At 44.3% G+C, this 144,179-nt stretch overlaps 2 protein-coding genes across 2 annotated transcripts; both read right to left on the bottom strand.

The window, feature by feature from the left end:
• Positions 1 to 40,142: 40,142 nt before the first annotated feature.
• LOC143797933 (olfactory receptor 5AS1-like) lies at positions 40,143 to 41,096 on the bottom strand. The gene has a single exon (XM_077281097.1). The coding sequence runs from the start codon at positions 41,094 to 41,096 to the stop codon at positions 40,143 to 40,145; it is 954 nt and encodes a 317-aa protein (XP_077137212.1).
• Positions 41,097 to 41,100: 4 nt separating this feature from the next.
• Positions 41,101 to 109,619, bottom strand: LOC143797917 (olfactory receptor-like protein OLF1). Its single transcript, XM_077281096.1, has 3 exons — positions 108,720 to 109,619; positions 103,122 to 103,173; positions 41,101 to 41,111 (listed from the first exon to the last, which is right to left on the bottom strand). Exons 1-3 carry the CDS (start codon positions 109,617 to 109,619, stop codon positions 41,101 to 41,103), a joined length of 963 nt encoding a protein of 320 aa, XP_077137211.1.
• Between the last annotated feature and the right edge of the window lie 34,560 nt (positions 109,620 to 144,179).

Raw genomic sequence — 144,179 nt, 5'->3', positions numbered from 1 at the left:
GTGGCCAAACAGTTAAATTTTGGTCTCATCACTCTAAATTACCTTGTTCCAGAAGTTTTGAGGCTTGTCTCTGTGCTGTTTTGCGTATTGTAGGCAAGATACTTTGCGGCATTTGAGCAGTAGTGGCTTTCTTCTGGCGACTTCACCATGCCACCCATTTTTCTTCAAATTGTTCTGCTCCTCACACAGAACAATGTCACGCCACAAAATTACAATGTGACATATGACTTGCTGTATCATATTTAGCAACTGAAAAAATTAGATTTAGAAATGGCTACTCATGCCTGGAGCACAATAGAAGCTTGCACAACACACTTCTATGAATTGTGCCCTGCTCTCTTTGTCCGCAGACCTCAGTAATGGAACAAAAAAAATTCTGCTGGGAGGTCGATTTCACAGCCAAAAAGGACACTAGCTATCTAAACAATCTGACTTAGAAACAACTGCAGTTAGGACTAGCGGAACGCACCAAATAATTAGGAAGATGGTATCAGGTGCATTCGCAGCCCGGGGTTCACCGTGCAGAGATGGAACCTGCTGCTGAGCAATGACGGACTATATGGCGGTATAATGTGGATACACACATGGGTTAGCTTCACCCAGTATGAAGGAAGCGAACCCTGCTGCATCACAGGGCCGCAGTACCGCACAAAGAGCGCAAGCAAGGAGTCACAGAACTCTATCCCAAGACTCAGGGAAAAAGTTCCTCTAGACCTCGTGTGCTCGACACCTCTACTGGGGTGTCAGAGTGAAACAGAAACAATAATTAAATGCACAAGAGTGTGTGCAGTGCCACTCTGGCGGATGCCACTAACCACCCAGACTTGGGTCAGGAAAACGCTCTATTAGCGCACGGCGCCGCACTGGCGGTCACTGCAATCAGATGCTGTATCGTGTGTTAGGTGCAGGTAGCACTGTCGGGCGCTAGATAGCAAGCATCCACCATTCGCGAGCAGTCAACAACACTAGGAAGAGGGATGATTAAAGAGCAAGAGTCACACATCTACACACACACGTATTCAAGTATACACTAGCGCATGGCCGAGCGGCCATGTGAACCTTTTATAGCTGCAGTGCTACGGGACCTTCTAGATGGTCCAATAGGAGCCGCAACAGGATCTGAGCATGTGACCACCGACCTCCAATGGGAGGTCGTCCCGTGGGCATGCTCAGTATGGGAAAAGCAGGACTTAGTCCCAGAAAGACCTGCTTGCTGCTGATCAGTGCTGGCTTCAAAGGCAGAGCCTGGAAGGGCAGCAGTAACCAGTCACGCAGTATCAGCTTGAGCTAGACACTGGGACCGACGTCTCCACTGAGCAGGCTCCACTGCGGCTAGAGAAGAATGGGAGACCGCAGCGGAGATGGTTCGAGATTCCCTCTGTGCAGAGGTGGGAACACAACACCTAACATGGCCCCCCTCCTTGGACCTCGCTATGCTCGAAGGCAGCAATGAGCTGCAGAGCTCGAATGTGCTCAGCCGGCTCCCAGGACCTGTCCTCTGGGCCATAACCTGTCCAATCCACCAAATACAATTTTTTACCATGTACCACCTAACACCCCAAGATAGCATTCACCTCGTAATCATCCATAGACCCGATGTCACGACAGATGACTCGGAAAACTGGGACATGTGTACGAGCCTTAAGAGGGACACATGAAAGGTGTCGGTGATACCTAGGCATGGAGGATGGGCCAGACGGTAGACCACAGGGTTAACCTGTTCCAGGACCTTGATGGGACCCAAGTAGCGAGGTGCAACCTTAGTGGACTCAACTCGCAGCCTGATGTTACGGGCAGACAGCCACACTAAATCGCCAGGAGCAAAGGTCGGAGCGGGGCGCCGATGTGCATCGGTGGAGGACCTCATTCTCTCCTTGGAGGCCCGGATGGCATCCTGAGTGCGGTCCCAAATATCCAATGCCTCCACAGCCCAGTCTGCCACCCTGGAGTAGGCGGAAGACATTGGCGTCGGAACAGGAACTCGCAGATGCTGACCATAGTTAAGGAGGAATGGGGTCTGCCCGGTGGAGTCGGCTACTGCGTTGTTCAGCGCAAACTCCGCCCACGGTAGCAAGGATGCCCAGTCATCCTGACTGGGTTTTGCCCGGGTAACATCTAGTGAGAGAAGAGGTTGCTTGGAAAGACACAGGGAGGTCCCTGTCAGGGGTGGGATCCTGACAGTGGCCTAGCACAGGATAGAGCGTTACGGAGCCGTGCCTGCACCTCATTGCGGCGGCATCTTAAGAAAGGACACAAAGCGAAGTATATTGTGGAGAAGTGAGAAATGAGATCACTGCACAAAGGCGAAAGAACCAGAAGGAGTCATGCCCCGAGATCGGCAACATCCTTCTGAGGCGCGTAGCCAGCGGCCGGAAACGCAGAGGAATAATAGACTCTACGCATTACTTTGAACTACAGCAGGGCAGTTAACTCTAGGTTGGCTGTCTCACCTTTTCACCTAATGAAGACAACGGAGGAAATTGTGGGAGAGGGGCGTCTCTAGGGTCCCTATAAAATAACTCCAGGCCTACCCCATCATACGGGTGCGTCCTATCCATATCATCTGGGGGACGGAGAGAGAGAACAGAAACATACACGACAGTTGTGAGGACTATCCCGTGGTGCTCAGCAGGGAGGTACTACAACACCCAGGCGCTAGTAGGTAGGCTACTGATTTACACCTGCAAAGGGAACTCTGGATGTGCCTTCGGACTGGCCGGTCTCAGCCAGCCATGTTAGCAGTGCTCTGGATTGCGGATGCCGAAGCCTTCAGTAAAAAGGTAAAGAGACTGCAATCCTGTGCCCTCGTCATTTACTGCGACCTACACCGTCACCTACATCTTTAATTGGGCACCCATTAGCAGGGCCACGGACCGGGTCAGGCCACCGTGTCATCCCCAGAACCGAGAGACTCGGTACCGAGTACCCCGCTGCCCTGCATCTGGGGGCCGCTCCAACTTGGCGTCACGAACAGGATCTACTTAAGCCTGAGGAATCAGGTCATGTGTGCCTTGGAACTGTGACTGAATTGTACTTGAATCGTGATTTATTGCAAAGACTGTGTATTGCTATTTGCCGCCAAAAATTCCCGCCAAAACCACCGCCATTACAGCGCAACAAGGAGCGCCGGAGAAGAAGGGCGTGGATTTGTGGGCATGAGCAAATTGAAGAGCGCGAAGAACAATGGCCGCCCAGTCTAAACATTGCTGTATCCTGAGGACGTGTCCATCAGCAGCTGAGGTCCACCTTCTCATTCTCTATGGAGGGTGGAGACCATGGAGACGGGGCCGCCCACGAAATAGAGCGCAGGAAGAAGATCCAGAGGAGGGGACAAACATGGCGACTTCCAGGCAGCCACGTGGGGACATTCCGGCCCGACATGGGGCTTCTGTTGTGAATTTACCTTTTTGGCTCCCTCTAGTGGTTACTAGTGATTTGACTCTGGGAATGTCTGCCATCCCTTGTATGCTCACCTGGGTCGTTAGGTCAGGGGTGTTGCTATGTAAGCTCCTTGGACCTTCAGTTCAATGCCTGGCAACGTTGTAATCAGAGCTAATCTGTTGTGCTCTTGTCTACTGATCCTGGTTCCTGCTAGATTAAGCTAAGTCTGCTTTCTTGCTTTTTGCTATTTGTTTTTGTTTGCTTTTTTGTCCAGCTTGTACATAATCTGTATCCTAACCTTGCTGGAAGCTCTAGGGAGGCTGGAGTTCTCCCCCCGGGCCGTTAGACGGTTCGGGGGTTCTTGAATTTCCAGTGTGGATTTTTGATAGGGTTTTTGTTGACCATATAAGTTATCTTACTACATTCTGCTATTAGTAAGTGGGCCTCTCTTTGCTAAACCTAGTTCATCTCTGTGTTTGTCATTTCCTCTTACCTCACCATTATTATTTGTGGGGGGCTTGTATCCAACTTTTGGGGTCTATTCTCTGGAGGCAAGAGAGGTCTTTGTTTTCCTCTTCTAGGGGTAGTTAGTCCTCCGGCTGGCGCGAGACATCTAGCGACCAACATAGTCATGTTCCCCGGCTACTTCTAGTGTTGGCGTTAGGAGTAGATATATGGTCAACCCAGTTACCACTGCCCTATGAGCTGGATTTTTGTACTTCACAGACTTACTTGTTCCTCTGAGACCCTCGCCATTGGGGTCATAACAGGCTTCATCACCAGAAACGGACCTGGATCCACTACTGCCGAGGGGACTGACCTTCGCAGAGCTGCCCATGGGGTGGCCCAGCAGCCAGTCACCAGATGACTGGGTGGCCGCGGCCGAAGCCCGGCAGCTGGCGTTCTGTCGAGAGGCTCACCCTCATGTGGGTTCTCGGCTTGGCCACCCTGCAGAGATCCGCCTGTCCCCCTTGTCCCCCTCTTCACCCGCTCCGGCCGCGGAGGACCCAAGGACCCCACCGCCGGGTCGTGAGCCGCGGGAACGGGATCTGAAGATCCTGCCCTGGATGGAACACCGGCGGCGCCTGGTGGCTGCGTGGAGAGAAGAGACCCGACCCACGGCCACGATTGACCTGAAGGACGATGTGGATGACCCTCCACCGAAATGGGGAGTCGTTGTGGCCCCGGGAAGGGAAAGGATTGGTGCAGGAGATTGGACTACCCGTGAGAGTCCACGTCGACAGAGTCGAGGTGGAACCCTGCTACGGACAGGATGACGCTGATTGTGATCTGCTCCCTGGAGATGCCGTGGCCTATGATCGGTATCAGAAGGGGGATGGTTGGTGGGCTCAGAACGTTCAGCGGTGTGCCGCTCTCCTCGTGACTCCGGAAGCCCAGGGGACTGGGCCTGCAGCAGAGGCGACCGCTGTTCCTGATCAAGCTGTGCAGACCCCTGCACGGAACTCGGACTCCACCCTTTCCTGGACAGGGAGGATGGTGTGCAGGGTAAGACCTTTGTGTCATAGTTCCCAATGGCAAGGGAACGTAAAAAACACATAAGTAACGAACGAGCTCTCGGGTGATGGAAACTCGAGTTGACCGTGAGCTAAATCTACCACACAACTAACAGTAGCCAGGGAGCATACCTACGGCTTCCTAAATGCCACGCGCCAGCCGGAGGACTAACTACGCCTGGTAGAGGAAGAAACAGACCTGGCTTACCTCTAGGGAAATACCCCAAAAGATGATAGCAGCCCCCCACATGTAATAACGGTGAATTAAGAGGAAAAGACATACACAGTATGAAAGTAGATTTAGCAAAGAGAGGTCCACTTACTAGATAGCAGAAGGATACAAAAGAGGACTTCACGGTCAACTGAAAACCCTTTCAAAAACCATCCTGAAATTACTTTAAGACTCCTGTGTCAACTCATGACACAGGAGTGGCAATTTCAGCCCGCAAGAGCTTCCAGCTACAGAGAATTACAAAAACTGCAAACTGGACAAAAGGTACAAAACAAAAGGACAAAGTCCACTTAGCTGATCAGCAGACTAGTAGCAGGAACATGCAACCGAAGGCTCTGGTTACAATGATGACCGGCAAGGAAATGACTGGAGAGCAAGGCTAAATAGGAAACTCCCAAACACTGATGGAAGCAGGTGAACAGAAGAAGCAAAGTGCAAACAAGTCACCAGTACCACCAGCAACCACCAGGGGAGCCCAAAAAGCGGATACACAACAGTACCCTCCCCTTAAGGAGGGGGCACCGAACCCTCACAAGAACCGCCAGGGCGATCTGGATGAGCCCTATGAAAGGCACGAACCAAATCCGAGGCATGAACATCAGAGGCCGTTACCCAAGAATTATCTTCCTGACCATAGCCTTTCCATTTAACCAGATATTGAAGTCTCCGTCTGGAAATACGGGAGTCCAAGATCTTCTCCACGACGTACTCCAATTCACCCTCCACCAGCACAGGAGCAGGAGGTTCAGTAGAAGGAACCACCGGTACCTCATATCTCCGCAACAACGACCGATGGAACACATTATGGATAGCGAAAGATGCCGGGAGGTCCAAACGAAAGGAAACAGGGTTAAGAATCTCCAAAATCCTATAAGGACCGATGAACCGAGGCTTAAATTTGGGAGAAGAAACCTTCATAGGGACAAAACGGGAAGACAACCACACCAAGTCCCCAACGCGAAGGTGGGGACCAACACGACGACGACGGTTAGCAAACTGCTGAGTCCTCTCCTGGGACAATTCCAAATTATCCACCACTTGTCCCCAAATCCGATGCAACCGATCCACCACCGCATCCACTCCAGGACAATCCGAAGATTCAACCTGACCAGATGAAAAACGCGGATGAAACCCTGAATTGCAAAAGAAAGGAGAAACCAAAGTGGCAGAACTAGCCCGATTATTAAGAGCAAACTCCGCCAACGGCAGAAAGGCAACCCAATCATCCTGATCCGCAGACACAAAACAACTCAAATAAGTCTCCAAAGTTTGATTAGTTCGCTCCGTCTGGCCAATGGTCTGAGGATGGAATGCAGACGAAAAGGACAAATCAATGCCCAACCTGGCACAGACTGCCCGCCAAAATCTAGACACGAACTGGGTACCCCTGTCAGAAACGATGTTTTCCGGAATACCATGCAAGCGAACCACATTTTGAAAAAACAGAGGGACCAACTCAGATGAGGAAGGCAACTTAGGCAATGGCACCAAATGAACCATTTTAGAAAAACGGTCACACACCACCCAGATGACAGACATCTTCTGAGAAACAGGGAGATCCGAGATAAAGTCCATAGAGATGTGCGTCCAAGGCCTCTTCGGAATAGGCAAGGGCAACAACAACCCACTAGCCCTAGAACAACAAGGCTTGGCCCGAGCACACACATCGCAAGACTGCACAAAAACACGCACATCTCGAGACAGGGAAGGCCACCAGAAGGATCTAGCCACCAAATCTCTGGTGCTAAAAATTCCCGGATGACCTGCCAGAGTAGAAGAATGAACTTCCGAGATGACTCTAGTGGTCCACTCGTCAGGAACAAACAGTCTACCAGACGGACAATGATCAGGTCTATCCGCCTGAAATTCTTGCAAAGCACGTCGCAAATCTGGAGAGAGCAGACAAAACCACTCCATCCTTAAGGACACCAGCAGGTTCAGAATTCCCAGGAGAGTCAGGCTCAAAACTCCTAGAAAGAGCATCTGCTTTTACATTCCTAGAACCCGGTAAGTACGAGACCACAAAATTAAACCGGGAAAAGAACAACGACCAACGTGCCTGTCTAGGATTCAGGCGCCTGGCAGACTCCAAATAAATTAAATTCTTGTGATCAGTCAAAACTACCACCTGATGTCTGGCACCCTCAAGCCAATGACGCCACTCCTCAAATGCCCACTTCATGGCCAAAAGCTCCCGATTACCAACATCATAGTTTCGCTCGGCGGCCGAAAATTTTCGCGAAAAGAACGCACAAGGTCTCATCACTGAGCAGTCGGAACTTTTCTGCGACAAAACCGCCCCCGCTCCGATCTCGGAAGCATCGACCTCAACCTGAAAGGGAAGAGAAACATCAGGCTGGCGCAACACAGGGGCAGACAAAAAGCGGCGCTTAAGCTCCCGAAAGGCCTCCACGGCAGCAGGGGACCAATTGGCAACATCAGCACCCTTTTTAGTCAAATCCGTCAGAGGTTTAGCAACGCCAGAAAAACCAGCTATAAATCGACGATAAAAATTAGCAAAGCCCAAAAATTTCTGGAGACTCTTCAGAGAAGTAGGCTGCGTCCAGTCGTAAATAGCCCGAACCTTGACAGGGTCCATCTCAATAGAAGAAGGGGAAAAAATATACCCCCAAAATGAAATTTTTTGAACCCCAAAAACACACTTTGAACCCTTTACACACAAAGAATTCTCCCGCAAAACCTGAAAAACCCTCCTGACCTGCTGAACATGAGACTCCCAGTCATCAGAAAAAATAAAAATATCATCCAAGTACACAATCATAAATTTATCCAAATATTCCCGGAAAATATCATGCATTAAGGACTGAAAGACAGAAGGTGCATTAGAAAGGCCGAAAGGCATTACCAAATACTCAAAATGGCCCTCAGGCGTATTAAATGCGGTCTTCCACTCATCCCCCTGCTTAACTCGCACCAAATTATACGCCCCACGAAGATCAATCTTAGAGAACCACTTAGCCCCCCTTATGCGAGCAAACAAATCAGTCAGCAAAGGCAACGGATACTGATATTTGACTGTAATTTTATTCAGGAGACGATAATCAATACAAGGCCTCAGAGAGCCATCCTTTTTAGAGACAAAGAAAAAACCGGCTCCTAAAGGTGATGAAGAAGGACGAATATGTCCCTTTTCCAGGGACTCCTTAATATACTCGCGCATAGCAGCATGTTCAGGTACAGATAGGTTAAACAAACGACCCTTTGGAAATTTACTGCCAGGAATCAGATCTATGGCGCAATCACAATCCCTGTGAGGAGGGAGTGAACCAATCTTAGGCTCTTCAAAAATATCACGATAATCAGACAAAAATGCCGGAATCTCAGATGGAATAGATGACGAAATGGACACCATAGGAGTGTCCCCATGAGCCCCCCGACATCCCCAGCTTAACACAGACATAGCCTTCCAGTCAAGGACTGGGTTATGAGACTGTAACCATGGTAATCCAAGCACCAAAACATCATGTAAATTGTACAACACAAGGAAGCGAATCACCTCCTGATGGTCTGGAGTCATATGCATAGTCACTTGCGTCCAGAACTGTGGTTTATTACAAGCCAAAGGTGTAGAATCAATACCCTTCAGAGGTATAGGGACTTCCAGAGGCTCTAAATCAAACCCACAGCGCCTGGCAAAGGACCAGTCCATAAGACTCAGAGCGGCGCCCGAGTCCACATAGGCATCCACGGTAATAACTGATAATGAACAAATCAAGGTTACAGACAAAATAAATTTGGACTGTAAAGTGCCAATTGAAATGGACTTGTCAACCTTCCTAGTACGCTTAGAGCATGCCGATATAACATGAGCAGAATCACCACAATAGAAGCATAACCCATTTTTACGCCTATAATTCTGCCGCTCGCTTCTGGACATAACTCTGTCACATTGCATTTTCTCTGGCGTCTCTTCAGAATATACCGCCAAATGGTGCACGGGTTTGCGCTCCCTCAAACGCCGATCAATCTGAATTGCCATTGACATGGACTCATTCAGACCTGTAGGCGCAGGGAACCCGACCATAACATCTTTAACGGCATCAGAAAGGCCCTCTCTGAAATTTGCCGCTAAGGCGCACTCATTCCACTGAGTAAGCACAGACCACCTACGAAATTTTTGGCAGTATATCTCCGCTTCATCTTGCCCTTGAGATAGGGCTATCAAAGCTTTTTCAGCTTGAATCTCCAAATTAGGTTCCTCATAAAGCAACCCTAAAGCCAGGAAAAACGCATCCACATTGAGCAACGCAGGATCCCCTGGTGCCAATGAAAATGCCCAATTTTGAGGGTCACCTCGCAGCAAAGAGATTACAATCTTAACCTGCTGGACAGGATCTCCTGAGGAGTGAGGTCTGAGAGAAAGGAATAATTTACAATTATATTTGAAATTCAAAAACCGAGATCTATCTCCGGAAAACACCTCTGGTGTAGGGATTTTAGGTTCAGAAATAGGAGCATGTATAACAAAATCTTGTAAATTTTGAACCTTCGTAGCAAGATTATTTAAACCTGCAGCCAAACTCTGGACATCCATGTTAAACAGCTAAGGTCAGAGCCATTCAAGGGTTAATAGGAGGTAAGAAGCAGCTAGACAGCAATTAAGGGCTAGGCAGCAAAACTCTGAGGGAAAGAAAAAAAAAATTTCCCTTCTACACTTCTTTTTCTCCTGCTTCAGCCCAAACAATTAACACTTTGTAGGCCGGTCATACTGTCATGGTTCCCAATGGCAAGGGAACGTAAAAAACACATAAGTAACGAACGAGCTCTCGGGTGATGGAAACTCGAGTTGACCGTGAGCTAAATCTACCACACAACTATCAGTAGCCAGGGAGCATACCTACGGCTTCCTAAATGCCACGCGCCAGCCGGAGGACTAACTACGCCTGGTAGAGGAAGAAACAGACCTGGCTTACCTCTAGGGAAATACCCCAAAAGATGATAGCAGCCCCCCACATGTAATAACGGTGAATTAAGAGGAAAAGACATACACAGTATGAAAGTAGATTTAGCAAAGAGAGGTCCACTTACTAGATAGCAGAAGGATACAAAAGAGGACTTCACGGTCAACTGAAAACCCTTTCAAAAACCATCCTGAAATTACTTTAAGACTCCTGTGTCAACTCATGACACAGGAGTGGCAATTTCAGCCCGCAAGAGCTTCCAGCTACAGAGAATTACAAAAACTGCAAACTGGACAAAAGGTACAAAACAAAAGGACAAAGTCCACTTAGCTGATCAGCAGACTAGTAGCAGGAACATGCAACCGAAGGCTCTGGTTACAATGATGACCGGCAAGGAAATGACTGGAGAGCAAGGCTAAATAGGAAACTCCCAAACACTGATGGAAGCAGGTGAACAGAAGAAGCAAAGTGCAAACAAGTCACCAGTACCACCAGCAACCACCAGGGGAGCCCAAAAAGCGGATACACAACACCTTTGCTAGAACAAGAATAAACCCAAGAACCCCGAGCCATATAAATAGTTAACTGTTTGTCTCCCTGCTGTTTTACTGCTAAACCCGACCAGGGTTAGTTCTTAAAGGGATCCCTTCGTTTACCCGGGATCCCTATTGTTTTATGTTTCGCACAAGTTTTCCACATTGTTCTAAAAGACTTCCGAATCATGGACGGTGAATGATTCACAAACTGTTGCTGTATATAGTTTGCACCTTCTTAAAGGTGCCCCCTACTGGGTTTACAAAAAGAAGAGCTTGTTGAAGAGACTGTTCCTGATTACAGCGCAGAAGTTCTTGCTTTAGCCAGACTTGCAACTTGAGAGGTTGCACTACCTCAGAAGAAACTTGGTGTCCCTCTTAAAGGGAATGTTTAGTTGTTGCACTTAGCTAAAACCATAATGTGCCTTGAGTAGTTAGACTGTAATAATGTTTTACATAGTAGTAGTATGTAGTTAGAAAGATAGTGATAAGAAATAGGAATGTTGATAATGTTATTTGAATAAAACTGAAGTTAAAGTGATTACCAGAACTGATGATAGAGAGCCAAGGAAAGCTGCAGTAGGCCCGTGGGGGTAGACAATAGAGTCCTGCATATGAGAAAGAGAATTAGAGAAAAATGTTGATTTGCACTTTTAGTCTTATAGTATGCCTTTAGTGGGTCCAGTATACACCCTTAAAGGAGAAGTTAAATTATTGTTCCAGAAAAGTTTGCACTTAGTAGATAGTAGATAGTAGATATCATGCCCGGCTGGGTAATGATAGTTATTTATAGCTAGATATTTAATAACTGTTATTTAAAATCTTCAACACAATGTAAATATGTTTATGTTTGTAACGTTCAAGTGTTCTCACCTCCCATAAAGGGAAGCACTGTTAAATTTACTTGTTTACAGCATTTCAAAATTTTGTATGTCTTTTGCTAACATGTATTGTTGTTCTTCTTTTCCCAGTCCGGGAGTACTGGATTTAATGGGGGGAGAGTGCAGCGCCCCAGAGTCCTGGTCGTTTCAGTATTGTCGCTCCGCCGCTAAGGGGAGTGATGGTACGTCTGATGGCACTAAAGGAGTTCGCCTGACCAGGTATCACAGTCACACATTACACTTCACACTCTGGCCACCAGGGGGAGCAAAAGGTTCTATGTATTAGGCCACTCCTCACATTCTGGTAAAACTGGGGGTTGGATAGGAAGTTAGAGAGAAGCTGACTGGGTTTTGCCCAGGTGACATCTAGTGAGAGAAGAGGTTGCTTGGAATGACACAGGGAGGTCCCTGTCAGGGGTGGGATCCTGACAGTGGCCTAGCACAGGACAGAGCGTTACGGAGCCGTGCCTGCACCTCATTGCGGCGGCATCTTAAGAAAGGACACGAAGCGAAGTATATTGTGGAGAAGTGAGAAACGAGATCACAGCACAAAGGCGATAGACCCAGAAGGAGTCGTGCCCCGAGATCGGCAACATCCTTCTGAGGCGCGTAGCCGGCGGCCGGAAACGCAGAGTAAGTAATAGACTCTACGCATTACTTTGAACTACGGCAGGGCAGTTAACTCTAGGTTGGCTGTCTCACCTTTTCACCTAATGAAGACAACGAAGGCAATTGTGGGAGAGGGGCATCTCTAGGGTCCCTATAAAATAACTCCAGGCCTACCCCGTCATACGGGTGCATCCGGTCCATATCATCTGGGGGACGGAGAGAGAGAACAGAAACATACACGACAGTTGTGAGGACTATCCCGTGGTGCTCAGCAGGGAGGTACTACAACACCCAGGCGCTAGTAGGTAGGCTACTGATTTCCACCTGAAAAGGGAACTCTGGATGTGCCTTTGGACCGGCCGGTCTCAGCCAGCCCTGTTAGCAGTGCTCTGGATTGCGGATGCCGAAGGCTTCAGTAAAAAGGTAAAGAGACTGCAATCCTGTGCCCTCGTCATTTACTGCGACCTATACCGTCACCTACATCTTTAATTGGGTGCCCCTTAGCAGGGCCACGGACCGGGTCAGACCACCGTGACATCCCCAGAACCGAGAGATCCGCTACCGAGTACCCCGCTGCCCTGCGTCTGGGGGCCGCTCCAGCTCCATTTTAGAAAAATGATCGGTGATTACCCAAATGATGGTGCAGCCACGGGACTTGGGTAAGCCTACCACAAAGTCCATCCTGACCATCTCCGAGGGCCTGTCTGCCACTGGCAGGGGATAAAGTAACCCAGCTGGCCGTTGTCAAGGAGACTTATTCTTGGCGCACGAGACACACACACGAATATAGTCTCCGACTTCACGGGCCATATGTGGCCACCAGTACGTCCTCGCCAGAAGCTCAGATGTCCTTTTGGTTCCTAAGTGTCCACCGACCCTGGACGAGTGAGCCCAAGCAAGAACCTCCGGTAGCAAATTTTATGGCACAAAAGTCTTTCATACCAGGGGGCACAGACTCTAGCGAAACCAGAGCCATGGTCCTCAGGCTCTCAGAACGGACAATAAGCCGAGGTTCCTCCTCCTCCGCTGATGACACTATGGAGCATGAGAGAGCATCGGCACGAATGTTCTTCTCCCCGGAGAGAAAATGGAGGGTGAAATGGAACCGGGAGAAGTACAGGGACCATCTGGCCTGGCGAGAATTTAGCCGCTGGGTAGTCTGTATATAGACCAAATTCTTGTGGTCGGTGTGAACTTGGAAAGGAAAGCGAGCCCCCTCCAGGTGGTGTCTCCACTCTGAGAAAGCCAACTTCATGGCTAGCAACTCCCTGTCCCCGATTGAATAATTCCTCTTTGCCGGTGTGAAGGTCTTAGCGAAAACGAAGCAAGGATGCTTCTGACCTAGAGCATCCTTTTGGAAGAGGACTGCTCCAGCACCGACAGATGAGGCATCCACCTCCATTATGAAAGGTTTATCTACATTTGGGCGATGTAGAATGGGAGCGCTAGCAAAGTGGGACTTAATAGAGAGGAAGGCCTTGAAGACCTCCTTCAACCACAATTTGGGATTTGCTCCCTTTTTGGTGAGGGCAACCAAGGGAGCTACCAAAGTTGAGAAGTGGGGAATGAACTGGCGATATTAATTAATGAACCCCATAAAGTGCTGCACCGCTTTGAGAGAATGGGGTTCCTGCCAGTCCATCACAGCCTGAAGCTTGGCAGGATCCATAGCCAATTCCTGGGCGGAGATGATATAGCCAAGGAAAGGCATGGACTCCTGCTCAAACACACACTTCTCCAACTTGGCGTAGAGGAAGTTTGCCCATAGGAGGTCGAAGACTTTGCAAACATCTCTCCGGTGAGAGTCTATATCTGGAGAGTAGATGAGAATATCATCCAGATAGACTAGAAGTGAGGTGGAGAGCATATCCCGGAAGATATCATTCACAAAGTTTTGGAAAACGGCAGGCGCATTACAGAGCCGAAGGGCATCACCAGGTATTTATAGTGCCCGTCCCTGGTGTTAAATGTCATCTTCCATTTGTCCTCCTCATGGATGCGAATAAGGTTGTAAGCACACCGCAGATCTAGTTTAGTAAATACCCTTGCTCCCTGAAGCCTATCAAAGAGCTCAGATATCAGGGGCAGTGGGTACTTGTTCTTAACGGTGATGGCATTAAGACCCATGTAATCTATGCATGGATGTAATTCTCCGTTCTTCTTCTGCACGAAGAAGAACCCATCCCCTGCAGTTGACACTGACTTCCTAATGAATCCTCTTGCCAGATTCTCCTGGATATACTGAGACATTGCCTCCATCTCCGGGAGAGATAACGGATAGACTCGACCCCGAGGAGGCTCAGCACAAGGCAAGAGGTCAATAGGACATTCATAGGAGCGGTGAGGCGGAAGGGTCTCCGCAGCCCCTTTGGAGAAAACGTCCGCATAGGGCCAATAGTGCTTGGGGAGAGAGGAAAGATCTGCGGGTACCTCAGAGTAGTGATCTGAACGCACTCCCTCTGACATCTACCCTCACAGGATTCACTCCATCCCAAAATTCTGCCTGTGGACCACTCTATATGAGGGGAGTGGTACCTTAACCAAGGTTAACAGGTCCTCATCAATTCCCTCAGGAATGATGAGTAAGGAAATAATCTCCTGATGAGATGACGATATAGATAGAGTAAATGGGATGGTCTGGTGTGTTATCTGTGAGGGCAGTGTCGACCCATTCACCACTCGTACGGTCACTGGTTTGGCGAGCATCACCAGGGGTATTGTGTGTCGTTGGGCAAAGGCAGATGACATAAAATTGCCCTATGAGTGGATTGGCCTATGGTAACTGTCCCCTTATAGGACAGTTTGGAGGAAAACATCACCGTGTTGTCATGTCGGACGCTGTTCAGACCAGGTCGTTCGACAGATAGCGGTAATTCCGCTTTTGACCACTATTTGCTCATTGGCGTCGGCTAGATTTTATCTAGCTGTTCCGGGGTTAATTTACCTGATCCTCGGATTGGGAGCTGGGCCATGCCCATTGCCTTTAAATAGTTCTCCTGATCATTGGGCGTCGCCGATTATAGCTTCTGTCTTGTGCGTTTTTATCTCGGTCTGGAGTGGAGAGCTGGTTGTTGGAGATTCGTTGCTGGTGGTGTATTTTCCTTAGCCTTATTTACTCCTTCCTATATTTGTATTTATTTTGCCCTGCACATTTATAGTGTATTCCTGAGTGACTGCGGCGTGGTGTATATTTTCCTTTATCCTTGTCTGTGCTAACTGTGGGTATTGGTGTATTACCTCTTCACTGGGTGGTGGGCGAAGGTTTCAGCCTAGGGTTGAAACAGGAGACAGGGTGAGGTTTGAGGCCTGGACATGCACACCATCAGTGTAAACTCCAGGTAGAGGGTCAGTCAAGATTTCCCTAGTCTGAGGAAAATTGCAGGGGCCCGGGTTATTAGCTCTCGCTCACCTAGTCTCCCCGTGACATTATAATCGGCCCAACAACAACAACAAAAAAAAGAAAGGGAGTTCTTTTTTTTTTTTTTTTTCTTTTGTCATGGATCCCATGACTTCCATAACCCGCCAGTTGGAGGCGCTGTCCCTACAGGTCACTGAGTTGAGGGGGGCAGTTCAGCAACAGGGACTAGCAGTATCTAATGTGCAAGCTGGAGCGACAGGAAGAGTTGCTGAGCCTAAATTCCCTTTGCCTGAAAAATTTGCTGGGGAACGCAGTAAATTTGTTTCTTTTCGTGAAGCTTGCAAACTATATTTCCGTATGCGCCCGATCTCCTCGGGTAATGAGGCTCAGCCTGTGGGCCTGGTGTTGTCATTGTTAAGCAGGGATCCCCAAGCATGGGCGTTTTCTTTGCCATCTGATTCTGCTGCATTTGACTCTGTGGAGAGATTTTTTTTCCTCTCTTGGAAAAATCTACGATGAACCTGACAGAATGGCTCTAGCAGAATCTAAGATACACACTATTCGCCAGGGGGAGCGAGTTGCAGAGGATTACTGTTCTGAATTTCGTCGCTGGGCGATCAATACGCAATGGAATGATCCAGCATTGCGGAGTCAGTTTATTCATGGGGTTTCTGGAAGGGTTAAAAAAGCCCTTCTGATGTACGAGGCTCCTGCATCTCTAGATTCTGCTGAGTCTGGTTGTCCGCATTGATCGCCGTTTGCGTCAGGGGAGCATGAGACACCGCCTATGGGAGAGGGTTTAGGTTCATGTGAGGTTGCTGCAGGTGAGACCACGGAGCCTATGCAAATCGCAGAGGTGTCACATGTGAAGCGTCGAGCCCCTGAGCTCAGGAAGCAGGGAGCCTGTTTTTACTGTGGTAAAACTGGTCATTTTATTAACATCTGTCCTCTGCTGTCTAAGAAAAACGCAATGGCGGAAAACATCTAAGCTCAGAGGGTGTGGAGGAGACCAATCTGAGCTTATGTATATCCTCCATGGTGGTTTCTCAATGCATGCTCCCTGCTAAGGTTTTTATCGCTGGCAGTGAGCTGCCAATTACTGTTTTTGTGGATAGTGGTTCAGCCACAAATCTCATTGATGAGATGAGGAGTTTGCGCGCACAGCAGGTTTTAGGATTGAAAAACTGTCTCATCCTATCCGCGTGGTCACCATTAATGCTGCTCCTCTCTCTCAGGGGGAGATTACTGAATTTGTGGCTGAGGTGAAACTCCACATTGGGGTTCTACATTCCTAGCGGATTACATGTAAGGTGCTCAGGAATCTTCCTGCTCAGGTGGTTTTGGGTTTTCCTTGGTTGTCCATGCACAACCCGGTAATTGACTGGAAAACTCAGGACATAATTCAGTGGAGCGAGTTCTGCCAGGAGAATTGCCTGGCCACATGTGTGGCTGTGGTGACTTCAAGCGTTCCGGAGTCACTTCTGGATTTTGTGGATGTGTTCTCTGAAAAGGGTTGTTCAGAGTTGCCGCCACATCGTCCCTATGACTGTTCTATCAGGTTTAAACCAGGGGCCAAGTTGCCTAAAGCAAGGATGTTTAACATCTCCGGTCCGGAGAGACAAGCGTTAAAAGATTATATTGCTGAAAGCTTGAGCAAAGGGCACATCAGGCCGTTATCCTCGCCGGTGGCAGCAGGGTTCTTCTTCGTGAAGAAGAAAGATGGCGGATTACGCCCGTGTTTGGATTTCAGGGAGTTGAACCAGATTACGGCTCGTGATCCATACCCTATGCCACTGATACCAGATTTGATCGACCAGGTGGCGGGTGCTAAGTGGTTTACCAAGCTTGACCTCAGGGGGGCGTACAACCTCATAAGAGTCCGTCAAGGTGATGAGTGGAAGACGGCTTTTAATACCCCTGAGGGTCATTTTGAAAATTTGGTGATGCCTTTTGGGTTGACTAACGCACCTGCAGTGTTCCAACATTTCATCAATGATGTGCTCTCGCATGTCTTGGGGAAATTCGTTATCATGTACCTAGATGACATCCTCATATATACTTGCGACCGTGATGCTCATTTAAATCATGTCAGGCAGGTGTTACAGCTTCTCAGAGAGAATAAGCTGTATGCTAAACTTGAGAAATGTGTATTTTCTGTTCAAGAGTTGCCTATCTTGGGTTATATTGTGTCTGCTTCTGTTTTTAAAATGGACGCCGCTAAGGTGCAAGTGGTGCTGCATTGGGAACGTCCTGATAACCTGAAAGCACTTCAGCGGTTCCTTGGGTTTTCTAACTACTATAGGAAATTTATCTAGGATTTTTCCATCATTGCTAAACCACTAACTGACATGACTAAAAAGGGCACCAATTTCTCCGTTTGGCCTGAGGCTGCTGTGCGCGCATTTGAATTTCTTAAGAACAGTTTTGTTTCAGCCCCCATTCTTGTGCAGCCAGACGTATCAAAACCCTTTGTTGTGGAAGTCGATGCGTCTGAGGTTGGTGTGGGGGCGGTACTATCTCAAGGCTCATCTTTGAGTGGTTTGCGTCCGTGCGCCTATTTCTCCAAGAAACTGTCGTCCGCCGAACGTAACTATGATATCGGCAACAGGGAGTTGTTGGCAATCAAGTTGGCCTTTGAGGAATGGCGACACTTCTTGGAGGGGTCGGTACATCAGGTTACTGTTATTACCGATCATAAGAATCTGCTGTATTTGGAGTCAGCCAAGCGTCTGTCCCCCAGGCAGGCTCGCTGGGCATTGTTTTTCACGCGGTTCAATTTTGTTGTCACTTACAGACCGGGGTCTAAAAACACTAAGGCGGATGCTCTGTCCAGGTGTTTTCCGGGGGGTGAACCTCGGGAAGATCCAGTACCCATCCTCCAAAAGGGTGTTGTGGTTTCAGCTCTCACTACCGAGGTTGAGGCTGAGATTGCCGAGGCTCAGGAGGAGGTACCATCTGAGCTTCCCATCAACAAATCTTTTGTACCGCTTCATCTCCGCTTAAAGGTTTTGGCGGAGCATCATGATGCTGTCCTGGCTGGCCACCCAGGGGTTAGAGGTACCTTGGAGTTGGTGTCACGTCGGTTTTGGTGGCCCAAGATCCGACAGGACGTGGTCTCATAAGTGTCAGCTTGTACCACGTGCGCTAGGGCTAAGACGCCCCGCTCCCGTCCTGTTGGCACACTACTTCCTCTTGAAGTACCTAGTAAGCCATGGACGGAAATCTCCATGGATTTCATCACTGATTTGCCCTCATCACTTGGGAACATGGTCATCTTGGTGATTGTTGATCGGTTTTCTAAAATGTCGCACTTTGTGTCTTTGCCTTCGTTGCCTAACGCTAAGACTCTGTCTCAGGTGTTTGTGCAGGAGGTGGTCAGACTTCATGGGGTTCCGTCTGACATCGTGTCTGATAGGGGGTCTCAGTTTGTGGCAAAATTTTGGAAAGCATTTTGCTCACGGCTGGGGATCAAGTTGTCTCATTCTTCGGCGTTCCATCCTCAGTCACATGGTCAGACTGAGCGTATGAACCAAAATTTGGAACAGTACCTACGCTGCTTTGTCTCTGATAACCAGGAGGAGTGGTCTACCTTTCTTCCTTTGGCTGAGTTTGCCATCAATAATCACCGCCAGGAGTCGTCTGGGGAGTCTCCTTTTTTTGTGTTTACAGGCTACATCCTCAATTTTGTACCTTGAGTCAGAGGGGCTCTTCCGGCGTTCAGGAGGAGGATCAGCTAGGAGCACAATTGTCATCAGTCTGGAGGAGAGTTAAACAGCGCCTGTTGAGTGTGGGTGCTAGGTACAAACGTGTGGCTGACAGTAGGCGTGTGCCAGGTCCGGACCTGATTGTGGATGACTTGGTGTGGTTGTCCACAAAAAACATAAGACTCAAAATACCGTCCCTTAAATTTGGTCCACGATTTATTGGTCCATTTAGGGTCACTGCCGTCATTAACCCAGTATCGTACCGATTGGAGCTCCCTATGGTGTATAAGATACACAACGTGTTCCACAGGTCTCTTCTAAAGAAGGTGGTGGGTTCTGTGGACGCGGCGCCTATGCCACCTCCAGTCTTGGTGGATGGTAATTTGGAGTTTGAAGTCTCCAAGGTGGTTGACTCTCGTGTAGTGCATCGCACTTTACAGTACTTGGTACACTGGTGTGGTTATGGGCCTGAGGAGAGGTCCTGGGTACCAGCCTCGGATATTCATGCGGATTGGCTGGTCAGATTTTTTCATCTTCGCCATCCAGACAAGCCGGGTCCTATAAGCCGTGAGGGCCCTGGGGTCCCTTGTAGAATGCGGGGTACTGTCATGTCGGACGCTGTTCAGACCAGGTCGTTCGACAGACAGCGGTAATTCCGCTTTTGACCACTATTTGCTCATTGGCGTCAGCTAGATTTTATCTAGCTGTTCCGGGGTTAATTTACCTGATCCTCTGATTGGAAGCTGGGCCATGCCCATTGCCTTTAAATAGTTCTCCTGATTATTGGGCGTCACCGATTATAGCTTGTGTCTTGTGCGTTTTTATCTCGGTCTGGAGTGGAGAGCTGGTTGTTGGAAATTCGTTGCTGGTGGTGTATTTTCCTTAGTCTTATTTACTCCTTCCTATATTTGTATTTATTTTGCCCTGCACATTTATAGTGTATTCCTGAGTGACTGCGGCGTGGTGTATATTTTCCTTTGTCCTTGTCTGTGCTAACTGTGGGTATTGGTGTATTACCTCTTCACTGGGTGGTGGGCGGAGGTTTCAGCCTAGGGTTGAAACAGGAGACAGGGTGAGGTTCGAGGCCTGGACATGCACACCATCAGTGTAAACTCCAGGTAGAGGGTCAGTCAGGATTTCCCTAGTCTGAGGGAAATTGCAGGGGCCCGGGTTATTAGCTCTCGCTCATCTAGTCTCCCCGTGACATGTGTCTAGTGTACCTCCTACAACCACTAGACGCTGACGTTTTCCCGACCGCTGGGAACTGGAGGCAAGATGTCCTGACTGCCGGCAGACATGACAGACCTTGAGTGCACGAGCGGTCCAGGGCTTAGATTCCGCTCGTGACACCTCCATGGCCTCATGTGACTCGGGCGCCTGGACCAGAGATTCCAGAGGTTTGGCAAAGGTGGGAGCCACCAAAACCTTTGCCTACACTGGTGTCGCTCCAACCTTCCCTCATTAAAACAAAGGTCTATGCGAGTTGATACTGCTATTAGCTAATCCAGTGTGGCGGGAATCTCCCTAGCGGCCAAAGCGTCCTTCACATGGTCAGCCAGCCCCCTCCAAAATACGGGGATGAGGGCTTTATCCGACCACTCCAGCTCAAATGCTAAGGTGCGGAAGTGGACGGCAAAATGGCTGACCAAGGACGAGCCCTGAGTCAATGCAATCAGTTAGAGCGCTGTATCATAGGTGACTCGAGGTCCTAAAAAGACCTGTTTCAGAGTGCTCAGTAACAGTGGAGCACTCTGCACCACATGATCGCCACGCTTCCACATCGGTGTAGCCCACTCCAACGCCCTGTCTGACAGGAGAGACATAATGAATCCCACCTTTGCCTGCTCTTTGGGGAAACGAGCAGTGGACATAGTTTCTGCAGCCACACTAGCAGCCTGAACAGCTACTGCGGTAACATCCACAGCTGAGGTTGTGCACTCGAGAGCCGCCAGCTGCTGGATGTACCGCAAGGGTTGCTGTTCGTCCGCCATTACTAGCCAAACCCTGGCGCTAGTGTAATGTTAGGGCTAGTGGAACACACCAAATAATTAGGAAGATGGTATAAGGTGCGTTCGCAGCCCAAGGTCCACCGTGCAGAGATGGAACCTGCTGCTGAGTAATGATGGACTATATGGTGGTATAATGTGGATACACACATGGGTTAGCTTCACCTGGTATGAAGGATGCGAACCCTAAGACTCAGGGAAAAAGTTCCTCTAGACCTCTTGCGCTCGACACCGCTACTGGGGTCAGAGTGAAACAGAAGCACAAGCACATTAAATGCACAAGAGTGCGTGCAGTGCCGCTCTGGCGGATGCCACTAACCACCCAGACTTGGGTCAGGAAAGCGCTCTATTAGCGCACGGCGCCGCACAGGCGGTTACTGCAATCAGACAGTGTATCGTGTGTTAGGTGCAGGTAGCACTGTTGAGCGATAGATAGCAAGCATCCACCATTCACGAGCAGTCAACAACACTAGGAAGGGGGATGATTAAAGAGGGATAGTCACACATCTACACAAACACGTTTTCAAGTATACACTAGCACATAGCCAAGAAGCCATACAAACCTTTTATAGCAGCAGTGCTACGGGACCTTCTAGATGGTCCAATAGGAGCCGCAACAGGACCTGAGCATGTGACCCCCGACCTCCAATGGAAGGTTGTCCAGTGGGCATGCTCAGTATGGGAAAAGCAGGACTTAGTCCCAGAAAGACCTGCTCGCTGCTTATCAGTGCTGGCTACAAAGGCAGAGCCTGGAAGGGCAGCAGTAACCAGTCGCACAGTATCAGCTTGAGCCAGACGCTGGGACCAACATCTCCGCTGAGCAGGCCCCAATGTGGCTGGAGAAGAATGGGAGATCGCAGCAGAGTTGGTTCGAGATTCCCCATGTGCAGAGGTGGAAACTCGACACCTAACCGCCAACTAGCTAAAACCCATCAGCACCCAGGACCTTCATCAGGAGCATCCTCTCAGCGCTTTTGCATTGCTAAAATGGTACTAAAACAATATCTTCACTCTTTATATGGACAGGGACATGTGATTTCAGCAGTCAGTGACACAAGCTGTGGTGTCAGGACATTGTGGATGTTTCTTGCACCCTGATTGGCTAGTCACAATGAGCACACAGAAAGTTAGAAAAAGAAAGCTCTCCCAACCCCCTACCCTCATCAAACATGTGCCCCACGCTCATCATACACCACCATTATCCTAGCTAAAGTGCTCAAAATAATTTAATGGAAGCGTAAATATTTTTCCAAACATTTTACTGAATGTTACAGATTTTTTCTGATTTTATAAAATTTTGCTTGTTTTTCCAATCATGAATCCGAATGTGCCATATTCGGGACAATTTTATGTTTGACGATCGTTTTTTTAACAAATTCGCTCATCAGTACTAGGGAGCCAGTGTGGATGTATATCATGTACCATGGTTTAGATGCATGATAATAAAATATTATTTTGAATTATTACAGAATTATCACTGAAAATTAAGAAAATTATGATTTTATCTAAATAGGGGCATAGTATTTGCACCATTTGTTCCACCTCTTTGACTTTTGCCAAAGATTTGGTGATCTGAGTGTTAATAGTCTGAGTGTTAATACCATGCAAAGTCTCCTGACAGCCACCGCTGGTTACCAATTATTTTTATCTGTTTTCATCAGGTCTATATCATTTACAAAAGTTTCAAAACAAGTTAGTCATGTCTAGAAAACCAAAACATAGATCAACCTCGTGTTGAGGGTATTTTGCGGAAGATTATCCGCTATAAGTATAACCCGGTAGGATGATCATAAGAAACAAAGAAAAAAAGAGAATATCCTGTCATTGTGAAAAATATTACTTTATTAGATATTATAACATAGATAATACATACAGGTGAAGAATCAGCTAAAATAACAATAAAACTACAGGTAACCCAACTGTATCGAAAATAGTACAGCATAGAGTGTGTCCCCAGATAGAGGATAAACAGTTTGTTCCTGATGGATTCATTTTTACATATAATTTTTGCCAGGGTGAAAAAAACCATGTGTTCCCACATACAAATTAAAATCCCCAGGAAGAATTTTTACGTATACATAGCAATATCCATAGCGGTATCCGAATTTATGATGTATAAATCACTTAATGGCAACAGTAGTAAATTGCTTATTATTACCGAAATATCAAAATTGCATATGTTGCATAGTTTGGTCGCAGAAGAAACTTGTGAGAGTAGATTATAATGGGTAATTCAACTTTTATCTACACAGAACATGAGGTACATGCATCAGCTAATTTATACAGCAAAACATGAAGTCTAAAGGACCTTTTACCAGAGAGAAAGTGAAACCAAGGTACAACAAGTATATGCATTAGATTCAACCAAGCATGTAACAGGAACAACATCGTCATCTACTGTCAGAAAAGTGTAAACTTCTCCTGCACACAAATAAGTCTGTATCTGTTGCATATCTGCCAACACGCTTTCTCAACAGTAAGGAATTATTCAGTTAAACATAATTTCTTCATCAGTCTCTGATGTCTTTCAGCATTCAATGCCTTTGTGAAAATATCTGCTGTCATATCTTCAGTTGGGCAGGACTCTAAATTTAGGATTCCTTGTTCCTGGTGATCTCCCAAGAAGTGAAACTTTACATCAATGCGTTTAGTTCATGGATTAACTCTTTCCATCTGAGCAAGAACTAGACATCCTTGATTGTCCTCATACATCTTTGTTGGTCCCAAATGTTGTTATCCTAAGTCTGTTAGCAGTTGTCTTAACCATAGAACTTCTTGACTGGCATGTGCTGCGGTGACATATTCTGCTTCTGTCGACGACTGTTACTATAGATTGTTTCTTACTATTCCAACTAAATGGTACGCCTGAGAACAAGAAAAGATAGCCACTGGTAGGTTTCCTGTCAATTGGATCTCCAGCCCAGTCTGCATCAATGTATCCGGTTAAAATGCATTTCTCACTTGCACGTAGTTTTAGTTTAAAGCCCCATGCACACATTCAGTATTTGGTGAGTTTTTTTATCCCAGTATTTGTAAGCCAAAACCAGGAGTGGAACGGTAAGAGGAAAAGCATAATAGAAACATTTGCACCCCTTCTGCATTTATCACCCGGTTTTGGCTTACAAATACTGGGATAAAAAACTCACCAAATACTGAATGTGTGCATGAGGCCTAAAGGTACCTTCACATTAAGCGACGCTGCAGCGATAGCGACAACGATGCCAATCACTGCAGCGTCGCTGTTTGATCGCTGGAGAGCTGTCACACAGACCGCTCTCCAGCGACCAACGATGCCGAGGTCCCCGGGTAACCAGGGTAAACACCGGGTTACTAAGCGCAGGGCCGCGCTTAGTAACCCGATGTTTACCCTGGTTACCAGCGTAAAATGTAAAAAAAACAAACAGTACATACTTACATTCGCGTCACCCGCCGTCCGCTTCCTGCACTGTGTGAGCGCCGGCCCTTACAGCAGAGCGGTGACGTCACCGCTGTGCTGTGCTTTCACTTTACGGCCGGCCGGAGCTCAGTCAGTGTGGGAAGCGGACGCCGGGGGACGCGAAGGTGAGTATGTACTGTTTGTTTTTTTACATTTTACACTGGTAACCAGGGTAAACATCGGGTTACTAAGCGCGGCCCTGCGCTTAGTAACCCGATGTTTACCCTGGTTACCAGTGTAAAACATCGCTGGTATCGTTGCTTTTGGTGTCAAACATGACGATACACGCCGGTCTGACGACCAAATAAAGTTCTGAACTTTGTTCAACGACCAGCGATATCACAGCAGGATCCTGATCGCTGCTGCGTGTCAAACTAAACGATATCGCTAGCCAGGACGCTGCAACGTCACGGATCGCTAGCGATATCGTTTAGTGTGAAGGTACCTTAAGGCTGGAGACACACTAGCGATTTTAAAATCGGTCCGATTGTGATGCAGGAGAGTTGGACGAGTGCAATGCAAGTATCATGTGAGTGTCATGCACTTTCTATGCGAGTACAATCCAATTTTTCACACCTAGCATTCGATTTACATCAGAATGCAGTGCGATTGCTATCTGATTGAAATGTGATTTTATCATGAACTTTTACATACTGCAATTCTCACTTACATGTCACTTACACATCGTTTTCAAACAAAATATTCTTTAAAACACACACACATATATATATATATATATATATATATATATATATATATACTGCTCAAAAAAATAAAAAAATAAAGGGAGCACTAAAATCCCACATCCTAGATATCACTGAATGAAATATTCCAGTTATAAATCTTTATTCATTACATAGTGGAATGTGTTGAGAACAATAAAACCTAAAAATTATCACATAAATCACAACTAATATCCCACTGAGGTCTGGAGTTGGAATGATGCTCAAAATCAAAGTGGAAAATGAAGTTACAGGCTGATCCAACTTCAGTGGAAGTGCCTCAAGACAAGGAAATGATGCTCAGTGGTGTGTGTTACCTCCATGTGCCTGTATGACCTCCCTACAGTGCCTGGGCATGCTCCTGATGAGGTGGCGGATGGTCTCCTGAGGGATCTTCTCCCAGACCTGGACTAAAGCAGCCACCAACTCTTGGACAGTCTGTGGTGCAACGTGACGTTGATGGATGGTGCGAGACACCTGCATTAGGAGGAACCCAGGGCCAACCGCACCGGCATATGGTCTCACAAGGGGTCTGAGAATCTCATCTCGGTACCTAATGGCAGGCAGTCTTCCTCTGGCGAGCACATGGAGGGCTGTGTGGCCCTCAAAAAAAAGCCACCCCACACCATTACTGACCCACTGCCAAACCAGTCATGATGAAGGATGTTGCAGGCAGCAGATTGCTCTCCATGGTGTCTCCAGACTCTGTCACATCAGTCACATCTGGCTCAGTGTGAACTTGCCTTCATCTGTGAAGAGCACAGGGTGCCTGTGGCGAATTTGCCAATCCTGGTGTTCTGTGGCAAATGCCAAGCATCCTGCATGGTGTTGGGCTGTGAGCACAACCCCCATCTGTGGACGTCAGTCACTCAGACTATCCTCATTGAGTTGGTTTGTAACCATTTGTGCAGACACATGCACATTTGTGGCCTGCTGGAGGTCATTTTGTAGGGCTCTGGCAGTGCTCCTCCTGTTCCTCCTTGCACAAAGGCTGAGGTAGCGGTCCTGCTGCTGAGTTGTTGCCCTTCTATGGCCCACTCCACATCTCCTGGTGTACTGGCCTGTCTCCTGGTAGCGCCTCCAGCCTCTGGACACTATGCTGACAGACACAGCAAACCTTCTTGCCACAGCTCACATTGATGTGCCATCCTGGATGAGCTGCACTACCTAAGCCACTTGTGTGGGTTGTAGAGTCCGTCTCATGCTGCCATGAGCGTGAAAGCACAATCAACATCCAAAAGTGGCCAAAACATCAGCCAGAAAGCATTGGTACTGAGATGTGGTCTGTGGTCCCCACCTGCAGAACCACTTCTTTATTGAGTGTTTCTTTACAATTGCCAATAATTTCCATCTGTTGTCTATTCTATTTACACAACAGCATGTGAAATTGATTGTTGAACAGTGTTTCTTCCTAAGTGGACAGTTTGATGTTACACATGTTTGATTTACTTGGCTATATTCAGTTGATTAAGTGTTCCCTTTATTTTTTTGAGCAGTATATATATACATATATATACTGTATATACAGTATATATAAAATAGATAGATTAAAAGCCGGCAAATGATCTGCGGTGAACAGTATAATCTCACTGACAGGTTAGAACAGAAAAGATAGAATAGATATATACACATAGAACAGATCTATATATATATATATATACTGTATATATATATATATATTTATGTCAGTGACACACACATACATATAAATGTATTTATAATGCACAGAAAGATAGAAGAAAAGCCGGTAATTCATTTGTCGGCTTCTGTAAAATCACTGCAGGAGCCAACAGGATATAAAAAATGGTTTACATACAGTAAATAGATGCAGATTAGGTAGCTATACAGATGTCAGTGACCAATACAATTTGTAGAGTGTGTGTGTAAATTAGGGGACATGTATGTAATTAATAAAAGATTATTTTTGGGGAAAAAATGGCGTGGGCAGATGTTTACAGCCTGGGAAGGGGGTAATACCCATGGAGCTTCCCAGGCTATTAATATTAGCTCACAACTGTAAACTTAGCCTTTACTGGCTATTAAAATGGGGAACCCACCCAAAATGACATGGGGTCCCCCTATAATTAATAACCAGCAAAGGCTATGCAGACAGCTGCGGGCTGATATTAATAGCCTAGGAAGGGGCCAAGAATATTGGCCTCCTCCTGGCTAAAAACATCAGCACTCAGCTGCCCCAGAAAAGGCATATCTCTAAGATGTGCCAATTCCAGCACTTAGCCTCGCTCTTCCCACTAGCCCTGTAGTGGTGGCAAGTGGGGTAATAGTTGTGGGGTTGATGTTACCTTTGTATTGTAAGGTGACATCAAGCCCACAACTTAGTAATGGAGAGGTGTCAATTAGACACCTATCCATTACTAATCCAATAGTTGTTAAGGGGTTAAATAAAGACACAGCCAGAATAAACTATTTTAATGAAATCAAATACAACACAGTTTCCCATCTTTATTGTACTCCTAATTCCTGCAACGCCCTCATTCCCCTGTGATAAACATAAAATAATAAAGCAACAATATACTATACCTGTCCATAGTTCTGTCCCACGCCGTAATCCATATCTGGGGTACATACAGTTTTCAACCAGGACGGTGCCAAGATGCGACCGCCCTGGCTGAAAACCACTGGTGAATGAGGAGATGTTGCCAGTACAGATTCAGTGACTAGCAGTGCCATCACTGAAGCTGTGCTGCCTCAGAGCCTGACCTGCACTGAACTCTGGAGTGTGGGAAAATGCCTGTTCATTTTTCCACGCTCCAGAGTTTAGTGCAGGTCAAGCTGTGAGGTAACACAACATCAGTAATGGCACCACTAATCATTGAAGCTGCCGCCCGCAGCCGCGCTTAACTGGGATGACCTCTGGAGCGTGCGAAAATGAACTGGCATTTTCCCACGCTCCAGAGTTCAGCGCAGGTCAGGCTGTGAGGCAGCGCAGCTTCCGTTATTAACTAATACCTCACATATTTTTAATGTGTTTTTTCCACTTTTCTTTCGCGGTGCAGTTGGGCCCATTTGGTCTTGTAAACTGTGGTGTCTGTTCACATGGGATGCATTTGGATAGCGCTGGGCAACCCGCCTGATCTAATAGAAGGGCGTCACTAATAGGCCGTTAACCTGGATGCTGTGCATTTCCATTGTGTGAACAGTGCCACATACAAGTCTTTTATGTGCAGCAATATACAAAGCAGCTACCCCCTCCATTGGATTGGTATGTTGTAAGTGGTTGCCTCATTGGTATTTCTGCGCTTGTGTTGTCGCCATCTTAACTACATGGGTTTGCTGCATCCTGATTTTGTTTGGAGGTCTTGGTAGGTAAACATCTCTGCCTTTTTGCTAGTATTCCAGAAATGATGGTACCCTTAACTTAATATTTTATTGCACAACCTTTTTACGCAATCACTGCAATCAAACGATTCCTGTAACTGTCAATGAGATTTCTGCATCTCTCGACAAGTATTTTGGCCCACTCCTCAAGAGCAAACTTCTCCAGTTGTCTCGTGCTTGAAGGCTGCCTTTTCCAGACGGCATGTTTCAGCTCTTTCCAAAGATGCTCAATAGGATATAGGTCAGGGCTCATAGAAGGCCTCTTCAGAATAGTCCAATGTTTTCCTCTTAGCCATTCTTCAATTTTCTTGATCTAGAAATATCTCATAAAAACAAAAACATTAGCACTAGAACTTACTTCAAGGAAACTGACAACAATGGTTTCCTCAATTATTGGAGCGCACACCTCCAAAAATGGAAGCAAAACATTCCTTATAGCCAGTTCCATCGAATCAGGAGACATAATACAAATAAGAAAGATTATGTGGAACAATCGAAAATTTTGATCGATAGGTTTATGGATAAGAAATATCCAAAGCGATTAATTATGGCAGCATATAGAACCAATCTAGAAAGAACTCAGCAGGAGTGCTTATCCAGAGAGAATAATAAAAATAAGGAAGTGGAAGAGGGGATAACTAAGGAAGGAGGAGAAAAACCTGAGCAGATAACTAATAAAAACAAAAATAATAAGGATAGAAAAAAGATGGGTGTCAGTATAATTTTATTACTGCTTTTAATAGTAGTAATTCAGTGATAAGAAACATTTTAAATAAATATTGGTACTTATTGAAAAAAGATACATTTTTGAAAAAACTTTTACCAGACAAACCCAATATTACTTTTCGTAGGGGCCAAACAGTGAAGGGTATAATTGCCCCTAGTAATCTCAGAATGACCAAAGATGAGGAACGTGAATGTATAAAGAGAAAAGAAAAAATTAGGATAAACAAAACGGATGCTTCCAAACCGGGTATTTATCAATGTGGTTCCCGAAAATGTTGTACCTGCAAAATTATCACCCATATGACTCATCACATCACGTCGTATAGTACGGGTGAAACCATAGCGATCACACAAAAACTAACGTGTGATTGTGATTTTGTGATATACTCGAGTATAAGCCGACCCCCCTAATTTTGCCACAAAAAACTGGGAAAACTTATTGACTCGAGTATAAGCCTAGGGTGGAAAATGCAGCAGCTACCGGTGAATTTCAAAATTAAAAATAGATGCTCCATACCGTTCATTATGGCCCCATAGATGCTCCACATAAAGCTGTGCCACATATAATGCTCTGCACCGTTCATTATGGCCCCATAGATGCTCCACATAAAGCTGTGCCACATATAATGCTCTGCACCATTCATTATGGCCCTATAGATGATCCACATAAAGCTGTGCCATATATAATGCTCTGCACCGTTGAGTATAGCCCCATAGACGCTCCACATAAAGTTGCCCCATATATAATGCTCTGCACAGTTCATTATGGCCCCATAGATGCTCCATAGAAAGCTGTGCCATATAAAATGCTCTGCACCTTTGATTATGGCCCCATAGAAAGCTGCGCCATATATAATGCTCTGCACCTTTGATTATGGCCCCATAGATGCTCCATAGAAAGCTGTGCCATATAAAATGCTCTGCAGCTTTGATTATGGCCCCATAGAAAGCTGCGCCATATATAATGCTCTGCACCTTTGATTATGGCCCCATAGATGCTCCATAGAAAGCTGTGCCATATAAAATGCTCTGCAGCTTTGATTATGGCCCCATAGAAAGCTGCGCCATATATAATGCTCTGCACCTTTGATTATGGCCCCATAGAAAGCTGTGCCATATACAATGCTCTGCACCTTTGATTATGGCCCCATAGATAGCTGTGCCATATACAATGCTCTGCACCTTTGATTATGGCCCCATAGATAGCTGTGCCATATACAATGCCCTGCACCTTTGATTATGGCCCCATAGATAGCTGTGCCATATATAATGCCCTGCACCTTTGATTATGGCCCCATAGATAGCTGTGCCATATACAATGCCCTGCACCTGTGATTATGGCCCCATAGAAAGCTGTGCCATATACAATGCTCTGCACCTTTGATTATGGCCCCATAGATAGCTGTGCCATATACAATGCTCTGCACCTTTGATTATGGCCCCATAGATAGCTGTGCCATATACAATGCTCTGCACCTTTGATTATGGCCCCATAGATAGCTGTGCCATATACAATGCTCTGCACCTTTAAATATGGCCCCATAGATAGCTGTGCCATATACAATGCTCTGCACCTTTGATTATGGCCCCATAGATAGCTGTGCCATATATAATGCTCTGCACCTTTGATTATGGCCCCATAGATGCTCCACATAAAGCTGTGCCATATATATAATGCTCTGCACCGTTGCCCCATAGATGCTCCACATAAAGCTGTGCAATATACAATGCTGCTGCTGCAATAAAAAAAAACCAAACACCTATAAATAGCGAATTTAATTACGTCTAAGCAATATTAATCATACACATCAAAAAGGGATGCTAGACTGTACTAATAATGTAATGTCAACTTTATTAAAGAACAGGTAAAACCGAATACATACAAAATGAGACACCACAGAGAACAGACACAACTGGAAGGGATGGCTGGAAAATAAGTGGCTAACATAGAACAACTACCTCCCAATACGATATCAAAGCAGATAGTAATAACACTCAACCAGTTCCAAAATAGAACTACCGATATGGTGACTGAAAAAGTGCAACAGTGCAATCAATCAGACAATAAATTAATAAATATTCACAAATGTGAGGTAGTACCAAGTGGTATACTATATATTATATATTATAAGAAGTATGTAAAAAGCATCAGTCAGCATATCGGAAAGTATATCATACATACATTAGTACATACCAGGAGGAACTTATTTACCTAATAGATGCCACCAGCCAGGGACCCGACCACACCCAACCCGCGTTTCGCTAGGAAAGCTTCGTCCAGGGGTGGTGGGTAGCTGGGAAAGAGGCTTATTTATGTCAGTCATTGGCCAATGACAGGAAGGCAGATTGCCTCCCCTTACAAAACACAAAAAAAGTTTAATGATCATCACATAATAACCATCAAATATTATAAACTAGCGGTAAGTACAAATATCATATAGAAAAACATTATATAAACCCATATAAACACTTTTCTGTGACCACTGGCAGAATCACTTCCTGAATGTCTAGGTTAAACTTCCAGGTCACGAATAAGGATACCTACAAGAACAGAACATAACATGACCGGATGAACATAGTACAATAATACATTCATATAACTAGTAAATGTCCAAAATAAATGCAGGAACTTTACAATTTGTACATGCAACCAGAACTCCGTAACCATGGTATCATAGTCCGGTCACATGACCAACAGAGATCCGGCCCAGTGATGTCATCTCCGGTCCTGGAATGATTAATACTGCAAAGTAACGATAATAACCTGCCATACACAAGGTGTCATAGTCCGGACACGTGTGCAACAGATATCCGGCAACATGACAGCTTCTCTGGTTACGGCTCGACCACACAAAAGCGTATCCATGGTAATAAAGTGTCTTCACAGTACAAAAATGAGTAGGTATATCAGTCCAACCTATAGCCGTGGTGCAAGGGATAAAACAGGTACACAACAGAAAGGAATCCCGGGAAGATTGCAGGTTCAAGAACATCTAAGCCATATATGACACAACATGCTAAATAAGCAAAACCATAAAAATAAGAAAGAAAAAGGTAAGAATAAAAAAGTAATATGTATAATTTGTGAAAAAGTGAGAAAAAATATATATGAATAAATTATTGTTATCAAAATAAAACAATTAGCGAATAAAATAAACATATAACGTGCACGTGAGGAAAAAAGATAATATTTTGTTATCAAAATAAAACAATTACCAAGTATAATGAACACATAACGTGCATAAGTGTATAGATATACACGACGTGAATAATATTGATAAATATGGCATGGAGTATCCGGCCAGTATTGATTCCATCCATAGCAGTCATCCTGTAGCAGAGAAAGGAGAATGGGGGAAAAAATGGCATGGAATAAGCCTCTGAAAAAACAAAAATAAAAAAGTATAAGACATAGAAAACACAATAACAAGCTACCCATAACACAAAAGACTGACAATTAAAAATATATATGGAAGAAAAACATATACTATATATATAAAATATTTAAAAGCAAATATAACTACAGCCTCTACTCGCAAAATGGTGGTAATAAAACAAATCTCTGTTGGTCATGTGACCGGACTATGATACCATGGTTACGGAGTTCTGGTTGCATGTACAAATTGTAAAGTTCCTACATTTATTTTGGACATTTACTAGTTATATGAATGTATTATTGTACTATGATCATCCGGTCATGTTATGTTCTGTTCTTGTAGGTATCCTTATTCGTGACCTGGAAGTTTAACCTAGACATTCAGGAAGTGATTCTGCCAGTGGTCACAGAAAAGTGTTTATATGGGTTTATATAATGTTTTTCTATATGATATTTGTACTTACCGCTAGTTTATAATATTTGATGGTTATTATGTGATGATCATTAAACTTTTTTGTGTTTTGTAAGGGGAGGCAATCTGCCTTCCTGTCATTGGCCAATGACTGACATAAATAAGCCTCTTTCCCAGCTACCCACCACCCCTGGACGAAGCTTTCCTAGCGAAACGCGCGTTTGGTGTGGTCGGGTCCCTGGCTGGTGGCATCTATTAGGTAAATAAGTTCCTCCTGGTATGTACTAATGTATGTATGATATACTTTCCGATATGCTGACTGATGCTTTTTACATACTTCTTATAATATATAATATATAGTATACCACTTGGTACTACCTCACATTTGTGAATATTTATTAATTTATTGTCTGATTGATTGCACTGTTGCACTTTTTCAGTCACCATATCGGTAGTTATATTTTGGAACTGGTTGAGTGCTATTACTATCTGCTTTGATATCGTATTGGGAGGTAGTTGTTCTATGTTAGCCACTTATTTTCCAGCCATCCCTTCCAGTTGTGTCTGTTCTCTGTGGTGTCTCATTTTTTATGTATTCGGTTTTACCTGTTCTTTAATAAAGTTGACATTACATTATTAGTACAGTCTAGCATCCCTTTTTGGTGTGTATAATGAAAAAAAACAAACACATACTCACCTCTCTTGCTTGCAGCTCCTCAGCGTCCCGTCTCGGCGTCTCTCTGCACTGACTGTTCAGGCAGAGGGCGGCGCGCACACTAGTACGTCATCGCGCCCTGTGACCTGAACAGTCAGAACAAGAGGACGCGAAGACAGAGCGGCGCTCGGTGTGTGGAACGCTGACAGGTAACTATGACATACTTACCTGCTCCCGGGTCCCTGGCTCCTTCTCCCGGACAGCTGGTCTCCGGGTGCCGCAGCCTCTTCCTCTGTCAGCGTCACCGTTACCGCTGATTAGATTAATGAATATGCGGCTCCACCCCTATGGGAGTGGAGTCCATATTAATTTCTCTAACGAGTGGTACCATGTGACCGCTGAACAGGGGACGAGCTGCGGCACCGAAGACCGTGGGACGGGCAGGGGGGAGCGCCAGGAGCGCCGGGACTAGGTGAGTATGCGACACGCTCTCTCCCCCTCACCCGCCGACCCCACCGCCGACCGTGACTCGAGTATAAGCTGAGAGGGGCACTTTCAGCCCAAAAATTTGGGCTGAAAATGTCGGCTTATACTCGAGTATATACGGTATGTTATTACCTGTGCCTGTGGCCTGCAATACGTGGGTCGAACTATTCAGTCCTTATGATCCCGTATGAATGGCCACAGACACAATACTAAAAATGGCTTTTTAAAACAGAGCTTATCCCGGCATTTATGTTTGAAGCATAATAAATAGTGTTGAGCATTCTGATACTGCAAATATCGGGTATCGGCTGATATTTGCTGTATCGGAATTCCGATACCGAGTTCCGATATTTTTGCGATATCGGAAATCGGAATCGGAAGTGTGCGGTGCGTATGTTTCCTAGGATCTGGAGCAGAGGAGACTCTCCTTCAGGCCCTGGGATCCATATTCATGTAAAAAATAAATAATAAAAATAAAAAATATTGATATACTCACCCCTCCGGAGGACCCTGGTGCTTAACGGTGCCTCCGTTCCTAAGAATGCAGGGAGTGAATGACGTCGCGGCTTGTGATTGGTCGCGTGAGCAGTCACATGAGCAGTCACACGACCAATCACAAGCCGCGACGTCATCGAAGGTCCTTCACTATGCATTCTTAGGAACGGAGGCAAACGCTTGGACCGGTGAGAGCCGGGGCCGTCAGAGGGGTGAGTATATCAATATTTTTTATTTTTATTCTTTATTTTATACATGAATATGGATCCCAGGGCCTGAAGGAGAGTTTCCTCCCCTTCAGACCCTGGGAACCATTCCGATATTTGGTGTCTCATTGATATGCATTGGTATCGGTATCTGCGATATCCGATATTTTTTGGATATCGGCCGATCCAATCCGATACCGATACCTTTGCATATCGGAAGGTATTGCTCAACACTAATAATAAAACATTCAATATTTCTGTAACCCCGTTGGAGCAAATACCTGTGAATTGTACTAATAGAGTACAAAAGTTAAACTGGAAAGAATCATGTTGGATCTTCCATCTGGGTACATTATACCCAGATGGATTAAATGATGTTATAGAAGGTATATGATGTACAAAGCAAATAAATTGACAGGTACAAAATTGCATATTAGTTTTTTTAGTTTTGATATGAATGAAATTTCGAAAATTTGTATTTGGCATTTGGAAATAGATCCAATATGAAAAAGGAAGTATTATTTTTTTTTTTTTTTTTTTTTTTTTGTTATAATGTATATGTTTGTAGGATTTTACATTTTAGTATGAAATCACACTTTAGTATGTTTAATAACATTTTAAAAGAAATTTTATATATAGTATAATTATATTTATAGTGTTTTTAGAAAATAAAAAATCATTTTAGTGAAGAATTTGTGTGTAAATTTTTTTTTTTAGCGTGGATTTTTTTAACACTTTTTTTCTTCCTTGTGTGGGGGAAAAAAAGAAAAGGAAAAAAAACTTGTGTATAAATTTATTTGGTATATGAATTTTGTTAGATTCCTCAGAGTGCAAATTCCTGCATATCTGAGTATCTGGGTGTGTCTGACGAATAGATCTGTCAGCCCCCACCCAAATTGACATGCAGGGATATCTGCTATAAAATGTGTTCAGATGGATCTGTTTATATGCATGACATTATACCTGAGGAAGACTCCAAGAAGTTGAAACCGGTTGTATTTTAGTTTGAAATAAAAATCATCATTGAATCAGAATATCGAGTTCCATCATCATCCTTCAGGAGCACATATTGCTGGGAAAAACATTCACAAAGTCTTAGCCATTCTTGGCTGTTTTTAGCTGTGTGTTTTGGGTCATTATTCTTTTGCAAGACCCACAACCAGCAACTGAGACCAAGCTTTCTGACACTGGGCAGCACATTTCTCTCTAGAATCCCTTGATAGTCTTGAGATTTCATTGTACTGTGCACAGATTCTGGACACCCTGTGCCAGATGCAGCAAAGCAGCCCCAGAACATAACAGAGCCTCCTCCATGTTTCACAGTAAGAACAGTGTTCTTTTCTTGATATGCTTCATTTTTCCATCTGTGAACATAGAGCTGATGTGCCTTGCCAAAAATGTCCATGTTTGTCTTATCTCTCCATAGGACATTCTCCAAGATGCTTTGTGGCTTGTCAAAATGTAGCTTGGCAAATTCCAGTCTGGCTTTTTTATGATTTTTTTCAACAATGGTGTCCTCCTTGGTCGTCTCCCATGAAGTCCACTTTGGCTCATACACCGATGGATGGTGCATTCTGACACTGATGTTCCTTGAGCTTGAAGTTCAACTTTAATCTGTTTAAAAGTTTTTCTGGGCTCTTTTGTTACCATTCGTATTATCCATCTCTTTCATTTGTCATCAATTTTCCTCCGGTGGCAATGTCCAGGGAGGTTGGCTACAGTCCCATGGATCTTAAATTTCTGAATAGTATGTGCAACTTTATTCACAGGAACATCAAGCTGCTTGGAAATGGTCTTATAACGTTTACCTTTAACATGATTGTCTATAATTTTCTTTCTAATCTCCTGTGATAACTCTTTCCTTCGCTTCCTCTTGTCTATGTTGAGTGTGATACACACCATGTCACCAAACAACACAGTGAGTATCTGTAGCCCTATATACAGGCCCACTCACTGATTCCAAGATTGTAGACACCTGTGATGCTAGTTAGTGGACACACCTTGATTTAACACGTCCCTTTTGTCACATTATTTTGAGGCATACCATCATTTCTGTCCAGGCCTAATTTATGAGTTTTATTTTTTTTTTAATTCTGTGGAAGCATGGATGAAAAGCAATGTCTGACTTTCATTCGTTCATTTTCATAGATCTTTTATTTATTATTACTTTTGTCAGATTCAAGTTAGTTCTGTTACCATTGTGGGTTTTTCTGTCATTAAACGAGGAGTACCAACAATTTTGACCACGTGTGTATTTACTATTGTCAGTCTTGTAAATCTCTACATATAGTTTGAGATGATGGGTGGTATTTGATTTGGCGGGGCTTACGTGTTGTCATCTGTTGGACGTGACATACAAATGACGTCACACGAGCCATGGTAATCAAATGCAGCATCGGGCATACTGGAAGGTAAGAGATTTGCGGGCCTCTCTTCTAGTTGCCTGCTACTAAAGGCCTGTACTCTTGTAACTGTCTGTATGCTATGTGAGATTTGATGATCGATTTGTGGGACACCAGTCAGGCTTCTAAGACAGTAGTACCTGGCAGCTAGATATGAGTCACGTGAATCTCTCACATCCAGCATCCCCGGTGAGGAATTTGATTTGTCAGGGCTTGCATGACACCATCATTAGGACATGACTCACAGATGACGTTACATGAGCCATGGTAATCAAAGCCAGAAGGTAAGAGATTTGCAGGCCTCCCACCTACGTGCAAGTTACCATTGACCTGGACTCTTGTAATTGTCTTTATGTTATTTGAGGTGAGCGGATTAATTTGTGGGACTGCAGTCAAGCTTGCAGGTAAGTGGTACCAGGTGACTAAACAGGATTTCCTCAAATCTCTTACTTCTGGCATCCCTTTTGTGGTATTTGGTTTGCCGGGGCTTACGTGAAACCTTCTGTAGGACGTGATGCATAGATGATGTCATCCAAGCTATGTAATCAAATGCTGTGTCAGTCACGGAAGGTAAAAGATTTGCGAACCTTCTGTCTAGCTGCCAGTTACCACAGACATGGATACTGGATCAAAGTCCCTCTAATCTATCTGCTCACCTCTATATGTAATTCAATGTATAAAAGTTGAAAATGTTATATGAATAGTGTTGAGCGATACCTTCCAATACTTGAAAGTATCGGTATCGGATAGTATCGGCCGATACCCGAAAAATATCGGATATCGCCGATACTGATACCCGATACCAATACAAGTCAATGGGACTCAAGTATCGGAAGGTATCCTGGATGGTTCCCAGGGTCTGAAGGAGAGGAAACTCTCCTTCAGGCCCTGGGATCCATATTAATGTAAAAAATAAAGAATTAAAATAATAAATATGGATTTACTCACCTCTCCGGCGGCCCCTGGATCTTACCGCTGTTAACCGGCAGCCTCCGTTCCTAAGAATGAGCGCGTGAAGGGCCTTCGATGACGTCGTGGCTTCTGATTGGTCGCGTGACCGCTCATGTGACCGCTCACGCTACCAATCACAAGCCGCGACGTCATCGAAGGTCCTAAACTCCTCTTTCTTAGGAACGGAGGCTGCCAGTTACAGCGGTAAGGTTCAGGGGCCGCCAGAGAGGTGAGTATATGGATATACTCACCTCTCCGGCGGCCCCTGGACCTTACCGATGTAACCGGCAGCCTCCGTTCCTAAGAATGAGCGCGTGAAGGACCTGCGATGACGTCGCGGCTTGTGATTGGTCGCGTGAGCGGTCACATGAGCGGTCACGAGACCAATCAGAAGCCGCGACGTCATCGAAGGCCCTTCACGTGCTCATTCTTAGGAACGGAGGCTGCCGGTAACATCGGTAAGGTCCAGGGGCCGCCGGAGAGGTGAGTAAATCCATATTTTTTATTTTAATTCTTTATTTTTTACATGAAGATGGATCCGATTCTGATTTCCGATATCACAAAAGTATCAGAACTCGGTATCGGAATTCCGATACCGCAAGTATCGGCCAATACCCGATACTTGCGGTATCGGAATGCTCAACACTATATATGAACTTTTGTCAGTAAATTGTCTGTTGTATCAAAAACAAAAAAAAGAGGAAGCTATATAAAGAGCTGCTAGCAGAAAGCATGAACAGTCTGTCTCTATGATGAGAAACATGTTTGTGCTTCGGGGTGGGCTTATGGGCAGGTCTTTCCTTGGTTTCTCTGGCTTAGAGCAGGATAGAGGAGGAAGATAAGACTCTGCCTACAGTCCCACCCAGGACCCCGAGCATATCATTAGCTGCAAACGTCTAACACTGATTAAACAGGAACCACAAGACAGATTTCTTCACCTCAGGTATCATTGAAGAGTCTGACACTCATTAGGGCGGGAATTTTATTGGGCAAAGGGAAATTTTAGCAGGCCAGATAGTGGAGATTAGCTTTAGACCTTCTAAGCGCCCTGGAGAACCTGCATTGGATGTCAACTTTAGGCCTAGACTTATCTCTCATAAAAAATAGTAGGCTAGAAGCCAGAGTTTGTTAAACAGCATTACCTAGTGTCTGAAAAAATGCTGCACAGTATCTCACTTACAGGACTAGAGGTGCTAGCAGGCAGGATTACCCTGAGCAGAGGTAACTGGCGGTTTTATGTGAATGAGGACTGTGTGATCATCAGCTCAGTGGAAGTCGACCCAAAAATCTTGTTAAAAGTGTGTATTTTTTTAAAATCAGTGTCAGAAACTTTTTCCTGATTGGTCAGAGCGAAGATGAACATTGTATCCAATGATTGACTGAACTATATTGAACTATGTAGTTGTTCACTTGATGTTAAGAAAATAAATTGAACATGTTGGGACATTGTGTCCAACTTTCTGTCAGGCAGAACACCCAGACAAGGCACTGCAGGAATCATTGTAACCTGGGAGGTAAATAAACCACCATATATTTTGGCCCCTTAGACCACCAGGGAACTAAATATTAACCTCTAAACCACCAGGCATTCAGCACTTATTTTACTCTGAACCACAGGTATTACCCCCCACTTTTACCTAAGATCTCCTGGAAACAAAAATAAACCGTCTCTTCTACCGTAGACCAATAGAACTATTGTCTTTGATCAAAACCCCTGTACTTTAGACCACCATACATGGCTTTTGTAAAAAAAAATATCTGCTTTATTAACAAATGGAAAGATGAACTATGATAAGTCAGGCCAGAATGTTCTTGGACAGTTTGGTTTGATTTTTGATATTTTTTATTATAGAGTTTTTAACATCTTTATTTCTGATGCTGTAGATGATGGGATTCAACATTGGAGTGACCACTGTATAAAGAACAGATATAACCCTGTCTGTCTCTGGAGAGTGAGATGATCGAGGCTGAATATACATGAATGTAATGGTTCCATAATAGAGCGTGACAACAGTGAGGTGGGAGGCGCATGTAGAGAAAACTGCCTGTCTTCCTTTTGAGGAGCGAATCTTCAAAATGGTGGAGATGATGTAAACATAGGAAATCAAGGTTAAGAGAAAAGAACATAAAACAATGATCCCGGCTGCAACATAAATTGTTATCTCATTAAGCCAAGTATCTTGACAGGAAAGTCTTAAGAAGGGAGGTACTTCACAAAAGAAATGATTAAGATCATGGGTCCTACAGAAGGGAAGTCTCCAGGTGAGGGCCACTTGTATACAGGCATCTATGACACCAATGGTCCACGGTATTAGGGCTAAAATAATGCAAAAGCTCATGTTCATAATACTACTGTAGTGCAGAGGTCTACAAATGGCTGCAAACCTATCATAAGCCATAACGGCAAGAAGGATGCACTCCGCTGCCCCAAGTGTTAATGAGAAGAACATCTGGAAAACACAACCCCCTACAGAAATACTCTTGTCAGTGGATACAGTATTTATGAGGATTATGGGAACTATGGTGGAGGAGAAACAGATGTCAATGAAAGAGAGATTACTTAGGAAGAAGTACATCGGGGTGTGTAATGTAGGACTGATCCTCACTGTAACGAGAATGAGACAATTTCCTCCCAATGTAATGAGATACATCACCATGAATACGATGAACCCTATAACTTGGAGGTGTAGGACAGAAGATAGCCCAAGCAGGATGAACCAACTTGGAAGAGTTTGGTTGGTATTCTCCATTCAGTTACACAGAACCTTGAAGAAAAGAGTTGTAGATAATTACTGACTGAAGCTCGGAAGAATACACTCATGTTTTAACATTTTTGATTATTGACAATGATTTCACTATTTCTTGCTAACTTATTTTTTTATGTCAAAGCCCCAATATTTTACTCTTAAGTTTGTTTAAAGGGGGTGTCAAGTTTATACAAATAAGTCCAAATGTTTTTAAAAAAATTTAAATATACCCCTCTTAAATTTCTTGCCAAGCCAGCAGTGATGAATGTTTTATATTTGCAAGCTGCAATCACTAGATCACTGCAATCATTTAGCGTCCTTGGTGGTTGCTTGTAATACTACGGCCATAACTGCTCAGCACCAGTAAGTACCACTGATATGTACAGATTCTAAGCAGACTGTAAGAGTAACAATTTTTTACTGTTATTTTATCATACAATTTGTTCTGCATATACACAGATTTTTTTCTTGTTATCTCTATTTATATTTGCTTGACTGTGATGTGACATAATTTCCCTAAACAGGTTCAGCCCAGCAAGGTTGTTTTGCTGCATTCCCTGCTTCGGCTTTTATACAGGCTCTAATAGGCTGTTCTACAGTATGTTATGTGAGATTAGTGGAACAACCTGACGCTGGGAAAAATCGCATGGAGGGTAGAGTGCATTGGGAAGGCGTGTGACAAGCTTGAAGTCATTATTGGGAACCCGCCCAGTCATGCCCAATAGTCATATGATCCTTCACTAACTAATGCAATCAACTGTACTGTGTAAAATATCTATTGTTATTCTTGGTAAAGTAAATAATAAATTGTTTAAATTCACTGGTTCCAGTGAATTTGCAAAAACTGTGCAAGAATTCCATTTACATTAAATCGATTAACTCATCTCTAGGTTCTTTCCAGTTTGAAAAAAAATTTTGGGGATGTGAAGCACAGATTTTTCACACAGTGTTCCCCATGTGTCTGCAAAGGTTATTTTGAGCAGGACCAACCACCAATATGAATGATTGAGGTAGCTGCAGCAGAACAAAGGGCACCAGGTATAGTGCCTGAAGTCACACTTTATACAGGCTGTTAGTCAAGGATAAGGAGGTGGTGCTAGGAGGGGAATAGAGCTGGAGTGACAGAGGTACATCAGAATAGAATTTTCACATTTTGGTGTACAGGTGAAAAGTTGCTTTAATCTAAGCATGAAAAATCTTGCATGAGTTGGCATAAAATGTACTTGAACACTCTACATAAATTTATTAATTACAGTTTTGGCCAGAATTTATATTTCTATGTGATTGATATACCGCAGGTATATATGACTCCACTCTTGATAAATTTAATTATTTTTACATTTAGTTCAAAACAATATTTGTTTGGTACACCGAGGCACTTAATTCTCCTTATTCCAATGTCTCATTAAATACTCTACAGAGACTGAGTTAATCTGTTCTTTAGGGCTTTGAAAGACAGATTTAATTTCTCTTGAGAGAAGTAAACTGGTGAATATCTTTTAGGTATATCTAGATCCCTGTGTTGTATGTATTTGGGCATTTCACACATTTTTGCAATATTAAACAAAGTATTAGATCAGATGGACAGGGTGGACAGCACTGTGAGCAGCCTTAACTTACCTCAGAACTCCAGGTATCTCCAGTATTAGATCAGATAGACAGGGTTGACAGCAGTGTGAGCAGCCTCTTCTTACCTCGGCACTCTTGGTATCTTCAGTATTAGATCAGATAGACAGGGTTGACAGCAGTGTGAGCAGCCTCTTCTTACCTCAGAACTGTTTTATTTTCAGTATTAGATCAGATAGACAGAATGGACAGCAGTGTTAGCAGCCTCTTCTTACCTCGGCACTCTTGGTATCTTCAGTATTAGATCAGATAGACAGAATGGACAGCAGTGTGAGCAGCCTCTTCTTACCTCAGAACTGTTTTATTTTCAGTATTAGATCAGATAGACAGAATGGAGAGCAGTGTGAGCAACCTCTTCTTACCTCAGCACTACTGGTATCTCCAGTATTAAATCAGATAGACAGGGTGGACAGCAGTGCGAGCAGCCTCTTCTTACCTCAGCACTCTTTGTCTCTTCAGTATTAGATCAGATAGACAGAATGGAGAGCAGTGTGAGCAGCCTCTTCTTACCTCAGCACTACTGGTATCTCCAGTATTAAATCAGATAGACAGGGTGGACAGCAGTGTGAGCAGCCTCTTCTTACCTCAGAACTCCTGGTATCTCCAGTATTAGATCAGATAGACAAGGTGGAGAGCAGTGTGAGCAGCCTCTTCTTACCTCAGCACTCTTGGTATCTTCAGTATTAGATCAGATAGACAGGGTGGACAGCAGTGTGTGCAGCCTCTTCTTAACTCAAAAATCCTGGTATCTCCAGTATTAGATCAGATAGACAGGGTGGATAGCAATGTGAGCAGTCTCTTCTTACCTCAGCACTGTTGGTATCTTCAGTATTAGATCAGATAGACAGAATGGACAGCAGTGTGAGCAGCCTCTTCTTACCTCAGCACTACTGGTATCTTCAGTATTAGATCAGATAGACAGAGTGGAAAGCAGTGTGACAGCCTCTTCTTACCTTAGCACGCCTGGTAGTTCCAGTATTAGATCCTATAGGCAGAGTGAACAGCAGTGTGAGTGGATTTCCCCCCAAGGGCTGTGGGGTACTTGGTACCAGGTCCTGCAGTTCACAGGGGGATGTCACGGTGGCTGACCCGGTCCATGGCCCTGGGACGTCCATATAAAACGGAAAGGTCTTTAAGGGGAATGTTCGTGACGCCACCTGGGTATTTGGTCAGGGTGACCGACACTGCTTTAAGGGGGTCTGCTGGGGTGATGTTAAGGCAGCTAGATGGTATACCTTCCCACAGGTGAAGTATATCCCCAGGGCTTCCCGGTGTGTAGATGGTGATATGGTGAATGGCACAGAGAATAACGAGGACACAAGGTTGCAGTCTCTTTACCTTTACTGACGACTGCAGCATCCACAGTCCAGAGCACCAGATCACAGGGCAGGCAGAGTGTGGCTGGTTTGGAGGCAAGTCCAGAGTCCCCTTGTCCAGGTGGATATGAATAGCCTTCCCTTGCACTGTAGTGGTGTAGTCCCTTACTGCATAAGCTTCAAATAAGTGTCTCACAGATGTGGTGTGTGTCTCTCTCTGTCCCCCATATAGGATAGGACAAAACCCGTATGACTGGTGACTTGAGCCTGTTTATAGGGTCTCTTAGATAACATGGCTCTGTAGGTTTCACCGTGCCTCCTGGGTGTAGGTGCGAACAGGTAACCTGAAATTAGCTGTCATGCCGGTCTCTGAAGTAAGGCATAGAGGTCCTTACTACCTCGGTGTCCCGGCTACCAGTGTTCTGCACCTCAGAAGGAGTCAGCCTGTTCGGGGCTGGTCCCCTTCTGGTATCCTCTCCTTTGCTTTGCTTTCCTTCACGCTCGCTGCAATGTGTTCAGCTTTCTGTGTCTCTTCCAAGGAGCTGTAGCACTTCAGGCTACATGGCTCCTCTGCTTCCTTTCCCTCTGTCTCTGACAGGAACTGAACCTTTTCCCTCCAGATCAGGATGTTCTTATAGGGGAGTTCACCTTAAACAGGCTTAGAGCTCCCCCTTCTGGTCTGGAGTGTGAACATGTTGCATGTTTGTGGTACCTGGATGCAGTTATCTTTCTTTGCCTCCAAACATAGCATCACTCTCCCCGAGAGGAAAGCAATACCACTGCAACGACCTGGACCCTGGGGTGCCGCATGAGCAGCCTTTTCTTGCCTCATCATCACTCCTGGTATCTCAAGTATTAGATCAGATAGACAGGGTGGACAGCAGCGTGAGCAGCGACTTTTATTTACCTCTTCACTCCTCCTACCTCCAGTATAAAATCATATACACGGCTTGGAAAGCAGTGTGAGCAGATTTTTCTTTTTTCAGCACTTTGGTAGCTCCAGTATTAGATCAGATAGGCAGGAAGAATAGCCATGTGAGCAGTCTTTTTTGTACCTCTGTATTCTTGGTCCTGATATCTCCAGTATTAGATCAGATAGACAGGGTGAACAACAACTTCTTCTTATCTGTACTCCTGATATCTCAAGGAGCAAAAAGGTGCTTTTATTTGAAATGGTATGAGATGGAAACATTTTTGTTGTGAAACACTAGCCTTTATTACATACAAATAAAGATTTGACCATATGTTTATCTCACCCTCCTCGGATTAACTGGTAGAGGTCCCAAAAGTTGAGAGACATTTATACATAAAGTCATTATATCCTTCCTTCACAGTGTCACCCATTTGGAAGATAGAGTATTCAGCTTGAGATGAAGTGTAGGCTAGATTTTGGATGTTTCGGCGAAAAATTATTATTTTTTTAAAATAAAAATAATTTCTTCAAAGAAACTCCCTGTTTGTGGCTTACATTTTGCCTCTGTATCACTCTTTTGCTGTCTCAGGGTCCTCATAAACCCATAGTATTGCCTATCTATACTCTTGGCTCCATACATAGCTCACTTTGTATACTTTTTCCTCAATTCCGGGACCCAAACATTCTCCTTCTCCTTTCCTGTGGCTGTCAAACCAATCTACCATTCTTCAGCAAGGTTCATTTTTGCTATCACCGCTGCTCTCTATCCTTTACACACACTGCAGCCTTACTCAAACTCAACTAATCACTGACTGATTCTGGACTCCCAGCAACTTTCTCTTAACAACTAAACTGTTCCTTTATTGCTAATCCTCCAGAAAATGCTAATATGCGAAATAGCAACTTATTTTTCTTTACAGCAATTCACAAAGCAAGAATGTCATTATATAATCCTGACATATTAATAAATGCATAAAACACAATATACTTTTCATATACCGCAGTCTTCAGAGGATGCTATCTTCTTCGTCACTTCTTTATTCTATCTTGTCACATGATCCACTGAGATCAATTCTTCTTACACATTAAGTGAGTGGGTCGAGTTTCCTACTTCACATACTCAAAGGCTCCTGTTCTATTGACAATGTAACAATCCATGGCTATTTTAATTCTAGAGTTATTACTCTCTAGACTGAACAAGTGTGATTTGCTAATTAAAAGTATTTAGGAATTGATGTATAATGATATTCCCTTTAATTATTTTTTACTTTTTATATTCTTGGAGAATCCCTTTAATTTCCTCCATTTGTTATAAACTTATTCTTTTGGTATTACCCGCACATGCCATCCATCCCAAATTTGCTGGGAGTTTCATTATTTTTCGGAAACATTCTTAGCAAATATTTGGTACTAGCTGTACTACCCGGCTTCGCCCGGGTTAATGACTGCTGTTAGCAAAATAGAATGTGTTAACAAAAATTTATTCTGCACACAAAAACCACAAAACAAATAGATAGAAATGTAATTATTAAAAGGCAAAAACTAAGCAAATAGAAGCATTTCACAACATATATTAGCTTTGTTATACTGAGAATGTCTTTGTTGCCTATATTAACCAATCAGAGCTCAGGTTAATTAACTGTAGCAAAATAGAAGCTGAGCTGTGATTGGTTGCTATTGGCAGCCTGATAAATCCCCAGCCAACAGGAAGCCCTCCCCCCTGGCAGTATATATTAGCTCACACATACACATAATAGACAGGTCATGTGACTGACAGCTGCCGTATTTCCTATATGGTACATTTGTTGCTCTTGTAGTTTGCTTATTAATCAGATTTTTATTTTTGAAGGACAATACCAGACTTGTGTGTGTTTTAGGGCGAGTTTTATGTGTCAAGTTGTGTGTGTTGAGTTGCGTGTGGCGACATGCATGTAGCGACTTTTGTGAGATGAGTTTTGTGTGGCGACATGCGTGTAGCAACATTTTGTGTGTTGAGTTGCATGTGACAGGTTAGTGTAGCAAGTTGTGTGCAGCAACTCGCATGGCGAGTTTTGCGCGTGGCGAGTTTTATGTGTGGTGCATTTTGAGTATGTGCAAGTTTTGTGTGAGGCAACTTTTGCATGTGGTGCAACTTTTGTACATGTGGCAATTTTTCTGTGTGTGCAAGTTTTGCATGAGGTGAGTTTTCCATGAGGTGAGTTTTGCACGTGTGGCGAGTTTTGCGTGAGCCTAGTTTTGCATATGGCGAGTTTTGCATGTAGCGAGTTTTGAGTGGTGACTTTTGTGTTTCGACTTTTATGTGGCGAGGTTGGTGTGTGTGTGTGGTGAAATGTGTGCTGAGGGTGGTATATGTGTTCAAGCACGTGGTAGTGTGTGGCGCATTTTGTGTTTGTGTTCATATCCCCGTGTGTGGTGAGTATCCCATGTCGGGGCCCCACCTTAGCAACTGTACGGTATATACTCTTTGTCGCCATCGCTCTCATTCTTTAAGTCCTCATTGTTCACATCTGGCAGCTGTCAATTTTCCTCCAACACTTTTCCCTTCACTTTTTCCCCATTATGTAGATAGGAGCAAAATTGTTTGGTGAATTGGAACGCGCGGGGTTAAAATTTCACCTCACAACATAGCCTATGACGCTCTCGGGGTCCAGACGTGTGACTGTGCAAAATTTTGTGGCTGTAGCTGCGACGGTACAGATGCCAATCCCGGACATACACACATACATACATACACACATTCAGCTTTATATATTAGATATACCTGTATGTAATCTCCTGTATATAGTATATACCTGTGTGTCATCTCACCTATATATAGTATATATCTGTGTGTCATCTCCTGTATATAGTATATACCTGTATGTCATCTCCTCCTATACATAGCATATACCTGTGTCATCTCCTCCTGTATATACTATATACCTGTAGGTAATCTGCTCCTGTATATAGTATATACCTGTGTGTCATCTCCTCCTGTATATAGTATATACCTGTATGTCATCTCCTCCTGTATGTAGTATGTACCTGTATGTCATCTCCTCCTCTATATAGTATATACCTGTGTGTCATCTCTCCTGTATATAGTATATATCTGTGTGTCATCTCCTCCTGTATATAGTATATACCTGTGTGTCATCTCCCCTGTAAATAGTATATACCTGTGTGTCATCTCCTGTATATAGTATATAGCTGTATGCCATCTCCTCCTGTATTAGCCCTCGTTCACACGTTATTTGGTCAGTATTTTTACCTCAGTATTTGTAAGCTAAAATGGCAGCCTGATAAATCCCCAGCCAACAGTAAGCCCACCCCCTGGCAGTATATATTAGCTCACACATACACATAATAGACTGGTCATGTGACTGACAGCTGCCGGATTCCTATATGGTACATTTGTTGCTCTTGTAGTTTGTCTGCTTATTAATCAGATTTTTATTTTTGAAGGATACCAGACTTGTGTGTGTTTTAGGGCGAGTTTCGTGTGTCAAGTTGTGTGTGTTGAGTTGCGTGTGGCGACATGCATGTAGGGACTTTTGTGAGATGAGTTTTGTGTGGCGACATGCGTGTAGCAACTTTTTGTGTGTCGAGTTGCATGTGACAGGTTAGTGTAGCAAGTTGTGTGCAGCAAGTTTTGCGCATGGCGAGTTTTGCGCGTGGCGAGTTTTATGTGTGGTGCCTTTTGAGTATGTGCAAGTTTTGTGTGAGGCAACTTTTGCATGTGTTGCAACTTTTGTGCATGTGGCAATTTTTCTGCGTGTGGCAATTTTTCTGCGTGTGCAAGTTTTGCGTGTGGCGAGTTTTGCACGTGTGGCGAGTTTTGCATGTGGAGAGTTTTGCGCGTGGCGAGTTTTGAGCGGCGACTTTTGTGTTTCTACTTTTATGTGGCGAGGTTGGTGTATGTGTGGTGAAATGTGCACTGAGGGTGGTATATGTGTTCGAGCACGTGGTAGTGTGTGGCGCATTTTGTGTGTGTGTTCATATCCCCGTGGTGGTGTGATTATCCCATGTTGGGGCCCCACCTTAGCAACTGTACAGTATATACTCTTTGGTGCCATCGCTGTCATTCTTTAAGTCCCCCTTGTTCACATCTGGCAGCTGTTAATTTGCCTCCAACACTTTTCCTTTCATTTTTTCCCCATTATGTAGATAGGGGCAAAATTGTTTGGTGACTTGGAAAGCGCGGGGTTAAAATTTCACCTCACAATATAGCTTTGACGCTCTCAGGGTCCAGACGTGTGACTGTGCAAAATTTTGTGCCTGTAGCTGCGACGCCTCCAACACTTTTCCTTTCACTTTTTCCCCATTATGTAGATAGGGGCAAAATTGTTTGGTGAATTGGAAAGCGCGGGGTTAAAATTTCACCTCACAACATAGCCTATGACGCTCTCGGGGTCCAGACGTGTGACTGTGCAAAATTTTGTGGCTGTAGCTGCTACGGTTCAGATGCCAATCCCGGACATACATACATACATACATACATACACACACACACACATTCAGCTTTATATATTAGATTTTGGGTTGAACAGGCAAGGTTGGTGCAAGACAAGGTGGGATTAAAGCATCCCTTTGTGCTAAATCCAATATTGGAATCTTGGAATTTTAATAATTGTACAGACCTACTTTCTTCTCATCCTTCCAGTGCTTCAAAAAATGTTATTGTCAAAAAATTCTGTGGACAGAAATTTCCTAATGAATTGTCCAAGTCCTTCTGTTCTAAGATTGGTGATTTCCTTATGTAATTGGAATTTTCACTCTCTTTCTTTAGCTCCGTCATTGTCAATTCTCCGGTGAACAACAACTATTTTTGGTCTTTGCAATTTGCATAAACTAGTTAGCCTAAATTACATTGAAATAATATAGAGGAAAGACATTCCTTTAGTATTTCTCCACTTTTATTAACGTTGTAGGTAAAAAATAGGGTCTTATTGAGGTATTCCTTTAAGAAAGTGGATTTTTACTTTGCTCTTAAAAATTTGTCATTTTTCATAAAATACAATTACAGATTTATCTGAGATGAATTTGTCATTTAGGTGCATAGGTGCAGCACAAACTCTTTTCACATTAAAGGACCAACGGCTTCAAAATAATTCCTCCCACTATAAAAAATCCACTCATTAATGTGACACTAATGCACACTATGAAACTCCTACATACAGTACCTGTATACTCCGGGCCTGGCATGTGTGCCCACTGAGAGGGCTCTGAGTGATGCCTCTGCAACACATGGAAAGGTTCGCCACCACTGGTCTAGAGTGTGTGCAATGTGTGTGTAGGTGAGTATGGCTGGCCTGGGAGATGCTGCTCCCTTCTTCTTCTTCTACTGTCCACTAATTCAAATAGGCTCTGCACACTCCAGAGAGAAACTCCTACACACCTGTATACTCTGGGCCTAGCATGTGTGCCCACTGAGAGGGGTCTGAGTGCCGCCTCTGGAATGTGTGCCAAAGGTTCGCCACCACTGGTCTGTATATATATAACTGGTAGTCTGTAGAGAAAGTCAGTCAGTTTTTCAGAGGGTTCCTGCCTGGAAGGAGACAGGAGCCATCTGAGGGAGACGAAGGCTTTACGGAGCTATGTAGCCCCAGTGCAGCAGTAACTGGAAAGAGACATTCAGAAAGCCGAATTGATTGCAGAGAGCGCACAGGAGAGCAAAGCACAGGAGTGGATATCAGAGGGAGACCAGTCCCTAGCAGGCTGCCTCCTTCTGATGCGCAGGACCGGTAGCTGGAACACTGAGGATCGTAAGGCATTCTATAACTTACATCAGAGACCGTCAGGACAGCTGAACTTTACGTTACCTGTCCGACCTAACACCCAGTTGGCATGGTGGCACCCCTCCGAGGCCGGGGCGCGCTAGAGTCCATATAAACAGCCTTAAGCCACCAGTCATGCGGGTTATGTCCTATCCTACCCAGGGGACAGAGAGAGACAACATCTGTGAGGACCTTATGTGAGCTTTTAGCAGTAAGGGACTACAACACTATGATGCTAAAGGAAGGCTTTTGATTTCCACCTGGGTAAGGGGACTCCTAACTTGCCTTCAAGCCGGCCTGACCCTGCCCTGTGATCTGGTGCTCTGGACTGTGGATGCTGAAGTCTTCAGTAAACCAAGATAAAGAGACTGCTACCTTGTGTCCTCATTCTTTACTGCACTCCTCACCATCTTCCACCTACACACCGGGTGCCCTGGGGATACACTATACCATCTAGCATCCACAACAACACCCCAGAGGACCCCTTAAAGCAGCGTCGGTCCCCACCGACCGAATACCACAGGTGGCGTCATGAACACAAACTTTATTTCCTTCAAAGACCTTTCCCTTTTACATGGACGCTCCGGGGCCACGGACCGGGTCGCCACTTTGACATCCCCCTGTGAACTCAAGACCCGGTACCGAGTACCCCACGGCCCAGGCAGGGGTGCTCATTTGGCACTTTGTGATAGATGAGTTTTGAGTTACTGTTTCTGCACTCAGTCTCTAAAAGGTTTGCCTTCACTGCTCTAGAGACTGCAATTTGCACACCTGCTCACATCCCAGACACACACTTGTCTACTTACTTCTCACACTCAAGACACTGTGCACTAGTATACATACTGCACAAACTCCAGTCACTTTGCATACTGCAAACCTGCACATCTGCATACACACTGCACTCACTCACTCCAGACTCTGCATATTGCACACGCACCAGACACTCTGCACACCTGAACATATCTGAGACTCATATACTGCACACATTACAGACACTTTGCATACTGCAAACCTGCACATATCTTAAACACACATTCTGCACATCTGTATACACACCGCACATACCCTAGGCAAAAATTCTGCATACCTGTGTACACTCTACCCACCTGTGTACACACTAACGATCTGCACACACTTCAGCTATACACATGGGACATCTGTACATACTCCTGACACACTGCACACCTGTATCCACTCTATACATCGGTTAGCACATTGTACACTTGCGCATACTCTAGACACTTTTTACACTTGTAAAACAGTAAAAACCCCAAAAGCTTACGTGCTCTAAAAACAGGCCTGTAACAATGTAAAAACATAACTACTGATGGCTAAATAACAGGAAGAATCAAATTGCTAAACCAATCAAAAGACTATTTGCTTTATTACTGTATACTTGGTTTATTACTTAGTGTGTATTTGACGGTTCATAGCTGCACTGTTTGACTTGTTGGGCTCTGTATGATTTTAGCTAGATATTGAGGCACTTGAGTGGTGTGAGCATTCAGTACATTTTACACCTGTATACACACTGTACGGCTCTGCACACAATCTAGGCACATCTTTATACACTTTGTATATCTGTTTACATACTGCAAACCTTCATATAATCTAGACACATTCAGCAGACCTGTATACACGTTACACATAATCTGGATACAAAGTCTGCTCACCTCTATACTCACTGCACACGTCTACAAACCCCAGTCAGTCTGCACATTTGCATAAATAATGCACACAATCTCAACACACATTCTTCACATCTTCACAAACAAATTATAAACACACCTGTATGTGCACTGCACAATGGCACACACTACAACCAGGCACACTGCACATCTGCACACATTCCACTCTGCACTCCTGTATGCACACTGTGTGAATACAAATCTTTCACTCTTCTATCCTGTATACACATTACACACCTGCACACATCCCACTCTGCACTTTTGTATACACATTGTGCACCTGAACGTTTCACTCTTCTATCCTGTATATACATTACACATCTGCACACATCCCACTCTGCACTCCTGTATACACATTGTGCACCTGAACATATTTCACTCTTGTCTCCCGTATACACATTACACATCTGCACACATCCCACTCTGCACTCCTGTATATAATTACACATCTGCACACATCCCACTCTGCATTCCTGTATACACACTGTGCACCTGGATATATTTCACTCTTCAATCTTGTATATACATTACACACCTGCACACATCCCTCTCTGCACTCTTGTATACACACTGTACACCTGAACATATTTCACTCTTCTATCCTGTATACACATTACACATCTGCACACATCCCACTCTGCACTCCTGTATACACACTGTGCACCTAAACACCTAAACATATTTCACTCTTCTATCCTGTATATAATTACACATCTGTACACATCCCACTCTGCACTCCTGTGTACACATTGTGCACCTGAACATATTTCACTCTTGTATCCCGTATGCACATTACACATCTGCACACATCCCACTCTGCACTCCTGTATACACACTGTGCACCTGAACATATTTCACTCTTCTATCCTGTATATACATTACACATCTGCACACATCCCACTCTGCACTCCTATATACACATTGTGCACCTGAACATATTTCACTCTTGTATCCCATATGCACATTACACATCTGCACACATCCCACTCTGCACTTCTGTATACACACTGTGTACCTGAACATATTTCACTCTTCTATCCTGTATATACATTACATATCTGCACACATCCCACTCTGCACTCCTGTATACACATTGTGCACCTGAACATATTTCACTCTTCTATCCTGTATATACATTACATACCTGCACACATCCCACTCTGCACTCCTGTATACACACTGTGCACCTGAACATATTTCACTCTTCTATCCTGTATATACATTACACATCTGCACACATCCGACTCTGCACTCCTGTATACACACTGTGCACCTGAACATATTTCACTCTTGTATCCCGTATACAAATTACACATCTGTACACATCCCACTCTGCACTCCTGTATACACACTATGCACCTGAACATATTCCACTCTTCTATCCTGTATATACATTACATACCTATAGAGAGAAATTCCAATATGCACAATTAGTGGCACATAGAGTACAACCGAAGTAAGGCAATCCTAAATCTATCAGAATGTACCACGCATGCATGGACATGAGGATAACTGCACCAATGTAAATCAAACTTACAAGAACCAAACATGCAGTCGTAGAATCCAAACATATACCGTATTTTTCGGACTATAAGACGCACCGGACTATAAGGCGCATCCAGGTTTTAGAGGTGGAAAATAGGGAAAAAAATATTTGAAGCAAAAAAAATGTGGTAAAATATTTAATAACATAAATAACATACTATTATATGTGGTGTTATTATATATAATAGTATGTTATTATGTTGGAAGCTGCGGGACTAGTGTGGTGTCTGTGAAGTACGATATGAAGACTGTCATGATTCTCAATGGCGAGAGAACATAGCCCAGCATATATGAGAACTAGCTCTTGGAAGATGGAAACTATACTGACCATGAACTAAACCTGCCGCACAACTAGAAGTGGCCGGGTAGCATGCCTACGTTTTTTAACCCTAGATGCCCAGCGCCAGCCGGAGAACTACCTAATCCTAGCAGAGGAAAAGACAGTCCTGGCTCACCTCTAGAGAAATTTTCCCAAAAGGCAGACAGAGGCCCCCACATATATTGGCGGTGATTTTAGATGAAATGACAAACGTAGTATGAAAATAGGTTTAGCAAAATCGAGGTCCGCTTTCTAGATAGCAGGAAGACAGAAAGGACACTTTCATGGTCAGCAGAAAACCCTATCAAAACACAATCCAGAAATTCCTTTAAGACTCTAGCATTAACTCATAACACCAGAGTGGCAATTTCCGATCACAAGAGCTTTCCAGACACAGTAACGAAACAGCAGCTGTGAACAGGAACAAAATGCAAAAACACACAAGGACAAAAGTCCAACTTAGCTGGGAGTTGTCTAGTAGCAGGAACAAGCACAGAAGGCTTCTGATTACATTGTTGACCGGCAAGAAACTGACAGAGGAGCAAGGTTATATAGCGACTCCCACATCCTGATAGGAGCAGGTGAACAGAGGGGATGATGCACACAAGTTCAATTCCACAAGTGGCCACCGGGGGAGCCCAGAATCCAATTTCACAACAGTACCCCCCCCTCAAGGAGGGGGCACCGAACCCTCACCAGAACCACCAGGGCGATCAGGATGAGCCCTGTGAAAGGCACGGACAAGATCGGAGGCATGAACATCAGAGGCAGTGACCCAAGAATTATCCTCCTGACCGTATCCCTTCCATTTGACCAGATACTGGAGTCTCCGTCTGGAAACACGAGAGTCCAAGATCTTTTCCACAACGTACTCCAACTCACCCTCAACCAACACCGGAGCAGGAGGCTCAACGGAAGGCACAACCGGTACCTCATACCTGCGCAACAATGACCGATGAAAAACATTATGAATCGAAAAGGATGCAGGGAGGTCCAAACGGAAGGACACAGGGTTAAGAATCTCCAATATCTTGTACGGGCCGATGAACCGAGGCTTAAACTTAGGAGAAGAAACCCTCATAGGGACAAAACGAGAAGACAACCACACCAAGTCCCCAACACAAAGCCGAGGACCAACACGACAACGGCGGTTGGCAAAAAGCTGAGTCTTCTCCTGGGACAACTTCAAATTGTCCACCACCTGCCCCCAAATCTGATGCAACCTCTCCACCACAGCATCCACTCCAGGACAATCCGAAGATTCCACTTGACCGGAGGAAAATCGAGGATGAAACCCCAAATTACAGAAAAACGGGGACACCAAGGTGGCAGAGCTGGCCCGATTATTGAGGGCGAACTCCGCCAAAGGCAAAAAAGCAACCCAATCATCCTGATCCGCAGACACAAAACACCTCAAATATGTCTCCAAGGTCTGATTAGTCCGCTCGATCTGGCCATTAGTCTGAGGATGGAAAGCAGACGAAAAAGACAAATCTATGCCCATCCTAGCACAGAATGCCCGCCAAAATCTAGACACGAATTGGGTCCCTCTGTCAGAAACGATATTCTCAGGAATACCATGCAAACGAACAACATTTTGAAAAAACAGAGGAACCAACTCGGAAGAAGAAGGCAACTTAGGCAAGGGAACCAGATGGACCATCTTAGAGAAACGGTCACACACCACCCAGATGACAGACATCTTCTGAGAAACAGGCAGATCCGAAATAAAATCCATCGAGATGTGCGTCCAAGGCCTCTTCGGGATAGGCAAGGGCAACAACAATCCACTAGCCCGAGAACAACAAGGCTTGGCCCGAGCACAAACGTCACAAGACTGCACAAAGCCTTGCACATCTCGTGACAGGGAAGGCCACCAGAAGGACCTTGCCACCAAATCCCTGGTACCAAAGATTCCAGGATGACCTGCCAACGCAGAAGAATGAACCTCAGAGATGACTCTACTGGTCCAATCATCAGGAACAAACAGTCTACCAGGTGGGCAACGATCAGGTCTATCCGCCTGAAACTCCTGCAAGGCCCGCCGCAGGTCTGGAGAAACGGCAGACAATATCACTCCATCTTTAAGGATACCTGTGGGCTCAGAATTACCAGGGGAGTCAGGCTCAAAACTCCTAGAAAGGGCATCCGCCTTAACATTCTTAGACCCCGGTAGGTACGACACCACAAAATTAAACCGAGAGAAAAACAACGACCAGCGCGCCTGTCTAGGATTCAGGCGCCTGGCAGACTCAAGGTAAATTAAATTTTTGTGGTCAGTCAATACCACCACCTGATGTCTGGCCCCCTCAAGCCAGTGACGCCACTCCTCAAAAGCCCACTTCATGGCCAAAAGCTCCCGATTCCCAATATCATAATTCCGCTCGGCGGGCGAAAATTTACGGGAAAAAAAAGCACAAGGTCTCATCACGGAGCAGTCGGAACTTCTCTGCGACAACACCGCCCCAGCTCCGATTTCAGAAGCGTCGACCTCAACCTGAAAAGGAAGAGCAACATCAGGCTGACGCAACACTGGGGCGGAAGAAAAGCGGCGCTTGAGCTCCCGAAAGGCCTCCACAGCATCAGGGGACCAATCAGCAACATCAGCACCCTTCTTAGTCAAATCAGTCAATGGTTTTACAACATCAGAAAAACCAGCAATAAATCGACGATAAAAGTTAGCAAAGCCCAAAAATTTCTGAAGACTCTTAAGAGAAGAGGGTTGCGTCCAATCACCAATAGCCTGAACCTTGACAGGATCCATCTCGATGGAAGAGGGGGAAAAAATGTATCCCAAGAAAGAAATCTTTTGAACCCCAAAAACACACTTAGAACCCTTCACACACAAGGAATTAGACCGCAAAACCTGAAAAACCCTCCTGACCTGCTGGACATGAGAGTCCCAGTCATCCGAAAAAATCAGAATATCATCCAGATACACAATCACAAATTTATCCAAATAATCGCGGAAAATGTCATGCATAAAGGACTGGAAGACTGAAGGGGCATTTGAAAGACCAAAAGGCATCACCAAATACTCAAAATGGCCCTCGGGCGTATTAAATGCGGTTTTCCACTCATCCCCCTGCTTGATTCGCACCAAATTATACGCACCACGGAGATCAATCTTAGAGAACCACTTGGCCCCCTTTATACGAGCAAACAAATCAGTAAGCAGTGGTAACGGATATTGATATTTAACCGTGATTTTATTCAAAAGTCGATAATCAATACACGGCCTCAAAGAGCCGTCTTTCTTAGACACAAAGAAAAAACCGGCTCCTAAGGGAGATGACGAAGGACGAATATGTCCCTTTTCCAAGACTCCTTTATATATTCTCGCATAGCAGCGTGTTCAGGCACAGACAGATTAAATAAACGACCCTTAGGGTATTTACTACCCGGAATCAAGTCTATGGCACAATCGCACTCCCGGTGCGGAGGTAGTGAACCAACCTTGGGTTCTTCAAAAACGTCACGAAAGTCAGACAAGAATTCAGGAATCTCAGAGGGAATAGATGATGAAATGGAAACCAAAGGTACGTCCCCATGAGTTCCTTTACATCCCCAGCTTAACACAGACATAGCTCTCCAGTCGAGGACTGGGTTATGAGATTGCAGCCATGGCAATCCCAGCACCAAAACATCATGTAGATTATACAGCACCAGAAAGCGAATAACCTCCTGGTGATCCGGATTAACACGCATAGTCACTTGTGTCCAGTATTGTGGTTTATTACTAGCCAATGGGGTGGAGTCAATCCCTTTCAGAGGTATCGGAGCCTCCAGTGGCTCCAAATCATACCCACAGCGTTTGGCAAAGGACCAATCCATAAGACTCAAAGCAGCGCCAGAGTCGACATAGGCGTCCACGGTAATAGATGACAAAGAACAAATCAGGGTCACAGATAGAATAAACTTAGACTGTAAAGTGCTAATTGAAACAGACTTGTCAGGCTTCTTAGTACGCTTAAAGCATGCTGATATAACATGAGTTGAATCACCACAATAGAAGCACAACCCATTTTTTCGTCTAAAATTCTGCCACTCGCTTCTGGACAGAATTCTATCACATTGCATATTTTCTGGCGTTTTCTCAGTAGACACCGCCAAATGGTGCACAGGTTTGCGCTCCCGCAGACGCCTATCGATCTGAATAGCCATCGTCATGGACTCATTCAGACTCGCAGGCACAGGGAAACCCACCATAACATCCTTAATGGCATCAGAGAGACCTTCTCTGAAAATCGCCGCCAGGGCACACTCATTCCACTGAGTAAGCACAGACCATTTGCGGAATTTTTGGCAGTATATTTCAGCTTCATCTTGCCCCTGAGACAAGGACATCAAGGCCTTTTCCGCCTGAAGCTCTAAATGAGGTTCCTCATAAAGCAACCCCAAGGCCAGAAAAAACGCATCCACATTGAGCAACGCAGGATCCCCTGGTGCCAATGCAAAAGCCCAGTCTTGAGGGTCGCCCCGGAGCAAGGAAATTACAATCCTGACCTGCTGTGCAGGGTCTCCGGCAGAGCGAAACTTCAGGGACAAAAACAATTTGCAATTATTTTTAAAATTTTGAAAGTGAGATCTATTCCCCGAGAAGAATTCAGGCAAAGGAATTCTAGGCTCAGACATAGGTGCATGAACAACAAAATCTTGCAAATTTTGTACCTTTGTGGCGAGATTATTCAAACCTGTAGCTACACTCTGAAGATCCATTTGAAACAGGTGAACACAGAGCCATTCAAGGATTAGAAGGAGAGAAAGAGAGGAAGGCTGCAGCATAGGCAAACTAGCAAGTGATTCAATTAAGAGCACACTCAGAACTAGAGGGAAAAAAAAAAAAAATTGTAGCAGACTTCTTTTTTCTCTCCTTTCTCAGCCAGTAATTTAACCCTTTTTTGGGCCGGTCAAACTGTCATGATTCTCAATGGCGAGAGAACATAGCCCAGCATATATGAGAACTAGCTCTTGGAAGATGGAAACTATACTGACCATGAACTAAACCTGCCGCACAACTAGAAGTGGCCGGGTAGCATGCCTACGTTTTTTAACCCTAGATGCCCAGCGCCAGCCGGAGAACTACCTAATCCTAGCAGAGGAAAAGACAGTCCTGGCTCACCTCTAGAGAAATTTTCCCAAAAGGCAGACAGAGGCCCCCACATATATTGGCGGTGATTTTAGATGAAATGACAAACGTAGTATGAAAATAGGTTTAGCAAAATCGAGGTCCGCTTTCTAGATAGCAGGAAGACAGAAAGGACACTTTCATGGTCAGCAGAAAACCCTATCAAAGCACCATCCAGAAATTCCTTTAAGACTCTAGCATTAACTCATAACACCAGAGTGGCAATTTCCGATCACAAGAGCTTTCCAGACACAGTAACGAAACAGCAGCTGTGAACAGGAACAAAATGCAAAAACACACAAGGACAAAAGTCCAACTTAGCTGGGAGTTGTCTAGTAGCAGGAACAAGCACAGAAGGCTTCTGATTACATTGTTGACCGGCAAGAAACTGACAGAGGAGCAAGGTTATATAGCGACTCCCACATCCTGATAGGAGCAGGTGAACAGAGGGGATGATGCACACAAGTTCAATTCCACAAGTGGCCACCGGGGGAGCCCAGAATCCAATTTCACAACAGAAGACGCTGGAGGGTGAGTATAAGGGCTCATTTTCACATGCGAGGCACACGTCCATATCTCGCATGTGGACACCAAGCTCTGGCGCCGGCACTTTGGAGCGGAGCTGTGCAGCTCCATGTGTTCCTATGCGGCCGCATGCTCCGCTCTGGAGTGCCGGCTCCACAGCTTGGTTTCCACATGCGAGATACGGACGTGTGCCTCGCATGTGGAAATGAGCCCTAAGAATGGGTGCACAGGGCTTATAGTGAAAGCACCACTCCAGCACTGCAAAATAACACTGGAGTGCTGCTTTAAAATCCCATGGGAGAACTATAACTCCCAGCATGTCCTGCAGATCCTATGACATGCTGGGAGTTATAATTCACCAAAGGAGTGGCAGAGTGCTTTATTGTGTTTTGTAAAGACTAACCTCTTAATTGTGGCAGCCAGCCACACTGTGGTGAGGTAAAAGCTGGAGCATCCCATGGCTGCACACACACAGAGCCCTCCCTGTTGTTGTTGCCTTTCCACAGCACAGGACATAAGAGGAAGCTGCAGATTCTAGGTGGGAGTCTGAAGGACCTATGATGATGTCAGAAGGGAGGGCTCTGAGCTGCCATGTGATGTTCCAGCCCGCCCACTTCTGACATCACACAGGTCCTCCCTGTGCACCAGACAGCTCAGCGTCCAGCACAGGCAGGTATGCAGCAATCTCCTGGCCCCTGCTGCTGCCTCCTCCTCCCCCGGACACACAGATTCTCCCCGGAATCAGTGCTGGGGAAACTGTGTGTCCCTGCTTAAGTGCAGTATTTATTTGCTGCTCCCGCTCACTGCTCAGCTGATCGGTGGGCGGGGAGCCGCTAATGAATATTCACTGCACTTAATCAGCGGGGCCATGTGCTTTCCCCAGCAGCTGATTCCGGGCAGCGGGGACATCCTGAAGTGGGATAACAGTGCGATCCCACTCGCTGCTGCCCCCCTCCCCTCATGCTATATCCGTACTATAAGACGCACCCACACTTTCCTCCCAAATTTGGAGGAAAAAAAGTGCGTCTTATAGTCCGAAAAATACGGTAATACTTTATTCAAAAATAAGCATAAAATACGGACAGACAATGTATAGCAGGGCTAACAGATGGAAACAGCTATCAGCATCATGTAAAAGAAAGCCCAAGGTTGGTACTCCCCCATACCAGGAAAACAGACAGTACCCAGGTGAACAATAAAGTGCAACATATAGTGGCAAACAGAATTACTGAACGCCACCCAGTAGGGAATAATATAACAAAACTAATAACCCCATTAAAGGAATAGCAGCCAAAATGATGGCCGAAAATACCTACAACCAAAACTAAATGTGCACATCACCTGATGATAACTGTGTTGTCCGGCACGGGGGCACCAATCCACCCCGACTCGCGTTTAGGTATGGATACCTTCCTCAGGGGGCGCGTAACTATAAAGGGCACACAAAGAACTATATATACAATCTGCCATCATTGCGGCGCATCCCCACGCCACACCGCTCCCGCCCATCCCAGCGCCGCAGCGCACGCCGCGACCGGAAGCACGTGGGGCCCCACGTGATCCGGAAGTGCGTACACGGCCGCCGTGAGACAAGCAGAGCAGAGTGGCACATGCGCTCTATTTGCTCTCGTTCTACTAAATTCCCCCCTCTGTCTACATGTTCATGTATTGATCTTTTCGTCCGGGTGGTGACTCGAGATCTATGTCAGATTCCCAGGTTCTCACGGATAGATAATTTATCTAGGGCAGAACGTGAGCGGTTAGATTACCTGAGAAATCTTCCTGATATATTAATAAAACCTACTGATAAAGGAGGTAATGTTGTGTTGTGGCCTGTGGGCCAATATGAAAAGGAGGCATCCCACCAACTGAATAATTCGATCCACTACAAAAAATTTACTTACAATCCTTCCAGTGCTTATTCTGGTCAGTTGGTGGCTATTATTAAGGAGGCTTTGGATCTTGATGTTATCACTAAGGAACTTGCTTCCTCCCTTATAATAGGTGATCCCACTATAGCCACCTTTTATCTCCTCCCTAAAGTACATAAAGATCTCAAGTCACCACCCGGTCGTCCCATTGTATCAGTGAGGGGGAATTATCTTGAGCATGTCAATTCTTGGACTGACTTCCACCTCCAGCCCCTGGTTACGGCACTTCCTTCATATCTTACGGACATTGGTGAGCTGCTTCGCAGGGTCGACGGCCTCCATTTTGGGGGTGAATCCCTACTGGTCTCAGCAGATGTGGAGTCCCTGTATACAAACATTAGACACACAGATGGCATTGCCGCTGTGAAATTTTTTCTTGAATCGTCTACTCTATCGGTTGGACTTAGGGGACTCCTGCTGAGACTACTTGAGTTCACCCTCACTCACAATTTCTTTGTGTTCAAGGGGTCCTTCTACCTGCAGCTCCAGGGAACAGCCATGGGTGCGGCTTTTGCGCCGGCCTATGCGAACCTGTTCCTGGGGCTGTGGGAGAGGGACCTCTTCCTGTCAGACAGGCTGTCATCGATGGACCGTATCCCCTTTTGGGTGCGGTACATCGATGACATCCTGTTTGTCTGGCAGGGTGAGGCCGTCGACCTTGAGCAGCTCATTGATCGTCTCAACAGCAATGAGCTCAATATTAGCCTTACTTGTGAGTGGAACAAATCGCAAATCAGTTTTTTGGATGTTATGGTCGGCATGGATAAGGCGGGGAATGTCCATACGGACATTTTTCGTAAGGCCACATCCACTAATATGGTTTTGTGTTGTGAATTCTGTTCTCGAACTCCCTCCGGTGGTTATGAATGGTACTTCGTCGAGTTCTGTCCATGGACTCCCTCTGGTGGCTGTGAGTGGAGCTGCTGGTTCTGAGGTTCCTTCCTCAGCTGACCTCGTTTAGTCCTAGGCTGGCTGCTCTATTTAACTCCACTTAGATCGTTACTTGATGCCAGCTGTCAATGTCCTAGTACAGGTTCAGTTCTCTCTTGGATCTTTCAGATGACCTGTCTACTCCAGCAAAAGCTAAGTCCCTGCTAGCTTATTTGTTTACCACTGTTTTCTTGTCCAGCTTGCTATCATGATTCTGCCTCACTAGCTGGAAGCTCTGGGATGCAGAGTGGCACCTCCACGCCGTGAGTCGGTGTGGGGTCTCTTTTGCACACTCTGCGTGGTTTTTTGGTAGTTTTTTATGCTGACCGCAAAGATACCTTTTCTATCCTCAAGTCTGTTTAGTTCAGTCTGGCCTCCTTTGCTGAAACCTATTTCATTCCTGTGTTTGTGACTTCCATCTTAACTCACAGTCAATATGTGTGGGGGGCTGCCTTTTTGCTTTGGGGAATTTCTCTGAGGCAAGTTAGGCTTTATTTTCTATCTTTAGGGGTAGTTAGCTCTTAGGCTGTGAAGAGATGGACCCTGTTAAAGTTCAGGCCATTTATGATTGGACTCAGCCTACTTCTGTGAAGAGCCTTCAGAAATTCCTGGGCTTTGCTAATTTTTACCGTCGCTTCATCGCTAATTTTTCTAGTGTTGTTAAACCATTGACTGATTTAACCAAGAAAGGTGCGGATGTGGTCAATTGGTCTTCTGCGGCCGTTGAGGCTTTTCAGGAGTTGAAGCGTCGTTTTTCTTCTGCCCCTGTGTTGTGTCAGCCGGATGTTTCGCTCCCGTTTCAGGTCGAGGTGGATGCTTCTGAGATTGGAGCAGGGGCTGTTCTGTCTCAAGGAAGTTCTGATGGCTCGGTGATGAAACCATGTGCTTTCTTTTCTAGAAAGTTTTCGCCTGCTGAGCGCAATTATGATGTGGGCAATCGAGAGTTGTTGGCTATGAAGTGGGCGTTCGAGGAGTGGCGACATTGGCTTGAAGGAGCCAAGCATCGCGTGGTGGTCTTGACGGATCACAAGAATCTGACTTATCTAGAATCTGCCAAGCGGTTGAATCCTAGACAGGCTTGATGGTCGCTGTTTTTCTCTCGCTTCGATTTTGTGGTTTCGTAACTTCTGGGTTCTAAAAATGTGAAGGCTGATGCCCTTTCAAGGAGTTTTGTGCCTGATTTTCCGGGAGTTCCTGAGCCGGCTGGTATTCTCAAGGAGGGGGTAATTTTGTCTGCCATTTCCCCTGATTTGCGGCGGGTGCTGCAGGAGTTCCAGGCTGATAGACCTGACCGTTGTCCAGCGGAGAAACTGTTTGTCCCTGATAGATGGACTAGTAGAGTTATCTCTGAGGTTCATTGTTCGGTGTTGGCTGGTCATCCTGGAATCTTTGGTACCAGGGATTTGGTGGCTAGATCCTTTTGGTGGCCTTCCTTGTCACGGGATGTGAGTTCTTTTGTGCAGTCCTGTGGGACTTATGCTCGGGCTAAGCCCTGCTGTTCTCGTGCCAGTGGGTTGCTTTTGCCCTTGCCGGTCCTGAAAAGGCCCTGGACGCATATTTCCATGGATTTTATTTCAGATCTCCCTGTCTCTCAAAGGATGTCGGTTATCTGGGTGGTTTGTGATCGCTTCTCTAAGATGGTCCATTTGGTACCTTTGCCTAAATTGCCTTCCTCCTCTGATTTGGTTCCATTGTTTTTCCAGCACGTGGTTCGTTTACATGGCATTCCGGAGAACATTGTGTCGGACAGAGGTTCCCAGTTTGTTTCGAGGTTTTGGCGGTCCTTTTGTGCTAAGATGGGCATTGATTTGTCTTTTTCTTCAGCTTTCCATCCTCAGACAAATGGCCATACCGAATGAACCAATCAGACTTTGGAGACATATCTGAGATGCTTTGTTTCTGCTGATCAGGATGATTGGGTGTCCTTCTTGCCTTTGGCTGAGTTCACCCTTAACCCCTTAATCCCGTATGACGTACTATCCCGTCAAGGTGACCTGGGACTTAATTCCCGGTGACGGGATAGTACGTCATACGCGATCGGCCGCGCTCACGGGGGGAGCGCGGCCGATCGCGGCCGGGTGTCAGCTGCCTATCGCAGCTGACATCCGGCACTATGTGCCAGGAGCGGTCACGGACCGCCCCCGGAACATTAACCCCCGGCACACCGCGATCAAACATGATCGCAGTGTACCGGCGGTATAAGGAAGCATCGCGCAGGGAGGGGGCTCCCTGCGGGCTTCCCTGAGACCCCCGGAGCAACGCGATGTGATCACGTTGCTCTGAGGGTCTCCTACCTTCTTCCTCCCTGCAGGTCCCGGATCCAAGATGGCCGCGGCATCCGGGTCCTGCAGGGAGAAAGGTGGCTTACCGAGCGCCTGCTCAGAGCAGACGCTGGTAAGCCTGCACCGATGTAAGTGAGATCGGTGATCTGATAAAGTGCAGTGCACACTATCAGATCATCGATCTGTGATGTCCCCCCCTGGGACAAAGTAAAAAAGTAAAAAAAAAAATTTTAAATAAATAATAAAAAAAAATATATATATTATTCCCATAAATACATTTCTTTATCTAAATAAAAAAAACAAAACAATAAAAGTACAAATATTTAGTATCGCCGCGTCCGTAACGACCCAACCTATAAAACTGCTCCACTAGTTAACCCCTTCAGCAAACACCGTAAGAGAAAAAAAAAAAAAAACGAGGCAAAAAACAACGCTTTATTACCATACCGCCGAACAAAAAGAGGAATAACACGCGATCAAAAAGACTGATATAAATAATCATGGTACCGCTGAAAATGTCATCTTGTCCCGCAAAAAACGAGCCGCCATATAGCATCATCAGCAAAAAAATAAAAAAGTTATAGTCCTGAGAATAAAGCGATACCAAAATAATTATTTTTTCTATAAAATAGTTTTTATCGTATAAAAGCGCCAAAACATAAAAAAATGATATAAATGAGGTATTGCTGTAATCGTACTGACACGTCGAATAAAACTGCTTTATCAATTTTACCAAATGCGGAACGGTATAAACGCCTCTCCCAAAAGAAATTCATGAATAGCAGGTTTTTGGTCATTCTGCCTCACAAAAATCGGAATAAAAAGCGATCAAAAATGGTCACGTGTCCGAAAATGTAACCAATAAAAACGTCAACTCGTCCCGCAAAAAACAAGACCTCACATGACTCTGTGGAGCAAAATGTGGAAAAATTATAGGTCTCAAAATGTGGAGACGCAAAAACTTTTTTGCTATAAAAAGCGTCGCTGGTTTCACACTTGCGTTTTTGTCTGCAGCGTTTTTTGCACAAAAAAACACATGCGTTTTTTCCCTATATTTAACATTGAAAATGCATGCGTTTTTTGTACGCGTTTGGTCGCGTTTTCAAACGCATGCGTTTTTTTTCTGCATGTGTTCATTTTCAGAAATACAGCCTGCAGTATTTTCTTGCGTTTTTAAGCACATGCGTTTGCGTTAAAAACGCATGCGTTTTTATCGAAAAAAAACAGAAAACACACTGAAAAGCCACCCACCACCATCAAGGTGATAAAGGGATCCAAACCCTAACCCTAACTCTACCCCTAACCTCACCCCTAACCGTTTAATGAACATTTTCTGACAGTCATAGTGCCACGTATTTCAGTGCCACGTATTTCAGTGCCACGTATTTCAGTGCCACGTATTTCAGTGCCACGTATCACGTATTTCAGTGCCACGTGTTTCAGTGCCACGTGTTTCAGTGCCACGTATTTAAGTGTCACGTATTTCAGTGCCACGTATCACATATTTCAGTGCCACATATTTTAGTGCCACGTATTTAAGTACCACGTATTTCAGTGCCACGTATTTCAGTGCCACGTATTTCAGTGCCACATATTTCAGTGCCACGTATTTCAGTGCCACGTATTTCAGTGCCACGTATCATGTATTTCAGTGCCACGTATTTCAGTGCCACGTATTTCAGTGCCACGTATTTCAGTGCCACGTATCACGTAGTTCAGTGCCACGTATTTCAGTGCCACGTATTTCAGTGCCACGTATTTCAGTGCCACGTATTTCAGTGCCACGTATCATGTATTTCAGTGCCACGTATTTCAGTGCCACGTATTTCAGTGCCACGTATTTCAGTGCCACGTATTTCAGTGCCACGTATTTCAGTCACGTTTAGGGTTAGGGTTAGGGGTAGGGTTAGGGTTAGGGCTAGGGTTGGAGGTAAAGTTAGGGTTAGGGTTGGGGCTAAAGTTAGGGTTGGGGCTAAAGTTAGGGTTAGGGTTTGGATTACATTTACGGTTTGGATTAGGGTTGGGATTAGAATTATGGGTGTGTCAGGGCTAGGGGTGTGGTTAGGGTTACCATTGGGATTAGGGCTAGGGGTCTGTTTGGATTAGGGTTTCAGGTAGAATTGGGAAGTTTCCACTGTCCAGGCACATCAGGGGCTCTCCAAACGGGACATGGCGTCCAATCTCAATTCCAGCCAATTCTGCGTTGAAAAAGTAAAACAGTGCTCCTTCCCTTCCGAGCTCTCCCGTGCGCCCAAAAAGGGGTTTACCCCAACATATGGGTTATCAGCGTACTCGGGACAAATTGAACAACAACTTCTGGGGTCCAAGTTCTCTTGTTATCCTTGGGAAAATAAAAATTTGGGGGGCTAAAAATCATTTTTGTGGGAAAAAAAAGATGTTTTATTTTCACGGCTCTGCGTTATAAACTGTAGTGAAACACTTGGGGGGTTCAAAGTTCTCACAACACATCTAGATAAGTTCCTTGGGAGGTCTAGTTTCCAATATGGGGTCACTTGTGGTGGGTTTGTACTGTTTGGGTACATCAGGGGCTCTGCAAATGCAACGTGACGCCTGCAGACCAATCCATTTAAGGCTGCATTCCAAATGGCGCTCCTTCCCTTCCGAGCTCTGTCATGCGCCCAAACAGTGGTTCCCCCCCACATATGGGGTATCAGCGTACTCAGGACAAATTGGACAACAACTTTTGGGGTCTAATTTATCCTGATTCCCTTGTGAAAATACAAAACTGGGGGCTAAAAAAATCATTTTTGTGAAAAAAAAAAAGAATTTTTATTTTCACGGCTTTGCGCTATACACTTTAGTGAAACACTTAGAGGTTCAAAGTTCTCAAAACACATCTAGATAAGTTCCTTGGGAAGTCTAGTTTCCAATATGGGGTCACTTGTGGGGGGTTTGTACTGTTTGGGTACATCAGGGGCTCTGCAAATGCAACGTGACGGCTGCTGACCAATCCATTTAAGTCTGCATTCCAAATGGCGCTCCTTCCCTTTCGAGCTCTGTCATGCGCCCAAACAGTGGTTCTCCCCCACATATGGGGTATCAGCGTACTCAGGACAAATTGGAAAACAAATTTTGGGGTCCAATTTATTCTGTTACCCTTGTAAAAATACAAAGCTGGGGGCTAAAAAATCATTTTTGAGAAAAAAAAAATAAAAATATTTTCACGGCTCTGCGTTATAATCTGTAGTGAAACACTTGGGGATTCAAAGCTCTCAAAACACATCTAGATAAGTTCCTTAGGGGGTCTACTTTCCAAAATGGTGTCACTTGTGGGGGGTTTCAATGTTTAGGCACATCAGGGGCTCTCCAAACACAACATGGCGTCCCATCTCAATTCCAGTCAATTTTGCATTGAAAAGTCAAATGGCGCTCCTTCCCTTCCAAGCTCTGCCATGCGCCCAAACAATGGTTTACACCCACATATGGGGTATCAGCGTACTCAGGACAAATTGCACAACATTTTTTGGGGTCCAATTTCTTCTCTTACCCTTGGGAAAATAAAAAATTGGGGGCGAAAAGATCATTTTTGTGAAAAAATATGATTTTTTATTTTTACGGCTCTGCATTATAAACTTCTGTGAAGCACTTGGTGGGTCAAAGTGCTCACCACACATCTAGATAAGTTCCTTAGGGGGTCTACTTTCCAAAATGGTGTCACTTGTAGGGAGTTTCAATGTTTAGGCACATCAGGGGCTCTCCAAACGCAACATGGCGTCCCATCTCAATTCCAGTCAATTTTGCATTGAAAAGTCAAATGGCGCTCCTTCCCTTCCAAGCTCTGCCATGCGCCCAAACAATGGTTTACACCCACATATGGGGTATCAGCGTACTCAGGATAAATTGCACAACATTTTTTGGGGTCCAATTTCTTCTCTTACCCTTGGGAAAATAAAAAATTGGGGGCGAAAAGATCATTTTTGTGAAAAAATATGATTTTTTATTTTTACGGCTCTGCATTATAAACTTCTGTGAAGCACTTGGTGGGTCAAAGTGCTCACCACACATCTAGATAAGTTCCTTAGGGGGTCTACTTTCCAAAATGGTGTCACTTGTAGGGAGTTTCAATGTTTAGGCACATCAGGGGCTCTCCAAACGCAACATGGCGTCCCATCTCAATTCCAGTCAATTTTGCATTGAAAAGTCAAATGGCGCTCCTTCCCTTCCAAGCTCTGCCATGCGCCCAAACAATGGTTTACACCCACATATGGGGTATCAGCGTACTCAGAATAAATTGCACAACATTTTTTGGGGTCCAATTTCTTCTCTTACCCTTGGGAAAATAAAAAATTGGGGGCGAAAAGATCATTTTTGTGAAAAAATATGATTTTTTATTTTTACGGCTCTGCATTATAAACTTCTGTGAAGCACTTGGTGGGTCAAAGTGCTCACCACACATCTAGATAAGTTCCTTAGGGGGTCTACTTTCCAAAATGGTGTAAATTGTAGGGGGTTTCAGTGTTTAGGCACATCAGGGGCTCTCCAAACGCAACATGGCGTCTCATCTCAATTCCAGTCAATTTTGCATTGAAAAGTCAAATGGCGCTCCTTCCCTTCCAAGCTCTGCTATGTGCCCAAACAATGGTTTACACCCACATATGGGGTATCAGCGTACTCAGGACAAATTGCACAACATTTTTTGGGGTCCAATTTCTTATCTTACCCTTGGGAAAATAAAAAATTGGGGGCGAAATATAATTTTTGTGAAAAAATATGATTTTTTATTTTTACGACTCTGCATTATAAACTTCTGTGAAGCACTTGGTGGGTCAAAGTGCTCACCACACATCTAGATAAGTTCCTTAGGGGGTCTACTTTCCAAAATGGTGTCACTTGTAGGGGGTTTCAATGTTTAGGCACATCAGGGGCTCTCCAAACGCAACATGGCGTCCCATCTCAATTCCAGTCAATTTTGCATTGAAAAGTCAAATGGCGCTCCTTTCCTTCCGAGCTCTGCCATGCGCCCAAACAGTGGTTTAACCCACATATGGGGTATCAGCGTACTCAGGACAAATTGTACAACAACTTTGGGGGTCCATTTTCTCCTGTTACCCTTGGTAAAATAAAACAAATTGGAGCTGAAATAAATTTTGTGTGAAAAAAAGTTAAATGTTCATTTTTATTTAAACATTCCAAAAATTCCTGTGAAACACCTGAAGGGTTAATAAACTTCTTGAATATGGTTTTGAGCACCTTGAGGGGTGCAGTTTTTAGAATGGTGTCACACTTGGGTATTTTCTATCATATAGACCCCTCAAAATGACTTCAAATGAGATGTGGTCCCTAAAAAAAAATGGTGTTGTAAAAATGAGAAATTGCTGGTCAACTTTTAACCCTTATAACTCCGTCACAAAAAAAAATTTTGGTTCCAAAATTGTACTGATGTAAAGTAGACATGTGGGAAATGTTACTTATTAAGTATTTTGTGTGACATATGTCTGTGATTTAAGGGCATAAAAATTCAAATTTGGAAAATTGCGAAATTTTCAAAATTTTCGCCAAATTTCCATTTTTTTCACAAATAAACGCAAGTTATATCGAATAAATTTTACCACTAACATGAAGTACAATATGTCCCGAGAAAACAGTGTCAGAATCGCCAAGATCCGTCAAAGCGTTCCAGAGTTATAGCCTCATAAAGGGGCAGTGGTCAGAATTGTAAAAATTGGCCCAGTCATTAACGTGCAAACCGCCCTCGGGGCTTAAGGGGTTAATAATCGGGCCAGCTCGGCCACTTTGGTTTCACCTTTTTTCTGTAATTCTGGTTTCCACCCTTGTTTTTCTTCAGGACAGGTTGAGCCTTCGGACTGTCCTGGTGTGGATTCTGTGGTGGACAGGTTGCAGCAGATTTGGACTCATGTGGTGGACAATTTGACATTGTCCCAGGAGAAGGCTCAACGTTTCGCTAACCGCCGTCGCTGTGTTGGTCTCCGACTTTGTGTTGGGGATTTGGTTTGGTTATCGTCTCGTTATGTTCCTATGAAGGTTTCGTCTCCTAAGTTTAAGCCTCGTTTCATTGGTCCTTATAAGATTTCTGAAATTCTTAATCCTGTGTCATTTCGTTTGGACCTTCCAGCTTCTTTCTCCATCCATAATGTGTTCCATAGGTCGTTATTGCGGAGATATGTGGCTCCTATGGTTCCCTCCGTCGACCCTCCTGCCCCGGTGTTATTTGAGGGGGAGTTGAAGTATGTGGTGGAGAAGATTTTAGATTCTCGTGTTTCGAGATGGAAACTTCAGTACCTAGTCAAGTGGAAAGGTTATGGTCAGGAGGATAACTCCTGGGTGGTTGCCTCTGATGTTCATGCTGCCGATCTTGTTCGTGCCTTTCATTTGGCTCGTCCTGATCGGCCTGGGGGCTCTGGTGAGGTTTCGGTGACACCTCCTCAAGGGGGGGGGTACTGTTGTGAATTCTGTTCTCGAACTCCCTCCGGTGGTTATGAATGGTACTTCGTCGAGTTCTGTCCATGGACTCCCTCTGGTGGCTGTGAGTGGAGCTGCTGGTTCTGAGGTTCCTTCCTCAGCTGACCTCGTTTAGTCCTAGGCTGGCTGCTCTATTTAACTCCACTTAGATCGTTACTTGATGCCAGCTGTCAATGTCCTAGTACTGGTTCAGTCCTCTCTTGGATCTTTCAGATGACCTGTCTACTCCAGCAAAAGCTAAGTCCCTGCTAGCTTATTTGTTTAATACTGTTTTCTTGTCCAGCTTGCTATCATGATTCTGCCTCGCTAGCTGGAAGCTCTGGGATGCAGAGTGGCACCTCCACGCCGTGAGTCGGTGTGGGGTCTCTTTTGCACACTCTGCGTGGTTTTTTGGTAGTTTTTTATGCTGACCGCAAAGATACCTTTTCTATCCTCAAGTCTGTTTAGTTCAGTCTGGCCTCCTTTGCTGAAACCTATTTCATTCCTGTGTTTGTGACTTCCATCTTAACTCACAGTCAATATGTGTGGGGGGCTGCCTTTTTGCTTTGGGGAATTTCTCTGAGGCAAGTTAGGCTTTATTTTCTATCTTTAAGGGTAGTTAGCTCTTAGGCTGTGAAGAGGCGTTTAGGCAGAGTCAGGTACGCTCCACGGCTATTTCTAGTTGTTGTGATAGGATTAGGGGTTGCGGTCAGCAGAGCTCCCACTTCCCAGAGCTTGTCCTGTATTACTAGTTTGCTCATCAGGTCATTCCTAGTGCTCCTAACCACCAGGTCATCATAACAGTTTTGCATGCCTCTTCATGTCACCCACGTCACATGATTTCGTCTATACCTGTTGTCCAGTTCCTCCATTTACGGAGGATTTGCTCAACGGAGAATGATTTTGAAAAACGTGCGGTCGAGTTAACGGCACGCTTTATTGAACGGTGGTACAGCAGGCGGATTGTTAAAAAAGCATATCATAGGGCGAAATATTCGGTCCGCAACCGCCTGCTGTACAAACCCCAAAGAGACGAAACATGTAAGGGCGGTGACTAGGGTTGAGCGAAACGGGTCGATCATTTTCAAAAGTCGCCGACTTTTGGCTAAGTTGGCGTCTCATGAAACCCGATCCGACCCCTGTGCTTGTCGGCCATGCGGTACGCGACTTTCGCGCCAAAGTCGCGTTTCAATGACGCGAAAAGCGCCATTTCTCAGCCAATGAAGGTGAACGCAGAGTGTGGGCAGCGTGATGACATAGATCCTGGTCCCCACCATCTTAGAGAAGGGCATTGCAGTGATTGGCTTGCTGTCTGCGGCGTCACAGGGGCTATAAAGGGGCGTTCCCGCCGACCGCCATCTTACTGCTGCTGATCTGAGCTTAGGGAGAGGTTGCTGCCGCTTCGTCAGAAGCAGGGAGAGCGTTAGGCAGGGTCCACTAACCACCAAACCGCTTGTGCTGCAGCGATTTCCACTGTCCAACACCACCTTCGGTGTGCAGGGACTGTGGAAGCTATTTTTTTTTTTTTTTCCCCTCAGCGCTGTAGCTCATTGGGCTGCCCTAGAAGGCTCCGTGATAGCTGTATTGCTGTGTGTACGCCACTGTGGAAACCAACTGCTTTTTTCAAAGCACATATCCTCTTGTTCCTTCCTTTCTGCACAGCTATCTTTTTTGTTTGTCCACACTTTTTATTTAATTTGTGCATCAGTCCACTCCTATTGCTGCCTGCCATACCTGGCTTACATTACTGCAGGGAGATAGTAATTGTAGGACAGTTTTTTTTTTTTTTTTTTTTTTTTTTTGTGGGAGATTAAGATTGGCATTTCTGCTACAGTGCCATCCCTGTGTGTGCCATCTCTCACTGAGTGGGCCATAGAAAGCCTATTTATTTTTTCCGTGATTTGTGTTCTAAAATCTACCTCAACACAAAAACACTACATCAATCAGTGGGAGAAAAATATTGGCCTCAGTCAGGGCTTGTGTGCCACTGCTGTGTGTGCTATCTCTCATTCAGTGGGCTATAGCAAGCCTATTTTTTTTTTTTTTTTTTAATATTATTTGGTTTCTAAAGTCTCCCTGAAAAAAAAAAAAAACCTAAAAAAACAGTGGGAGAGTAATATTGCCCTTTCAGCTTGTGTGCCAGTCTTGACTCCTGGGTGTGCCACCTCTCTCCCTCTCATTCAGTGGGCCATAGAAAGCCTATTTATTTTTTTAAAAAAATATTATTGGGTTTCTAAAGTCTCCCTGAAAAAACAAAAAATACATAAAAAAACAGTGGGAGAGTAATATTGCCCTTTCAGCTTGTGTGCCAGTCTTGACTCCTGGGTGTGCCACCTCTCTCCCTTTCATTCAGTGGGCCATAGAAAGCCTATTTATTTTTTCCGTGATTTGTGTTCTAAATTCTACCTCAACACAAAAACACTACATCAATCAGTGGGAGAAAAATATTGGCCTCAGTCAGGGCTTGTGTGCCACTGCTGTGTGTGCTATCTCTCATTCAGTGGGCTATAGCAAGCCTATTTTTTTTTTTTTTTTTTTTTTTTTTAATATTATTTGGTTTCTAAAGTCTCCCTGAAAAAAAAAAAAAAACCTAAAAAAACAGTGGGAGAGTAATATTGCCCTTTCAGCTTGTGTGCCAGTCTTGACTCCTGGGTGTGCCACCTCTCTCCCTCTCATTCAGTGGGCCATAGAAAGCCTATTTATTTTTTTTTTTTAATATTATTTGGTTTCTAATTCTCCCTGAAAAAAAAAAAAAAACCTAAAAAAACAGTGGGAGAATAATATTGCCCTTTCAGCTTGTGTGCCAGTCTTGACTCCTGGGTGTGCCACCTCTCTCCCTCTCATTCAGCGGGCCATAGAAAGCCTATTTATTTTTTTTAAAAAATATTATTGGGTTTCTAAAGTCTCCCTGAAAAAACAAAAAATACATAAAAAAACAGTGGGAGAGTAATATTGCCCTTTCAGCTTGTGTGCCAGTCTTGACTCCTGGGTGTGCCACCTCTCTCCCTTTCATTCAGTGGGCCATAGAAAGCCTATTTATTTTTTTTTTTAAATATTATTGGGTTTCTAAAGTCTCCCTGAAAAAAAAAAAAAAACCTAAAAAAACAGTGGGAGAGTAATATTGCCCTTTCAGCTTGTGTGCCAGTCTTGACTCCTGGGTGTGCCACCTCTCTCCCTCTCATTCAGTGGGCCATAGAAAGCCTATTTATTTTTTTTTTAAAATATTATTGGGTTTCTAAAGTCTCCCTGAAAAAAAAAAAAAAAACCTAAAAAAACAGTGGGAGAGTAATATTGCCCTTTCAGCTTGTGTGCCAGTCTTGACTCCTGGGTGTGCCACCTCTCTCCCTCTCATTCAGTGGGCCATAGAAAGCCTATTTATTTTTTTTTTTAAATATTATTGGGTTTCTAAAGTCTCCCTGAAAAAACAAAAAATACATAAAAAAACAGTGGGAGAGTAATATTGCCCTTTCAGCTTGTGTGCCAGTCTTGACTCCTGGGTGTGCCACCTCTCTCCCTTTCATTCAGTGGGCCATAGAAAGCCTATTTATTTTTTCCGTGATTTGTGTTCTAAATTCTACCTCAACACAAAAACACTACATCAATCAGTGGGAGAAAAATATTGGCCTCAGTCAGGGCTTGTGTGCCACTGCTGTGTGTGCTATCTCTCATTCAGTGGGCTATAGCAAGCCTATTTTTTTTTTTTTTTTTTTTTTATATTATTTGGTTTCTAAAGTCTCCCTGAAAAAAAAAAAAAAACCTAAAAAAACAGTGGGAGAGTAATATTGCCCTTTCAGCTTGTGTGCCAGTCTTGACTCCTGGGTGTGCCACCTCTCTCCCTCTCATTCAGTGGGCCATAGAAAGCCTATTTATTTTTTTTTTTAAATATTATTGGGTTTCTAAAGTCTCCCTGAAAAAACAAAAAATACATAAAAAAACAGTGGGAGAGTAATATTGCCCTTTCAGCTTGTGTGCCAGTCTTGACTCCTGGGTGTGCCACCTCTCTCCCTTTCATTCAGTGGGCCATAGAAAGCCTATTTATTTTTTTTTTAAAATATTATTGGGTTTCTAAAGTCTCCCTGAAAAAAAAAAAAAACCTAAAAAAACAGTGGGAGAGTAATATTGCCCTTTCAGCTTGTGTGCCAGTCTTGACTCCTGGGTGTGCCACCTCTCTCCCTCTCATTCAGCGGGCCATAGAAAGCCTATTTATTTTTTTTTAAAAATATTATTGGGTTTCTAAAGTCTCCCTGAAAAAACAAAAAATACATAAAAAAACAGTGGGAGAGTAATATTGCCCTTTCAGCTTGTGTGCCAGTCTTGACTCCTGGGTGTGCCACCTCTCTCCCTTTCATTCAGTGGGCCATAGAAAGCCTATTTATTTTTTTTTTTAAATATTATTGGGTTTCTAAAGTCTCCCTGAAAAAAAAAAAAAAACCTAAAAAAACAGTGGGAGAGTAATATTGCCCTTTCAGCTTGTGTGCCAGTCTTGACTCCTGGGTGTGCCACCTCTCTCCCTCTCATTCAGTGGGCCATAGAAAGCCTATTTATTTTTTTTTTAAAATATTATTGGGTTTCTAAAGTCTCCCTGAAAAAAAAAAAAAAAACCTAAAAAAACAGTGGGAGAGTAATATTGCCCTTTCAGCTTGTGTGCCAGTCTTGACTCCTGGGTGTGCCACCTCTCTCCCTTTCATTCAGTGGGCCATAGAAAGCCTATTTATTTTTTCCGTGATTTGTGTTCTAAATTCTACCTCAACACAAAAACACTACATCAATCAGTGGGAGAAAAATATTGGCCTCAGTCAGGGCTTGTGTGCCACTGCTGTGTGTGCTATCTCTCATTCAGTGGGCTATAGCAAGCCTATTTTTTTTTTTTTTTTTTTTTTATATTATTTGGTTTCTAAAGTCTCCCTGAAAAAAAAAAAAAAACCTAAAAAAACAGTGGGAGAGTAATATTGCCCTTTCAGCTTGTGTGCCAGTCTTGACTCCTGGGTGTGCCACCTCTCTCCCTCTCATTCAGTGGGCCATAGAAAGCCTATTTATTTTTTTTTTTAAATATTATTGGGTTTCTAAAGTCTCCCTGAAAAAACAAAAAATACATAAAAAAACAGTGGGAGAGTAATATTGCCCTTTCAGCTTGTGTGCCAGTCTTGACTCCTGGGTGTGCCACCTCTCTCCCTTTCATTCAGTGGGCCATAGAAAGCCTATTTATTTTTTTTTTAAAATATTATTGGGTTTCTAAAGTCTCCCTGAAAAAAAAAAAAAAACCTAAAAAAACAGTGGGAGAGTAATATTGCCCTTTCAGCTTGTGTGCCAGTCTTGACTCCTGGGTGTGCCACCTCTCTCCCTCTCATTCAGTGGGCCATAGAAAGCCTATTTATTTTTTTTTTAAAATATTATTGGGTTTCTAAAGTCTCCCTGAAAAAACAAAAAATACATAAAAAAACAGTGGGAGAGTAATATTGCCCTCTCAGCTTGTGTGCCAGTCTTGACTCCTGGGTGTGCCACCTCTCTCTCTCTAATTGTGGGCCATAGAAAGCCTTTTTTTTTTTTTTTTTTAATATTATTTGGTTTCTAAAGTCTCCCTGAGAAAAAAAAAAAAATAAATTAGGTGGGAGATTAATATTGACATTAGTGCTTGAGTGACAGTCCTGCGTGTGTGTCATCTCTGTGATTTTGTGCCACAGAAAACAGAGTGTGTAACATTGTGCCTGATTTTCCTTGTGGTCTCACCAACCTGTTAAGGGATATTGAAATCATACTGAAGTTATAGCTCACCGTGTAAGTTGTTTGACAGCAACAAATAAAGTTACTTTGGTTAAGATTTTAAAACAATGAGGAAGTCTGGTGCAAGAGGTCGTCGTGGGCGTTCATTGTCAGCTGGTAATGATGGTAGTGGTAGAGGAGCATCAGGTGGTCGTGGGGATAAAAATATTCCACCTAAGTCTGGAGCTGTGGAGCCAGTTTCGTCGTCAGGCTACACAAGGCCTCGAACGCTCTCTTTTCTGGGAGTAGGAAAACCGCTTTTAAAGGCGGAGCAGCAACAGCAAGTTTTGGCTTACATTGCAGACTCAGCCTCTAGCTCTTTTGCCTCCTCTTCCGAAACTGGTAAATGTAAAAGCAGCGCGTCGCTTGTGGATGTTCACGGTCAGGGACAAGTCGCTTCCTTGTCCTCCTCAGCAAAAACTACAACAAGAGAGAAGGATGCAGCAGGCGACACAACGGGTCACTCCATGGAGCTCTTTACACATACCGTCCCTGGCTTAGAAAGTGAAACATTTAACAGGCCATGCCCATTACAAGTATATTCTGACATGGAGTGCACTGATGCACAGCCACAGCCAGAGTACTATGCTGCTCCTTTGACTCAGACCACCACATTGCCCTCTCAGGGTACAGATCCACAATCAGACCCTGATGAGACTATGTTGCCCCGCCACGAACGCTATACCACCGACCGACACAGTGACACAGACGAAGTTGCACACGAGCTCGAAGAGGAGGTAATAGATGACCCAGTTATTGACCCCGATTGGCAGCCATTGGGGGAACAGGGTGCAGGCGGCAGTAGTTCAGAAGCGGAGGTGGAGGAGGGGCCGCAGCAGGCATCAACATCGCAACAGGTTACATCTGCCGGGCCCGTATCTGGCCCAAAACGCGTGTCAAAGCCAAAACCTGTTGGAGCACAGCGTTGCCATCCGGTTAAAGCTCAGTCTGCAATCCCTGAAAAGGGATCCGAGTCTAGGAAGAGTGCAGTCTGGCATTTTTTTAAACAACATCCAACTGATCAGCGCAAAGTCATCTGTCAAAAATGTTCAACTAGCTTAAGCAGAGGTCAGAATCTGAAAAGTCTAAATACTAGTTGCATGCATAGACACTTAACCACCATGCATTTTCAAGCCTGGACTAACTACCAAACGTCCCTCAAGGTTGTAGCACCCTCGGCCAATGAAGCTAGTCAGCAACGCAACATCCCTTCCGTCACTGTAAGGCCACCATTTTCCGCACCACAGGCAGTATCTGTGCAGGTTTCTTTGCCAGCCAAAAGCAGTCAGGGTCAGGGAATCACCAGTTTTGTAGGAGGAAATATTGCATCTAGGGCACCGGCGGAAACAATACCGTCTCCAACCGTCTCTCAGTCTGCCATGTACACCGGCACACCCGAAAGTTCCACGATCTCCAGCTCTCCAGTCCAGCTCACCCTACATGAGACTCTGGTTAGAAAAAGGAAGTACTTATCCTCGCATCCGCGTACACAGGGTTTTAACGCCCACATAGCTAGACTAATCTCGTTAGAGATGATGCCCTACCGGTTAGTTGAAAGCGAAGCTTTCAAAGCCCTGATGGAGTACGCTGAACCACGATACGAGCTACCCAGTCGACACTTTTTTTCCAGAAAAGCCATCCCAGCCCTGCACCAGCATGTTAAACAGCGCATCGTCCATGCACTCAGGCAATCTGTGAGTACAAAGGTGCACCTGACTACAGATGCATGGACCAGTAGGCATGGCCAGGGACGTTATGTGTCCATCACGGCACACTGGGTGAATGTGGTGGATGCAGGGTCCACAGGCGACATCAATTTAGGGACAGTTGTGCCTAGCCCACGGTCTAGGAAACAGTTGGCTGTAGGCGTTCGCACCCCCTCCTCCTCCTCCTCCTCGTCCTCCTGCAGAAGCTACAGCTCTTCCACAGAACGCAGTCTGCCAACCACTCCATCGGCAGATGACACTGTTGCACACCAGTTGTCCCATTATGGGCCAGCTACTGCCAAGCGTCAGCAGGCTGTATTGGCTATGAAGTGCTTGGGCGACAATAGACACACCGCGGAAGTTCTGTCCGAGTTCTTGCAACAAGAAACGCAGTCGTGGCTGGGCACAGTAGATCTTGAGGCAGGCAAGGTAGTGAGTGATAACGGAAGGAATTTCATGGCTGCCATCTCCCTTTCCCAACTGAAACACATTCCTTGCCTGGCTCACACCTTAAACCTGGTGGTGCAGTGCTTATTGAAAACTTATCCTGGGTTCTCCGACCTGCTCCTCAAAGTGCGTGCACTTTGCTCACATATCCGACGTTCGCCTGTACACGCCAGCCGTATGCAGACCTATCAGCGGTCTTTGAACCTTCCCCAGCATCGCCTAATCATAGACGTTGCAACAAGGTGGAACTCAACACTGCACATGCTTCAGAGACTGTGCGAACAGAGGCGTGCTGTTATTTATTTGTGGGAGGATACACGGGCAGGCAGTAGGATGGCAGACATGGAGTTGTCAGGTGTGCAGTGGTCTAAGATACAAGACATGTGTCAAGTCCTTCAGTGCTTTGAGGAATGCACACGGCTGGTTAGTGCAGACAACGCCGTAATAAGCATGAGCATCCCCCTAATGCGTCTGCTGATGCAAAGTTTGACGCACATAAAGGAGCAGGCGTCTGCACCAGAGGAAGAGGAAAGCCTTGATGACAGTCAGCCATTGTCTGGTCAGGGCAGTGTACAGGACGAGGTAGCGGGCGAAGAGGAGGTGGAGGACGAGGAGGATGATGGGGATGAGTATATTTTTAATGCCGAACCTTTCCCGGGGGCACAGGAATTTGGTTGCGTGTCACGGCCGGGTTCTGGTTTTTTGAGGGACACAAGTGACGTAGATTTGCCTGCAACTGCCCCTCAACCAATCACAACCGGAGATTTGACAACTGGAACTTTGGCCCACATGGCGGATTATGCCTTACGTATCCTAAAAAGGGACACACGCATTACGAAAATGATGAACGATGACGATTACTGGTTGGCCTGCCTCCTTGATCCACGCTATAAAGGCAAATTGCAAAATATTATGCCACATGAGAACTTGGAACTAATATTAGCAACCAAACAATCAACTCTTGTTGACCGTTTGCTTCAGGCATTCCCAGCACACAGCGCACGTGATCGTTCTCACACGAGCTCCAGGGGGCAGCAGACTAGGAGTGTTAGGGGTGCACACATCAGAAGTGGCATTGTACAGAGGGGTTTTCTGACCAGGTTGTGGAGTGATTTTGCTATGACCGCAGACAGGACAGGTACTGCTGCATCAATTGAAAGTGACAGGAGACAACATTTGTCCAGTATGGTTACTAACTATTTTTCATCCCTTATCGATGTTCTCCCTCAACCGTCATTCCCATTTGATTACTGGGCCTCCAAATTAGACACCTGGCCAGAATTGGCAGAATATGCATTGCAGGAGCTTGCTTGCCCGGCAGCAAGTGTCCTATCAGAAAGAGTATTCAGTGCTGCAGGTTCAATATTAACCGAAAAAAGGACTCGTCTGGCTACCCAAAATGTTGACGATCTAACATTCATTAAAATGAACCACAACTGGATTTCGAAATCTTTTGCCCCACCTTGCCCGGCCGACACCTAGCTTTCCTATGAAAAGCTCTTGCCTGTGAATTACTTTTCTAATGTCTAATTTGCTGCAGCTGATTGTACAGCATACGACATGTTTACACCTCCCTAAATGGCAAAACTCCCCACACGGGGCCGTGGTATCGCGACTTGGCGCAAGCACCCGTGAGACTGCTGTTTGTCTGAAGAGGTGGGTGTGCTCGCTTTTGGTTGACGGCATTGCTACTGGGTCCCTCATAGTACAATGTAGTGTCTCTGGCGGTGGTGGTGCGCACCCAACGTCAGACACACCGTTGTAACATGAGGGGCCCTGGGGCGGTCCCGCCGGCCTCAAGAGAGTTCCCCCCTACCCCAGCTCAAAATGTGCTCTACCACGTGCAAAATTATGTCGCACAGCTCCACCAATCTTTAGTCTATTCGCTGACATCATTCAATGTCTGGCACTGACAATACAAATTTGTAGACATCTATGATGCAACTTAAAGTAGTCTGTGTCTGTGTCCTATATTGGCACCATTAAATAGTTACTGCCAAATTACTATGTCAGAAACTCAGTAGATGAGCCCACCCCTGTACCTAAGTATGCCACCTTTTTTTTTTGTTTTGGTTGTTTTGCGAGACATTAACATCTATTTATATTTTGGGAGTACTGGGACAGACACTCCTTGCACTACTCCTCCACTCACCACCAAGCTGCCTGTGTATCCATGTAACCGCTGTAAAACTGCCATGAGCCTATTGTTTGTTATTTTAGGCCTTTGATAGCCTGTCTGCGGCCCCTACTTGCAATACTCCTCCACTGACCACCAAGCTGCCTGCCCGTGTATCCATGTAACCGCTGTGAAACTGCCATGAGCCTATTGTTTGTTATTTTAGGCCTTTGATAGCCTGTCTGCGGTCCCTACTTTAAATACTCCTCCACTGACCAGACCACTGCTGCCCGTGTACCCCTGGAACCAATTATAAAGTGCCTACAGCCAGCCCATTTTTTTATGTTAGGCCTTTGAAGCCTGTCTGCGGTCCCTACTTGCAATACTCCTCCACTGACCACAATGCTGCCTGGAGTGCCTGCCTGTGTATCCATGTAACCGATGTAAAACTGCCATGACTGCCTACTGTTTGTTATTTTAGGCCTTTGATAGCCTGTCTGCAGCCCCTACTTGCAATACTCCTCCACTGACCACCAAGCTGCCTGCCCGTGTATCCATGTAACCGCTGTGAAACTGCCATGAGCCTATTGTTTGTTATGTTAGGCCTTTGATAGCCTGTCTGCGGTCCCTACTTTAAATACTCCTCCACTGACCAGACCACTGCTGCCCGTGTACCCCTGGAACCAATTATAAAGTGCCTACAGCCAGCCCATTTTCTTATGTTAGGCCTTTGAAGCCTGTCTGCGGTCCCTACTTTAAATACTCCTCCACTGACCACCAAGCTGCCTGCCCGTGTATCCATGTAACCGCTGTAAAACTGCCATGAGCCTATTGTTTGTTATTTTAGGCCTTTGATAGCCTGTCTGCGGCCCCTACTTGCAATACTCCTCCACTGACCACAATGCTGCCTGGAGTGCCTGCCTGTGTATCCATGTAACCGATGTAAAACTGCCATGACTGCCTACTGTTTGTTATTTTAGGCCTTTGATAGCCTGTCTGCAGCCCCTACTTGCAATACTCCTCCACTGACCACACCAATGCTGCCCGTGTACCCCTGGAACCTATTTAAAAGTTCATAGAGCCTAGTTATATATTTTATTTACTATTAATAAGGCCATGATGGACTACGCTGTACCACGCTACAAGCTAACCAGTCGACACTTCTTTTGCGAGAAAAGCCATCCCAACCCTCCACCAGCATGTAGAAGACCGCATTGTCCATGCACTCTGGCAATCTGTGAGTACAAAGGTGCACCTGACAACAGACGCATGGACCTGTAGGCATGGCCACGGAAGATTACGTGTCCATTACGGCGCAATGGGTTAATGTGGTGGATGCATGGTCCACAGGGGACAGCCTACTAAGTCTGTCTGCAGTCCCTAATTCAAATTGTCCTCCACTGTCTAAATCGGAACTTCCACCTTCTGGCTTTCGGCCTATAGTATCAGAAATTAAACTGCATTTGGCCTTCAACTTTGGTTAGGGCCTACTAACGGCTTCTGCCCCTCCCTGGTGTTGCCCTCAACTAAATAAAGCTGAGCTTCAACCTTCCGGCTCTCATTATGTGGTTTAAAAAAAAAAAATGGTGGTTAGGGCCTACTAACGGCTTCTGCCCCTCCCTGGTGTTGCCCTCAACTAAATAAAGCTGAGCTTCAACCTTCCGGCTCTCATTATGTGGTTTAAAAAAAAAAAATGGTGGTTAGGGCCTACTAACGGCTTCTGCCCCTCCCTGGTGTTGCCCTCAACTAAATAAAGCTGAGCTTCAACCTTCTGCTCCAAATTACCATTTTAAAAAATGCAATAGGCTTTTCAGGCCTACTAAAGGTGTCTGTCTGTGTGCCCCTCCCTGGTGTTGTCCTCAACTAAATAAAGCTGAGCTTCAACCTTCCGGCTCTCATTATGTGGTTTTAAAAAAAAAAATGGTGGTTAGGGCCTACTAACGGCTTCTGCCCCTCCCTGGTGTTGTCCTCAACTAAATAAAGCTGAGCTTCAACCTTCCGGCTCTCATTATGTGGTTTTAAAAAAAAAAATGGTGGTTAGGGCCTACTAACGGCTTCTGCCCCTCCCTGGTGTTGTCCTCAACTAAATAAAGCTGAGCTTCAACCTTCCGGCTCTCATTATGTGGTTTTAAAAAAAAAATGGTGGTTAGGGCCTACTAACGGCTTCTGCCCCTCCCTGGTGTTGCCCTCAACTAAATAAAGCTGAGCTTCAACCTTCTGCTCCAAATTACCATTTTGAAAAATGCAATAGGCTTTTCAGGCCTACAAAAGGTGTCTGTCTGTGTGCCCCTCCCTGGTGTTGTCCTCAACTAAATAAAGCTGAGCTTCAACCTTCCGGCTCTCATTATGTGGTTTTAAAAAAAAAAATGGTGGTTAGGGCCTACTAACGGCTTCTGCCCCTCCCTGGTGTTGTCCTCAACTAAATAAAGCTGAGCTTCAACCTTCCGGCTCTCATTATGTGGTTTTAAAAAAAAAAATGGTGGTTAGGGCCTACTAACGGCTTCTGCCCCTCCCTGGTGTTGTCCTCAACTAAATAAAGCTGAGCTTCAACCTTCCGGCTCTCATTATGTGGTTTTAAAAAAAAAATGGTGGTTAGGGCCTACTAACGGCTTCTGCCCCTCCCTGGTGTTGTCCTCAACTAAATAAAGCTGAGCTTCAACCTTCCGGCTCTCATTATGTGGTTTTAAAAAAAAAAATGGTGGTTAGGGCCTACTAACGGCTTCTGCCCCTCCCTGGTGTTGTCCTCAACTAAATAAAGCTGAGCTTCAACCTTCCGGCTCTCATTATGTGGTTTTAAAAAAAAAAATGGTGGTTAGGGCCTACTAACGGCTTCTGCCCCTCCCTGGTGTTGTCCTCAACTAAATAAAGCTGAGCTTCAACCTTCCGGCTCTCATTATGTGGTTTTAAAAAAAAAAATGGTGGTTAGGGCCTACTAACGGCTTCTGCCCCTCCCTGGTGTTGTCCTCAACTAAATAAAGCTGAGCTTCAACCTTCCGGCTCTCATTATGTGGTTTTAAAAAAAAAATGGTGGTTAGGGCCTACTAACGGCTTCTGCCCCTCCCTGGTGTTGCCCTCAACTAAATAAAGCTGAGCTTCAACCTTCTGCTCCAAATTACCATTTTGAAAAATGCAATAGGCTTTTCAGGCCTACTAAAGGTGTCTGTCTGTGTGCCCCTCCCTGGTGTTGTCCTCAACTAAATAAAGCTGAGCTTCAACCTTCCGGCTCTCATTATGTGGTTTTAAAAAAAAAAATGGTGGTTAGGGCCTACTAACGGCTTCTGCCCCTCCCTGGTGTTGTCCTCAACTAAATAAAGCTGAGCTTCAACCTTCCGGCTCTCATTATGTGGTTTTAAAAAAAAAATGGTGGTTAGGGCCTACTAACGGCTTCTGCCCCTCCCTGGTGTTGCCCTCAACTAAATAAAGCTGAGCTTCAACCTTCTGCTCCAAATTACCATTTTGAAAAATGCAATAGGCTTTTCAGGCCTACAAAAGGTGTCTGTCTGTGTGCCCCTCCCTGGTGTTGTCCTCAACTAAATAAAGCTGAGCTTCAACCTTCCGGCTCTCATTATGTGGTTTTAAAAAAAAAAATGGTGGTTAGGGCCTACTAACGGCTTCTGCCCCTCCCTGGTGTTGTCCTCAACTAAATAAAGCTGAGCTTCAACCTTCCGGCTCTCATTATGTGGTTTTAAAAAAAAAAATGGTGGTTAGGGCCTACTAACGGCTTCTGCCCCTCCCTGGTGTTGTCCTCAACTAAATAAAGCTGAGCTTCAACCTTCCGGCTCTCATTATGTGGTTTTAAAAAAAAAATGGTGGTTAGGGCCTACTAACGGCTTCTGCCCCTCCCTGGTGTTGTCCTCAACTAAATAAAGCTGAGCTTCAACCTTCCGGCTCTCATTATGTGGTTTTAAAAAAAAAAATGGTGGTTAGGGCCTACTAACGGCTTCTGCCCCTCCCTGGTGTTGTCCTCAACTAAATAAAGCTGAGCTTCAACCTTCCGGCTCTCATTATGTGGTTTTAAAAAAAAAAATGGTGGTTAGGGCCTACTAACGGCTTCTGCCCCTCCCTGGTGTTGTCCTCAACTAAATAAAGCTGAGCTTCAACCTTCCGGCTCTCATTATGTGGTTTTAAAAAAAAAAATGGTGGTTAGGGCCTACTAACGGCTTCTGCCCCTCCCTGGTGTTGTCCTCAACTAAATAAAGCTGAGCTTCAACCTTCCGGCTCTCATTATGTGGTTTTAAAAAAAAAATGGTGGTTAGGGCCTACTAACGGCTTCTGCCCCTCCCTGGTGTTGCCCTCAACTAAATAAAGCTGAGCTTCAACCTTCTGCTCCAAATTACCATTTTGAAAAATGCAATAGGCTTTTCAGGCCTACTAAAGGTGTCTGTCTGTGTGCCCCTCCCTGGTGTTGTCCTCAACTAAATAAAGCTGAGCTTCAACCTTCCGGCTCTCATTATGTGGTTTTAAAAAAAAAAATGGTGGTTAGGGCCTACTAACGGCTTCTGCCCCTCCCTGGTGTTGTCCTCAACTAAATAAAGCTGAGCTTCAACCTTCCGGCTCTCATTATGTGGTTTTAAAAAAAAAAATGGTGGTTAGGGCCTACTAACGGCTTCTGCCCCTCCCTGGTGTTGTCCTCAACTAAATAAAGCTGAGCTTCAACCTTCCGGCTCTCATTATGTGGTTTTAAAAAAAAAAATGGTGGTTAGGGCCTACTAACGGCTTCTGCCCCTCCCTGGTGTTGTCCTCAACTAAATAAAGCTGAGCTTCAACCTTCCGGCTCTCATTATGTGGTTTTAAAAAAAAAATGGTGGTTAGGGCCTACTAACGGCTTCTGCCCCTCCCTGGTGTTGCCCTCAACTAAATAAAGCTGAGCTTCAACCTTCTGCTCCAAATTACCATTTTGAAAAATGCAATAGGCTTTTCAGGCCTACTAAAGGTGTCTGTCTGTGTGCCCCTCCCTGGTGTTGTCCTCAACTAAATAAAGCTGAGCTTCAACCTTCCGGCTCTCATTATGTGGTTTAAAAAAAAAAAATGGTGGTTAGGGCCTACTAACGGCTTCTGCCCCTCCCTGGTGTTGTCCTCAACTAAATAAAGCTGAGCTTCAACCTTCCGGCTCTCATTATGTGGTTTTAAAAAAAAAATGGTGGTTAGGGCCTACTAACGGCTTCTGCCCCTCCCTGGTGTTGCCCTCAACTAAATAAAGCTGAGCTTCAACCTTCTGCTCCAAATTACCATTTTGAAAAATGCAATAGGCTTTTCAGGCCTACAAAAGGTGTCTGTCTGTGTGCCCCTCCCTGGTGTTGTCCTCAACTAAATAAAGCTGAGCTTCAACCTTCCGGCTCTCATTATGTGGTTTTAAAAAAAAAATGGTGGTTAGGGCCTACTAACGGCTTCTGCCCCTCCCTGGTGTTGTCCTCAACTAAATAAAGCTGAGCTTCAACCTTCCGGCTCTCATTATGTGGTTTTAAAAAAAAAAATGGTGGTTAGGGCCTACTAACGGCTTCTGCCCCTCCCTGGTGTTGTCCTCAACTAAATAAAGCTGAGCTTCAACCTTCCGGCTCTCATTATGTGGTTTTAAAAAAAAAATGGTGGTTAGGGCCTACTAACGGCTTCTGCCCCTCCCTGGTGTTGCCCTCAACTAAATAAAGCTGAGCTTCAACCTTCTGCTCCAAATTACCATTTTGAAAAATGCAATAGGCTTTTCAGGCCTACTAAAGGTGTCTGTCTGTGTGCCCCTCCCTGGTGTTGTCCTCAACTAAATAAAGCTGAGCTTCAACCTTCCGGCTCTCATTATGTGGTTTAAAAAAAAAAAATGGTGGTTAGGGCCTACTAACGGCTTCTGCCCCTCCCTGGTGTTGTCCTCAACTAAATAAAGCTGAGCTTCAACCTTCCGGCTCTCATTATGTGGTTTTAAAAAAAAAATGGTGGTTAGGGCCTACTAACGGCTTCTGCCCCTCCCTGGTGTTGCCCTCAACTAAATAAAGCTGAGCTTCAACCTTCTGCTCCAAATTACCATTTTGAAAAATGCAATAGGCTTTTCAGGCCTACTAAAGGTGTCTGTCTGTGTGCCCCTCCCTGGTGTTGTCCTCAACTAAATAAAGCTGAGCTTCAACCTTCCGGCTCTCATTATGTGGTTTAAAAAAAAAAAATGGTGGTTAGGGCCTACTAACGGCTTCTGCCCCTCCCTGGTGTTGCCCTCAAGTAAATAAAGCTGAGCTTCAACCTTCTGCTCCAAATTACCATTTTAAAAAATGCAATAGGCTTTTCCGGCCTACTAAAGGTGTCTGCCCCTCCCTGGTGTTGTCCTCAACTGAACAAAGCTGAGCTTCCACATTCTGGCTTTCGCCCTATACTATCAGATATTAAACTGCATTTGGCCTACTAGTGTGGTTAGGCCCTTGAAACAGTGTCTGCTGCTCTTGGGTTTGCTACTCCACTGAACAAAGCAATGCCGCCTGTTTAGTCCTGTTACCAATTTTGAACTGCATGTAGCCTACTTTATTCTTTGGCCCTATATCTGTTTCCTCCTCATCCTGCCCATTGCCCAGCCACTGCTAAATGAGTCTGCTGGTACATTGACCTAGACCACTACATTCCCCTTGTACTCTACACAGCCAGAATCTGTCCCTGCTGAAAGTAAGGTTCCCCTTCCCGCATGTTATACCACCTTACACAGGGACAAAGAGGAAGGTGCAGATGAAAGTGCAGGTTCCTTCATCAGGTGGGGGGGCATACTCGTTGGCGACGTCACTGGCACAGGGCCCCTCAGAGTACGCAAAAGTGTCGCTGCTGGTGGGAGGCGCCCCCGCCATGCAAACACACCGCCGTACTTTGAGGGGCCCTGTGCCAGTGGCAATGCGAACGAGTGGGCCCCCCCCCTGCTTGCTCAGGATCACAGCACTTGCAACTTTTAAATACTTACCTTTCCCTGCAACACCGCCGTGACGTAGTCCGCATTTCCTGGGCCCACGAAAAACTTGAGCCAGCCCTACTCCCCCCACAACTTTCACCCAATTCCCTATGCCCAACTATTATTATACAGTTAATTAAGATTGGCAAGCTTCAGAAACAAGAATGGATGTTTTTGGCATTAAAATGGGCACTGTAGGTGTTTTCCTGGCCTCCACTCACTGCCGACTATGCTTCCCCATTGACTTGCATTGGGTTTCGTGTTTCGGTCGATCCCCGACTTTTAGCGATAATCGGCCGACTGCACTCGACTCGACTCTGGACAAAATCGGGTTTCCCAAAACCCTACTCGATCTTAAAAAAATGAAAGTCGCTCAACCCTAGCGGTGACCAATTGAGGTTCATTACCACGTTTCATTCCCAGGCGGATAAAGTGAGACTGGCACTCACCAAAGCCTGGCCCATTCTTCTTACTGATCCTACCAATTGCAAATTTCTCCCTAAAAGACCTCTACTGACCTTTAGACGAGCTAGAAATCTGAGAGATCTTCTCTCTAAGAGTCATTACACAGCACAGGGACCTAGGACATTTTTGGACAACATACGGGCCCCAGGGGGTTCTACCCCATGCGGCCGTTGTATTGCATGCCCTAATGTAGATAGATGTGACACGTTTACCAACTCAGATGGGTCTAAGGTTTATACCATCAGGAAATGCATTACTTGCATTTCTAGATATGTCATCTACTATGCCACTTGCCCCTGTGGACTTATTTATGTCGGAATGACAACAAGACAGTTGAAGTTCAGAATTAGGGAGCATGTCTTGGGAATTGAGGCAGCTACTACACAAAAGGACGTGTCCCTACTAAAAACGATTCCGAGGCATTTTCGGAGGTATCATCAAAGTGACAGTTCACTTCTTAGGGTCCGTGGCATTGACATGCTCAGTGTCAACATTCGGGGTGGGAATCTTTTCAAGCGTTTGGGCCAGCTAGAGACACGATGGATCTGGTCTCTTAATACAGTAGATCCATTGGGCCTTAACGAAAATATTAGTTACGCCCCGTTTCTATAATCGTCACATTGCTGTATTTTGCTTTTCTGCATTATGTTTTTGTTTTTATATGTTTCTAATTGCCTTTTTTATCACTTAGGATTGTTCAATATGACCTGTTGAGTTGGGTTATTTCCATTTCTGATGAGGCTCTAAAGCTTGACGTTGGAAGCAGAGGGATAACAGTCGGAAGGGATCAAGAATGTATGGATTATTATACCATAAGGACTTATACTTGCTAATGTTCGGCTATCCATTGTTTGTTATCCATTATGGACTGCTAATTATATTTATATCTTGGATGCTCGCCAATCACATTTATGCTTATATTATACTCTACTGGGTGTATATCCATTGTATTTTGACACTAGCACTCCATATTGTGTTCTTTTCCTTTGAGCTAGCTGTGTTGTTAATTAGGCTTAAGGTTTGTACTTGCCTTTTATACCATAAAATCTAGATTTTGGCTAGCCTTGTATTGATTTGCATGTTTGTCTCTTACTTGTCATGCTTTACGATTGTTATATGATATATTAATACCTTTTTCTGCTGTTCCTTCCCTTGCCCTTCATCAATATGGTGGTTTAATTCCTGTTTCGTTGCTGCGCATGCGCCGCTCTGCTCTGCTTGTCTCACGGCGGCCGTGTACGCACTTCCGGATCACGTGGGGCCCCAGGTGCTTCCGGTCGCGGCGTGCTCTGCGGCGCTGGGATGGGCGGGAGCGGTGTGGCGCGGGGATGCGCCGCAATGATGGCAGATTGTATATATAGTTTTTTGTGTGCCCTTTATACTTACGCGCCCCCTGAGGAAGGTATCCATACCGAAACGCGCGTCGGGGTGGATTGGTGCCCCCGTGCCGGACAACACAGTTATCATCAGGTGATGTGCACATTTAGTTTTGGTTGTAGGTATTTTCGGCCATCATTTTGGCTGCTATTCCTTTAATGGGGTTATTAGTTTTTGTTATATTATTCCCTACTGGGTGGCGTTCAGTAATTCTGTTTGCCACTATATGTTGCACTTTATTGTTCACCTGGGTACTGTCTGTTTTCCTGGTATGGGGGAGTACCAACCTTGGGCTTTCTTTTACATGATGCTGATGGCTGTTTCCATCTGTTAGCCCTGCTATACATTGTCTGTCCATATTTTATGCTTATATTTGAATAAAGTATTATATGTTTGGATTCTACGACTGCATGTTTGGTTCTTGTAAGTTTGATTTACATTACATACCTGCACACATCCCTCTCTGCACTCTTGTATACACACTGTACACCTGAACATATTTCACTCTTCTATCATGTATACACATTACACATCTGCACACATCCCACTCTGCACTCCTGTATACACACTGTGCACCTAAACATATTTCACTCTTCTATCCTGTATATAATTACACATCTGTACACATCCCACTCTGCACTCCTGTATACACAATGTGCACCTAAACATATTTCGCTCTTCTATCCTGTATATAATTACACATCTGCACACATCCCACTCTGCACTCCTGTATACATACTGTGCACCTGAACATATTTCACTCTTCTATCCTGTATATAATTACACATCTGCACACATCCCACTCTGCACTCCTGCATACACACTGTGCACCTGAACATATTTCACTCTTCTATCCTGTATATACATTACACATCGCTACATATCCCACACTGCACTCCTATATACACATTGTGCACCTGAACATATTTCACTCTTCTATCCTGTATATACATTACACATCGCTACATATCCCACACTGCACTCCTATATACACATTGTGCACCTGAACATATTTCACTCTTCTATCCTGTATATACATTACACATCTGCACACATCCCACTCTGCACTCCTGTATGCACACTGTGCACCTGAACATATTTCACTCTTGTATCCCATATACAAATTACACATCTGCACACATCCCACTCTGCACTCCTGTATATAATTACACATCTGCACACATCCCACTCTGCACTCCTGTATATATATTACACATCTGTACACATCCCACTCTGCACTCCTGTATACACACTGTGCACCTGAACATATTTCACTCTTTTATCCTGTTTATATATTACACATCTGCACACATCTCACTCTGCACTCCTGTATATAATTACACATCTGTACACATCCAACTCTGCACTCCTGTGTACACATTGTGCACCTGAACATATTTCACTCTTGTATCCCGTATACACATTACACATCTGCACACATCCCGCTCTGCACTCCTGTATACACATTACACATCTGCACACATCCCACTCTGCACTCCTGTATACACACTCTACACCTGAACATATTTCACTCTTCTATCCTGTATATACGTTATACATCTGTATACATCCCACTCTGCACTCCTGTATACACACTGTGCACCTGAACATATTTCACTCTTCTATCCTGTATATACATTACACATCTGCACACATCCCACTCTGCACTCCTGTATATAATTACACATCTGCACACATCCCACTCTGCACTCCTGTATATACATCACACATCTGTACACATCTGTTATGATCCGGTGACTTTGGAGCCGCATGAACTTTCTCTGGAGTAAGTGGAAACTGTACTGACTGCAAAACCTGAATTAACACCGCAACTAGAAGTAGCCGTGGAGTGTGCCTAACAAACCCTAGACACCTCGACACAGCCGGAGGACTAAATACCCCTATAGATGGAAATAGGAATACTACCTTGCCTCAGAGCAGAACCCCAAAGGATAGGCAGCCCCCCCACGAATATTGACTGTGAGTAGGAGAGGAAAGACACACGCAGGCAGAAAACAGGATTCAGCAAAAGAGGCCACTCTAGCTAAATAGGGAAAGATAGGACAGAATACTAAGCGGTCAGTATTAAAACACTTCCAAAAATATCCACAGCAGATAATACAAAAAGTTCCACATTCTAACTAAAGCTATGGAATGTATATCTGCCACTCCAGAGAATCCAACAAGACTGAGAAAATACTGACACAATCTAAGCTGGACAAAAATACACTGAATAGCAAAGAATTATTAAGCACACAGCATGTGTGCCACAGAAACAAAACCAGACACTTATCTTTGCTGATTTGGCAGAAGGCAGATGGAACCAAACCAGGACCAAAACCTCCCAACAACCATGGACAACTGGCAAGGGCTAATGAATCCAGCACGCCTAAATACCCCAGTCAGAACTGCAATCAGCAGATACACCTGACCAGGACTGCAACTCAGGGACAACTGCATTACCACCTACAACCACCGGAGGGAGGCCAAAAGCAGAATTCACAACACACATCCCACTCTGCACTCCTGTATACACACTGTGCATCTGAACATATTTCACTCTTCTATCCTGTTTATACATTACACATCTGTACACATCCCACTCTGCACTCCTGTATACACATTACACATCTGCACACATCGCACTCTGCACTCCTGTATACACACTGTACAGCTGAACATATTTCACTCTTCTATCCTGTATATGCGTTATACATCTGTACACATCCCACTCTGCACTCCTGTATACACACTGTGCACCTGAACATATTTCACTCTTCTATCCTGTTTAAACATTACACATCTACACACATCCCACTCTGCACTCCTATATACACAATGTGCACCTGAACATATTTCACTCTTGTATCCCGTATACACATTACACATCTGCACACATCCCACTCTGCATTCCTGTATACACACTGTGAACCTGAACATATTTCACTCTTCTATCCTGTTTATACATTACACATCTGTACACATCGCACTCTGCACTCCTGTATGCACATTACACATCTGTACACATCCCACTCTGCACTCCTGTATACACACTTTGCACCTGAACATATTTCACTCTTCTATCCTGTATATACATTACACATCTGCACACATCCCACTCTGCACTCCTGTATACACACTGTGCACCTGAACATATTTCACTCTTCTATCCTGTATATACATTACACATCTGCACACATCCCACTCTGCACTCCTGTATACACACTGTGCACCTGAACATATTTCACTCTTCTATCCTGTATATACATTACACATCTGCACACATCCCACTCTGCACTCCTGTATACACATTGTGCACCTGAACATATTTCACTCTTCTATCCTGTTTATACATTACACATCTGTACACATCGCTCTCTGCACTCCTGTATGCACATTACACATCTGTACACATCCCACTCTGCACTCCTGTATACATACTGTGCACCTGAACATATTTCACTCTTCTATCCTGTATATACATTACACATCTGCACACATCCCACTCTGCACTCCTGTATACACACTGTGCAACTGAACATATTTCACTCTTCTATCCTGTATATACATTACACATCTGCACACATCCCACTCTGCACTCCTGTATACACACTGTGCACCTGAACATATTTCACTCTTCTATCCTGTTTAAACATTACACATCTGCACACATCGCACTCTGCACTCCAGTATGCACATTACACATCTGTACACATCCCACTCTGCACTCCTGTATACACCCTGTGCACCTGAACATATTTCACTCTTCTATCCTGTTTAAACATTACACATCTGCACACATCCCACTCTGCACTCCTGTATACACATTGTGCACCTGAACATATTTCACTCTTCTATCCTGTTTATACATTACACATCTGTACACATCCCACTCTGCACTCCTGTATACACATTACACATCTGCACACATCCCATTCTGCACTCCTGTATACACATTTTGCACCTGAACATATTTCACTCTTCTATCCTGTTTATACATTACACATCTGTACACATCCCACTCTGCACTCCTGTATACACATTACACATCTGCAAACATCCCACTCTGCACTCCTGTATACACACTGTACAGCTGAACATATTTCACTCTTCTATCCTGTATATACGTTATACATCTGTACATATCCCACTCTGCACTCCTGTATACACACTGTGCACCTGAACATATTTCACTCTTCTATCTTGTATATACATTACACATCTGCACACATCCCACTCTGCACTCCTGTATATAATTACACATCTGTACACATCCCACTCTGCACTCCTGTATATAATTACACATCTGCACACATCCCACTCTGCACTCCTGTATATACATCACACATCTGTACACATCTGTTATGATCCGGTGACTTTGGAGCCGCATGAACTTTCTCTGGAGTAAGTGGAAACTGTACTGACTGCAAAACCTGAACTAACACCGCAACTAGAAGTAGCCATCGAGTGTGCCTAACAAACCCTAGACACCTCGACACAGCCGGAGGACTAAATACCCCTATAGATGGAAATAGGAATACTACCTTGCCTCAGAGCAGAACCCCAAAGGATAGGCAGCCCCCCCACGAATATTGACTGTGAGTAGGAGAGGAAAGACACACGCAGGCAGAAAACAGGATTCAGCAAAAGAGGCCACTCTAGCTAAATAGGGAAAGATAGGACAGAATACTAAGCGGTCAGTATTAAAACACTTCCAAAAATATCCACAGCAGATAATACAAAAAGTTCCACATTCTAACTAAAGATATGGAATGTATATCTGCCACTCCAGAGAATCCAACAAGACTGAGAAAATACTGACACAATCTAAGCTGGACAAAAAAACACTGAATAGCAAAGAATTATTAAGCACACAGCATGTGTGCCACAGAAACAAAACCAGACACTTATCTTTGCTGATTTGGCAGAAGGCAGATGGAACCAAACCAGGACCAAAACCTCCCAACAACCATGGACAACTGGCAAGGGCTAATGAATCCAGCACGCCTAAATACCCCAGTCAGAACTGCATTCAGCAGATACACCTGACCAGGACTGCAACTCAGGGACAACTGCATTACCACCTACAACCACCGGAGGGAGGCAAAAAGCAGAATTCACAACACACATCCCACTCTGCACTCCTGTATACACACTGTGCATCTGAACATATTTCACTCTTCTATCCTGTTTATACATTACACATCTGTACACATCCCACTCTGCACTCCTGTATACACATTACACATCTGCACACATCGCACTCTGCACTCCTGTATACACACTGTACACCTGAACATATTTCACTCTTCTATCCTGTATATGCGTTATACATCTGTACACATCCCACTCTGCACTCCTGTATACACACTGTGCACCTGAACATATTTCACTCTTCTATCCTGTTTAAACATTACACATCTACACACATTCCACTCTGCACTCCTATATACACAATGTGCACCTGAACATATTTCACTCTTGTATCCCGTATACACATTACACATCTGCACACATCCCACTCTGCATTCCTGTATACACACTGTGCACCTGAACATATTTCACTCTTCTATCCTGTATATACATTACACATCTGCACACATCCCACTCTGCACTCCTGTATACACACTGTGCAACTGAACATATTTCACTCTTCTATCCTGTATATACATTACACATCTGCACACATCCCACTCTGCACTCCTGTATACACACTGTGCACCTGAACATATTTCACTCTTCTATCCTGTTTAAACATTACACATCTGCACACATCGCACTCTGCACTCCTGTATGCACATTACACATCTGTACACATCCCACTCTGCACTCCTGTATACACCCTGTGCACCTGAACATATTTCACTCTTCTATCCTGTTTAAACATTACACATCTGCACACATCCCACTCTGCACTCCTGTATACACATTGTGCACCTGAACATATTTCACTCTTCTATCCTGTTTATACATTACACATCTGTACACATCCCACTCTGCACTCCTGTATACACATTACACATCTGCACACATCCCATTCTGCACTCCTGTATACACATTGTGCACCTGAACATATTTCACTCTTCTATCCTGTTTATACATTACACATCTGTACACATCCCACTCTGCACTCCTGTATACACATTACACATCTGCACACATCCCACTCTGCACTCCTGTATACACACTGTACAGCTGAACATATTTCACTCTTCTATCCTGTATATACGTTATACATCTGTACATATCCCACTCTGCACTCCTATATACACACTGTGCACCTGAACATATTTCACTCTTCTATCCTGTATATACATTAGACATCTGTACACATCCCGCTCTGCACTCCTGTATACACACTGTACAGCTGAACATATTTCACTCTTCTATCCTGTTTATACATTACACATCTGTACACATCCCACTCTGCACTCCTGTATACACACTGTACACCTGAACATATTTCACTCTTCTATCCTGTATATACGTTATACATCTGTACACATCCCACTCTGCACTCCTGTATACACACTGTGCACCTGAACATATTTCACTCTTCTATCCTGTATATACATTGCACATCTGCACACATCCCACTCTGCACTCCTGTATATAATTACACATCTGTACACATCCCACTCTGCACTCCTGTATATAATTACACATCTGCACACATCCCACTCTGCACTCCTGTATATACATCACACATCTGTACACATCTGTTATGATCCGGTGACTTTGGAGCCTCATGAACTTTCTCTGGAGTAAGTGGAAACTGTACTGACTGCAAAACCTGAACTAACACCGCAACTAGAAGTAGCCGTGGGGTGTGCCTAACAAACCCTAGACACCTCGACACAGCCGGAGGACTAAATACCCCTATAGATGGAAATAGGAATACTACCTTGCCTCAGAGCAGAACCCCAAAGGATAGGCAGCCCCCCCACGAATATTGACTGTGAGTAGGAGAGGAAAGACACACACAGGCAGAAAACAGGATTCAGCAAAAGAGGCCACTCTAGCTAAATAGGGAAAGATAGGACAGAGAACTAAGCGGTCAGTGTTAAAACACTTCCAAAAATATCCACAGCAGATAATACAAAAAGTTCCACATTCTAACTAAAGATATGGAATGTATATCTGCCAATCCAGAGAATCCAACAAAACTGAGAAAATACTGACACAATCTAAGCTGGACAAAAAAACACTGAATAGCAAAGAATTATTAAGCACACAGCATGTGTGCCACAGAAACAAAACCAGACACTTATCTTTGCTGATTTGGCAGAAGGCAGATGGAACCAAACCAGGACCAAAACCTCCCAACAACCATGGACAACTGGCAAGGACTAATGAATCCAGCACGCCTAAATACCCCAGTCAGAACTGCAATCAGCAGATACACCTGACCAGGACTGCAACTCAGGGACAACTGCATTACTACCTACAACCACCGGAGGGAGCCCAAAAGCAGAATTCACAACACACATCGCACTCTGCACTCCTGTATACACACTGTACACCTGAACATATTTCACTCTTCTATCCTGTATATGCGTTATACATCTGTACACATCCCACTCTGCACTCCTGTATACACACTGTGCACCTGAACATATTTCACTCTTCTATCCTGTTTAAACATTACACATCTACACACATCCCACTCTGCACTCCTATATACACAATGTGCACCTGAACATATTTCACTCTTGTATCCCGTATACACATTACACATCTGCACACATCCCACTCTGCATTCCTGTATACACACTGTGCACCTGAACATATTTCACTCTTCTATCCTGTTTATACATTACACATCTGTACACATCGCACTCTGCACTCCTGTATGCACATTACACATCTGTACACATCCCACTCTGCACTCCTGTATACACACTGTGCACCTGAACATATTTCACTCTTCTATCCTGTATATACATTACACATCTGCACACATCCCACTCTGCACTCCTGTATACACACTGTGCACCTGAACATATTTCACTCTTCTATCCTGTATATACATTACACATCTGCACACATCCCACTCTGCACTCCTGTATACACACTGTGCACCTGAACATATTTCACTCTTCTATCCTGTATATACATTACACATCTGCACACATCCCACTCTGCACTCCTGTATACACATTGTGCACCTGAACATATTTCACTCTTCTATCCTGTTTATACATTACACATCTGTACACATCGCACTCTGCACTCCTGTATGCACATTACACATCTGTACACATCCCACTCTGCACTCCTGTATACACACTGTGCACCTGAACATATTTCACTCTTCTATCCTGTTTAAACATTACACATCTGCACACATCGCACTCTGCACTCCTGTATGCACATTACACATCTGTACACATCCCACTCTGCACTCCTGTATACACCCTGTGCACCTGAACATATTTCACTCTTCTATCCTGTTTAAACATTACACATCTGCACACATCCCACTCTGCACTCCTGTATACACATTGTGCACCTGAACATATTTCACTCTTCTATCCTGTTTATACATTACACATCTGTACACATCCCACTCTGCACTCCTGTATACACATTACACATCTGCACACATCCCATTCTGCACTCCTGTATACACATTGTGCACCTGAACATATTTCACTCTTCTATCCTGTTTATACATTACACATCTGTACACATCCCACTCTGCACTCCTGTATACACATTACACATCTGCACATATCCCACTCTGCACTCCTGTATACACACTGTACAGCTGAACATATTTCACTCTTCTATCCTGTATATACGTTATACATCTGTACATATCCCACTCTGCACTCCTGTATACACACTGTGCACCTGAACATATTTCACTCTTCTATCCTGTATATACATTAGACATCTGTACACATCCCACTCTGCACTCCTGTATACACACTGTACAGCTGAACATATTTCACTCTTCTATCCTGTATATACATTACACATCTGTACACATCCCACTCTGCACTCCTGTATACACACTGTACACCTGAACATATTTCACTCTTCTATCCTGTATATACATTACACATCTGTACACATCCCACTCTGCACTCCTGTATACACACTGTGCACCTGAACATATTTCACTCTTCTATCCTGTATATACGTTATACATCTGTACACATCCCACTCTGCACTCCTGTATACACACTGTGCATCTGAACATATTTCACTCTTCTATCCTGTTTATACATTACACATCTGTACACATCCCACTCTGCACTCCTGTATACACATTACACATCTGCACACATCGCACTCTGCACTCCTGTATACACACTGTACACCTGAACATATTTCACTCTTCTATCCTGTATATGCGTTATACATCTGTACACATCCCACTCTGCACTCCTGTATACACACTGTGCACCTGAACATATTTCACTCTTCTATCCTGTTTAAACATTACACATCTACACACATCCCACTCTGCACTCCTATATACACAATGTGCACCTGAACATATTTCACTCTTGTATCCCGTATACACATTACACATCTGCACACATCCCACTCTGCATTCCTGTATACACACTGTGCACCTGAACATATTTCACTCTTCTATCCTGTTTATACATTACACATCTGTACACATCGCACTCTGCACTCCTGTATGCACATTACACATCTGTACACATCCCACTCTGCACTCCTGTATACACACTGTGCACCTGAACATATTTCACTCTTCTATCCTGTATATACATTACACATCTGCACACATCCCACTCTGCACTCCTGTATACACACTGTGCACCTGAACATATTTCACTCTTCTATCCTGTATATACATTACACATCTGCACACATCCCACTCTGCACTCCTGTATACACACTGTGCACCTGAACATATTTCACTCTTCTATCCTGTATATACATTACACATCTGCACACATCCCACTCTGCACTCCTGTATACACATTGTGCACCTGAACATATTTCACTCTTCTATCCTGTTTATACATTACACATCTGTACACATCGCACTCTGCACTCCTGTATGCACATTACACATCTGTACACATCCCACTCTGCACTCCTGTATACACACTGTGCACCTGAACATATTTCACTCTTCTATCCTGTTTAAACATTACACATCTGCACACATCGCACTCTGCACTCCTGTATGCACATTACACATCTGTACACATCCCACTCTGCACTCCTGTATACACCCTGTGCACCTGAACATATTTCACTCTTCTATCCTGTTTAAACATTACACATCTGCACACATCCCACTCTGCACTCCTGTATACACATTGTGCACCTGAACATATTTCACTCTTCTATCCTGTTTATACATTACACATCTGTACACATCCCACTCTGCACTCCTGTATACACATTACACATCTGCACACATCCCATTCTGCACTCCTGTATACACATTGTGCACCTGAACATATTTCACTCTTCTATCCTGTTTATACATTACACATCTGTACACATCCCACTCTGCACTCCTGTATACACATTACACATCTGCACATATCCCACTCTGCACTCCTGTATACACACTGTACAGCTGAACATATTTCACTCTTCTATCCTGTATATACGTTATACATCTGTACATATCCCACTCTGCACTCCTGTATACACACTGTGCACCTGAACATATTTCACTCTTCTATCCTGTATATACATTAGACATCTGTACACATCCCACTCTGCACTCCTGTATACACACTGTACAGCTGAACATATTTCACTCTTCTATCCTGTATATACATTACACATCTGTACACATCCCACTCTGCACTCCTGTATACACACTGTACACCTGAACATATTTCACTCTTCTATCCTGTATATACATTACACATCTGTACACATCCCACTCTGCACTCCTGTATACACACTGTGCACCTGAACATATTTCACTCTTCTATCCTGTATATACGTTATACATCTGTACACATCCCACTCTGCACTCCTGTATACACACTGTGCATCTGAACATATTTCACTCTTCTATCCTGTTTATACATTACACATCTGTACACATCCCACTCTGCACTCCTGTATACACATTACACATCTGCACACATCGCACTCTGCACTCCTGTATACACACTGTACACCTGAACATATTTCACTCTTCTATCCTGTATATGCGTTATACATCTGTACACATCCCACTCTGCACTCCTGTATACACACTGTGCACCTGAACATATTTCACTCTTCTATCCTGTTTAAACATTACACATCTACACACATCCCACTCTGCACTCCTATATACACAATGTGCACCTGAACATATTTCACTCTTGTATCCCGTATACACATTACACATCTGCACACATCCCACTCTGCATTCCTGTATACACACTGTGCACCTGAACATATTTCACTCTTCTATCCTGTTTATACATTACACATCTGTACACATCGCACTCTGCACTCCTGTATGCACATTACACATCTGTATACATCCCACTCTGCACTCCTGTATACACACTGTGCACCTGAACATATTTCACTCTTCTATCCTGTATATACATTACACATCTGCACACATCCCACTCTGCACTCCTGTATACACACTGTGCACCTGAACATATTTCACTCTTCTATCCTGTATATACATTACACATCTGCACACATTCCACTCTGCACTCCTGTATACACACTGTGCACCTGAACATATTTCACTCTTCTATCCTGTATATACATTACACATCTGCACACATCCCACTCTGCACTCCTGTATACACACTGTGCACCTGAACATATTTCACTCTTCTATCCTGTTTATACATTACACATCTGTACACATCGCACTCTGCACTCTTGTATGCACATTACACATCTGTACACATCCCATTCTGCACTCCTGTATACACACTGTGCACCTGAACATATTTCACTCTTCTATCCTGTATATACAGTGGGGCAAAAAAGTATTTAGTCAGTCAGCAATAGTGCAAGTTCCACCACTTAAAAAGATGAGAGGCGTCTGTAATTTACATCATAGGTAGACCTCAACTATGGGAGACAAACTGAGAAAAAAAAATCCAGAAAATCACATTGTCTGTTTTTTTATCATTTTTTTTGCATATTATGGTGGAAAATAAGTATTTGGTCAGAAACAAAATTTCATCTCAATACTTTGTAATATATCCTTTGTTGACAATGACAGAAGTCAAACGTTTTCTGTAAGTCTTCACAAGGTTGCCACACACTGTTGTTGGTATGTTGGCCCATTCCTCCATGCAGATCTCCTCTAGAGCAGTGATGTTTTTGGCTTTTTGCTTGGCAACACGGACTTTCAACTCCCTCCAAAGGTTTTCTATAGGGTTGAGATCTGGAGACTGGCTAGGCCACTCCAGGACCTTGAAATGCTTCTTATGAAGCCACTCCTTCGTTGCCCTGGCGGTGTGCTTTGGATCATTGTCATGTTGAAAGACCCAGCCACGTTTCATCTTCAATGCTCTTGCTGATGGAAGGAGGTTTGCAATCAAAATCTCACGATACATGGCCCCATTCATTCTTTCATGTACCCGGATCAGTCGTCCTGGCCCCTTTGCAGAGAAACAGCCCCAAAGCATGATGTTTCCACCACCATGCTTTACAGTAGGTATGGTGTTTGATGGATGCAACTCAGTATTCTTTTTCCTCCAAACACGACAAGTGGTGTTTCTACCAAACAGTTCCAGTTTGGTTTCATCAGACCATAGGACATTCTCCCAAAACTCCTCTGGATCATCCAAATGCTCTCTAGCAAACTTCAGACGGGCCCGGACATGTACTGGCTTAAGCAGTGGGACACGTCTGGCACTGCAGGATCTAAGTCCATGGTGGCGTAGTGTGTTACTTATGGTAGGCCTTGTTACATTGGTCCCAGCTCTCTGCAGTTCATTCACTAGGTCCCCCCGCGTGGTTCTGGGATTTTTGCTCACCGTTCTTGTGATCATTCTGACCCCACGGGGTGGGATTTTGCGTGGAGCCCCAGATCGAGGGAGATTATCAGTGGTCTTGAATGTCTTCCATTTTCTAATTATTGCTCCCACTGTTGATTTCTTCACTCCAAGCTGGTTGGCTATTGCAGATTCAGTCTTCCCAGCCTGGTGCAGGGCTACAATTTTGTTTCTGGTGTCCTTTGACAGCTCTTTGGTCTTCACCATTGTGGAGTTTGGAGTCAGACTGTTTGAGGGTGTGCACAGGTGTCTTTTTATACTGATAACAAGTTTAAACAGGTGCCATTACTACAGGTAATGAGTGGAGGAAAGAGGAGACTCTTAAAGAAGAAGTTACAGGTCTGTGAGAGCCAGAAATCTTGATTGTTTGTTTCTGACCAAATACTTATTTTCCACCATAATATGCAAATAAAATGATAAAAAAACAGACAATGTGATTTTCTGGATTTTTTTTCTCAGTTTGTCTCCCATAGTTGAGGTCTACCTATGATGTAAATTACAGACGCCTCTCATCTTTTTAAGTGGTGGAACTTGCACTATTGCTGACTGACTAAATACTTTTTTGCCCCACTGTACATTACACATCTGCACACATCCCACTCTGCACTCCTGTATACACACTGTGTACCTGAACATATTTCACTCTTCTATCCTGTATATACATTACACATCTGCACACATCCCACTCTGCACTCCTGTATACACACTGTGTACCTGAACATATTTCACTCTTCTATCCTGTTTATACATTACACATCTGTACACATCCCACTCTGCACTCCTGTATACACATTACACATCTGCACACATCCCATTCTGCACTCCTGTATACACATTGTGCACCTGAACATATTTCACTCTTCTATCCTGTTTATACATTACACATCTGTACACATCCCACTCTGCACTCCTGTATACACATTACACATCTGCACACATCCCACTCTGCACTCCTGTATACACACTGTACAGCTGAACATATTTCACTCTTCTATCCTGTATATACATTATACATCTGTACATATCCCACTCTGCACTCCTGTATACACACTGTGCACCTGAACATATTTCACTCTTCTATCCTGTATATACATTAGACATCTGTACACATCCCACTCTGCACTCCTGTATACACACTGTACACCTGAACATATTTCACTCTTCTATCCTGTATATACATTACACATCTGTACACATCCCACTCTGCACTCCTGTATACACACTGTGCACCTGAACATATTTCACTCTTCTATCCTGTATATACATTACACATCTGTACACATCCCACTCTGCACTCCTGTATACACACTGTGCACCTGAACATATTTCACTCTTCTATCCTGTATATACATTACATACATGCACACATCCCTCTCTGCACTCCTGTATACACACTGTACAGCTGAACATATTTCACTCTTCTATCCTGTATATACATTACACATCTGCACACATCCCACTCTGCACTCCTGTATACACACTGTGCACCTGAACATATTTCACTCTTCTATCCTGTATATACATTACATACCTGCACACATCCCTCTCTGCACTCCTGTATACACACTGTGCACCTGAACATATTTCACTCTTCTATCCTGTATATACGTTATACATCTCTACACATCCCACTCTGCACTCCTGTATACACACTGTGCACCTGAACATATTTCACTCTTCTATCCTGTATACACATTACACATATGTACACTTCTACTTTGTGCTTCTTTTATACATACTGTTCACCTGCAGTGCACACATCTAAACACACTTTTGCACTCCTATATGCAAACTACACTACTGCACACTTTCTGCATGCTTGAGCACTCTGAGCACCTATACACTCATTCAGTGTTAAAGTCCAAGATAACTGCCTTATTATATTATAATTAATGTTTGCTTTTACCTACCTTAGGACCATCATGTTATTAATAATCTGAGCAAACAACCATTGTATATAATAATAATAATAATAATAACAATATTAATATTTACAATGAAGCAAAATAATAGTTTTTGAAAGTTTTTAGATATTTGAAATTCGTTGCTGAGGCTTACTTTTTTATCTTTGTTTTAATGTGCTGACATCTGCCGGTGTTGGTGGAGCGTCTCACTCTCTATGAAGATAGAGGAAAGAAACTCTAACACTACCGTCATATATATTAGTTCTCACACATTTATTCCTTCTTTATGCAAATGAGTGGATGAAGAGTTAATATGAAGTTCAACTCTCCCAATGGTAATTACAAGTCCCTTGACATCAACTTAACTTGTGTCTGTTTCCATCACTTTTAAAAAGTTCATAAAAGTTTAGATATATATCTTGGTACCGTGTTAGCCAGTAGATAGAAAAATATTTAGAATTGAGAGTCCTCAGTGGTTGATACCTTTTAATGGCTAACTGAAAAGATGGTAACAAATTGCAAGTTTTCGAGACTACACAGGTCTCTTCATCAGGCATAGACTAATACAAATTCTGAAGAATCACATATTTATGCACAACATTTTTTTTTCTGTGCTATGTTGTGCATAAATATGTGATTCTTCAGAATTTGTATTAGTCTATGCCTGATGAAGAGACCTGTGTAGTCTCGAAAGCTTGCAATTTGTTACCATCTTTTCAGTTAGCCATTAAAAGGTATCAACCACTGAGGACTCTCAATTCTAAACATTTTTCATAAAAGTTTACTAACTGTTAGATAAACTTATTGCCATTCATTTGATTGGGCCCAGTTCAAGGAAATTGATCTTCCACCTTTATCTGATCATCACTCGGAAATTAATAAGGCTGGTTGGTGGTGATCTTCATTTTGAGATTTTTTTTAAGTACAGTAATTTGAACCCCAGTTACAGAGGAAATCAGCACAGTAAAGTGATGAAAAACTCTGGCAGAGATGATTTAGGTTTGCATGGATTTAGCAGCTTCGCCTGGGAACATCCTGCAATTATGTGATCTTCAGGTCCTACAGAAGCATTAGTTTTGCAGATGCTTCTATTCACTACATTGAACGCAGTGTAGCTGCCAAAATGGAAGCAGAATTGATAGAGTAATTTCTTCCACCTAGTACTCCAATCTGCAAGTACGACATGATCATGTTTGGTCCCTATGGAGACAACTGAAGCCATGCTGGAGAGGCAGAGGTTCTATGGTATATAGTGGGTACGGAAAGTATTCAGACCCATTTAAATTTTTCAATAGTTTCATTGCAGCCATTTGGTAAATTCAAAAAAGGCTTTTTTTCACATTAATGTCCACTCTGCACCCCATCTTGACTGAAAAAAAAACAGAAATGTAGAAATTTTTGCAAATTTAATAAAAAAGAAAAACTGAAATAACACATAGTCTTAAGTATTCAGACCCTTTTCTTAGACACTCATATTTAAGTCACATGCTGTCCATTTCCTTGTGATCCTCCTTAAGATGGTTCTACTCCTTCATTGGAGTCCAGCTGTGTTTAATTATACTGATAGGACTTGATTTGGAAAGGCACACACCTGTCTATATAAGACCTCACAGGTCACAGTGCATGTCAGACCAAATGAGAATTGTGAGGTCAAAGGAACTGGCCAAGGAGCTCAGAGACAGAATTGTGGCAAGACACAGATCTGGCCAAGGTTACAACAGAATTTATGCAGTACTTAAGGTTCCTAAGAGCACAGTAGCCTTCATAATCCTTAAATGGAAGAAGTTTGGGAGCACCAGAATTCTTCGTAGACCTGGCCGTCCAGCTAAACTGAGCGAAGAACCTTGGTGACAAAGGTAAAGAAGAACCCCAAGATCACTGTGGCTGAGCTCCAGAGATGCAGTAGGGAGATGGGAGAAAGTTCCACAAAGTCAAATATCACTGCAGCCCTCTACCAGTCGGCCTTTATGGCAGAATGGCCCAATGGAAGCCTCTCCTCAGTGCAAGACATATGAAAGCCCACATAGTGTTTGCTAAAAAACACATGAAGATCTCCCACACTATGAGAAAATAAGATCTGATCTCGTCTGATGAGACGAAGATAGACCTTTTTGGTGATAATTTTAAACGGTATGTATGGAGAAAACCAGGCACTGCTCATCACCTGCCCAATACAATCCCAAGACAACGACCCTAAGCACACAGCTAAAATAACAAAGGAGTGGCTTCAGAACAACTCTGTGACCATTCTTCACTGGCCCAGCTAGAGCCCTGACCTTAACCCAATTGAGCATCTCTGGAGAGACCTAAAAATGGCTGTCCATCAGCGTTCACCATCCAACCTGACGAAACTGGAGAGGATCTGCAAGGAAGAAAGCAGAGGATTCCCAAATCCAAGTGTGAAAAACTTGTTGCATCATTCCCAAGAAGACTCATGGCTGTACTAGCTCAAAAGGGTGCTTCTACACAATACTGAGCAAAGGGTCTGAATACTTATGACCATGTAATATTTCAATTTTTCCTTTTTTAGTAAATTTGCAAAAATAACATTTGTTTTTCAAGATGGGGTGCAGAGTGTACAGAGAAAAATTAACTTTTTTGAATTTACCAAATGGCTGCAATGAAACAAAGGGTGAACAATTTAAAGGGATATGAATACTTTCCATACCCACTGTAAGTGACATTATACTAAATTTCTTTATTTTACAATGATCTGTTCCCTTTGTCCATTTTTTAAAGTGGTATTGAATGAACATGACAAGAGAAGCAAATTGGTAGTTCTTAAAGAAGACTTGTCTCTGGATCAAACCTGGAAATTTTCTTTTCTTTTCATTCATGCTGCTCCCCTGAGTATATTTTTCTGTTTGCCACACAGCTCTGTAGATACCATCCTTTTCATTTAGTGCTATTTTTTAGTGACACTGACAACAAAAACATAAAAACTGAATATTCACGCAAGCATCAGGAGTAAAATAGTAGTAAATTCTGGCTACTTTTGACCTGGCAGGTCTTCTGACAAAATCAAGGTTTTGTGTTACATGTATTTGTTTTTAATGGGCATTTAAAGAAAACCAAAACAATAAAAACAATTTTCATACCTGTCACTGGTATTATTTTACCGTCATTCTTCCTGTCAATTCAGGAACAGTTTTCACAGGATTCAAGAATCACAGGAAGCAATGACATAGCTGACCCTGCTCTTCCTTCCTTCACAATGAGCTTTGCATATGATCATTAGATGTTTCTATAGAGAAGATTTGAGTGAAAGTTGGCCATTGTGACTATGTACATATGTTGTTTCCTTAAACAACAGGAAGTTGAAGTCTTAGGAAACCTCAGTGTTTCATGTAAAATTGCAAGATTTCTCATTTTTATATTTTAATAAAGATTATGATATGAAAAAAATTGACAAAATTATAACCCAAAACATGCATTTATCAGATTTTCTGATAAAATATTCTCTTTAAATGAACCAATAGTTAATAGAGTTGTCTCTCCATAATATCTGATGAAAGCTAATATTATGAGTCATGTTGTGGTGTTTGCAAATTCTCCTAGAGAGTTCAAATTCTAGTGAAACAATTTTTTTATGGTACATTTCACGTCCTTATTTCTTACGCTGTAGATGAAGGGGTTCAACATAGGTGTTACGACAGTATACATGATAGAGATAGTCTTGTCTATTTCAGGTAAGTAAGCAGAGCGGGGTCGTAGGTACATGAACATAATAGTCCCATAGTAGAGAGTAACAACGGTGAGGTGGGAGGCGCATGTGGAGAATGCCTTCTGCCTCCCTTGAGAAGACTGGATCTTCATGATGGTGGAGATTATGTGGATGTATGAAATGAGAGTTAGGAAGAAAGCCATCATAACGATGATGCCAGCAGAAACATACATCGCTATTTCGTTGAGTCTGGTATCTCTGCAAGATATTTGCAAAATTGGAGGTATCTCACAAAAGAAGTGGCTGATATGGTGGGTTTTGCAGTAGGGCAGTTGGAATGTAATAAAAACATGGACAGTGGAGTTCATGAAGCATGCCATCCATGATCCTATTGCTAGAGTAATGCACAAACCCTTGCTCATGATGGTGTTGTAGTGCAGTGGCTTACAGATGGCAGCAAATCGATCAAAGGCCATAACTGCAAGTAGTATACACTCAGTTGCCCCTAAGGCTAGTGAGAAGTACATCTGCAAGGCACATCCCAACAGGGAAATACTTCTGTCTTTGGCAAGAGTGTTAATCAAGATTTTAGGTACTATGGTGGATGAGAAGCAGATGTCAATAAAAGAGAGGTTACTCAAGAAAAAGTACATGGGGGTCTGTAGAGTTGGGTTAATCCTCACTACTATAATTAGTAGAAGATTTCCTGTCAAAGTTGCAATATACATTACCAAGAACAGAAAGAAATAGATATGCTGAAGGTAAGGAACGTCTGATAGTCCAAGAAGAATGAACATGCCTGGAGATGTTATATTAGTTAAGACCATAATATTTGTTTGCTAAATGCTAAGGAGGAATCTAGAAAAGTCCATGTAAAATTTACATAACTGAATTTTGTTTTAGCTAGAGATCAGTTTGTGTCAACTTTTAGGAATTCACAGAATTTTACAAATTCATGTAATTTGCTATCTGGCTCTTGTTAATTGCCTAAAATGATAGCTGCACTTTTATACATTGCAAAAAAAAATTATCAACCAGAGAAGGTTCACATGTCATCAGGTGTGGCTGGCTGGTCTTTCCTATAACACTTTGCAGCTATCATATCACATAGCACATAGTACATAGTATAGAGCAGCGAATTAGAAGTCTGTATAAGAGTCGAGATGGAGAATACAGCAGCCATTTTGTGGTGAATCTGAACAGTGAGAGGATATCAGAGCTTATAGCTTAGCTAGACAGATAGGGAGAGAGAGTCATAAAACATTGAATAAACATTATAGATTGTGTGTGATAGTGTACCAAAGAAACTGTATAGCGAGTGTTTAAAAAAACAACTCGTTACGCAGGTCCATTTTGCGGGTTCTGTGGTAATTTATGTCCAATTTGCCTTTTTTATCTAGATTTTTTGTGTTGTTCCAATACACATCGAAGGTCCTTCACTGCTCATTCTTAGGAACGGAGGCTGCCGGTTACATCGGTAAGGTCCAGGGGCCGCCGGACGGGTGAGTATATCCATATTTTTTATTTTAATTCTTTATTTTTTACATGAATATGGATCCCAGGGCCTGAAGGAGAGTCTCCTCTCCTCCAGACCCTGGGAACCATACACTGGGAACTTCCGATTCCGATTTCCGATATCACAAAAATATCGGAACTCGGTATCGGAATTCCGATACAGCAAATATCGGCCGATACCCGATACTTGCGGTATCGGAATGCTCAACACTAGCAGAGAATAATGACTGCTATTTATATACTTGTAACCGTTTATCTTGCAGTCACTTTGATATTACTAAGGTTGTGTTTGTATTAAAGAACTTAAAAAATGTTCAATACAGTCCTCAGAGATGTCAGAGTGTTTCACCTCTATTCAGGGCAATTGGATGATTTGCACTAGTTGTGATCAGCAGCAAATTGTTTAGCTGTGAATCAAAATTTTGGGGTAAAATTCGTTCATTTCTACAACATTTGTTTCGTATAATATTATTTATTGTTATTATATAATTCATTGTTTATTTTATTGGTTTGTATTTATTCTTCCTTATGGAAATAATGCATTTCTGTCAGATATTTTCTGAAGTCACATCAAAACTGCAGGATTTTTGCCACCATTTTCGAAGTGTTGTAACTAGTTTTGCTGTTACTTCAGAGAAAGCTCTTGAAAGAAAAATAACTGAAGCCACAATGTGTGAAAGCAGGCTAAAATGACTGTCCAATTGCCCTGTCTCAAACTTTATTGGCCTTTGACCACTTCTTGTGCTATAAAAGGGGGAAAATACAACATGAAAGGCCTATATATCCCTATATAATCTTAGTGTTATCTCTATATGCATTGTAACTCATACCAGACCAGAGACTCATCTGTTGATAGCACTGTTTCAGGGTTCTTGCCACTGATCAGCACAGAGCATACATGCCCTGACAGAAGTTATGTCGCTTATCCATTTTATGTAAATAAAAGCTTATAACCTGACGTTAAATTCATCCATTGATTGTATAAATTATTCTTTTGAAAGCTGAAACCCTCCGAAATGTGGTTTAGGTGAAGAAAATAAATTGGCATCAATGCAGAAATATTGATCAGTTAATGGACACAGAATGGTCAGATTTTGGCAAGAAAAAAGTTTTGTCGCCCACAGAAAGTAAAGTGATATTGAAACAAATAACTAACTTAAAATACTAATATACGTTGCATAACATTTGTGAATGAAGTTGTGGTGCTATTAGAGTCATATTTAATATTTTGTGTGACTCCCATGAGCATGAAGGACTGCATCCATGCAGTTCAACAATGATTCATACACTTTATTAATGAAGTCATCAGGAATAGCAAGGAATGCAGTCTTACATGCCTCCCAGAGTTCATCTACATTCTTTGGTTTTGTCTTCCAAGCTTCCTCTTTCATCCTACCCCAAATATGCTCAATGATGTTCATGTCTGGTGACTGGACTGGCCAGTCTTTGAGCACCTTGATCTTTTTGCCTGGAGGAACTCTGTTGTAGAGATGGATGTATGAGATGGAGCACCATCCTGCTGCAGAATTTGACCCCTTTTGTGATTTGGAATATAAGAGGTAGCTAATACTTCTTGATATTTTAGGCTATTGATATTGCCTTCCAACTTGCAAATGTTTCGCACACCCCCATACTGAATGTAACCCCAGACCATGATCTTTACACCACCAAATTTAACTGTTTTCTGTGTGTATTTTGGATCCATATGGACTCCAGTAGGTCTCCTGCAGTATTTGTGGTGGCTGTGGTGTAATTCTACTGAAGATTCATCAGAGAAATCCACTTTCTGCCACTTTTCCTGCGTCCATCTGTTTAGCAGGCTGTGGGACTTTGCAAATGCCACACGGTTTTTTATTTGCCTTTTGTTTAGTGCTGGCTAGAGTTGAGCGACTTTTACTTTTTCAGGATCGAGTCGGGTTTCGCGAAACCCAACTTTGTCAAAAGTTGGGTCGGGTGAAATCGGCCGATTATTGCGAAAAATTGGGGATCTGACCGAAACACGAAACCCAATGCAAGTCAATGGAGAATCAAAGTCGGCAGTGAGTGGAGGACAGGAAAACACCAACAGAGCCCATTTTAATGCCAAGAACATCAATTCTTGTTACTTAAGCTTGTCAATCTTAATTTACCTTATAATAATAGTTAGGCATTGAAAATTGGGGGTCATTTGGCTAATGCTGTGGGGGGGTAGGGCTGGCTCAAGTTTTTTGTGGGCCCAGGAAACGCAGACTATGTCACGGCGGTGGAGCAGGGAGAGGTAAGTATTTCAACTTTGCAAGTGCTGTGATCCTGAGCAAGCAGGGGGGGCACACTCGTTCGCATTGCCATTGGCACAGGGCCCCACAAAGTACAGCGTTGTGATTGACGGCGGGGGCGCCTCCCACCGGCAGAGACACTTTTGCGTACTATGAGGGGCCCTGTGCCAGTGATGTCGCCAACGAGTATGCCCCCCCACCTGTTGAAGGAACCTGCACTTTCATCTGCACCTTCCTCTTTGTCCCCGTGTAAGGTGGTATAGTATGCGGGAAGGGGAACCAGACTTTCTGCAGGATCAGATACTGGCTATGTAGAGTGCAAGGGGAATGTAGTGGTCTGGGTCAATGTACCGGCAGACTCATCTAGCAGTGGCTGGGCAATGGGCAGGATGAGGAGGAAACAGATATAGGCCCAAAGAATAAAGTAGGCTAAATGCAGTTCAAAATTGGTAACAGGAGTAAACAGGCAGCACTGCTTTGTTCAGTGGAGGAGAACAGGAAGTAGCGTCAGACACCGTTAGTAGGCCCAAACAAACCAGTAGGCCAAATGCAGTTTTAAAATTCCTATAGGCCAAAAGCCTAAAGATTGAAGCTCAGGAGAAAAACACAGGAGAATACGAAGGAGCCGCAGACACCGTTAATAGGCCCAATCAAACTAGTAGGCCAAATGCACTTTAATATGTGATATCGGCTGCAAATTGAGGCTCTGCTTTGTGCAGTGAAGGACAGCTGTATTGAGTGGCGCAGACAGACACAGGTAGAAGGCCTAAATTTAAAAAGTTGGCTCAATGCAGTTTAAAATTGGTTACAGGGGTACACACGCGGCAGAGTGTTGCTAAGCGGAGGACGATTGTCAGGACTGGAGTGGCCCAGACAGACTTAGGAGGCCTAAAATAAAAAAGTAGGCGCAATGCAGTTAAAAATGGGTAACAGGGGTACAAAGGCAGCATTGTTTTGTTAGGCGGAGGGCGATTGCTAGGAGTGGCGCAGACAGACTTACTAGGCCTAAAATAAAAAAGTAGGCTCAATGCAGTTCAAAATGGGTAACAGGGGTACACAGGCAGCACTGGTTTGGTCAGCGGAGGACGATTGCTAGAAGTGGCGCAGACAGACTTACTAGGCCTAAAATTACTAGGCCTGCACCTTCCTCTTTGTCCCCGTGTAAGGTGGTATAGTATGCGGGAAGGGGAACCAGACTTTCTGCAGGATCAGATACTGGCTATGTAGAGTGCAAGGGGAATGTAGTGGTCTGGGTCAATGTACCGGCAGACTCATCTAGCAGTGGCTGGGCAATGGGCAGGATGAGGAGGAAACAGATATAGGCCCAAAGAATAAAGTTGGCTCAATGCAGTTCTAAACTGGTAACAGGAGTAAACTGGTGGCACTGCTTTGTTCGGTGGAGGACAACTGGAAGAAGTGGCTGACACAGTACGTTGGCCTAAATAGTAAAGCGGGCTAAATGTCTGCAAAAAAAATGTTCGTAAATAAACAGGTGGCAAAGCAACGTACAGGGGTGGGTTCCTCTGCTGAGTACCAGATAGTGGTAGTTCGCGCACAGTATTCACTAGTCAAAATGGAGGGCATGGTCCCTGTATATATTTACTATCATCTCTCAATTTGTATTGGCAGTGCCATTGAAGGATTTAACAGCACCGACTAAACAGCGGTGGAGCACTGTTTGAGCTGGGGGGGGGGGGACATTCTCTCGTGGGCGGCGGTACTGGCCCAGGGCCCCTCATATTACGATGGTGTGTCTGACGTTGGGTGTGCACCCCCACCACCAGAGACACTTAATTGTACGATGAGGGACCATGTGCCAGTGCCGTCAGCCAAAAGTGGGCACACCCACCTGTCCAGGCGAACGGCACTCGCACGGGTGCTTGCGCCAAGTGGTGACCATGGGCCCGTGGGGGGCGTCAGCCCATTTAGGGAGGTGTTAAAAATGGCTTATGGTGGACATTCAGCAGCAGCAAATGGAGGAATTGGAGCAGTCAGTAAGAGGAGTCCAAAAGCAAGACCTTTTTAAAGGAAAGCTACGTGTCAGCAGGGGAAGGTGGGGCAAAAGAATTTGAAATCCATGATTGGTTCATTTTAATGAAGGTTAGATCATCAACATTTTGGGTAGCCAGACGTGTCCTTTTTTCGGTCAGTATTGAACCAGCAGCACTGAAGACTCTTTCTGATAGCACACTGGCAGCAGGGCAAGCGAGCTCCTGTAATGCATATTCTGCCAATTCAGGCCAGGTGTCTAGTTTAGATGCCCAGTAATCAAAGGGGAATGACCTGTGAGGGAGAACATCGATAAGGGAGGAAAAGTAGTTTGTAACCATACTGGACAAATGCTGTCTCCTGTCACTTTGAATCGATGCAGCTGTCCCTGTCGTGTCAGCGGTCATTGAAAAATCATCCACAACCTTGTCATAAAACCCCTCTGTCCAACGCCACTTTGGATTTCTGCACCGCTAGCACCTCTGCCATGTTGCCCCCTACGGCTCGTGTGAGAACCATAACATCCGCTGTGTGCTGGGAATGCCAGAACCAAACGGTCTACAAGAGTTGCTTGTTTGGTAGCCAATATTTGCTCTAGGTTCTCATGTGGCATGATATTTTACAATTTCCCTTTGTAGCGTGGATCCAGTAGGCAGGCCAACCAGTAATCATCATCGGTCATCATTTTGACAATGCGGGGGTCCCTTTTTAGGATACACAAGGCATACTCAGCCATGTGGGTCAATGTTCCAGGTGTCAATTCACTGCTTCTGCTGGGTTGAGGAGCACTTTCTTGCAAATCTACATCAAAAGTGTCCCGCAAGAAACCTGTACCAGACCTTGCAACGGCACCAGTTTCTATTGCCCCCTGAGAAGCTCCCTCCTCCCATACATATTCAGCCCCATCATCCTCCTCCTCATCCTCTTCGTCCGCCACCTCGTCCTGGACAGTTCCCTGACCAGACAATGGCTGACTGTCATCAAGGCTTCCCTCCTCCTCGGCTGCAGATGCCTGCTCCTTAATGTGCGTCAAAATTTGCATCAGCAGACGCATAAGTGGGATGCTCATGCTTATGATGGCGTCGTCTGCACTTACCAGCCGTGTGCATTCCTCAAAACACTGAAGGACTTGACAGAGGTCTTGTAGCTTCGACCACTGCACACCAGACAACTCCATGTCTGCCATCCAACTGCCTGCTCATGTATGCGTATCCTCCCACAAATAAATGACAGCACGCCTCTGTTCACACAGCCTCTGAACCATGTGCAGTGTGGAGTTCCACCTTGTTGCAACATCTATAATTAAGCGTTGCTGTGGAAGATTTAGCGATCACTGATGGTTCAGCATTCGGCTGGAGTGTACGGGCGACCGGCGGATGTGTGAACAAAGTTTTCGCACCTTCAGGAGCAGGGCTGGTAACTCCGGATAATTTTTCAGGAAGCACTGCACCACCAGGTTCAAAGTGTGAGCCAAGCAAGGTATGTGTTTAAGTTGTGAAAGGACAATGGCAGCCATAAAATTCCTTCCGTTATCACTGACTACCTTGCCTGCCTCAAGATGTACACTGCCCAGCCATGACTCACTTTCTTGCTGCAAGAACTCGGCCAGAACTTCCACGGTGTGTCTGTTGTCACCTAAACACTTCATTTCCAACACAGCCTGCTGACGCTTACCACTAGCTGTTCCATAATGAGACACCTCGTGTGCAACACTGGCAGCTGCAGATGGAGTTGCCAGGCAACTGCGCTCTGTGGACGAGCTGTCGCTTCTGGAGGAGGAGGAGGAGGAGGAGGGGGGTCGAACGCCTACTGCCAACTGTTTCTTAGACCGTGGGCTAGGCAGAACTGTCCCACTATGGCTGTCCCCTGTGGACCCTGCATCCACCACATTAACCCAGTGCGCCGTGATGGACACGTAACATCCCTAGCCATGCCTACTGGTCCATGCATCTGTGGTGAGGTGCACCTTTCCACTGACAGACTGCCTCAGTGCATGGACAATGCGGTCTTTGACATGCTGGTGGAGGGCTGGGATGGCTTTTCTCACAAAGAAGTGGCGACTGGGTAGGTCATAGCGTGGTACTGCATAGGCCATCAGGTCTTTGAAAGTTTTGCTTTCGACCAACCGGTAGGGCATCATCTCTAACGAGATTAATCTGGCAATGTGGGCGTTCAAACTCTGTGTACGCGGATGAGAGGATGAGTACTTTCTTTTCCTCACGAGAGTCTCTTCTAGGGTGAGCTGGACAGGAGACCTGCAGATGGAGGAACTAAAGGTGGTGGTGGACATGGCAGATTGAGAGACAGTTGGTGATGTTGGCCTACATACAGTGCTTCCTACCAATAACCTTCCGATTCCCTGCCTGCTTTGGCCTTGCGACGATCCCTCCACATTTGCTGCTGGTGGTGTCCGAACCGGTGGGCTTACAGTGAGGGAAGCAATGTAGTGTTGTTGACTACCTTCATTCTGACCAGGTGCACCAACGGTACAGGACATTTGGTAATTAGTCCAGGCTTGCAAGTGCATGCTGGTTAAATGTCTACGCATGCACGTTGTATTTAAATTTTGAAGAATCTTCCCTCTGCTAAAGGAATTTGAGCATTTCTTACAGATGACTTTAGACTGATCATTGGGATCTTGGTCAAAAAAATGCCACACTGCACTCTTCCTACTATGGAATTCCTTTTCAGGCATTGCACGCTGTGCAACTTTCAGCGGTTGGCCACGCTGTCCTAAAACTGTTTTTGTCACACGTTTTGGGCCTGATACGGGCCTGGCTGATGACAGCTGTTGCAATGTAGATTGGTGTTGCTGCGGACAACCCTCCTCCCCTTGTGAGCTAGTGCCAGCGGCACCCTCTTCCCCCAATGGCTGCCAATCTGGGTCAAGAACTGGGTCATCTATCACCTCCTCCTCCACAATGTCATGTGCACCTTCCTCAGTGTCACCGTGTAAGCCGGTGCTATAGCGTTCGGGACAGGGCACCATAGTCTCATCAGGGTCAGATTCTGGCTCAGGAAACTGCGAGGTCGATGTAGTGATCTGAGTGAATGGAACAGCATCATAATCTAGCTGTGGCTGTGCATCAGTGCACTCCATGTCCGATTCTTCTTGTAATGGGCAGTGTACAATTTCCCTTTCTAACCCTGGCATGGTATGGGTAAAGAGCTCCATGGAGTAACCTGTAGTGTCACCTGACGCATCCTTCACTTTTGGTTTGGGAGAAGGACACAAGGAAACGTCTTTTTCCGGACCGGAAGCATCCACTGACGACTGGCTGCTCTTAGATTTTGAAATTTGGGAAGAGGAGGTGAAAGAGCTAGAGGCTGAGTCAGCAAGGAAAGACAAAACTTTTTCCTGCTGCTCCGGCTTTAAAAGCTGTTTTCCTACTCCCAGGTAAGGGAGCCTTCGAGGCCTTGTGTAGCCAGACGATGACGCAGGCTCAACACCTCCAGCCTTAGGTGCTACTGTGCTTTTGCCACTACCACCAGATGCAGCACCACCACCACCATCAGTACTAGCTGGCAACCCCCGCCCACGGCCTTTTCCACCAGACTTCCTCATTTTTTGGGGGGAGACACTGAACCACAACTCTGGCCCAGTGGTATAACACAACACTATGAACGTGGCAGAAAGTGGCTGCTTGATATATGACACACTAGCAGTACTGCAGAATATAAACTGTGTGAGAAATACTATCTCACTTTTGGGGGGAGACACTGAACCACAACTCTGGCCCAGTGGTATAACACAACACTATGAATGTGGCAGAAAGTGGCTGCCTGATATACGACACACTAGCAGTACAGCACAATATAAACTGTGTGAGAATTACTATCTCACTTTTGGGGGGAGACACTGAACCACAACTTTGGCCCTGTGGTATAACACAACACTATGAATGTGGCAGAAAGTGGCTGCCTGATATATGACACACTAGCAGTACTGCAGAATATAAACTGTGTGAGAAATACTATCTCACATTTGGGGGGAGACACTGAACCACAACTCTGGCCCATTGGTATAACACAACACTGTGAACGTGGCAGAAAGTGGCTGCCTGATATACGACACACTAGCAGTACAGCACAATATAAACTCTGTGAGAATTACTATCTCACTTTTGGGGGGAGAAACTGAACCACAACTCTGGCCAAGTGGTATAACACAACACTATGAACGTGGCAGAACGTGGCTGCCTGATATACGACACACTAGCAGTACAGCAGAATATAAACTGTGTGAGAAATACTATCTCACTTTTGGGGGGAGACACTGAACCACAACTCTGGCCCAGTGGTAAAACACAACACTATGAACGTGGCAGAAAGTGGCTGCCTGATATACGACACACTAGCAGTACAGCAGAATATAAACTGTGTGAGAAATACTATCTCACTTTTGGGGGGAGACACTGAACCACAACTCTGGCCCAGTTGTATAACACAACACTATGAACGTGGCAGAAAGTGGCTGCCTGATATACAACATAATAGCAGAACAGCACAATATAAACTGTGTGAGAATTACTATCTCACTTTTGGGGGGAGAAACTGAACCACAACTCTGGCCCAGTGGTATAACACAACACTATGAACATGGCAGAAAGTGGCTGCCTGATATACGACACACTAGCAGTACAGCAGAATATAAACTGTGTGAGAATTACTATCTCACTTTTGGGGGCAGACACTGAACCACAACTCTGGCCCAGTGGTATAACACAACACTATGAACGTGGCAGAAAGTGGCTGCCTGATATACAACACACTAGCAGTACAGCACAATATAAACTGTGTGAGAATTACTATCTCACTTTTGGGGGGAGAAACTGAACCACAACTCTGGCCCAGTGGTATAACACAACACTATGAACGTGGCAGAAAGTGGCTGCCTTATATACGACACACTAGCAGTACAGCAGAATATAAACTGTGTGAGAATTACTATCTCACTTTTGAGGGGAGACACTGAACCACTACTCTGGCCCTGTGGTATAACACAACACTATGAACGTGGCAGAAAGTGGCTGCCTGATATATGACACACTAGCAGTACTGCAGAATATAAACTGTGTGAGAAATACTATCTCACTTTTGGGGGCAGACACTGAACCACAACTCTGGCCCAGTTGTATAACACAACACTATGAACGTGGCAGAAAGTGGCTGCCTGATATACGACACAATAGCAGTACAGCACAATATAAACTGTGTGAGAATTACTATCTCACTTTTGGGGGGAGAAACTGAACCACAACTCTGGTCCAGTGGTATAACACAACACTATGAACATGGCAGAAAGTGGCTGCCTGATATACGACACACTAGCAGTACAGCAGAATATAAACTGTGTGAGAATTACTATCTCACTTTTGGGGGGAGAAACTGAACCACAACTCTGGCCCAGTGGTATAACACAACACTATGAACGTGGCAGAAAGTGGCTGCCTGATATATGACACACTAGCAGTACAGCAGAATATAAACTGTGTGAGAATTACTATCTCACTTTTGAGGGGAGACACTGAACCACTACTCTGGCCCTGTGGTATAACACAACACTATGAACGTGGCAGAAAGTGGCTGCCTGATATATGACACACTAGCAGTACAGCACCATATAAACTGTGTGAGAATTACTATCTCACTTTTGGAGGGAGAAACTGAACCACAACTCTGGCCCAGTGGTATAACACAACACTATGAACGTGGCAGAAAGTGGCTGCCTGATATACGACACACTAGCAGTACAGAAGAATATAAAATGTGTGAGAAATACTATCTCACTTTTGGGGGGAGACACTGAACCACAACTCTGGCCCAGTTGTATAACACAACACTATGAACGTGACAGAAAGTGGCTGCCTGATATATGACACACTAGCAGTACTGCAGAATATAAACTGTGTGAGAAATACTATCTCACTTTTGGGGGCAGACACTGAACCACAACTCTGGCCCAGTTGTATAACACAACACTATGAACGTGGCAGAAAGTGGCTGCCTGATATACGACACAATAGCAGTACAGCACAATATAAACTGTGTGAGAATTACTATCTCACTTTTGGGGGGAGAAACTGAACCACAACTCTGGTCCAGTGGTATAACACAACACTATGAACATGGCAGAATGTGGCTGCCTGATATACGACACACTAGCAGTACAGCAGAATATAAACTGTGTGAGAATTACTATCTCACTTTTGGGGGGAGAAACTGAACCACAACTCTGGCCCAGTGGTATAACACAACACTATGAACGTGGCAGAAAGTGGCTGCCTGATATACGACACACTAGCAGTACAGCAGAATATAAACTGTGTGAGAATTACTATCTCACTTTTGAGGGGAGACACTGAACCACTACTCTGGCCCTGTGGTATAACACAACACTATGAACGTGGCAGAAAGTGGCTGCCTGATATATGACACACTAGCAGTACAGCACCATATAAACTGTGTGAGAATTACTATCTCACTTTTGGAGGGAGAAACTGAACCACAACTCTGGCCCAGTGGTATAACACAACACTATGAACGTGGCAGAAAGTGGCTGCCTGATATACGACACACTAGCAGTACAGCAGAATATAAACTGTGTGAGAAATACTATCTCACTTTTGGGGGGAGACACTGAACCACAACTCTGGCCCAGTGGTATAACACAACACTATGAACGTGGCAGAAAGTGGCTGCCTGATATACGACACACTAGCAGTACAGAAGAATATAAAATGTGTGAGAAATACTATCTCACTTTTGGGGGGAGACACTGAACCACAACTCTGGCCCAGTTGTATAGCACAACACTATGAACGTGACAGAAAGTGGCTGCCTGATATATGACACACTAGCAGTACTGCAGAATATAAACTGTGTGAGAAATACTATCTCACTTTTGGAGGGAGAAACTGAACCACAACTCTGGCCCAGTGGTATAACACAACACTATGAACGTGGCAGAAAGTGGCTGCCTGATATACGACACACTAGCAGTACAGAAGAATATAAAATGTGTGAGAAATACTATCTCACTTTTGGGGGGAGACACTGAACCACAACTCTGGCCCAGTGGTATAACACAACACTATGAACGTGGCAGAAAGTGGCTGCCTGATATACGACACACTAGCAGTACAGAAGAATATAAAATGTGTGAGAAATACTATCTCACTTTTGGAGGGAGAAACTGAACCACAACTCTGGCCCAGTGGTATAACACAACACTATGAACGTGGCAGAAAGTGGCTGCCTGATATACGACACACTAGCAGTACAGCAGAATATAAACTGTGTGAGAAATACTATCTCACTTTTGGGGGGAGACACTGAACCACAACTCTGGCCCAGTGGTATAACACAACACTATGAACGTGGCAGAAAGTGGCTGCCTGATATACGACACACTAGCAGTACAGAAGAATATAAAATGTGTGAGAAATACTATCTCACTTTTGGGGGGAGACACTGAACCACAACTCTGGCCCAGTTGTATAGCACAACACTATGAACGTGACAGAGAGTGGCTGCCTGATATATGACACACTAGCAGTACTGCAGAATATAAACTGTGTGAGAAATACTATCTCACTTTTGGAGGGAGAAACTGAACCACAACTCTGGCCCAGTGGTATAACACAACACTATGAACGTGGCAGAAAGTGGCTGCCTGATATACGACACACTAGCAGTACAGAAGAATATAAAATGTGTGAGAAATACTATCTCACTTTTGGGGGGAGACACTGAACCACAACTCTGGCCCAGTGGTATAACACAACACTATGAACGTGGCAGAAAGTGGCTGCCTGATATACGACACACTAGCAGTACAGAAGAATATAAAATGTGTGAGAAATACTATCTCACTTTTGGAGGGAGAAACTGAACCACAACTCTGGCCCAGTGGTATAACACAACACTATGAACGTGGCAGAAAGTGGCTGCCTGATATACGACACACTAGCAGTACAGCAGAATATAAACTGTGTGAGAAATACTATCTCACTTTTGGGGGGAGACACTGAACCACAACTCTGGCCCAGTGGTATAACACAACACTATGAACGTGGCAGAAAGTGGCTGCCTGATATACGACACACTAGCAGTACAGCAGAATATAAACTGTGTGAGAAATACTATCTCACTTTTGGGGGCAGACACTGAACCACAACTCTGGCCCAGTTGTATAACACAACACTATGAACGTGGCAGAAAGTGGCTGCCTGATATACGACACAATAGCAGTACAGCACAATATACACTGTGTGAGAATTACTATCTCACTTTTGGGGGGAGAAACTGAACCACAACTCTGGTCCAGTGGTATAACACAACACTATGAACATGGCAGAATGTGGCTGCCTGATATACGACACACTAGCAGTACAGCAGAATATAAACTGTGTGAGAATTACTATCTCACTTTTGGGGGGAGAAACTGAACCACAACTCTGGCCCAGTGGTATAACACAACACTATGAACGTGGCAGAAAGTGGCTGCCTGATATACGACACACTAGCAGTACAGCAGAATATAAACTGTGTGAGAAATACTATCTCACTTTTGGGGGGAGACACTGAACCACAACTCTGGCCCAGTGGTATAACACAACACTATGAACGTGGCAGAAAGTGGCTGCCTGATATACGACACACTAGCAGTACAGAAGAATATAAAATGTGTGAGAAATACTATCTCACTTTTGGGGGGAGACACTGAACCACAACTCTGGCCCAGTTGTATAGCACAACACTATGAACGTGACAGAAAGTGGCTGCCTGATATATGACACACTAGCAGTACTGCAGAATATAAACTGTGTGAGAAATACTATCTCACTTTTGGAGGGAGAAACTGAACCACAACTCTGGCCCAGTGGTATAACACAACACTATGAACGTGGCAGAAAGTGGCTGCCTGATATACGACACACTAGCAGTACAGAAGAATATAAAATGTGTGAGAAATACTATCTCACTTTTGGGGGGAGACACTGAACCACAACTCTGGCCCAGTGGTATAACACAACACTATGAACGTGGCAGAAAGTGGCTGCCTGATATACGACACACTAGCAGTACAGAAGAATATAAAATGTGTGAGAAATACTATCTCACTTTTGGAGGGAGAAACTGAACCACAACTCTGGCCCAGTGGTATAACACAACACTATGAACGTGGCAGAAAGTGGCTGCCTGATATACGACACACTAGCAGTACAGCAGAATATAAACTGTGTGAGAAATACTATCTCACTTTTGGGGGGAGACACTGAACCACAACTCTGGCCCAGTGGTATAACACAACACTATGAACGTGGCAGAAAGTGGCTGCCTGATATACGACACACTAGCAGTACAGAAGAATATAAAATGTGTGAGAAATACTATCTCACTTTTGGGGGGAGACACTGAACCACAACTCTGGCCCAGTTGTATAGCACAACACTATGAACGTGACAGAAAGTGGCTGCCTGATATATGACACACTAGCAGTACTGCAGAATATAAACTGTGTGAGAAATACTATCTCACTTTTGGAGGGAGAAACTGAACCACAACTCTGGCCCAGTGGTATAACACAACACTATGAACGTGGCAGAAAGTGGCTGCCTGATATACGACACACTAGCAGTACAGAAGAATATAAAATGTGTGAGAAATACTATCTCACTTTTGGGGGGAGACACTGAACCACAACTCTGGCCCAGTGGTATAACACAACACTATGAACGTGGCAGAAAGTGGCTGCCTGATATACGACACACTAGCAGTACAGAAGAATATAAAATGTGTGAGAAATACTATCTCACTTTTGGAGGGAGAAACTGAACCACAACTCTGGCCCAGTGGTATAACACAACACTATGAACGTGGCAGAAAGTGGCTGCCTGATATACGACACACTAGCAGTACAGCAGAATATAAACTGTGTGAGAAATACTATCTCACTTTTGGGGGGAGACACTGAACCACAACTCTGGCCCAGTGGTATAACACAACACTATGAACGTGGCAGAAAGTGGCTGCCTGATATACGACACACTAGCAGTACAGAAGAATATAAAATGTGTGAGAAATACTATCTCACTTTTGGGGGGAGACACTGAACCACAACTCTGGCCCAGTTGTATAGCACAACACTATGAACGTGACAGAAAGTGGCTGCCTGATATATGACACACTAGCAGTACTGCAGAATATAAACTGTGTGAGAAATACTATCTCACTTTTGGAGGGAGAAACTGAACCACAACTCTGGCCCAGTGGTATAACACAACACTATGAACGTGGCAGAAAGTGGCTGCCTGATATACGACACACTAGCAGTACAGAAGAATATAAAATGTGTGAGAAATACTATCTCACTTTTGGGGGGAGACACTGAACCACAACTCTGGCCCAGTTGTATAACACAACACTATGAACGTGACAGAAAGTGGCTGCCTGATATATGACACACTAGCAGTACTGCAGAATATAAACTGTGTGAGAAATACTATCTCACTTTTGGGGGCAGACACTGAACCACAACTCTGGCCCAGTTGTATAACACAACACTATGAACGTGGCAGAAAGTGGCTGCCTGATATACGACACAATAGCAGTACAGCACAATATACACTGTGTGAGAATTACTATCTCACTTTTGGGGGGAGAAACTGAACCACAACTCTGGTCCAGTGGTATAACACAACACTATGAACATGGCAGAATGTGGCTGCCTGATATACGACACACTAGCAGTACAGCAGAATATAAACTGTGTGAGAATTACTATCTCACTTTTGGGGGGAGAAACTGAACCACAACTCTGGCCCAGTGGTATAACACAACACTATGAACGTGGCAGAAAGTGGCTGCCTGATATACGACACACTAGCAGTACAGCAGAATATAAACTGTGTGAGAATTACTATCTCACTTTTGAGGGGAGACACTGAACCACTACTCTGGCCCAGTTGTATAACACAACACTATGAACGTGGCAGAAAGTGGCTGCCTGATATATGACACACTAGCAGTACAGCACCATATAAACTGTGTGAGAATTACTATCTCACTTTTGGAGGGAGAAACTGAACCACAACTCTGGCCAAGTGGTATAACACAACACTATGAACGTGGCAGAAAGTGGCTGCCTGATATACGACACACTAGCAGTACAGCAGAATATATACTGTGTGAGAAATACTATCTCACTTTTGGGGGGAGACACTGAACCACAACTCTGGCCCAGTGGTATAACACAACACTATGAACGTGGCAGAAAGTGGCTGCCTGATATACGACACACTAGCAGTACAGAAGAATATAAAATGTGTGAGAAATACTATCTCACTTTTGGGGGGAGACACTGAACCACAACTCTGGCCCAGTTGTATAACACAACACTATGAACGTGACAGAAAGTGGCTGCCTGATATATGACACACTAGCAGTACTGCAGAATATAAACTGTGTGAGAAATACTATCTCACTTTTGGGGGGAGACACTGAACCACAACTCTGGCCCAGTGGTATAACACAACACTATGAACGTGGCAGAAAGTGGCTGCCTGATATATGACACACTAGCAGTACTGCAGAATATAAACTGTGTGAGAAATACTATCTCACTTTTGGGGGGAGACACTGAACCACAACTCTGGCCCAGTGGTATAACACAACACTATGAACGTGGCAGAAAGTGGCTGCCTGATATATGACACCCTAGCAGTACTGCAGAATATAAACTGTGTGAGAATTACTATCTCACTTTTGGGGGGAGACACTGAACCATAACTCTGGCCCAGTGGTATAACACATCACTATGAACGTGGCAGAAAGTGGCTGCCTGATATACGACACACTAGCAGTACAGCACAATATAAACTGTGTGAGAATTACTATCTCACTTTTTGGGGGAGAAACTGAACCACAACTCTGGCCCTGTGGTATAACACAACACTATGAACGTGGCAGAAAGTGGCTGTCTGATATACGACACACTAGCAGTACAGCAGAATATAAAATGTGCGAGAAATACTATCTCACTTTTGGGGGGAGACACTGAACCACAACTCTGGCCCAGTTGTATAACACAACACTATGAATGTGGCAGAAAGTGGCTGCCTGATATATGACACACTAGCAGTACAGCAGAATATAAACTGTGTGAGAGTTACTATCTCACTTTTGGGGGGAGAACCTGAACCACTACTCTGGCCCTGTGGTATAACACAACACTATGAACGTGGCAGAAAGTGGCTGCCTGATATATGACACACTAGCAGTACAGCACCATATAAACTGTGTGAGAATTACTATCTCACTTTTGGAGGGAGAAACTGAACCACAACTCTGGCCCAGTGGTATAACACAACACTATGAATGTGGCAGAAAGTGGCTGCCTGATATACGACACACTAGCAGTATAGCAGAATATAAACTGTGTGAGAAATACTATCTCACTTTTGGGGGGAGACACTGAACCACAACTCTGGCCCAGTGGTATAACACAACACTATGAACGTGGCAGAAAGTGGCTGCCTGATATATGACACACTAGCAGTACTGCAGAATATAAACTGTGTGAGAAATACTATCTCACTTTTGGGGGCAGACACTGAACCACAACTCTGGCCCAGTTGTATAACACAACACTATGAACGTGGCAGAAAGTGGCTGCCTGATATACGACACACTAGCAGTACAGCACAATATAAACTGTGTGAGAATTACTATCTCACTTTTGGGGGGCGAAACTGAACCACAACTCTGGCCCAGTGGTATAACACAACACTATGAACGTGGCAGAAAGTGGCTGCCTGATATACGACACAATAGCAGTACAGCAGAATATAAACTGTGTGAGAAATACTATCTCACTTTTGGGGGGAGACACTGAACCACAACTCTGGCCCAGTGGTATAACACAACACTATGAACGTGGCAGAAAGTGGTTGCCTGATATACGACACACTAGCAGTACAGAAGAATATAAAATGTGTGAGAAATACTATCTCACTTTTGGGGGGAGACACTGAACCACAACTCTGGCCCAGTGGTATAACACAACACTATGAACGTGGCAGAAAGTGGCTGCCTTATATACGACACACTAGCAGTACAGCAGAATATAAACTGTGTGAGAATTACTATCTCACTTTTGAGGGGAGACACTGAACCACTACTCTGGCCCTGTGGTATAACACAACACTATGAACGTGGCAGAAAGTGGCTGCCTGATATATGACACACTAGCAGTACTGCAGAATATAAACTGTGTGAGAAATACTATCTCACTTTTGGGGGCAGACACTGAACCACAACTCTGGCCCAGTTGTATAACACAACACTATGAACGTGGCAGAAAGTGGCTGCCTGATATACGACACAATAGCAGTACAGCACAATATAAACTGTGTGAGAATTACTATCTCACTTTTGGGGGGAGAAACTGAACCACAACTCTGGTCCAGTGGTATAACACAACACTATGAACATGGCAGAAAGTGGCTGCCTGATATACGACACACTAGCAGTACAGCAGAATATAAACTGTGTGAGAATTACTGTCTCACTTTTGGGGGGAGAAACTGAACCACAACTCTGGCCCAGTGGTATAACACAACACTATGAACGTGGCAGAAAGTGGCTGCCTGATATACGACACACTAGCAGTACAGCAGAATATAAACTGTGTGAGAATTACTATCTCACTTTTGAGGGGAGACACTGAACCACTACTCTGGCCCTGTGGTATAACACAACACTATGAACGTGGCAGAAAGTGGCTGCCTGATATATGACACACTAGCAGTACAGCACCATATAAACTGTGTGAGAATTACTATCTCACTTTTGGAGGGAGAAACTGAACCACAACTCTGGCCCAGTGGTATAACACAACACTATGAACGTGGCAGAAAGTGGCTGCCTGATATACGACACACTAGCAGTACAGCAGAATATAAACTGTGTGAGAAATACTATCTCACTTTTGGGGGGAGACACTGAACCACAACTCTGGCCCAGTGGTATAACACAACACTATGAACGTGGCAGAAAGTGGCTGCCTGATATACGACACACTAGCAGTACAGAAGAATATAAAATGTGTGAGAAATACTATCTCACTTTTGGGGGGAGACACTGAACCACAACTCTGGCCCAGTTGTATAACACAACACTATGAACGTGACAGAAAGTGGCTGCCTGATATATGACACACTAGCAGTACTGCAGAATATAAACTGTGTGAGAAATACTATCTCACTTTTGGGGGGAGACACTGAACCACAACTCTGGCCCAGTGGTATAACACAACACTATGAACGTGGCAGAAAGTGGCTGCCTGATATATGACACACTAGCAGTACTGCAGAATATAAACTGTGAGAGAAATACTATCTCACTTTTGGGGGGAGACACTGAACCACAACTCTGGCCCAGTGGTATAACACAACACTATGAACGTGGCAGAAAGTGGCTGCCTGATATATGACACCCTAGCAGTACTGCAGAATATAAACTGTGTGAGAATTACTATCTCACTTTTGGGGGGAGACACTGAACCACAACTCTGGCCCAGTGGTATAACACATCACTATGAACGTGGCAGAAAGTGGCTGCCTGATATACGACACACTAGCAGTACAGCACAATATAAACTGTGTGAGAATTACTATCTCACTTTTGGGGGGAGAAACTGAACCACAACTCTGGCCCTGTGGTATAACACAACACTATGAACGTGGCAGAAAGTGGCTGCCTGATATATGACACACTAGCAGTACAGCACCATATAAACTGTGTGAGAATTACTATCTCACTTTTGGAGGGAGAAACTGAACCACAACTCTGGCCCAGTGGTATAACACAACACTATGAATGTGGCAGAAAGTGGCTGCCTGATATACGACACACTAGCAGTACAGCAGAATATAAACTGTGTGAGAAATACTATCTCACTTTTGGGGGGAGACACTGAACCACAACTCTGGCCCAGTTGTATAACACAACACTATGAACGTGGCAGAAAGTGGCTGCCTGATATATGACACACTAGCAGTACTGCAGAATATAAACTGTGTGAGAAATTCTATCTCACTTTTGGGGGGAGACACTGAACCACAACTCTGGCCCAGTGGTATAACACTACAATATGAACGTGGCAGAAAGTGGCTGCCTGATATACGACACACTAGCAGTAGAGCACAATATAAACTGTGTGAGAATTACTATCTCACTTTTGGGGGGAGAAACTGAACCGCAACTCAGGCCCAGTGGTATAACACAACACTATGAACGTGGCAGAAAGTGGCTGCCTGATATACGACACACTAGCAGTACTGCAGAATATAATCTGTGTGAGAATTACTATCTCACTTTTGAGGGGAGACACTGATCCACTACTCTGGCCCTGTGGTATAACACAACACTATGAACGTGGCAGAAAGTGGCTGCCTGATATATGACACACTAGCAGTACAGCACAATATAAACTGTGTGAGAATTACTATCTCACTTTTGAAGGGAGAAACTGAACCACAACTCTGGCCCAGTTGTATAACACAACAATATGAACGTGGCAGAAAGTGGCTGCCTGATATACGACACACTAGCAGTACAGCAGAATATAAACTGTGTGAGAAATACTATCTCACTTTTGGGGGGAGACACTGAACCACAACTCTGGCCCAGTGGTATAACACAACACTATGAACGTGGCAGAAAGTGGCTGCCTGATATACGACACACTAGCAGTACAGCAGAATATAAACTGTGTGAGAAATACTATCTCACTTTTGGGGGGAGACACTGAACCACAACTGTAGCCCAGTTGTATAACACAACACTATGAATGTGGCAGAAAGTGGCTGCCTGATATATGACACACCAGCAGTACTGCAGAATATAAACTGTGTGAGAAATACTATCTCACTTTTGGGGGCAGACACTGAACCACAACTGTGGCCCAGTTGTATAACACAACACTATGAACGTGGCAGAAAGTGGCTGCCTGATATATGACACACTAGCAGTACAGCACAATATAAACTGTGTGAGAATTACTATCTCACTTTTGAGGGGCGAAACTGAACCACAACTCTGGCCCAGTGGTGCAACACAACACTATGAACGTGGCAGAAAGTGGCTGCCTGATATACGACACACTAGCAGTACAGCAGAATATAAACAGTGTGAGAAATACTATCTCACTTTTGGAGGGAGATACTGAACCACAACTGTAGCCCAGTTGTATAACACAACACTATGAACGTGGCAGAAAGTGGCTGCCTGATATACGACACACTAGCAGTACAGCAGAATATAAAATGTGTGAGAAATACTACCTCACTTTTGGGGGGAGACACTGAACCACAACTCTGGCCCAGTTGAATAACACAACACTATGAACGTGGCAGAAAGTGGCTGCCTGATATATGACACACTAGCAGTACTGCAGAATATAAACTGTGTGAGAAATACTATCTCACTTTTGGGGGGAGACACTGAACCACAACTCTGGCCCAGTGGTATAACACAACACTATGAACGTTGCAGAAAGTGGCTGCCTGATATACGACACACTAGCAGTACAGCAGAATATAAACTGTGTGAGAAATACTATCTCACTTTTGGAGGGAGACACTGAACCACAACTCTGGCCCAGTGGTATAACACAACACTATGAACGTGGCAGAAAGTGGCTGCCTGATATACGACACACTAGCAGTACAGCAGAATATAAACTGTGTGAGAAATACTATCTCACTTTTGGGGGGAGACACTGAACCACAACCCTGGCCCAGTTGTATAACTCAACACTATGAACATGGCAGAAAGTGGCTGCCTGATATATGACACACTAGCAGTACTGCAGAATATAAACTGTGTGAGAAATACTATCTTACTTTTGGGGGGAGACACTGAACCACAACTCTGGCCCAGTGGTATAACACAACACTATGAATGTGGCAGAAAGTGGCTGCCTGATATACGACACACTAGCAGTACAGCAGAATATAAACTGTGTGAGAAATACTATCTCACTTTTGGGGGGAGACACTGAACCACAACTCTGGCCCAGTGGTATAACACTACAATATGAACGTGGCAGAAAGTGGCTGCCTGATATACGACACACTAGCAGTAGAGCACAATATAAACTGTGTGAGAATTACTATCTCACTTTTGGGGGGAGAAACTGAACCGCAACTCTGGCCCAGTGGTATAACACAACACTATGAACGTGGCAGAAAGTGGCTGCCTGATATACGACACACTAGCAGTACAGCACAATATAAACTGTGTGAGAATTACTATCTCACTTTTGAAGGGAGAAACTGAACCACAACTCTGGCCCAGTTGTATAACACAACAATATGAACGTGGCAGAAAGTGGCTGCCTGATATACGACACACTAGCAGTACAGCAGAATATAAACTGTGTGAGAAATACTATCTCACTTTTGGGGGGAGACACTGAACCACAACTCTGGCCCAGTGGTATAACACAACACTATGAACGTGGCAGAAAGTGGCTGCCTGATATACGACACACTAGCAGTACAGCAGAATATAAACTGTGTGAGAAATACTATCTCACTTTTGGGGGGAGACACTGAACCACAACTGTAGCCCAGTTGTATAACACAACACTATGAATGTGGCAGAAAGTGGCTGCCTGATATATGACACACCAGCAGTACTGCAGAATATAAACTGTGTGAGAAATACTATCTCACTTTTGGGGGCAGACACTGAACCACAACTGTGGCCCAGTTGTATAACACAACACTATGAACGTGGCAGAAAGTGGCTGCCTGATATATGACACACTAGCAGTACAGCACAATATAAACTGTGTGAGAATTACTATCTCACTTTTGAGGGGCGAAACTGAACCACAACTCTGGCCCAGTGGTGCAACACAACACTATGAACGTGGCAGAAAGTGGCTGCCTGATATACGACACACTAGCAGTACAGCAGAATATAAACTGTGTGAGAATTACTATCTCACTTTTGAGGGGAGACACTGAACCACTACTCTGGCCCTGTGGTATAACACAACACTATGAACGTGGCAGAAAGTGGCTGCCTGATATATGACACACTAGCAGTACAGCACCATATAAACTGTGTGAGAATTACTATCTCACTTTTGGAGGGAGAAACTGAACCACAACTCTGGCCCAGTGGTATAACACAACACTATGAACGTGGCAGAAAGTGGCTGCCTGATATACGACACACTAGCAGTACAGCAGAATATAAACTGTGTGAGAAATACTATCTCACTTTTGGGGGGAGACACTGAACCACAACTCTGGCCCAGTGGTATAACACAACATTATGAACGTGGCAGAAAGTGGCTGCCTGATATACGACACACTAGCAGTACAGAAGAATATAAAATGTGTGAGAAATACTATCTCACTTTTGGGGGGAGACACTGAACCACAACTCTGGCCCAGTTGTATAACACAACACTATGAACGTGACAGAAAGTGGCTGCCTGATATATGACACACTAGCAGTACTGCAGAATATAAACTGTGTGAGAAATACTATCTCACTTTTGGGGGGAGACACTGAACCACAACTCTGGCCCAGTGGTATAACACAACACTATGAACGTGGCAGAAAGTGGCTGCCTGATATATGACACACTAGCAGTACTGCAGAATATAAACTGTGAGAGAAATACTATCTCACTTTTGGGGGGAGACACTGAACCACAACTCTGGCCCAGTGGTATAACACAACACTATGAACGTGGCAGAAAGTGGCTGCCTGATATATGACACCCTAGCAGTACTGCAGAATATAAACTGTGTGAGAATTACTATCTCACTTTTGGGGGGAGACACTGAACCACAACTCTGGCCCAGTGGTATAACACATCACTATGAACGTGGCAGAAAGTGGCTGCCTGATATACGACACACTAGCAGTACAGCACAATATAAACTGTGTGAGAATTACTATCTCACTTTTGGGGGGAGAAACTGAACCACAACTCTGGCCCTGTGGTATAACACAACACTATGAACGTGGCAGAATGTGGCTGCCTGATATACGACACACTAGCAGTACAGCAGAATATAAAATGTGTGAGAAATACTATCTCACTTTTGGGGGGAGACACTGAACCACATCTCTGGCCCAGTTGTATAACACAACACTATGAATGTGGCAGAAAGTGGCTGCCTGATATATGACACACTAGCAGTACAGCAGAATATAAACTGTGTGAGAATTACTATCTCACTTTTGGGGGGAGAAACTGAACCACAACTCTGGCCCTGTGGTATAACACAACACTATGAACAAGGCAGAAAGTGGCTGCCTGATATACGACACACTAGCAGTACAGCAGAATATATACTGTGTGAGAATTACTATCTCACATTTGAGGGGAGACACTGAACCACTACTCTGGCCCTGTGGTATAACACAACACTATGAACGTGGCAGAAAGTGGCTGCCTGATATATGACACACTAGCAGTACAGCACCATATAAACTGTGTGAGAATTACTATCTCACTTTTGGAGGGAGAAACTGAACCACAACTCTGGCCCAGTGGTATAACACAACACTATGAATGTGGCAGAAAGTGGCTGCCTGATATACGACACACTAGCAGTACAGCAGAATATAAACTGTGTGAGAAATACTATCTCACTTTTGGGGGGAGACACTGAACCACAACTCTGGCCCAGTTGTATAACACAACACTATGAACGTGGCAGAAAGTGGCTGCCTGATATACGACACACTAGCAGTAGAGCACAATATAAACTGTGTGAGAATTACTATCTCACTTTTGGGGGGAGAAACTGAACCGCAACTCTGGCCCAGTGGTATAACACAACACTATGAACGTGGCAGAAAGTGGCTGCCTGATATACGACACACTAGCAGTACTGCAGAATATAATCTGTGTGAGAATTACTATCTCACTTTTGAGGGGAGACACTGATCCACTACTCTGGCCCTGTGGTACAACACAACACTATGAACGTGGCAGAAAGTGGCTGCCTGATATATGACACACTAGCAGTACAGCACAATATAAACTGTGTGAGAATTACTATCTCACTTTTGAAGGGAGAAACTGAACCACAACTCTGGCCCAGTTGTATAACACAACAATATGAACGTGGCAGAAAGTGGCTGCCTGATATACGACACACTAGCAGTACAGAAGAATATAAACTGTGTGAGAAATACTATCTCACTTTTGGGGGGAGACACTGAACCACAACTCTGGCCCAGTGGTATAACACAACACTATGAACGTGGCAGAAAGTGGCTGCCTGATATACGACACACTAGCAGTACAGCAGAATATAAACTGTGTGAGAAATACTATCTCACTTTTGGGGGGAGACACTGAACCACAACTGTAGCCCAGTTGTATAACACAACACTATGAATGTGGCAGAAAGTGGCTGCCTGATATATGACACACCAGCAGTACTGCAGAATATAAACTGTGTGAGAAATACTATCTCACTTTTGGGGGCAGACACTGAACCACAACTGTGGCCCAGTTGTATAACACAACACTATGAACGTGGCAGAAAGTGGCTGCCTGATATATGACACACTAGCAGTACAGCACAATATAAACTGTGTGAGAATTACTATCTCACTTTTGAGGGGCGAAACTGAACCACAACTCTGGCCCAGTGGTGCAACACAACACTATGAACGTGGCAGAAAGTGGCTGCCTGATATACGACACACTAGCAGTACAGCAGAATATAAACAGTGTGAGAAATACTATCTCACTTTTGGGGGGAGACACTGAACCACAACTGTAGCCCAGTTGTAAAACACAACACTATGAACGTGGCAGAAAGTGGCTGCCTGATATACGACACACTAGCAGTACAGCAGAATATAAAATGTGTGAGAAATACTATCTCACTTTTGGGGGGAGACACTGAACCACAACTCTGGCCCAGTTGAATAACACAACACTATGAACGTGGCAGAAAGTGGCTGCCTGATATATGACACACTAGCAGTACTGCAGAATATAAACTGTGTGAGAAATACTATCTCACTTTTGGGGGGAGACACTGAACCACAACTCTGGCCCAGTGGTATAACACAACACTATGAACGTGGCAGAAAGTGGCTGCCTGATATATGACACACTAGCAGTACTGCAGAATATAAACTGTGTGAGAAATACTATCTCACTTTTGGGGGGCGAAACTGAACCAGAACTCTGGCCCAGTGGTATAACACAACACTATGAACGTTGCAGAAAGTGGCTGCCTGATATACGACACACTAGCAGTACAGCAGAATATAAACTGTGTGAGAAATACTATCTCACTTTTGGAGGGAGACACTGAACCACAACTCTGGCCCAGTGGTATAACACAACACTATGAACGTGGCAGAAAGTGGCTGCCTGATATACGACACACTAGCAGTACAGCAGAATATAAACTGTGTGAGAAATACTATCTCACTTTTGGGGGGAGACACTGAACCACAACTCTGGCCCAGTTGTATAACTCAACACTATGAACATGGCAGAAAGTGGCTGCCTGATATATGACACACTAGCAGTACTGCAGAATATAAACTGTGTGAGAAATTCTATCTCACTTTTGGGGGGAGACACTGAACCACAACTCTGGCCCAGTGGTATAACACTACAATATGAACGTGGCAGAAAGTGGCTGCCTGATATACGACACACTAGCAGTACAGCACAATATAAACTGTGTGAGAATTACTATCTCACTTTTGAAGGGAGAAACTGAACCACAACTCTGGCCCAGTTGTATAACACAACACTATGAACGTGGCAGAAAGTGGCTGCCTGATATATGACACACTAGCAGTACAGCAGAATATAAACTGTGTGAGAATTACTATCTCACTTTTGGGGGGAGAAACTGAACCACAACTCTGGCCCTGTGGTATAACACAACACTATGAACAAGGCAGAAAGTGGCTGCCTGATATACGACACACTAGCAGTACAGCAGAATATATACTGTGTGAGAATTACTATCTCACTTTTGAGGGGAGACACTGAACCACTACTCTGGCCCTGTGGTATAACACAACACTATGAACGTGGCAGAAAGTGGCTGCCTGATATATGACACACTAGCAGTACAGCACCATATAAACTGTGTGAGAATTACTATCTCACTTTTGGAGGGAGAAACTGAACCACAACTCTGGCCCAGTGGTATAACACAACACTATGAATGTGGCAGAAAGTGGCTGCCTGATATACGACACACTAGCAGTACAGCAGAATATAAACTGTGTGAGAAATACTATCTCACTTTTGGGGGGAGACACTGAACCACAACTCTGGCCCAGTTGTATAACACAACACTATGAACGTGGCAGAAAGTGGCTGCCTGATATACGACACACTAGCAGTAGAGCACAATATAAACTGTGTGAGAATTACTATCTCACTTTTGGGGGGAGAAACTGAACCGCAACTCTGGCCCAGTGGTATAACACAACACTATGAACGTGGCAGAAAGTGGCTGCCTGATATATGACACACTAGCAGTACAGCACAATATAAACTGTGTGAGAATTACTATCTCACTTTTGAAGGGAGAAACTGAACCACAACTCTGGCCCAGTTGTATAACACAACAATATGAACGTGGCAGAAAGTGGCTGCCTGATATACGACACACTAGCAGTACAGCAGAATATAAACTGTGTGAGAAATACTATCTCACTTTTGGGGGGAGACACTGAACCACAACTCTGGCCCAGTGGTATAACACAACACTATGAACGTGGCAGAAAGTGGCTGCCTGATATACGACACACTAGCAGTACAGCAGAATATAAACTGTGTGAGAAATACTATCTCACTTTTGGGGGGAGACACTGAACCACAACTGTAGCCCAGTTGTATAACACAACACTATGAATGTGGCAGAAAGTGGCTGCCTGATATATGACACACCAGCAGTACTGCAGAATATAAACTGTGTGAGAAATACTATCTCACTTTTGGGGGCAGACACTGAACCACAACTGTGGCCCAGTTGTATAACACAACACTATGAACGTGGCAGAAAGTGGCTGCCTGATATATGACACACTAGCAGTACAGCACAATATAAACTGTGTGAGAATTACTATCTCACTTTTGAGGGGCGAAACTGAACCACAACTCTGGCCCAGTGGTGCAACACAACACTATGAACGTGGCAGAAAGTGGCTGCCTGATATACGACACACTAGCAGTACAGCAGAATATAAACAGTGTGAGAAATACTATCTCACTTTTGGGGGGAGACACTGAACCACAACTGTAGCCCAGTTGTAAAACACAACACTATGAACGTGGCAGAAAGTGGCTGCCTGATATACGACACACTAGCAGTACAGCAGAATATAAAATGTGTGAGAAATACTATCTCACTTTTGGGGGGAGACACTGAACCACAACTCTGGCCCAGTTGAATAACACAACACTATGAACGTGGCAGAAAGTGGCTGCCTGATATATGACACACTAGCAGTACTGCAGAATATAAACTGTGTGAGAAATACTATCTCACTTTTGGGGGGAGACACTGAACCACAACTCTGGCCCAGTGGTATAACACAACACTATGAACGTGGCAGAAAGTGGCTGCCTGATATATGACACACTAGCAGTACTGCAGAATATAAACTGTGTGAGAAATACTATCTCACTTTTGGGGGGCGAAACTGAACCAGAACTCTGGCCCAGTGGTATAACACAACACTATGAACGTTGCAGAAAGTGGCTGCCTGATATACGACACACTAGCAGTACAGCAGAATATAAACTGTGTGAGAAATACTATCTCACTTTTGGAGGGAGACACTGAACCACAACTCTGGCCCAGTGGTATAACACAACACTATGAACGTGGCAGAAAGTGGCTGCCTGATATACGACACACTAGCAGTACAGCAGAATATAAACTGTGTGAGAAATACTATCTCACTTTTGGGGGGAGACACTGAACCACAACTCTGGCCCAGTTGTATAACTCAACACTATGAACATGGCAGAAAGTGGCTGCCTGATATATGACACACTAGCAGTACTGCAGAATATAAACTGTGTGAGAAATTCTATCTCACTTTTGGGGGGAGACACTGAACCACAACTCTGGCCCAGTGGTATAACACTACAATATGAACGTGGCAGAAAGTGGCTGCCTGATATACGACACACTAGCAGTACAGCACAATATAAACTGTGTGAGAATTACTATCTCACTTTTGGGGGGAGACACTGAACCACAACTGTAGCCCAGTTGTATAACACAACACTATGAATGTGGCAGAAAGTGGCTGCCTGATATATGACACACCAGCAGTACTGCAGAATATAAACTGTGTGAGAAATACTATCTCACTTTTGGGGGCAGACACTGAACCACAACTGTGGCCCAGTTGTATAACACAACACTATGAACGTGGCAGAAAGTGGCTGCCTGATATATGACACACCAGCAGTACTGCAGAATATAAACTGTGTGAGAAATACTATCTCACTTTTGGGGGCAGACACTGAACCACAACTGTGGCCCAGTTGTATAACACAACACTATGAACGTGGCAGAAAGTGGCTGCCTGATATATGACACACTAGCAGTACAGCACAATATAAACTGTGTGAGAATTACTATCTCACTTTTGAGGGGCGAAACTGAACCACAACTCTGGCCCAGTGGTGCAACACAACACTATGAACGTGGCAGAAAGTGGCTGCCTGATATACGACACACTAGCAGTACAGCAGAATATAAACAGTGTGAGAATTACTATCTCACTTTTGAGGGGAGAAACTGAACCACTACTCTGGCCCAGTGGTATAACACAACACTATGAACGTGGCAGAAAGTGACTGCCTGATATACGACACACTAGCAGTACAGCAGAATATAAAATGTGTGAGAAATACTATCTCACTTTTGGGGGGAGACACTGAACCACAACTCTGGCCCAGTTGAATAACACAACACTATGAACGTGGCAGAAAGTGGCTGCCTGATATATGACACACTAGCAGTACTGCAGAATATAAACTGTGTGAGAAATACTATCTTACTTTTGGGGGGAGACACTGAACCACAACTCTGGCCCAGTGGTATAACACAACACTATGAATGTGGCAGAAAGTGGCTGCCTGATATACGACACACTAGCAGTACAGCAGAATATAAACTGTGTGAGAAATACTATCTCACTTTTGGGGGGAGACACTGAACCACAACTCTGGCCCAGTTGTATAACACAACACTATGAACGTGGCAGAAAGTGGCTGCCTGATATATGACACACTAGCAGTACTGCAGAATATAAACTGTGTGAGAAATTCTATCTCACTTTTGGGGGGAGACACTGAACCACAACTCTGGCCCAGTGGTATAACACTACAATATGAACGTGGCAGAAAGTGGCTGCCTGATATACGACACACTAGCAGTAGAGCACAATATAAACTGTGTGAGAATTACTATCTCACTTTTGGGGGGAGAAACTGAACCGCAACTCTGGCCAGGTGGTATAACACAACACTATGAACGTGGCAGAAAGTGGCTGCCTGATATACGACACACTAGCAGTACTGCAGAATATAATCTGTGTGAGAATTACTATCTCACTTTTGAGGGGAGACACTGATCCACTACTCTGGCCCTGTGGTATAACACAACACTATGAACGTGGCAGAAAGTGGCTGCCTGATATATGACACACTAGCAGTACAGCACAATATAAACTGTGTGAGAATTACTATCTCACTTTTGAAGGGAGAAACTGAACCACAACTCTGGCCCAGTTGTATAACACAACAATATGAACGTGGCAGAAAGTGGCTGCCTGATATACGACACACTAGCAGTACAGCAGAATATAAACTGTGTGAGAAATACTATCTCACTTTTGGGGGGAGACACTGAACCACAACTCTGGCCCAGTGGTATAACACAACACTATGAACGTGGCAGAAAGTGGCTGCCTGATATACGACACACTAGCAGTACAGCAGAATATAAACTGTGTGAGAAATACTATCTCACTTTTGGGGGGAGACACTGAACCACAACTGTAGCCCAGTTGTATAACACAACACTATGAATGTGGCAGAAAGTGGCTGCCTGATGTATGACACACCAGCAGTACTGCAGAATATAAACTGTGTGAGAAATACTATCTCACTTTTGGGGGCAGACACTGAACCACAACTGTGGCCCAGTTGTATAACACAACACTATGAACGTGGCAGAAAGTGGCTGCCTGATATATGACACACTAGCAGTACAGCACAATATAAACTGTGTGAGAATTACTATCTCACTTTTGAGGGGCGAAACTGAACCACAACTCTGGCCCAGTGGTGCAACACAACACTATGAACGTGGCAGAAAGTGGCTGCCTGATATACGACACATCAGCAGTACAGCAGAATATAAACAGTGTGAGAATTACTATCTCACTTTTGAGGGGAGAAACTGAACCACTACTCTGGCCCAGTGGTATAACACAACACTATGAACGTGGCAGAAAGTGGCTGCCTGATATACGACACACTAGCAGTACAGCAGAATATAAAATGTGTGAGAAATACTATCTCACTTTTGGGGGGAGACACTGAACCACAACTCTGGCCCAGTTGAATAACACAACACTATGAACGTGGCAGAAAGTGGCTGCCTGATATATGACACACTAGCAGTACTGCAGAATATAAACTGTGTGAGAAATACTATCTCACTTTCGGGGGGAGACACTGAACCACAACTCTGGCCCAGTGGTATAACACAACACTATGAACGTGGCAGAAAGTGGCTGCCTGATATATGACACACTAGCAGTACTGCAGAATATAAACTGTGTGAGAAATGCTATCTCACTTTTGGGGGGCGAAACTGAACCAGAACTCTGGCCCAGTGGTATAACACAACACTATGAACGTTGCAGAAAGTGGCTGCCTGATATACGACACACTAGCAGTACAGCAGAATATAAACTGTGTGAGAAATACTATCTCACTTTTGGAGGGAGACACTGAACCACAACTCTGGCCCAGTGGTATAACACAACACTATGAACGTTGCAGAAAGTGGCTGCCTGATATACGACACACTAGCAGTACAGCAGAATATAAACTGTGTGAGAAATACTATCTCACTTTTGGGGGGAGACACTGAACCACAACTCTGGCCCAGTTGTATAACTCAACACTATGAACATGGCAGAAAGTGGCTGCCTGATATATGACACACTAGCAGTACTGCAGAATATAAACTGTGTGAGAAATTCTATCTCATTTTTGGGGGGAGACACTGAACCACAACTCTGGCCCAGTGGTATAACACTACAATATGAACGTGGCAGAAAGTGGCTGCCTGATATACGACACACTAGCAGTACAGCACAATATAAACTGTGTGAGAATTACTATCTCACTTTTGAAGGGAGAAACTGAACCACAACTCTGGCCCAGTTGTATAACACAACACTATGAACGTGGCAGAAAGTGGCTGCCTGATATACGACACACTAGCAGTACAGCAGAATATAAACTGTGTGAGAAATACTATCTCAGTTTTGAGAGGAGACACTGATCCACTACTCTGGCCCTGTGGTATAACACAACACTATGAACGTGGCAGAAAGTGGCTGCCTGATATATGACACACTAGCAGTACAGCACAATATAAACTGTGTGAGAATCACTATCTCACTTTTGGAGGGAGAAACTGAACCACAACTCTGGCCCAGTTGTATAACACAACAATATGAACGTGGCAGAAAGTGGCTGCCTGATATACGACACACTAGCAGTACAGCAGAATATAAACTGTGTGAGAAATACTATCTCACTTTTGGGGGGAGACACTGAACCACAACTCTGGCCCAGTGGTATAACACAACACTATGAACGTGGCAGAAAGTGGCTGCCTGATATACGACACACTAGCAATACAGCAGAATATAAACTGTGTGAGAAATACTATCTCACTTTTGGGGGGAGACACTGAACCACAACTCTAGCCCAGTTGTATAACACAACACTATGAATGTGGCAGAAAGTGGCTGCCTGATATATGACACACTAGCAGTACTGCAGAATATAAACTGTGTGAGAAATACTATCTCACTTTTGGGGGCAGACACTGAAACACAACTGTGGCCCAGTTGTATAACACAACACTATGAACGTGGCAGAAAGTGGCTGCCTGATATATGACACACTAGCAGTACAGCACAGTATAAACTGTGTGAGAATTACTATCTCACTTTTGGGGGGCGAAACTGAACCACATCTCTGGCCCAGTGGTACAACACAACACTATGAACGTGGCAGAAAGTGGCTGCCTGATATACGACACACTAGCAGTACAGCAGAATATAAACTGTGTGAGAAATACTATCTCACTTTTGGGGGGAGACACTGAACCACAACTCTGGCCCAGTGGTATAACACAACACTATGAACGTGGCAGAAAGTGGCTGCCTGATATACGACACACTAGCAGTACAGAAGAATATAAAATGTGTGAGAAATACTATCTCACTTTTGGGGGGAGACACTGAACCACAACTCTGGCCCAGTGGTATAACACATCACTATGAACGTGGCAGAAAGTGGCTGCCTGATATACGACACACTAGCAGTACAGCAGAATATAAACTGTGTGAGAATTACTATCTCACTTTTGAGGGGAGACACTGAACCACAACTCTGGCCCTGTGGTATAACACAACACTATGAACGTGGCAGAAAGTGGCTGCCTGATATACGACACACTAGCAGTACAGCAGAATATAAAATGTGTGAGAAATACTATCTCACTTTTGGGGGGAGACACTGAACCACATCTCTGGCCCAGTTGTATAACACAACACTATGAATGTGGCAGAAAGTGGCTGCCTGATAAATGACACACTAGCAGTACAGCAGAATATAAACTGTGTGAGAATTACTATCTCACTTTTGGGGGGAGAAACTGAACCACAACTCTGGCCCTGTGGTATAACACAACACTATGAACGAGGCAGAAAGTGGCTGCCTGATATACGACACACTAGCAGTACAGCAGAATATAAACTGTGTGAGAATTACTATCTCACTTTTGAGGGGAGACACTGAACCACTACTCTGGCCCTGTGGTATAACACAACACTATGAACGTGGCAGAAAGTGGCTGCCTGATATATGACACACTAGCAGTACAGCACCATATAAACTGTGTGAGAATTACTATCTCACTTTTGGAGGGAGAAACTGAACCACAACTCTGGCCCAGTGGTATAACACAACACTATGAATGTGGCAGAAAGTGGCTGCCTGATATACGACACACTAGCAGTAGAGCACAATATAAACTGTGTGAGAATTACTATCTCACTTTTGGGGGGAGTAACTGAACCGCAACTCTGGCCCAGTGGTATAACACAACACTATGAACGTGGCAGAAAGTGGCTGCCTGATATACGACACACTAGCAGTACTGCAGAATATAATCTGTGTGAGAATTACTATCTCACTTTTGAGGGGAGACACTGATCCACTACTCTGGCCCTGTGGTATAACACAACACTATGAACGTGGCAGAA

The sequence above is a fragment of the Ranitomeya variabilis genome, chromosome 1 (genome assembly GCF_051348905.1).
Source record: "Ranitomeya variabilis isolate aRanVar5 chromosome 1, aRanVar5.hap1, whole genome shotgun sequence".
Lineage (NCBI taxonomy): Eukaryota > Metazoa > Chordata > Amphibia > Anura > Dendrobatidae > Ranitomeya > Ranitomeya variabilis.
The sequence above is the reverse complement of the archived record's forward strand: the minus strand, read 5'-3'. Positions and strand labels throughout refer to the sequence as shown.

What these genes read in the sequence shown, in the direction of transcription:
- LOC143797933 (XM_077281097.1), bottom strand. Translation starts at nt 41,096, where the DNA reads ATGGAGAATACCAACCAAACTCTTCCAAGTTGGTTCATCCTGCTTGGG.
- LOC143797917 (XM_077281096.1), bottom strand. Translation starts at nt 109,619, where the DNA reads ATGGTCTTAACTAATATAACATCTCCAGGCATGTTCATTCTTCTTGGA. An exon ending in ATAAGGACGTGAAATGTACC is followed by an intron (nt 103,174 to 108,719) that starts ATAAAAAAATTG and finishes ACGCGGGGGGAC; the next exon opens with CTAGTGAATGAACTGCAGAG.